The 144,179-nt window shown below is 38.5% G+C and overlaps 1 protein-coding gene and 1 long non-coding RNA gene across 3 annotated transcripts; both read right to left on the bottom strand.

Moving 5' to 3' along the window:
• Positions 1–75,885: 75,885 nt before the first annotated feature.
• Positions 75,886–120,697, bottom strand: LOC149174581 (protein DEHYDRATION-INDUCED 19-like). Of its 2 annotated transcripts, XM_089419349.1 has the most exons (6): positions 120,345–120,697; positions 119,662–119,804; positions 118,424–118,501; positions 117,872–118,146; positions 76,331–76,452; positions 75,886–76,217 (listed from the first exon to the last, which is right to left on the bottom strand). In XM_089419349.1, the coding sequence occupies exons 1-5, from the start codon at positions 120,421–120,423 to the stop codon at positions 76,338–76,340; spliced, it is 690 nt and encodes a 229-aa protein (XP_089275475.1). In that variant the 5' UTR covers positions 120,424–120,697; the 3' UTR covers positions 75,886–76,217; positions 76,331–76,337. The 2 variants fall into 2 exon arrangements, with proteins under 2 accessions (XP_089275475.1, XP_089275474.1); XM_089419348.1 differs by having other exon boundaries at positions 75,886–76,452; positions 120,345–120,696.
• LOC149174582 (uncharacterized) lies at positions 116,745–117,865 on the bottom strand. The gene is made up of 2 exons (XR_016257932.1): positions 117,134–117,865; positions 116,745–116,911 (listed from the first exon to the last, which is right to left on the bottom strand). It is a non-coding gene; the product is annotated as an uncharacterized LOC149174582 (long non-coding RNA).
• Positions 120,698–144,179: the final 23,482 nt, after the last annotated feature.

Here is a 144,179-nt window from a genome sequence, read left to right as displayed (position 1 = left end):
TTTTGTCACAGTCATGTCGAGACTATTTAGGGCTAGGGTAGGATTCGGATAGCAACAAATAATCAGTGTCCTTCCTTTTGTTGAGATATGCACAACCGAGGATGATCGCACTACTCTCTATGTCATTGAGATCATCACTGAGGCTTTAGGTAATTTGAGATATGTATGTCAAGAGTGAAGCAGAAACATCACTTCCATATTTGATTACCTAGATTTCACTCTAACACACAGACTTGTCTGCTCCATGCATATGAGGACTCCACCTTTAGATCACAGGTATGCCGAGATGAATATTTTACCCATAACATAAAGTAATGTTGTGGTTTTATTATCATTCTGAGATCTGGTCAAGGTTGCACCTAAACCCCTAGTCGAGGTGCAGTAAGACCTTATTACGGATCTCCTTCTATTTGTCGATATGATAATTTTGTCTCTTCTTGAATGCAGATCCCTTACTCATTGATTGTGGCTTACTGAAGCTCCTCTTACCCATTACTGCGACTCCCTTCTCTTCATGACTATGGCTTCCTTACTGTGGCTCATCAGAGGCATCCGAAATTTTTGTTGTGTCATTTTCGTTGACCCCTCCTGGGTGTTTATAGTAATGAGCCACATTTAATTGAGCCGACATATGTTCATGAACCAACATGACTATTTTTTTCAAGCCAACGTGACATATTTATATATTTAATTCATTTATTTGGAGCCGACATGATTATTCCCTTATCGCTTTGCGTGCAAACATCGGAAGGCTTGTTTTGAGGCATTGATCTTGGTCTTGGAGGGTTGTTACACAACTTGGAAGACTTTTAGATATTTACATGAACTCATAAATAGTTTCTATACACATTACATGACTCTTTGACATTTACATAAATCCTAAAGACATCAAGAATAAGTATTTAATCTAGAGACACTTCTTACTCATGAAACCCATGTAGCAAGATTACAAAAATAAATTATTTCCTTTTATTACATCAAACACAAATATCATGCCATTATGAAGACCGAACCTAGTTACACTTTCTTCAATACTCCCTCTTAACTAGCGAGGTATTCATAATGGTACTTGGTCATTCTCAATCTGAAGAATTTCTAATAAGAAGAATCGGGTTTGCAATCCATCTGCTATAACATCATTTCAACCAACATTGTTTCCATCTAACAAGGCCTTGACTAATATCTCTATCTCTCACTTAGTTCAGAGCACATAATGTTGGTGAGAGTAATGACTGATAGACATGCAACATCATTATCTCTCTTAGGGTCATACCCACTCGGGTGTTCTCTGAGTATGCCCTACTAGGACTATTCTCATCTTGGGTTCCCATCCCTCAAGAATATTGGTCCCCTTGCCCACTCTTGTCTTGTATGCCCTACCACATCCTCAAAGAGTGTTGGATGCCAGATGATTACACAATCCTCCATTCTTTCTTCCAAACTGAAGACAACAATGTCATTTCTAACTCTCCCTCTTAACCAAGGACAAGTCCCAAGTTCCTCTTTACTCAGAAACTTGCTCGAGTTCCCTTGCTCATAGGAACTTCCCAGAGCTCCCTCTTACCAAGGGACTCTATCATCAATGCTTTATAGGGTCTTCTAGTTTACTGACGATCCAAGATTTTGATTTCATCAATTTCTTCACATGTAGGGTTTAGCCATCCATCACTTTCCCCCGTCATGTCATTCCTTCTTTCCTGGAAAGTATCCTCCTTGGCTTTACATCTGGGGCTTCCTTAATAAGCTCATTTGTCTTCACTTTCCTTCAAAAATGATTGCTCTGGATCACAAGGTACATAGTTGTGACATCCTTCACAACTTTCCTTTCCTTGATCCTGCACACATACCCAGATTTTTCCATTTATGCTTTATAGGGTCTTCTAATTGACTAACGATCCAAGAATTCGATGTCATCAGTTTCTTCACATGTAGGGTTCATCCATCCATCACTTTCCTCTGTCATGTCATTCCTTCTTTTTAGGAAAGTGTCCTCCTTGGCTTTACATCTGGGGCTTCCTTAAAAATATCATATGTGTTCACTTTCCTTCAACAATGATTGCTATGGATCACAAGGTACATAGTTGTGACATCCTTCACAACTCTGCTTTCCTTGATCCTGCACACATACCTAGACATTTCCAAGAGGTCAGACACACAAAAAAAATACATATTACCTTTTAGTGATGGATTTTTCCAATGACATATTCTTTGTGGGTATCAACATCATGCATACATGTTGACACATCTCCCAATGATATCTTTTGTCAAGGGTCTTCATCTTTTCAGATTTCCATCAGAGTTTTCACATCATTCCGATATATTTCCTAGTCAAGTCTACCTAATCCTCTGGATGTTGACTACTTTCATCATGGTTGCATGCTTCACGATCTCTTCCATCCTCTTTTCATTCCCAGGAGCTTTCATAGTTCTTCAATGGTCATCAATTTCCTCATACATATATTGTTGATTTCATCTAGTCTGACTTATGTCTTTCTGCATCCTTTCAGACGAGGATATCTATTCCCTTTTGATCATGCTTGATCCATTTTATCTGCAACCTTACAATATCAAAACGCAAATACAAATACAATCATACATACCTTATTTTCCTTCGGGTATTTTTTTTTTCAACATATTCCTTGATTGAAAAGATCTCCAATCCCCTGGTTTTCTTCATTCTTTATGTCATTGAACCACCATCTCATAAGTTCCAAGAGTTGGAATTTCTGATGAGACATTTGTTGCCTTCCCGGAAAAGGAAATCCTTCGTTGAGATCTCTATCAGAGATCCTTCAGGACCCACCTAGCAAATATTTCCTTTGACCTGGATGACTTCTTCCTTTCCTTCAATGTATAACGAGGTTCCCAAGAGCTATATTCTTCAAGATTCCATATGAGCTCTTGATGCCACGATGCATCTTACTATGTTCATATCTACAAGGACTCCAAATAGGATCCTTTTGAGAGGGATATCATTTCATCCAAGGTGGAGATCCATTATTCCCTCTTTCTCTTGATCCTTTCCACAGCTTTCTCCATCTGTCGGGTAATCTTTCCATAGTACTCATCTTGTCAACCTTTCCTCTGCTTCCCTGCACTTATGTGTATTCTATCTGACATAGAGACCACAGACTATAGATTGAGGTAACCTGCTTATTCATAGGCATTGGTCACTTTTCTTATCAATGATGTTTATCTATTCATCATTTATGAAGATATCTCGTCTTTCTTCTTTATTGCATTTCAGATAGTATGTCCTCTAGCATTTCATGAATTATTCCTATGTCTCCTTTCTTGTTTCATAGAACCCTACGAGTTCTTATGACTTCGAAGGAGACTTTGATGTACTAACTTCTCTAAGGATAATGACAATCCTCCTTATTTTATGCAAGACCCTTGATGACCCATCCAATATGTAGATATTCTTGCAATCATGAAGTCATAAAACAAAATTTGATTATGAAAAAGGTACTTACTTGATTGTGAAGATGTAGTCTTCACCTTGATCATGTTGGAAGTAGTTGAAGCAAATATATTGGTTGAGATCCTTAGATTTCCCTCCAAAAAAATGTTGATACATATTGAATTGAAGTTGCTTGTCACGATCCATAGAATAGCTTCTGATTTGAGTATTGTTCATATACATTCTCAGATTTGATATCTAAAGAAAGATCCAAACTAAATTGTGGATGATCTTGTCAAAACTGTTGTTGAGATCTGAAGACTACTGATATATGAAACCCTTGTTGTTGCATATTGATCTCCGATATAGGGTTTTATCATGACTAGGGTTTGATTTTGCCATATATATCTTCAGCTGCTTTGATGCCTTTATTTTTGAATGTATCTTTTCTGCCCTTATCTTTTACTGCTAAAACCATCCCTCTGATACGATGTTGAAGAATATAGGGCATGCATATTTAGGGTGATTATTCATTACATGATAACAATTTGTGAAGTATTTAAACAATTTATCTTGGCTTAGTGTTTACTTTATGATTAGCATGTGTATGTTAGCTTCATCAAACTAGTATCAAAAACAAAAGAGACAAGAACACAAATGTTTTAGCTTTCTGCCAGGGCCAAAACCTCTCCCTCTTGGAGAGGAAAACCCATGCGTAAATTCTTCTTATATAGATTCTATTAATGAATAAAAAGACCATGACCCTTGACACAATCTGCCTCTCCAAGACCAAGCCATCGATCCTCTTCCTTGATCATTTCAGATATCATCATCTTGTTGCTCCTCCAACTAGGTCACTACTTCACCATGATTTCTCCATTAAGATCTTCATCACTATTGTAGCCTTCATCGAGATCCATGAGAACGAGATCATAACTGAAGTAGCATTATGAATATAGATTGAGATAACTTGATAAGATATTTCCAACATCATGGTGAGGTACCAATACCTTGAAACTGCTCTGACTATGATATTGTGATCCTACTCCTCATTATACTGAGATTGAAATTAACCAACGTGAGACTAAGCTAGTATCTTCAATTTTCATTGAGACAATAACCAAATTTATCATTGCACTGAGATCTGATATGGTTATGCGAGACTATGTACTGAAGTAGAAGCACTGAGACATATATATAGAGATATGAATCTCTCTATGGTATATCCAAGATTTTTTCACAGTCATGCCGAGACTATTTAGGGCTAGGGTAGGATTTGGATAGCAACAGATAATCATTGTCCATCCTTTTGTTGCGATATGCACCACTGAGGATGATCGCACTTCTCTCTATGTCATTGAGATCATCATTGAGGCTTTAGGTAATCTGAGATATGTATGTCAAGAGTGAAGCATAAACATCACTTCCATATTTGATTACCCAGATTTCACGCTAACACACAATTGTCTGCTCCATGCATATGAGGACTCCACCTGTAGATCACAGGTATGCCGAGATGAATATTTTACCCAGAACATAAAGCAATGTTGTGTTTTTATTATCCTTCTGAGATCTGGTCAAGACTGCACCTAAGACCGTAACCGAGATGCAGTGAGACCTTATTGCAGATCTCCTTCTAGTTGCAGATATGAGAAGTCTGTCTCTTCTTAACTGCGGCTCCCTTACACATTGATTGCAGCTTACTGTGGCTCCTCTTACGCATGACTGTGGCTCCCTTCTCTTCATGACTGTGGCTTCCTTACTATGGCTCATCAGAGGCATCCGAAATTTTTGTTGTGTTATTTTCGCAGACCCCTCCTGCGTATTTATAGTAATGAGCCACATATAATTGAGCTGACATATGTTCATGAACTGACGTGACTATTTGTTTCAAGCCGACATGACATATTTATATCTTTAATTCATTTGTTTGGAGCCAACATGATTATTCCCTTATCGCTTTGCTTACAAACTTCGGAAGGCTTCTTTTGAGGCATTGATCTTGGTCTTGGAGAGTTGGTACACAACTTGGAAGACTTGTACATATTTAGATGAACTCATAAAGAGTTTCTATACACATTACATGACTCTTTGACATTTACATAAATCCTAAATACATCAAGAAGAAGTATTTTATCTAGAGACACTTCTTTCTCATGAAAACCATCTAACAAGATTACAAAAATAAATTATTTCCTTTTATTACATCAAATACAAAGTTCATGTCATTATGAAGACCGAACCTAGTTACACTTTCTTCAACAGTTACCTCGATTATTGTTATTATTTCTAGGTTGGACATTCTGAGCTTGATTTCATTACATATGGATTACCTAGATTGCATGGCACTCATTTCTCTGACATGCTCAACTCTCATTTCCTTAATCATTTTAGTGAATTCCTTAATTGGGTCATGCTCTACCTCCTTTATTTTTGACCGAACCTCTTTTAAAACTAGGAATTTCTTACTTACCAGACACTTTCTTATATTTTTCTAATTCTTCAGTTATAGCTTGAGCATAAGCCAAATCAGAAGGTTTTGCACGTCTTATTTCATAAGAATTTTTCTCAACACAAAATGCTTCAAGATATTTCTCTAATAAAGAATTGTCTAGACGTTTATAATCTTGAACCATTTCTTTGATGATACCACTGAATCTCTAATTAAATTATTCAATCATTTTGTTCTTATTCTTTTATGCTATTTATGGATTTAAACATATATCTTCCTTCCCTTTTGTCCCCATATTTTCCCCTGAATGCATTGAGGATCGCTTGCAAAGAATCAAAGGAGTTATCATGCTTGTCTAACTACCACTGCAATGCATCATCTTCTAATGAAAGGACAAGTAGATTCATCTTAACATATTCATGATTGTAGGCAGTGGCATGAGCATGCTTTAGCAGAAAAGTTTTGAACTTCCTAATGTGAGCATCGACAATGATTACATTGTTCCCTTGAAAGGTGGGTATCTATCCAAAAAGGCATCTGGAAGATTATGAGGTTGCCTTGGATATTAGCAAAGTTGCAAGGCCTATAGAAATCCATGAAGTCCTAACTAACGGAATCAGGAAAAAGCAAGTGGATATCAGGGAGGACTTCCTATCTGAGAAATATTAAATGCTTACTAGAACGTAATTTGTTTAACCGAGCTCTTAGAGCCTTTTCATGATCGGGAGCGGGGTTAACCATGCTACTAAGATTTCTTCTAGTATAAGCTCTTGCGAATGGGTTAATAAGTGCAGTCATCACCCAAATAGGAAATTAACCAAAATGTTCAGGTGCTAAGGTGCAAATAGAAAGGAAAACAAGGTGATGAGAATATTAGTAAAGGAATGAAGGATGAAAAGATGATGAGATTGGAAAGGATGATGATAAAGTGTCATAATGCAAAGGTCCAAGAAATTGGTCCTCGAAAACAGCGCCAGGAAATGTTGTCACCCAAATTGTATAGGAAAGATGCAACAACGTTAAGGGTGGGGGTTGTCACTCTAATCCCCTCCCTCTCCATTCTAGTTGTCTCCCTACAACAAACTATGGGGGGTAGTCACTATAAAATGTGAAGATGAGATACATGTTCGAAACCAACAAGTCTGGGAGATACAGCTACATGTCTTAGCCACTTGGTTGAATTGGCAAGGTTTTTAAAGATTATATTAGATTTATCTTGAAAGACCAATGCTTTAGATGAAGTCAAATACTTGCTTTTACAATTTATTACCAAGTAATCAGATGAACAGTTGTTGCTTGAGGATGCTCCACTATCCTATATGAAATGCAAATCCTACAAACTAGGTGAGATGTAGAATGCTGGTAAATTTTAGATTTATATGTCTATTCGAAGTGTGTTCTCTCTCTTAATTGTTTTGAAGTTAGTCTCTAGAGTAGGTTGTGAGAGAGAAATCGAGGGGAAGCAAGTTGAGGCTTGGTTAACGATACATCCCCTGAATTTCTAATCACCAGATGCCTCCAATGTTGCAGACACTGTGGCTCTGACGACCGCAAGGTCATTGTGTCAACCACTAAAGAGATGCTAAATTCCTCAAGCTAAAATGAGAAAGGTGAGCCTATATTTCTATTGACCAAGCTTATGTTTGGAAGTAATTTTTTAAATCAAGACGTTAATCCTAGAATGCAAGTGCAAGAGATGGATGAGTACTCTTAAGGCGATCACTTAATTACTTAAGTATTCAATTACAATGATCTTTCAATTATGAATGAAACACTTGAAAAATAGACAATCTCAACCACAAGAGAAAGTGTTTAAGCTTAACGGTGCCAGAAAATGTGACGATAAAACCAATAGGTACTTGCTCAAAAGATAAACAATACAAGATTAATGCTTCTTAAAACAATTAGCAAGATAATAAACAATAAATCACCACTTATGCCAATTAGATATATGAGAAAATTTAGATCTCTTATCACAAGTATGATTACACTTGATTATGAGATCCACAAGAGATATCCAATTCACCAATTAGTAATGTATCTACTTATCCAACAATGATAATAGCATGAAATCACAATGTCACTTAGAGAAATTAGTCAATTAAACACTTATCAACTTGATTAGAGCACTTATGTGTGTGAATGCAATAATGCAAATAGATGCCCATGACTAAAATTAAGCCTAAATCACATCAACTATCAATAATTATAAATTGTAGAATTCACTTAGCCAATTTTAGAGACTTATATGTGTTTTATCACTGCTGCAACCTTGTTTTCATAGGTCTACAATTTTATCTCAGTAGTCAAGAAGTGATGTTATATACCCAAAATAAACTAAAAAACCCAATGCATTCAACTTCCAAATGATATACAATAATTTACCAATGATTATGAAACTGCTTAGAAGTTATAGATCAGACATTAAATGCTTAGATCATACCTCAAAATGATGTATATCAGAATTGAAACAACTCGGAAAATTAAGGATTCAACCCTAAATAAACCATCAAAAATGTAAACTTTGAAACAGGAACTGTACTGAGTACCCGTTTTTTTTTTAGGTAGCAAAAAATCACCCGATTATGAAAAGTGTTGATTCATAATACACCTTTTCTTTTTTGAGCATATTTTTTACACTTTAAATTTTCTTATGTATCAAGTATGAACAATTTTTTTAAAATGTTAGTGATTTTCATGCTCATTTTGAAAAGTGTTGATGCAGCATCAACCTCTTCTTTTAAAGGGTTTATTTTTTTACACTTTAAAGTTTCTAATGTATTAAGTGTGGATAATATTTTTTAAATGTTGGTGATTTTCATGAGGACTTTGAAAATGTTAGGGTCCCACCCTAACCCCCTTATTTATGTAATGGGATCACGTCATATTCAAGAGTCAATAAAGCCCATATTAATAATTGTAAGTGGTTAATCCGCAATTAATGACGGAACCACAGTTAGTTGCAAATGGGTCGTAGTATTAGATAGATGGTATTAATAAAACCCACGGTATTGGTCCGTGGTATTGCATGTATGAGTCATATATAAAGGATAGAGACTCCCTGCGAGGAGCACCGTGTCTTATTTTGTAATCGAGCTCTGCTCTATTGGAGGTTGCCCCCTCGAAGAGGCAAGTGAACATTACTCTCTGAATAATAAAATCATTGCTATTCTATGTTCTAGGTATCTTTTCTTCGCATATTCTGTATTTGGGTATCATTTTGCAAGTTAAGAGCATAACAAGTGGTATCAGAGCACTTTCCAGGGCCGGTGGGATCTCCATTTCTTAGCAAAAAATTATTTTTTTTGGCTAGAGACGTGTTCCGGCGTCTTTAAACCACAGGATCTGTCGTGGAGCGCATAAACCTGCGGATTTGGGGAGGCATGCACGCAGGAAATACAAGAGGTGGTCACGTCTGTTGGACTCCCTTGTAACCCCTGTGGGTACCCCTTCGAGTAGTAGCGCATTAAGTCTGAGATCTTTCGGGGCGCTTATTGGTGATCTAGCCCATCAGAATCAGGACGATGAGCTGAGCACGGTGGTACCATTCACTTCTTAGTGGAAATTTTTTTTTTAGGCAGTCCCAATTTTCAAAAAATCAGGTTGGTGTATGGTAGAAACTAGAGCTCAAGCGATGGCCAATGAAAGGATGGACAAACTTGAAGAATCAGTGCAAACCCTCCACATTCAGCTTAGCAGACTATGTAGCATGGTCGAGAAAATAATCCCGAAGGGCAAGGAGCAAGCCCACGAGGAGGAGTATAATGGCAATGGACACAATGAGGGTGACTCTAGCCACTCTCCTCACGTCTGGCACACCCACCAACAACCCAGTCAGCGACCTCCCAAGTTGGATATGCATAAATTTGACGGTTCTCACCCGTCGGCATGGATAGCACAAATGGAGCAGTATTTCAAACCAAATCACATCTTGGATGATGAGACTCAGCTTATGTTGGGGAGAATGTACTTGGACAATGAAAGGTGGCAATGGTGGGAATGGAATCAACGTTGCACTGGACCTTTTAGGACTTGGACCAAATTCACCAAAGCTCTTCAAGACTGCTTTGACCAGGAATCATCTTTTTTGGGTCGTCTTACTAAGCTCCGACAGACTGGTACAGTGGATGAATATATTACAGCTTTTGAAGCCTTAGCCTTCCCCACTTTGGGTCTCTCAGATGTGTTCTACACGGAATGTTTTATCAGCGGTCTTAAAGAAGCCATCAAAGCTCAAGTCCTACTGCACCACCCTCCCACATGGATGGAGGCTTGCAAGGTAGCTCGTAACGTGGAACGTGCATTAGCAACCCAATACAGTCGCCCAAACTTCTCCGCTAAAGCTTTCCCCCCACAGGCTCACAACACGACTCAAACACTTAAGGTCCAAAAGGTGTCCCCTGCGGAAATGGCCGACAGAAGAAAGCAAGGACTATGTTACTACTATGATGAAAAATACTCGCCAGGTCATAAATGCAAGGAGCCCAATTTTTTTCAAATTGATGCCACTGACTACAGCTCAACAGAGGAAGATCCACCACTTGAGGAACAAGAGCCGCTAGAAGAAGACAACCAAAAAGACAATGTCTCTGACAAACCAGTTATTTCGTTGCATGCTTTGGCAGGGATTTCTTCCCGTCAAACTCTCAAAATCAGAGGTTTTATTAAACATCACCCAGTAGTAGTCTTGATTGATAGTGGAAGTACACATAATTTCATCCATCAAAAAGTCGCAGAAGCAGTGCATTATTTTGTATGAGCAGTTTCTAACTTCCAAGTTCAAATTGCGGATGGAGGCACAATGAAATGTGAAGGCCGCTGTGAAAATGTCAAACTTCAAATGGGGGATTATCAGTTGAAAACCCACATGTTTGCCATACACATGGGGGGTTGTGACATTGTCCTCGGCGCTGAATGGCTCCGCAGTCTTGGGCCAATCACAATGGATTTCCAGGAGTTATATATGATTTTTAAGCAGAACAACTACACACATACCCTCCGTGGACTCCAGGCGGGAGCTCCCTCTGTCATCAGCTCGCATAGGATGGAAAAATTGTTAAAAAAGGGCAATCATGGAGTTGTAGCTCAATTTAATGCCATCCAGGCAGTCGAAACCAAGCCTTTGCCAATTCATCCTGAGATGCAACAGATTTTAAATAACCATCTGCCGGTCTTTGACAAGCCTCATGAGCTTCCACCCTCGCGAGGGGAACATGATCATAGCATCACCTTGGTTCCAGGGGCCCAACCCCCAAATGTGCGCCCATACAGATATTCGTTCACCCAAAAGAATGAAATAGAAAAAATCATCAAGGAACTTTTGGAAGCAGGTGTCATTCATCCCAGCATTAGTCCTTATTCATCCCCAATGGTCATGGTGCTCAAGAAAGATGGGGAGTGGCGGATGTGTCCCGACTTCAGGGCCCTCAATAAGTTGACAGTCAAAGATAAATTTCCCATCCCGGTGGTTGATGATTTGTTGGATGAACTCAATGGGGCTCAATTCTTCACTAAGCTGGATCTTCGCTCAGGCTACCACCAAATTTGCATGAAGGAAGTCGACATTCCCAAGACTGCTTTCAGAACTCATGAAGGCCATTACGAATTCTTGGTCATGCCATTTGGTCTTTGTAGTGCCCCCTCTACTATTTAGAGCCTTATGAACCACATTCTCAAACCATATCTCAAGAAATTTGTCCTTGTCTTCTTCGATGACATCCTCATCTATAGTTGCACTTGGGCCGCACATCTTCAGCATGTAGATCTACTCTTGCAACTGCTCCGCAAGCATAAATTATTTGTCAAGATGTCCAAGTGTTCATTTGGCATGGCAGAAGTAGAGTATTTGAGCCACATTGTGGGGCGTGATGGTGTCAAGGTGGACCCCAAAAAGATCCAGGCAATGCAGGAATGGCCTCAACCTAAGACCTTAAAGAGCTTGAGAGGATTTTTGGGTCTCACAGTCTATTATCGTAAATTTGTCCGCAACTATGGTCGCATAGTGAAGCCCCTCACCCAAATCCTAAAGAAAAATTAATTCTTCTGGAATGAGGAAGCACAACAGGCCTTTACAGCTCTAAAAATGCCATGTGTTCCACTCCAGTCTTAGCACTACCTGACTTCACCAAATCTTTTGTCATTGAACGTGATGCTTCGGGTACAGGTATTGGGGCGGTCTTAATGCAGGAAGGGCAACCGTTGGCCTTCACAAGCCAACAACTAAGTGGGAGGAATCTGGGCCAATCTACCTACGAGAAGGAAATCATGGCCATCTTACATGCAGTCGAGACCTGGCGACCTTACTTATTAGGGCAACGTTTCCAAATCCGCACAGATCATCACAGTCTTAAATATTTTTTGGAGCAACGCCTATCCTCCCCACAACAAAATAAATGGCTTGCCAAAATACTGGGATATGATTATGAGATCATTTACAAGAAATGGAAAGACAATAGTGTAGCAGATGCATTATCTCACCAATTTGAGGAGGAAAGTACTCTGCTAGCAATTTCCCTCCCCATTCCCGAATGGATTGAAGAGGCTCGCAGGGAATGGTTTTCACACCCCGGGCTCTCCCAACTCATTTCTCAATTGCAGGTAGATCCAAATTCCACCAAGGGCTACTCATGGTAGGATGATATTCTTCACTACAAGGACCGAGTCGTAATATCACCAACATCCACCCTCAAAAGTCGCATTTTGGCAGAATTGCACTCATCTCCCATTGCAGGACATTCGGGCTTTCAGAAGACGTATGCTTGCACCAGAAGATTATTTTTTTGGATAGGCATGAAAAAGGACATCCTTACTTTCATAGCAGAATGCGATGTCTGTCAACGCCACAAAGGGGAAACCGTCAACACACCAGGCACATTACAACCATTGTCCATTTCAGCATCAATTTGGACGGAGGTTTCTATGGATTTCATTACAGGTCTTCCAAATTCAGGGAACAAGTCAGTCATCATGGTTGTTGTGGACCAACTATCGAAGTATGCTCATTTCTGCGGCCTACCCCACCCGTTTACACCAACTTTGGTCGCTCAATATTTCATGGATTAGATCTTCAAATTGCATGGCATGCCCACTTCTATTGTGTCCGACCGTGACCCGATCTTCACCAGTAATTTTTGGCAGGAACTCTTCAGGATACAAGGCACTCAACTAAAACTCAGTACTTCCTATCATCTGCAAACAGATGGTCAAACCGAAGCCGTCAACAAATGTCTAGAAACCTACCTTAGGTGTTGCACTTCAGAAAAGCAACACCTTTGGGTACAGTGGTTACCTCTGGCTGAATGGTGGTATAACACCAACTATCATGCCACCACCAAAATGACTCCCTATGAAGCAGTATATGGTCAACTCCCGCCTTCACCTACTTTGTATCTCAAGGGGTGCTCAAAAGTACAAGCAATGGACCAACTCCTACAACACCATGCAACCATGCTCGCCCATCTTCGAGAGAATCTTCATCAAGCTCAGAACCAAATGAAGCAACAAGTAGACCAGCATCGCTCCAAGCGCCAATTTCAAGAAGGGGATCAGGTCTTTTTACGGCTACAACCATATAAGCAAACATCACTTAAAGACAAGGGGTGTCAGAAACTATCTCCCAAATTCTACGGACCATATCAAGTACTTCAGTGCATTGGAGAAGTGGCTTACTAGTTGGCCTTGCCACCTACTGCAAAAATCCATCCAGTTTTCCATGTCTCATGCCTCAAAAAAGTGATTGGGAACAATTGCATAATTCAGACCAGTCTACCTGAATTGGACAAAGAAGGGTCCATTTGGCTTCAACCTGAATAGGTCCTAGACACATGAGACAAGCAACTACGCGGCTGCATGATTAAGGAAGTCCTCGTCAAATGGAAAGACACCTCTCCGGAAGATGCAACTTGGGAACCAGCCACTATTCTTCAGCAATTTCCGCAGCTTCAGCCTTGAGGACAAGGCTAGTCTTAAGGGGGAGGGTGTTAGGGTCCTGTTGTGGCCAGCAACAACCCCCCCTTTTTTTTTCATTTAAGTGTTGTCCAAAATACTAAATGAATGGGGACCCTTAGTTAAAACTTTAGGAAAAGCAAGAGTTTCCTTTCTTCAAAATAAGGTTACCATCGTAAGCTTAGGAAGATCTTTTGAATACTTTAAAACCTAAGTTTATGATAAGAAAAATCTTTAAAAAGTCGAATCATAAAATGACAGAAAAACTCCTCCATTTGGGTATAATCCTGGTATGTGCAAGATTCTCGTACTAAGTGATATATCGCATCGCAATAAAGTAATGCCAATGAGAAAGCCTTCAAGATTTTCCGATTTGCGATAACCCCGATCGCAAGATCGCATATCGCAGGAATGGGCTAACAAAAATGTGGCAAGCATAAAACTTCTGTGATCTACGATGTGTGCGATATTGCGATAACGCGATGGTGCGATAATGTGAGACTGCGATGGTGCGATAATGCGATGTCGCGATCTGCGACGATTGCGAACCAAATCGCAAAATCACCCCATCACGAATCTTTCAGGCGCGTTATTCAAGAAAAGCCACTTACCATAATCTGACTTAAGATCATGCGCTTTTAATGATAATAAAGGAATTAGTTGTCATCTATTAAATATAGACGCGTGCTTTTGCAAAGAATTACTTCACGTAAGGTGGCATATTTGATATATCTGCTGCATTTAAGACTCTCCCATCACCTTTCTTGATCAATCGAGCTGCAAGAACGAAGAACGAAAGGCGATACCAAGCCATAAGCAGGAAGAAATGGGAAAGAAAAGTAAGGCTCAGGGCTCTGAGGTGAAGGAGATGGCACCTTTATATATAGACACAGCTTGTAACAGAGATGCAGGGATATCAACGTGGGAAAGCATGTACAGACTGCTTGAAGAAGAAAACCCCAGAATAATGAAGGTTACCGCTGTCGCAGATTCACAGGGCTCTTCCGAAGCATCCTTAGAAGAACTGGCGTGCTCATTCCTTCATCGGATAGCAGCAAGGCCTAAAATTCTCCCATATACGGATATGATCAAGTGGATACTTGACAATGCAAAAATGAACGACAGACAGTTCAAGATTCAAGGACATGGGCTCATCGGGTCATTCGCTGCACAAGACTTAAAGCTCATGTATCATCTTCCTGAACCGCAGGCGACTTACAATGCACAATTCATTAAAAAATTTGTGGCGGAGAACCCGAACCTATCAGAGACCACTAAAGATTGGTCCAGAAAAGATGAACCGCTCAAAAAGGATAAAAACGGTATGTACAGCACTGGTTCCCTCACCTCTCCGTATTGTTTTGCTACGGTCAAGCTTTGTAGATTATTTGGGATGCCAGATATCAATAAGTTTTCTTCTGAATGGTTACCATTGATTGATGCTGCCACAAATGCCGTTATTATAGATTGGGCCAAGATCTTTTCTGATAACCTATTCACAGCTATTATCAAATACCGGTCTAAGAGATCCATGTCTCAAAGGATCTATCCTCCTTTTTACCTATCCGCATATGTTATGGATTCTATTTGTTATGTGTCTAAATTTACCTCTATGGGTTGGAAATGGACAACTCAGGACCCATTACCCATCCATGTTTATCATAAGATATTATGGGATTCTCAGTTCATTCCACATTTCTACCAAATTTGTCATGGGCTTATCTTACCCATGTATAGAATGATGTATGATAAAGAACCCCCGAGGTGCTCACCTGAGGCACAGATAGATATCATCCCCATCGCAAGATGGTTCAGGGAAGAATGGTTCACCTATATTAGAGTATTTGGAAGCACCGTCCCTCCTCATGTCCTACCTTTGTATATTCCTGACAAACTGCTGGCTCGAGAAATTGCATATCAAACCTGTTCAGAAGGCGGCCTAACCAAAGACCTAAAAGACAAAAAGAAGGCCATATGGCCCAAGTTTCCTATAGCTTGTGGGGCCTTTTCATTGTTCGATGTAGGTCACGCGTTCACCGAAGTGGAGAATATGACGTGTCTACAATTATTTAAATTCCCGGCAAGGCCATTTGACCCAAATGAAGTTGCCCAAGATTTCACAACGAACGTCAAGATAAAAGTATTCGTTGGAAAGAAGGATTTATTTGATGATTTATTTCAGAATAAAAGCTCACTCCAAGAAATTTTGCGGGAAGCTCAATCGCGATTGTCTCCAGATGACCTCCAAAAATTCATGGTATACAGGGAAAGAAGACTAGCCACTGTTCCTCTAGAAAAGCTGCAACTACCTGCCAGAGAACCTACTCCAAGCATTAGCCTTAGTGAGAATTCAAGCGCTGCTGGATCTAAATCTAAGAGTGGACAAGAGATGCCTGAGCATTCTAAAAAATCTGAAAATGACCAAGATAGAGGCGAAGAGTTAGCTAAGGACACTGCTCAGTCAATGGAATTTCCGCAGCAGCAAGTTATCGCCTCCCCGTCAAGAGATGTTCCCCCTCTCATCATTGAAGCACCACCCGTCACAACAGAATTAGAAAAAGAATGGGAAACCTTCAACGAACTGATCAATCTTGAAGGACAGGCCCCAAAAACACCTGTGAGCAATACACAGGTAACACAAGAAGTGTGCTCAACCATAGTCAGCAATGTCACAGAAACGGAGCATATTCCTATCGCTCCATCTTCTGAGCTTCTACTGAATGTAGAAGAAATTCCCCCACTGGACATATTTTACAGTCCCCAACATAAAGCAGTTGTAAGAAGGCAAAGAAAAAAGAGAAAGTTAGAAAACACACTTTCTCAAGATGCTGAGCATTTAGACGTCCTGTGGAAAGATCCTGTCAATAATCCAACTGAAAATCTCACCAAACTGTCTCAGATCGCAGGGGCGTATGCCTCTGCGACAATTGACAAAGCGTCAGAAGTACAGCAATTGCTGAAAGAGCAAGAAAATCAGATACAGGTACTGCAACTACAATTGCAACAAGCCAATGCCAATAATGAGGTACGCAAACAACTTGAAAAGTTGCAGGAAGACTTCCAGCAAATGCAAATAAGTTATCAAAGAAGTTTGGATGAAAAGGGAAAACAATTGCAGGATGTACAGGAGATGCACAGAGATGACCCCAAAATTACAGAGTTCATTTCAGAGTCTATTGCCTTGAATGAACAACTACTGCAGCAACAGGAGGAGTTGGGACAGAAGATATCACAGTGGAGTTATTATTGCGAACTGAGTGATAAAATCACCAATCAAGTGGTAGACTTGCGAAGTGACTATGATCAGATTGAAAAACAAGTGACGGAGTACTTGGCTTGGCAGGAAGAAGACAAGGAAAAAAGAGCAGGCGCACCCAAGATAAATGAAAATCGTAAAGACTTTCTCTTCAACAAATGGGACGATCAAATCAAGGAAGCGGAACAAGCAGCAGAAACAGCGGCTACGACAGCGAGCATTCTTGTCGACTGTGTAAATGAAAATTTGCACAGAGCAAACTTGATCGAAGAGACCACCCCAGGGTATTTTCCAAATAAACTGCGACTAGAAGCAGAATGGAAACAGAAGGCACAAGAAAAGGAAAAAGCGGTCCAAGCACTAGACAGGTTAAATTGGGAGTGTTACTGGGCATACTTGGTAAAGCCGCATAGTCAGAAAATGACTGTGAAATGTATCATAAATGCGGCTGAGAAAGTAGTGCCAGCTCTCATAGATTCTGTTTTCTCAGCCCAGCTCAAAGCAGAAGTCAGCCAGCCGACTCTCCTCAAACCCATGATGAATGCATGCAGCTTTAAGGATCAGATTCAGAAGTAATTTTATTTAGAATGTTGTTTTTTCTTTAAAATTAGATAGAAAAAGGACGGTCATTTGAAAACCGCATCCTAAATTTTGTAAATTAACTATTATTAGAATTAGGAAGTAGTATTTTAACCCTTCTCATGCATTTGGAGAAGGGTCCAGAAATTTGTCAAAAACTTGTCCTCAGAACATGCACTTCTGCACCCTCGGAGGAGGTTTTGATGAATGGATGGATCGAGGTTTATTAATGTTTGCATTTGATATCTGCTACTGATGTTGCACTTCTGTACTCTTAGTAGATGTTAGAACAAGTAGAGATAAATCATTTTTGCTTGAAGCTTATGAGTAGGACTAGTCATAAATGGTACTTTTATCTCTTGGCCATTTCTGCTTATATTCTTAAAGTGATATACAGTTTTTAGTTGTTTATATGTTATTGCATGAATGTGTGAGTTACCATTTGGCACTTTTGTACGGTGGAATCATTTATTTATGTTTGATATATGAATAACTTATTATGCGATATGTTGTTCACAACTATTTTGCCTAACTTTTTATGCAAAGTGGTTCATCTTAATTGATTTCTATTCTTATGATAGTTGAATGATCTTTATTACAGGTTATTGTTTGAAATCTCTTTAGATCGCATAATAGAAGAAATACATCCCGGGTTAGCATAGATTAGATGTGCTGTTTTCATTAGATTACAATATCATTAGAATTAGACTAAAGTAGCTTAGATTAGAACTTGTAGATCAGCATCATCCAACTCTGCACACACACACCCTTAGATTGGGAAACTGGTCCCATTATCCCCAGTCGGACCCGCTATACCAAACGGATAAGGAGCTACCAACCAAGGTCCGGACCGGGTGGGTATCCCCCTTGTTGTCGACCCGATTTTCGGGGCTTCAACGGGTCCCACCCTAACCCCCTTATTTATGTAATGGGATCACGTCATAGTCAAGAGTCAATAAAGCCCATATTAATAATTGTAAGTGGTTAATCCGCAATTAATGACGAAACCACAGTTAGTTACAAATGGGCCATAGTATTAGATAGATGGTATTAATAAAACCCACGGTATTGGTCCGTGGTATTGCATGTATGAGTCATATATAAAGGATAGAGACTCCCTGCGAGGAGCATCGTGTCTTATTTTGTAATCGATCTCTACTCTATTGGAGGTTGCCCCCTCGAAGAGGCTAGTGAACATTACTCTCTGAATAATAAAATCATTGCTATTCTGTGTTCTGGGTATCTTTTCTTCGCCTATTCTATATTTGGGTATCATTTTGCAGGTTAAGAGCATAACAGAAAAATATCAATAAATATTTTTTATAGGGCATATTTTTGACACTTTAAATTTTCTTATGTCCCAAGTATGCATACTTTTTTTTTAAATGTTGATTATTTAACCATTTTTTTAAGTTGTCTTATTCTTCTTCTTATTTTTTGTCTTAATATGTTTTTTTTAAGGTTTTTCAAACATGTGTTTTTTTGTTTTTATTTCCAATTTTAATTCATAATGAAATTTTTAAACATTAATATTTTGGGGTTAAGATTTTTTATATATTTATATATTGTTAAATTATATTTCAATACACATTCAATAATTGTCACTAGAAAATAATAATTTTAAACATTGGACAAAAATATATACATTTTGCATATAGATATAATTAAAAAAATGTGTATTCATGACATTATCGCTTAAAATGAGTTGTTAAATAAAAAAAATGGGTTGTCTTTAGTGCGACTTTTTGGATTTTCCAGTGTCGAAATTCGGCGGAAAAATTTGAGGTGAAATCTTGATTTCTATTATTTAAACTGGTTTTTTACTATATATATTGATTCAGCACCATGAAAAACCCCTAGGGCACTTGGATTGTGCAAGGGTTACCCATCAAACTTGTGATTTCAATAAATTTCTGCTGCCTTTTAGAGAAATTACACTGGAAAAGCCCACCGGAAAAGCTTCCAAAAATTCTCACTAAAGACAACTAGAAAAAAAATTATGAAAAATAACATGCTAAATAAAAAAAATAATGAAAAAATTGAATAAAAATTTGTAAAAATAAGAAATTTTGTAAAAAATAATTATGAATTTTATATCTAAAAATGGTAACATTGGAAGTATTTTTTCCAAAAAAAAATAGTTCGGACTAAATTTTAAGTAAAAATAATAATAATAATAAATGTTAAAAAAAAAACATAAAATTAAAAAATTAAAAATAATAATAATAATAATTAATAAAAAACATATTTTTAAAATTTAAAAAAACACACACACAAATACAAAAAACAATTAAATTAAATTATTAAAAAATAAAAATAAAAAAACATTAAAACATCAATTAAAAAACAAACAATAAAATATCAATTAAAAAAAAAACCATATAAAACCCATTAAAAAAAAAATGTTCGCTTGGGTTAGCTCAATTAGCAAGGTCGTGGAAATAAATTTTCACGAACCAGAAGTCTTGGGTTCAAATCTTGTGTTGTCCCCCTGATTGGGGTGAGAAGTTGAACATGATAATGTAGTTCTACCAAGTTACAAACAAACAAACAAAAATTGAAAACTATGGCCTCACGGACCAGGGCAGGGGCGATCCAATTCTGAGAATCAGATCTCCCCCCATCCTGGGCTCATTGGGCCATGGGAAGTAGACGGGGGGGAGTTGTCACACCCTCACAAACTAGGGTGAGGGTGATCCGATTCTGAGAATCGGATCTCCCGTTGTCCTTGTTGCGGGTGTGAACACCCTAGGGTCTTGGGTTGAAAACCACAACAGAGTGGAGGGCATACAGCAGCAAGAAATGTGCAAACAAACAATTTAAATCCTTAAACTATTGAACTGGAAAGAAGTGTCATTACCTAGAAGTCCTATGTTTGGGTAGATCCTGCAAGGTCCAAACCCTCTGCTTCTTCCGATGCTTATGAAACCTGTAAATTATCCAAGAAAAGCATATACAACAGCAGTAACAGCGTGTTTGTGATATACATATTAGATCATATAAGCAAATGAACAATTATGCATTAATATAAGATTTATAAACGAAGCACAACATAGATCAATGCATAAACATGATAAATATCAGGAACATAACAACATTTGTTTATTGATGTAAGCTAAATAAAAAGATGGAAAACTACAATCTGAGTCTTCCTCCAGCTCCAAGAGGAACCGTCCTCCAGCTCCAAGCGGAACCATCCTCCGGATCCGTCCTGTCCCGGCCTCAGCAATCTTCCTCCATCAATATACACAAGGATATCATAATAGGGATGAAGGATATCTCAAAAGAGGAAACAAGGATTTCCTAAAGCTTGGGGAGTGCAAGAGGCACAGGTATTTCTTTAGACTTGATCAGGGATCGATCAACTATAATATCAATATCTCCTCTCTTCTCCTCCTTTAGGCCTTCCCATGGAGGTCTATTTATACTTATCTAAATTAGTTTTTTCAGTTGGGAAACAGTTGGGCCACAGGCTGTAGTAGGTGAGTAACAGGTAAAACTCATAAACTTCGCCCGAATTTAAGGAGATTTATTATTTTTAAGTGTTTTAACACATATACACGGGTTGGGTATATACTGACCCACGTGTACACGCTTTAACACAGGGAAAAGTAGTGTATGGGAAATAAAACACTGTTTTTTAGATTTTGAACCAAGTCTAGAAAGGAAGGGTTGCCTTAGGCCATAACCAGAGCATCAGATCTACCAACAGTGATAAATGGTGCTATAACAGATGCCCCCTAATATATGAGGTCTAAAGGGGTACATGATGGCCGAAATGTATTAAGTGTATAGAAGGAATCATGTCGAGACCGGGGAGGAGTTCACCAGAATTCAGCCTGCCAAGCCAGTGAAAGAGATCATAAAGAAATTGTTGTTTGAGGCAGGCATACCCATGCTCAGAGATAGTAAAGCATGTCTGCATGTCAAGTAAAAAAGTGGATCTAATATGCATACAAGTATAAAGGAACTGAAAATACATAATGGATCATCCGATCATATCCAAATAAGTACATGTCTGAATATCACATATAAAGAACTAATCAATGATGCTGAAGTAGGAAGCTAATCACTAAAGTCATAAAGTTGATCCAAAAGTACCAAGTCAAATGGTGGAATAAGTGGTACTACACTGCAACTCGGGTGCCAACATATAGAATGTCGTTGTAAGGAACTACAACATATAAGGTGGATGGTGTTAACTAGCATAAACAAGAGAAACTGACAAGTGAACCAAGAAATGCTAATGCAAACCCGAGGACTTCACCAACCGTCGTGGTACATTTCTACACAATGGAAATAGATGATCCGAAGTCGAACATGTGAGAAATCGTTTGATTACCGATCATTGATGTATACCATTAAAAAATGCGAGACTACTCACCGATAATGATGATGAGACCTAAGGTACCCAGTACAATCTAACAAGTGTGAATAAATGAGTTGTAGTCAAACACTTGGAAGAATCTATCAATCAGGAGACAATGATGTTTTCCCACTATCGATAGCGAAGGAGTCTGCCACTGATGACTGCAAACCCTAAGGTACTGCCAAATGGACTCTAGATCTTGTTCCCAGAGCAATGAGTTGAAGTCAATGGGAAAATATCCGCTAGAAGGAAGGCATTAAGGCATCCTTCATCAATATAGCACGAGTGTAACCCATAGGCCAATAATGTGGAAGGAATCAGATGAATAAAGATGTAGTAACCCAACTGAAGCACGTTTCTGGCGTACACAAGATGTAGCTAGTGCACGATAGAAACCCTCTGAACCAACCAATAATGAAAGCTGACACAGAGGCGAGGAATCCACCAATAGGGTCAAATGGAAACCAAGGTACTACACGAATCCCAATGTGTGATAATGAAAGTTGATTTCGAACACAAGGGAAACCACTCAGTCAAAGACCCATGATACTGAGCGATGTTGATTAGGAATAAATGAGATGTAGTTGAACACTTGGAAGAATCTATCAATCAGGAGACAATGATGTTTTCCCACTGTCGATAGCAAAGGAGTCTACCACTGATGACTCCAAACCCTAAGGTACCACCAAATGGAATCTAGATCTTGTTCCCATAGCAATGAGTTGAAGTCGATGGGAAATATCTGCTTGAAGGAAGGCATTAAGGAATCCTTCATCATTCTAGTGTGACTATAACCCGTAGGCCAATAATGTGGAAAGAATCGGACGAATAAAGATGTAGTAACCCAATCGAAGCATGTTTCCAACGTACACAAGATGTAGCTAGTGCACGATACAAACCCTCTGAACCAACCAATAATGAAAGCTGACACAGAGGCGAGGAATCCACCAATAGGGTCAAATGGAAACCAAGGTATTGCACAAATTCCAATGTGTGATAATGAAAGTTGATGTCGAACACAAGGGAAACCACTCAGTCAAAGACCCATGATATTGATCGATGTTGAGCACAAGGTGACCTATCAATAATGAAAATAGGGCTAGGGTGCGGCTCTAGATCTGCTCTCAGAGCAATTTTTCGTAGTCGATAAGAGCAAGACCCTCCAACAGGAAGTCAATGGAGACCTTCTCAAACCAGCACGAGAAAAGGACCAAATAGTTGATTTGGTAATGAACATGAATCTGACAACTAGGATCGGCCGACTGAAAAATAGGTCAAGAGACATCGTAGAGAGGCCGACTCAGGTTTACTTCCCTTGAACAAAAGCACGACTCAACTGTGACTACAGGGCAGCATATAATAACTTTGTATAAGTTTGTCATGCAAGAGGCATAAGCAAACTCTCCATATGATTGGAAGAGATAACCAATCGGAGGAGTACTGACTCGATAACAAGGTTAAGGCTCATTTAATTCCAACTAAAGCCCACCCCAATAGAGGAAATACTTATCTTTTGAGTGCTTTATTCAAGGGAGACACAACTGACTCTAGATGCCATCAATATGTAAATAATGTTCTGTTCCCACTCTTTTTGGGATATATAATTTTTTTGTCTTTTTTATATTTATGAAGCCTGAAAAATAATAGAAGAATTATATAGTATAGTGGAAAGAACGAGTGTCCAAAAAACAGATGTTCTAGTTCTTGGGAGAGGAACATTCCTATTCTCAATGCAAGGTGACGAAACTGGTCAATGACACTCAAAGGAATGTTCTTTCCACGGGTAAAATGGTGTGCCAAGTTGTAGAAACTAAGTGATTGCAAGGTTGATTTTGCAGAGGACATGGTCGAAAGGTGGCTTAAACACGAGTCCAAGTGAAGCCGGCTCAAGGCCAAAATGTGAAAATAGTTAACATGCAATTCAGTAGTACAACTCAACACAAAGGAGCCTCTAGGGTATAAATCTAGAAAATAGTGAAGAAGAAAGAGAATGAGTCTCCAACGCACAAGTAATGGCGGGACTAAAGAGAACTCCCAAGCCTACTCAATATAGCAGCATGAGCAACAGATGTTAGTGAGGATCTAACGACGATGCCCATGTAAAGTTTGGATCTACCATCATATCATGATTTTATAAGTCGGCGAGTGAAAATGGTTTATGGATCAAGACATGATGGGGTCGACCTTACGGAAAAAAATATCACAGTATGGAGGCTAGTATGAAAAATTCAACAGAAAGTGATATTCCCTAACCTATATGCCAGTAAGAAAGCGATACCTGCCATGATGGGTCTGCAGTCATGGGACCGAAGCAATTTCCCAAAAGAATCCAAAATATCCTGTAAAAAAAACTGATCCCAACACTCCAAGCCAAAAGGTCAGAAAGCCCAAAAAATCAAAACTAACTTTAGAAAAAATAATTTTCATTTTTCAACCTATATAAGGAATTTTGGACTCATAGTTTTCTCATTTGTGTTTTGAGTAAGGAGCTATGGAGAAAAATCCAAGCAAGCTTCCTCCATCAAATTCAACTATTCAAATTGCTTCAAATCTTCCAATTAACCCTCTAATCATACTTGTGATAATTTGTTGTGCTTTCTAGATGTTTTTTCATAAATTTGACCGTAAGGAATTACTTTTAAAAAAATTTCTCTACGTACACGCGAGTTCGATATAGGTGACTTGCATATAGGAAGGCCCTATACGTGACTCTGTTAATAATGAACTTGAGTGTCCACGAGTTTAAAATTTTAAACATGGATTTAATGATTTAAAAAATCTTTTTTTGCAGGATTACAATTCCCTGGTGTGAAATAGAGAATAGTGTTATTGATAACCAAGTGACGGAGGATCAAAACATATTAGATGCCTTGAGAGGATGTGGTTTGTTAAAATTCTTCAAAATTCCAAACATGAAGGTGAATACTCGATTGCTTGAGCTGCTAATCCACTACTGGAGTGCAGAAGAAGATGCATTCATGATTGATCAAATGCCCCTGAGGATCGAAATAGAAGACATCTATTCCATTACAGGTCTTTCTCATAGAGGGGAGAGGGTGCACTCAACCAGAAGGACGAGAGGTAGTTTCAGTGTAGAAGACTATGTCCGCATCTACTATCCTAGAAACCTAGAAAAGGTTGGAAGTGAGATTCCAATCAAGTATGTAGAGAGTTTATCACTAAGAATCCTACTATTTACCATAGCCAGGGTAAACAGTTCTGTAGCTCTACATCATGTAGAAATTCTCACTATAGATTAAATTGAATATGCAATGTACTAAAGCAAAATACTTAATCGACTACTACAATCAAACATGTGGAAGCTTAATCGATTTTGGGCAAGATCAAATAGAACACATATAACAGAGAACTATGGAACTCAAATTTACACTTTGACAATGCCTTAGTAAAAATGTTAGCATCTTGCTCCTCGATCCAAATATACTGCAACAACTTGATCCTCCTCGCCACACAGTCTCTGAGATGATGATACTGAATGTCGATATGTTTGGACCTGTCATGAAATATTGGATTCTCAGAGAGTTTGATACAACTCTGATTATCACAATAGATCACAGTTGGATCCATACTCTGATCAAACAAACCAACTAGAATTTTCCGCATCCAAATGGCCTCACATGCTGCCTGACTTGCAGCCATGTATTCAGCCTCTGCTGAGCTAAGTGAAATTGACCTCTATTTCCTGTTGTACCAAGAAACTGCATTTGAACCAAGGTTGAAAATTCCTCCTGATGTTCTCTTTCGATCTAATGGACTTCCTGCCCAATCTGCATCTGTGAAGCCCTATAGGTTCACTCCCTCTGACCATCTGTACCATAATCCATACTGAGATGTGCCTTTGAGGTATCTCAAAACATGCTTCGCTGCCTTCCAAAACAGCTTGGTAGGCTGAACCATAGCTTGACTCAGTTGGTTCAATGCAAAGCACAAATATGGTCATGTGTTCATTGAATACATCAATTGACCCACAAGCTACTGATACACAGTAGCCTCTACTACCTTACCTGAAGTAGCATCCTCCTTCCTCCAGTTACCTGCTAGATGAGTCTGCATGGGCTTACACTTCTCCATGTGGAATCTCCTGAGTATCTCATTGGCATACTTTCCTTGAGACACAAACACTTCCTCATCCTTATACCACACTTCCATGCCTAGAAAGTAGTGCATGAGACCCATGTCTTTCATCTCGAACTCTCTTGCAAGGTCCTCCTTGCAAGACATGATCAACTGATCAGCACCTATCAATATCAAATCATCAACATAAATAACAACGATTAATTGCTTACTTTCCACCATGATGTGGTACAAGTTTGCATTCACTTCACTCTTTGTAAATCCTAACCCGGTGAAGTAGTTGTCGATCCTGGTGTACCAAGCACGAGGTGCTTGTTTCAGCCCATACAAAGCTCTCTTGAGTCAACACACATGCGACTCACGATCGAAGGTATCAAATCCTTCTGGTTTCTCTATGTACACCTCTTCCTCAATCTTTCCATTGAGGAATGCAGTCTTCACATCTATCTAATGGATCTTCCAACCCATATGAGCTGATAGTGCCAACATCGATCTGATAGATGAGTACCTTGCTACAGGAGCAAAAGTCTCATCACAGTCGATCCCCTTGACTTGTGAGAAACCATGGGCAACAAACCTTGCCTTATGTTTCTCCACACTACCATCAGCAGCTTGCTTTACCTTGTAAAGCCAACAGGAACTCACAACTAACTTGTTCTCCGATCTTGGAACAACATCCCAAACACTATTCTGAACTATGGAGTCATACTCCTCCACCATAGCATCAACCCAAATTGGCTGCTGCATTGCTTCCTAAAAAGGAAGATGGTTCGGTCTCTACACATTCCCCAACAAGGGCCATGTAACCAGTGTACTGCTCAGGTGACCTCCTCTATCTGTGCTAAGAAGATGGCTCTCCCACATTCTCTCTCGCATCCATCAATAATCTGTTAGCCTCCCTTGTGTGTTTATGCCCCTCTCTAGAAGACTCTGCATGAGTGGATATCTCCACCCCTGGAACCTCTACATGCGGCTGCTCCGCATTAGTTTGAGGCTCCTCCTCCTTAGGAACCAAAATTTCCTCCTCTGCCTGCAACTTGAGCTCCCTCTCAAGGGAAACTCGCATGGCCTTCAGCTCTTCGAACTTAAGATCTCTATGAACCACTATCCTCTGACTGGTAGGCAAATACACCCGATAGTTGTGGGGAGTATCAGTGTACCCAACAAGTATCCCCAACTCTGCTATCGGCTCTAGCTTCTTCCGGGCATCCTTGGTCACATGGCAATAAACTGATGAGCCAAAGATCCTGAAGTGACCCATATCTGGTCTCTTCCCGGAGAAAGCTTCCTCTGGTGTCTTCATCCCATGTATGTGATGCGAGCTTCTATTTTGCAAGCAAACCACTGTGTTGCATGCCTCAGCCCACAAATGAGGTGGTAGGCCTTGGTCATGCAGCATCGCCCGAGCTTCCCCCACAATCGTTATGTTCTTCCTCTCAGCCACCCCATTCTGCTGTGGGTTATGAGGTGTTGTCAACTCCCGTTTAATTCCTTCTGCAGCACAAAAGTCCTTAAACTCTTGAGGGACATACTCTCCACCATTTTCGCTTCGCAAGGCCCTGATCTTCTTTCCTGATTCTTTCTCAAACAAGGCTTTGAACTCACAAAACCTTGAGAAGGTTTGATCCTTCTTCTGCATGAAATAGATCCAACATTTACGAGAAAAATCATTAATGAAAATCACATAATACCTTTGTTTAGCGGTGGAGGCTGTTGAGAATGGTCCACACACATCTATATGAACTCACTCCAAGATTGCTTCAACTTGACTGTCTCAATCCTAAAAGGAAGATTTTGCATACTTACCCAAGGTACAACCTTTGCATGTGTCTACTTGCTCAAGTTTACCTTTGGGAAGTGCGGTAGAAATCTGTTGCATTATCTTCAAGGCCCCATGATGCAAGTGACCCAACCGTCTATGCCATAACTCACCAATATCTTGGCTTTGGAACTCAATGCAACACAATCATCTACCTCCAACTTGTAGAGATTCTTGACTCGAATCCCAATCCTCTTGGTCTGACCCGTGGCTTTGTGTCTCAGGAACGCCTTTCCCTTACTGAAGACTACATCATAGTCTTTGTCTTCCAACATATACCAAGTTTTTCTTCATTCCAGGCACATACTTTACATCAGTCAGGGTGAGAGGAGCTCCATGCTCCCTCTGAAACACAACCATACCTTCACCTGAAACATGGTACTTTCCATCATCACCCATCTCGATGCGCATCTGGAGGTCTTTCTCCTCCAAGGTACTGAATAAACTCTTATCGTCGGTCATGTGGAATGAGGCTCCACTATCCAGGTACCAAACACAACCCACCATCAATGAAACCATGCATGCAATGAGGGTAAAATCCAATTCAAACTGTGATGCCAGTGCCTCACCATCTAATCCTTTTGAGGATCCCTTCTTGGATTTCTTCAGTGGACAATTAGTTGCATAATGGCCCACCTCATGACAATTAAAGCATCTCACTTTATATTTGTCAATCTTCTTCCCACCATGGGAAGAACTTGATTTGGAATGGGAAGCCTTCCCTTTCCCTTTCCGCGCCTTACTTGCTAAGGCTATATTTTCTTCATCATCATGCTTAGATGAAGAACCATCTCTAGTGCTCCTCCTGATCTCCTCCTGCATCATATCCGACCATAGTTGTTCCCAATCTGGCAGTTTCTCTCTTCCATTCACTGAGTCTTGGTAGCTATGCCAGCTCTTAGGAAGACCAAGGAGAGCAAGACTCACCATATCATCATCAGCTATCATGATTCCTACACTTCTAAGCTCATCTTTGTAGGTGGTGAGCTTGTTCAGATATGTAGAGATAGTGTCTCCCTTTTCACACTTGATTTTCTGAAGCTTGTTCTTCAATGCCATCTTCCTCTGGTCGTTGTTGTTCTGATATAGGTCCTTCAATGTCTTCCACATTGAAAACGGAGTCTCCTTCCCATGGAGACTTGAGACAATATGGTCTTGAACTCCATCCAGAAGAATCCTCCTTGCTATCGCCACACATTTCTTCCATTCCGCCAATTCTTGGGCATTAGCTGTTGCTGGCTTGGGGACTTCTTGATCAATGAAGTCCTTCAAACCATTTTCCTCTAATACCACTTCCATGCGATCCTTCCATGCTATGTAATTCAAGCTGCCATCCAAGGCATACCTGAGTCTCAAGCCATTGAACGCCATTGGTGAACTTTGAGATGTGATAAGAAATCGATTTTGTACCTACAATCAAGAACTTCGAACTTCAAACTTCTCCCTTCTTTGTATATTGTTCTCTGCTTTGATCACCTTTGCTCTGATACCATGTAGAAATTCTCGTTGTAGATTAAACTGATTATGCAATGTACTAAAGCAAAATACTGAATCGACTTCTACAATCAAACTTGCGGAAGCTTAATCGATTTTGAGCAAGATCAAACAAAACACATATAACAGAGAAGAAGATTCAATCGCACATGAAACACAGAAGAATACTCTGGGGAAAGCCTCATCTAAAAGCCCTGCTATCTATATTATCATACAAGTGGAAATATCTCAGGATTACAAAAAACTTTAGCTCTCAAGCTATCCAGCTCTCAGTACAATCCCTCATTGCTGCTCATAGACAGAATAGACAACACATATGCTTTCCTTCAGTCCTCCAAGCCTCCTATTTCCTTGCACGGTTTCTCTTGGGTCCTTTAGCTGCCCTGTGTGATTCTCCCCTCACACACTGCTCTGACCTCTATAGTAACTGCGCAATCCTCAAGGAATGAATTCCTTCTACATGCAAGAGAAATTCTCATAGGAATATTCTAGCAACTGATAGTACACCGTCCCTTCGTTTAATCTTAACTGGGTCTTTTTCTGAACTGACATGCATGAGTTATTTATGAGAGAATATTCAGTTATCTAGAGAACACTAGTTGCATGCATGCATGCATTAACTGACTGAACTCACAATTAGTTCCACAAACTGTTTGGAACTAATTTAGCTAGACTTAACTCAGTTAACTGAGCTAACTAATTACAACTCAAATACAACTCATCCTTATCTCCTTAATTAAGGGATAACTTCCTCAATCAAAGGGATAACTGTTGTGTGTCTTCACAAAGACTTCATGTTTGAATTTCTCCAACTAATTAACTCAAGATGAATTAATTAATTATTTTTCAAACAGCTGGTGAGACTAAATTTGAATTTTAATTCTCAATTTTAATTCAAGGACAAATTAAAATTGGAATATATATTGAAATGCTATCTATAGCAATGCTATTTTTAGCATTTCTACTTTTAGCTTTTCTTGTTGCTATTTTCAACACATCAGGCTTCGCGTGTTTCCGTGAGCCTTGCAGTGGATTTTCACACTATAGTGTTTGATTGGTGTACACCTCTGCTAACCAACATGAAGAAACAACTCACTTCCATCCATAAGGGTCAGATGAAGAATTTTGGATACAGAACTATCTTATGTTCCTTATTTTTTGAGAGAGTACCTGGGCTTCGTCCCAAGGTATTATCCACCATCAATAGACCAAGATATCCACGGAAGCGAAGGTGGGCGAACTTGATGAAACGACTAGGGGGAGGTGAGGTCCCTAGCACAACATTTGATGACGAGTTTTTCCTTTGGTGGGAAAAATAGGTCATTGCAGTCGAAGACTACCCTTATGATGGAATGGATTTTCAAGGAGATCCATATCTAGTATTGTCACCAGATGCAGCATGGGGTGCCATAGGTATAAACGATTTTTTAATTTTTTAATTTTAAGATTTTTTTTTGGATTTTCAATATAAGTGAATTAAAAATAATTTTTTAAGAGACAAGACACTTACAAAATTATTGATCATGACACAAATGTGGGACCAGTGAGACCTTAATGTCTTACTCAACATAGGCGTCGTGGAAGAGATGTCGAAGGGGCTACAGTAGAGACTGAGAGGGTCCTCCATGTAGTTCAAAGAAACTTGGTGAGGTTAACTCACCAAGTACCCATGGTGGCCATAGAGGACTTACCAGAGGAGATGCAGCGGCGCATGGTAGGAGTACCATGGGACTAGGTGCAACTATTTCGGTGGGTGGAAATGCCATCGTTTTCTTTCTTGTTACTCATCCTGAGCAGGATCGTTAGATAGATGATCAAATCTTTTTTATTATACATGAGGATGAGCATAAGCCCAAATTTTGTAGGACATTTTGTCCCGATTTTGTATATTATTTTGGATGCAAAAACTCTATCTATATACAGACGGTTTTATGATGATCATATATACAGATGATACTTTGATTATATTTTATGTTTTAATGTGATAAATGATTTATATGCCAATCCAATACTTGATTAGCAATAGAATCTGCTAAGGAATTTTCTCATCGTGGAATATGAACAAATGTGATGTAAACAAATGATCTTTGCAATAAATGCACTCTCAGAAATTTTCGATAGAAATAAGGATCTCTTACCCAATAGATGTTATTCAGTTGAGACACCACTAGTTGTGAATCCTAATAAACTACTAATGAATCGATATCAATACATATCGCCTCATATAGTAAATTAATAACAACAAGTTCGGAAATATTATTTGAATCGCGACCGATACATACTCTTCTCGAAACCATCAATTGGCCAGATGGTTAGTAAATCATCCAAGCCGTGGAAGCAAGGTTCCGGGTGTGTCTATTGGCACCATCAGTGAACCCTATATATATCAAATCGTCCATCAATACCTGCCAAAGCAGATCAAAAATATCGACATCACTAAAACCAATAGATAGATATGTACAATCATACAATATATACAAACAAGTAAATGCTCGGATGAAGCCTAAGAAAAGTACTTCTTAAGGTAGAGCCCATTTCTGGGCTACGCCAACTTGTTTCCTTCAAAATAAATCAATTCATAGGCTCCCTTTTTCAAGGCTTTTTTTACAATTAAGGGATCGTGCCACATAGATTTAAACTTGCCTGTCCCCAAGGCATCTTTGTCTTGATCGTAGACCAAGACAAGGTTGCCTTCAGAAAAGTTTCTAGGACGGAAAACTTTATCGTATTGAGTTTTTACCCTCTTTTTATGAGCTTCGTTTATTATGGTAGCATCTTGACATTGCTCATCAAGATGTTCCAAATGAATGAGGTGTTCGTCGATACTAGAAGTATCGGGAAGAATTTCAACAGCCAGTTTAAGGGAAGGAATTTCACATTCTACAGGAAAAATAGATTCCAACCTGTAGACCAGTTGAAAGGGAGTAAGACCAGCCGGTTGTCCTAACTGACATTCGGTATTCCCAAAATGCCAGATATAACATGATGTGTCAATTGGATCTAGATTTGTTAATCGCCCTTTGCAAGATGATTTTAAGGGATTTTTTCACGGCTTCGACCTACCCATTGGCCTGAGGATAATACGGAGATGAATGCTCCTACCAGAAACCCAACTTGAGAGCCAATTCATACATCATTTTATTTTGGAAATGACTTCCATGGTCAATGACAATCTCTTTAGGAATATCGAACCAGGAAATAACTTGATTGAAGAGAAACAAGGTCGTTGTTTCACCATCATTCATGAAAGTAGGCATAGCCTCAGCCCACTTAGTAAAGTAGTCTATGGCCATGATGATATACTTGTGATTTCCTGCCGAAGGCGGATTACAAGTAGTAAAATCAATGCCCCATTTCGTGAAAGGATCGACGGTGATCACAGGGAAAAGCGGAGCTGGATGTGTACACATCTTCCGAGTATCAACTTGATAGGGATGGCATCTCTTGACCGCTTCAATACAATCTTTGAATATCGAAGGCCAAAAGTAGCCTGCTCGCAAAAAAATTTGGGTTGTAGCAAGCCCAAATAGATGACCACCACAAGCTCCATTGTGGCAATCATTAAGCACAGACTCAGCTTCTTCCAAGGTTAAACAACGTCTAAGGATTGAATCAATCCTGTGACGATATAAAGTGTCACCTATAATGATATAACTTTTAGCGAGGTGACATAATTTTCTATGCTCATCCTTGGAAAAATAGGGCGGAAACTTCAAATTCTGGAGATATATAATGATATCTCCATACCAAGGATCTTGCGAGGAAATAAGAAATATATGTTCATCAAGAAAAATTTCCTCGTAAACGATTTCTTCCTCACAAGGAAACTCTGAGATTAACTCTGCAAATACTAAAGATTTCTTAGAATTAGCCGACATGAATTCAAGGTCAAATTCTTGTAAAATGACAATCCATCTATTATATTTTCCCCCAATCACTTGCCTATTGAGAACAAACTAAAATGGATTGACGACTGCTAAGACAAAAAAATTTCGAAATGGAATATAATGTCTAAGCCACTAGAGATCATGGACAGCTGCCAAAGCTAATTTCTCAATGGGAGAATAGCATATTTCTCAGATGGTAGATTACATGCTCACACAAGGCATCATCTTCTTGAACCAGAACCATACCAATGGTTGATTCTGCTACGTTGAGATACAAGAGGAAATATCTGCTATAATCAGGCGGACTCAACAAAGGAGAAGAGGTTAATTCTTTTTTCAAAGCATCAAAAGATCGTTGCATGAAATCATCCCATAAAAATGGGACCCCTTTCTTAAGAAATCGCATAAATACTTTTTTGATCTCGGCATAATTGGCTATAAATCTCCTCAAGAAATTTGCTTTTCCTTGGAGACTCTGAAGTTAATGTATAGAAGACGGGGGAGGCAACTGAAGTATTGCCTCAACCTTGAAGGGATCTACACGAATCCCCTTTGTTGACACGATGAATCCCAACAACAGACTGGATGTGACGGCAAAAACGCACTTATTTGGATTCAACTAAATTTTATAAAAACAACATCATTCAAAAATCAACCGAATATATTTAAGATGATCAATTCTCTTTCGAGGTCGAGCAGCTAAGTCATCCAGATAGGCTTCGATAATGTGCTTGATATTGTGAAAAGCATATGACATGGCTCATTGAAAAGTAGCTCCAGCATTTTTTAGGCCAAAAGGCATCTTTTTTTATGAAAATGTACCCCGGGGACAAATAAAAGTTGTCTTGTGTTGATCTTCTGGATGGATAGTAATTTGATTATAACCAGATAATTCGTCCATAAACAAAAAAATCTCATTACCCACACATTCATCAATAATTTGATCAATAAAGGGCATGGGTAATTGTCCTTAGGACAAGCCTTATTTAGGTCCCTAAAGTCTATGGATACACAAATCGTTCCTTGCTTTTTGTCTACTGGGACTAGATTAGAGACCCACTCAGTTAAACAAATGGGGTATATGAAACCTGCCTTAAGAAACTTCTCGAAGTCAGCTTTGATAGCTGTTGCATTTCTAAGGTTACTAATCAAAGTTTTTGACAAATAGGTTTTTCATTTTCATATGTCTTGATCTAATGCTGGACTATAGATGGATCTATTCCAGGCATTTCCTCATAATACCAAGCGAACACATCATAAAACTCTCTGAAGAGATCGGTATAAATTTGAATTTCTTCAGGGGAACAGTCAACTCCAATGAAGACATTTTCAATAATGTTGGGATTCCTAGAGATGTTCACTGGAACAGTTTGTGAGATAACAGACATGTTACCTTCGGCAGAAAACTGTGCTGGGGCCAAAGGGTTTAAAACTACATGAACATCACTAGTAGAAGGACTGGACAAAATTGATTCTACTTCTCGCAAATGAGGGAGGAAATATGAACGATGATGTAAATAATTCTAGGGTCTTTCAACACCCGTCATTGCTTCAATAATTACTTCTTCAGATGGCAAGACAGTATCTAAGCAATCCTAAGCAGAAGTCGAATCTAGAGTCCAGGCTGGAGCCACATCCCCATCCAGCTCCTCTGGTGAAAAAGGAGTAGGATTGGAGTCTGCAGAGTTAACAATAGACTGATAAGAAATTTCTTTTGCGGACATACAACATGAGATTCCACCTACCTACCCCTCATCTAATGTGGTGGTAGATGAGGGTAAGGGCCAAGGATCTTAAAAATAATGAGTTCTAAAGAGCTCTCTTTGAGAAGGTGCCTTATAGGATGAAATATCATTAATTCTAGTTGAAGGAGCAGGAAGATCAAAGGTACCCATTAAAGAAGAGTACATTCCAACTCCTAAATTCTCTATAGGTTGTTTGGGAATATCTACCAATGGAACAGTAGACTCATAAGATGCGTGGGAGTCACCTGGAGAATAATCCATCTGATCAACCTCTACAATTCTCCCTTCATGAGAAAAAAAAGGATGTGAAATAATGATGATACAATAGCATCCATCTCATAAATCCAATTCCTGCCTAAAAGGAGGTTGTAATCTAGATTCGCATCGACTATTTCTACCTCAATATTTACCACCTTTCCCCCAACACAGATGGGAAAGGCTAGAATAATTTTGTGTGGCCTATGAGAATTACAATCAAATGTTGTTAATAGAGTAGGTGAAGGAACATCTTGAGGCGATCCAATAGCCTTCCAACATGATATGGACATTACACATGTGGAATCTCCCTCATCGACAACAATTCGAAAGATATTGGTCTTTCGATATGTAGACTTTATCTGGAAAGCCATATGATGTGGGAGTCTCTTCTTGATGTTTGAGATATCGAATGTAAGCACAAGAGAATGTTTTGGATCAACTGCTCTAATTACAATGAGTAATGCACTCCTTTGTGTAGGGCATGATTAGAGTACCTCTAACGCCGACATAGCACAAGGACTCTTAGCCAGATCTTCTATAATCGAGTAGTTTTGGGTTGCCTTAGAATTAGGGTTAATGGTCGAGCATTTTGCAGAGCATTTTGGAATCCGAGTTATAAACTCAACAAAGGGCCTCTAGATATGGAGTGGCTCTGAAGCATCGGGAGAAGACTTAGCCTTAGATGATTCTGACTCACCATAATCATGTGATCGTGTAGCAACATCAATATGTGAAATCATCATATAAACATTTGATGTATTATCCCCTTCCTAGTTTCCCCCTATGGGGGTACAAGTATTAGAGTTCACGACAGCAAGTAACTGCTACCCTTGGGGAAAAGGGTTAGTTAGGACAGCCAGGGAGCTAGAAGACCCCTGCTAAACTAATAAGCATTGGAAAATATGAGTCAAATGATCTCCATTTCATAACTTGCATGGAAATTTTACTTTTTTCTTAGACTCTTTTCTACCCCCTCCAGCATTATTGTCGGGTTTGTTTGCATTACTCTTCCCATCTTGGTTCTTTTCCTACCTCGTCCTTTCTTCTTCCCATCAGATTGTTGGTTTCCTTTGGGGTTAGAATTTTGGATGACATTTATAGACGTAGGTTGAGAAGGCATAGGCATTGATGGTGATGCCTTCATAGAAGAAGCAGTTTGTAAAGACAATTGTTGCAATTGATTTAGCAAGTTAGTCGTGTTAGCATCAATCGATCCGACTAGCCCATCGGCATGGGGACCTAGCTTCAACTTAGCTATATAAACCTTGGACCTAGGAGCATAAGGCATAATTTTTTGAAGAACCCCAGATTGAGAATATATAAGTTCTAACTGTTGGGCTCTAAAAATATCCTGTTCTTCGGTGAACACACTGGAGAGCGATACATCCTTAGAGATCTTGGGTTGTAAAGATTTAAGAAACCATTCAAGAAGGAATTATTGTGGAATATCAGCTTTAATGAGCCTCTTCCTTCTCCTCCATTCTTGGATGTGATCCAAAATGTGGGTTGCCTAGTCCCGGTGAAGGTTAGCTAAAAGCTCAATTCCAGCATCATAGCGAACAGACAACTGAAAATGGTTCAAAAATATTGTAGCCAAATCATTGAAAGAAGTGAAGGTGCCCCCTGGTAGTTCAATGTACCACTTAGCCACATTTCCAGTTAGGGTATGTTGGAATAATCTCAACCTGATTGAATCATCTATCAGGGAGTTTGACGAACACCATAAGTGGAAAGTGGTTACATGGTCACCTGGATCTTCACTAGTCTTCCCTTCAAATTTAGGTATATCTGAGGGAATTTTGGTTGGGACCGGAGGCCAAGTCGGGTTATATCTAATCAGATCATTAGTTAATTTAGAAATATCTGGCAAGTTTAACGTTGCTAGAAAAGGTAGTCGTGGAGGACCCTGAGGATTCCACCTAGTCTAGGCAGAATTCCCAACATTCTGAAAAGAATACCATGGATTTGTGAAGGCACCAGGTTGCCTAAAGTAATTGTTAAGTTATGGTATGTTCTATACTTATAACAGTTTAATTATTTTTCTTATTATATTCCATAGATTAGCAATCACATGTACATAAAGTAAAGTGCAGATAGAACTGATGAGCCCCAATTTTTGGTAACAAATTGGGCTCATTTGGCCTACTTACCTTGCTCAACCCTTCATCTTTTATCACTTATGCATTCATTTCTTGGTATATTCGTGTTATTTGTAGGAAGAAGGGCAGGCATTATATCTATGTGGCTAATACATGATGATTTCAGGTTTTTTGGCATTAAAGGGAGCAAAGACCACGCAGAAGGTGACAAGGAGACAGCAAAGGTGGCATTGCAGGTTTATAGGGAGGTTGTCTAAAGCCTTAAATAACCTCCCTCGTGATCTCCACCCTAAATCCGAGCCCCAACAGCTCTCCCCACCGAGCTTAAAGGCAGCCAACGGGTTCTACAGGAACAGCAGTTTACAGCAGTTTAACTTTTAGTTGGACAGCCGAGCTCCATTAATTGAGGAAGCCAGCTTGATCCTCATCTTGTATAAATATTAAGGCCGTAGCCTTTGATAGGAGCTTTTTGAACTTTTGAACTACTGTTGCAATTTCTAAGCACGAGCTACAGCTCGGTTTTTGCTCTTTGTAAGCCAGTTTTGGCATGTCATTAGACTCATGATTATTCAATAAAGACAGGCAGCTTTTGATTCAATTCTGAGTTTTTAAGGGAGCTATAGCTCTCAGGTTAGGGCCCAACCTGAGAGCAATAGACCTCCTCTTCCTTGTATTGTTACTTGTTTCCTTGCAGCACTTTATTTCCTCTGTTTTGACATACATTTAGAATTTACAGTCTGCTGATTTGATTTCTTTTATGTGATTGAGTAGGATTAGTTTACAGTTCAAGTGCTTTCAGTTGCTTAGATTAGAGTAGGAGGATTGTAATTCATTAGAGCTCCAAAAAAGATTGATAGTGCACTCGCTGCCATCTCTGTTTAGAGATTGGGGGTGTGGGCTGTACCAACCACCAGAAACGCAGTCTTATGCTTTCATGCAAGCTGCCACACAGTCATTGCAATTGTAGATCCATCCATGCATTTTGCTCTTGAGCACTACTGCTTCGTTCCAACACCATGCACGATTTTTCTCCACACTTTACATTGTTGTTCATTGGTTTAATAACACAGTTAGAATAGGTTGATGGAATTCTCGGTTTTGTGCAAGATATAGAGGATTTTTTTCTTTTACACTGCATAGCATCACGTTATCGTGTTCTTCTTCTTCTCAACCACACCTAAAGCCACCTGCTCGACCTCTGTTCAGCTCGTTAGCCTTCCAACCCTTCTACTTCTCACGTAGCTCCATCTTTTTAACTTTTCCTTGCTTCCACCCTTCTATTCACCAACCAACCGTACTCACTCTTTCCTCACCTCAGATCTTTGTCCCTGAGCCACCACAAACTCCTCCTTCACCTTACCCATCCACTCATACCACTCCTTCACTCCTCCATCACCCAAAACTCCAACTACAGCACATCCTGTAGAAGTTAGCAGACTCCCTGTAGAAATCCCAAGCTTCCTGTAGGATCCCCTGCAGACATCTTGTAGAAACCTGTAACCTCAGTTGCCGAGCACCTGAACGTTGTGGACTTCTATGGAATGATGTTTTGGATCCTCTGGAACCTCTCCTAGCCCTCCTGACCTTTCCCAAGCTTTCTCTCCCTTCGCACCACCTCTGCACAGCCAAACCCTAATAAGAAACAAAATCATAATCACTCCATCCACTTAAGCAAAAATACAAAAACAATGTTCTTTTCAATGGAAGTAGTTTAAGTTCATACATTTCATATCACTAGAGGTAATGGCATCATTCTTAGACGTTTGCACTCCCACCATTGCATCATAGAGATTAAGCTAGTCAGATTAGGGTTTACTAGGGTTTCCATGTTTGGTTGGATTTCAGTTCATTTTTGCAAAGTAGATTAATTTCCTTTGAGATAGCCTTCGTCCATCATTTAGAAATCTTCTTCTGAGAGCATATAGAAGTTGGCTTGAGCCCTAGCGGACTTGTGCCAGCTGACCAAGTGACAGCTGCGACAAGAGCTAGTACTTGTGCATACAGCACCGTCGCTTCCAAGTTTGTTACGAACTACCGGGTTGATAAAATTAGAGATAGGAAGCTCCAGGAGTTGTAGCATTATTGCTACAATACTGGAGCCCACCATCTTTTTGGCGCCGTTTCCGGGGAAGCGTCAGAGTATTAGTAATTGTTGCTTTTCTTCTATTTTTTTACTCTTGCCTTATGCTAAGTAGTTTGTTTCATTTCCATTCTGCAAAAGTAGCATAGACATTTCCTTCTTTCATAGATTAGCATTTCCTGCTTTCATAGATTAGCATTTCATTTCTGCAAGCGTAGATTAGTGTTTCAATTCTGCAAGCGTAGACTAGCATTTCCATTCCTGCAATTTCATTTGAGCAAAGTAGATTAGTTCTTTCCTGCCTTCAGTTTAATTCTGCATCTTTATAGTTAGTTGTAGATCAATCTGTTTCAGATTTTCAGGTACCACAGGAAAACAAAAGCAATCAAAAAAGTCTTTCCATTTCATGCCTCGTAGGAATCGAGATAAAACAGGCAAATTCTTACCCAACACCCCCACCACATCACTGAGTCACCCTTCTCTCTTCTTCGGTGACAGTGATCCAGAAGAACCTATAGGTGAACCTCCTAAGATATACGAAGATCCTATAGCAGAAGAAGAATTAGAGACCATCCCATCTGAAGCTATGGCTGACAATAGAAGAGAAGATGAGAGAATAGAAGGTGCCTTCCCCATCCGAGAGACCAATGGAGAGATGAAAATGAAGAACATTAGCCCCTCCGCCTTACCTCACTTCCATGGACTGACTACTGAAGATCCTGATACCTTCCTGTTTGAGTTTGCTGTCCTTTGTAGAACCTATGACTATACTGAAGATGAGCAGAAGCTGAAACTCTTCCCTTCCACTCTTAAGGATGCAGCATTACGCTGGTTCATGGGCTTACCTGGGAATAGTATCACCACTTGGGCTCAGATGCAGCAAGCTTTCAATACCAAGTACAGGGATTACTGTAGGTCCAAGGAAACCAAGGGAGAAATCTTTCGGATGACCATGGGAAATGATAAGTCCTTAGAGGATTATGAGGAGAGGTTCCAACTTAGCTATAAGCGGGCCAGGTGCACACTTGACCCTGAATCCCTCAAGTTGGTCCTGCTCCGAGGAGTCCCTGAAGACCTCTTAGATACCCTTCACATGTTAGCTGGGGGGGACATTTACCAACTGCCTTATGAGGACATCAAGACTGTGTTTAGAAACCACTCCAGGGCAGCTCGGAAACGAGGTAGAGGAAACCTCCTCTCAACTGGTGTCCCTTAACATGAGTTTGCAAATCAATTGGAAGATCTTAAGAGTGAGGTGAGACAGACCATTGCCATGCAGCTGGACACATTCAGGATCCAGCAAAAGAAGGAAGAAGCTGAGAGAGCCTTGGCTATCTTCTGCCCTAGATGTACCAGGAGACACCCTAAGAACGAATGTCCATTGCATTCGGTTGAAGTGTGTTTCGTTTGTGAGGAGGACCATCCCACAAACCAATGTCCAACCTTACCTGGATTTAAAGCCCTGTACCAAGGGACAGAAGCTCCCACTGAACCTCTCTATTACCTCAACCAAAGGAGGCCACAAGGACCTAGAACTTACCAGCAGGGGATGCAAGGGGCACCTCAAGCTTATTACAGCCCCAACCAATCGACTCCTATGCCTTCCTGGGGTCCCCCTGCTCATCCTTCCTGGTCTATGCCTCCTCCATGGTCTTATCTACCTCAGTACCCTACTCAACCCACTACTCATTCTTATCACTCACAGGCCCAGCCACAGCCTCAGTGGAATGCACCTCAGGCGGGGTGGAGGCCCCAATACAACACTCCTCCTGCCATTTTGCCTCCACCACCAGTTCAACCTCAACCATTACCTCCTGCTCCTCCAAGGCAACCTCAAATACCTGCTCAACCGAACCCGAACCCCAACAATAGACAGGCCCAGCAGGTATACACTGGGGAAACATCATGCCCTACTTATGCTGTGGAGATCCAGGAGATCAATCTTCGATCTGGCAAGACTCTTCCAGATCGCCAACCTCCTCCCCCAGAGGATGAGGAAGATAAACAGGAAAGTGAACCAAAGGCTATTCCACCCTTTCCTGAGAGACTAACAGCCACCACACAACCCAACCCAGAGGAGGATGAGCTTCTGGGTGAGCTCAAGCAGTTGTGTGTAAAAATACCGCTTCTCCAAGACATCAAGGATGTGCCAATATACAACAAACTGGTTAAGGAAAAGTGTTTCAAACACCCAGACAGGCGAAAGAAAGATGCTTCAACCATCAATGTCTTAGGACAACTGTCTGACCTTATGTTAGGACAAGTCATCTGCCCAAAGTATCTAGATCCTAGGAGTCCCGTAGTAGATGTCCACATCAATGGCATCATCATACCTCACACTTTGATTGATTTGGGGGCTGCCATTAATGTGATGACCAGGGACACCATGCTCAAGCTCAATCTTCAGGGTTCCGTGAGGAAGACCTCGACAGTTCTGCAACTTGCAGATCGCTCCACTGTGACTCTCGAAGGGATTGTGGAGGATGTCTTGGTCTCTGTCGACTCTTGGGAATACCCTGCAGATTTCTTGGTTCTGCAACCCAAGGTAAAGCTTACTGGATATCCTCTTATTTTGGGAAGGCCTTGGTTAGCCACTGCAGATGCTTACATAAGTTGTCGTGCAGGAAATATGACCATCAAAAATGGTCCTATGTCCAAACAGCTAGTCCTATATCCTCCTGCCCAACCTTCCTTAGAGCATGACTTACCACTTTGGTTGGAGGAAGGAGATGAGGATGAAGTGTACTCAGCACCTTTGTGCACCCTAGATACCACCAGAAGAGACCCCCCAACCGAGGATGACTTGATTGAGACCTTGATCCAGAATCCACCTTCCAGTGCACTATCCTTAGAGAAATTGGTGGAGGATGCCCAAGCCAGCACCCTAGTGGATCTTTGTACGACCAACCCTGTCACTCCCAGAGTCAAGAATGTGGAGTTCGGCCCTGAGAGAACGTTAAAGATCAGCTCCTCCCTATCTCCTTCCCAGGAAAAGGAGTTGTGTAACCTGTTGGCCAGTCACCTAGATGCTTTTGCTTGGAGCTATAAGGAGATGAAAGGAGTCCATCCCTCGGTCTGTACCCATCACATATACATCAAAGAGGGTTGTAAACCAGTTAGGCAACCTTAGAGGAGAATGAATCCAGCCCTTAAGGACATTTTCAAGGAAGAACTGCAAAAACTGTTGGATGCCGGATTCATTTACCCCATCTCAGATAATGAATGGGTGTCCCCTGTGGTGTTGGTTCCCAAGAAGAATGGGAAGTGGAGAATCTGTGTGGACTACCGAGAACTGAACAAGGCTACCAAGAAAGACCATTTCCCTCTACCTTTCATAGATCAAGTGTTGGATGGACTGGCAGGAAAGAAGTTCTTCTCTTTCCTGGATGGGTTTAGCGGGTACAACCAAATCCAAATCAGCCTGGAAGACCAAGATAAGACCACCTTCACTTGCCCTTGGGGTACCTTTGCCTACCGAGTTCTTCCCTTTGGGCTATGCAATGCTCCTGCTACCTTCCAGAGAGCTGTCTTGAGCATCTTCTCGGAGCTGGTCCATGATGCAGTGGAAATCTATATGGATGACTTCACTCCTTATGGGGCCAATTTCCAAGAAGCATTGTCCAATCTGGGAAAAGTCCTAACCAAATGCATTGAGATGAACCTGTCCCTTAGTCCCGAAAAATGTGAATTCCTGACGACTGAAGGGACCGTGTTAGGCCATACCATTTCTTGCCAAGGGTTACAGGTGTATCCTAACAAAATTGCTCTCATCAAGAAGGTTCCACCTCCTCAAAAGGTAAGGGATGTTCGGAGTTTCTTAGGATCAGCAGGGTATTACAGGAGATTCATTAAGGACTTCAGCAAGCTAGCCTCGCCATTGTTTGGCTTGTTGGCAAAAGATGTGGAATTTAAGTGGACTGATGATTATCAGAGGGCTTTGAATGAATTAAAGGACAAGTTGGTGTCAGCCCCAATCCTGAGAGGTCCAAACTGGGCCCTACCTTTCCACATCCACACCGATGCCTCAAACAAAGCCATAGGTGCAGCTTTAGGAAAAATCGAACAAAAACTTCCATATGCCATTTACTTTGTTAGTAAAAACTTGTCCAAAGCTGAGCAGAATTACACTGTAACTGAGAAAGAGTTTTTGGCTGTGGTCCATGCACTGAACAAGTTCCGACACTATATCACTGGCTATCAAACATTTGTACATACAGACCATGCTGCCATTAGATATTTAATGAATAAACCAGATGTGAATGCTCGTATTATTAGATGGTTACTTTTGTTGCAGCAGTTTGATTTGACCATTGTTGACAAACCAGGTAAAGAAAATGTTGTTGCTGACTTTTTATCTAGATTGGATTTGTCTGCAGATAAGGATGGAACGGTGGATGACCAGATGCCTGATGAACATCTGTTTGCTATCTCAGCACTCTCTCCATGGTTTTCTGATATAGCAAACTACCTTGTTTCAGCACAGTTCCCTCCGCACCTATCTTCAAGAGAGAAGAGCATAATCATCAGAAAAAAGTGCCTCATTTACTTGGATCGGGGGAAATCTGTTCAAGCTTGGCCCCGATCAGATCTTAAGGCGTTGTGTAAGGGAGGAGGAAATCTTTGATATCCTCCTCACCTGTCATGATGGGCCTTGTGGAGGACATTTTGCAGCAAAGAGGACTGCCTTCAAGATCCTGCAGGCAGGCTACTATTGGCCCACACTTCATCAAGATGTCAGAAGATATATCAGCCAATGTGACCAATGCCAAAGAATGGGGAAACCGACTCAAAGGGATGAGATGCCTCTCCAACCTCAAGTGACTCTTGAGCCATTTGAGAAGTGGGGCATGGACTTTGTGGGTCCAATCAACCCTCCTTCGAGGCAAAGGTCTTACATCATTGTGTGTACTGACTACCTGACAAAGTGGGCAGAGACTAAAGCAATCAAAGCAGCAACAGAAGAAAAGGTGGCCGAGTTCTTAAGAGAAAACATCTTCTACAAGTTTGGCTACCCAAGAGAGCTGGTCACCGATCAAGGGAGCCAGTTCACATCCAACCTGGTTGAAGACCTACTAGCTCATCACAAGATCAAGCATAGGACTTCCACCCCCTATCACCCTTAAGCAAATGGGCAGGTGGAAGTCACTAATAGAGCATTAGAAGGGATCTTGACTAAGGTGGTGAGCAGCAGCAGAAAGGACTGGGCAGATCGCCTGGTTGAGGCCACATGGGCTTACAACACCACCTGGAAGACCACCACCGGCTTCACACCTTATGAGCTGGTCTATGGGAAGAAAGCTTTGTTGTCCATTCAGTTTTAATACAACACTTTGAGGATGGAAGCTCAGCTAGATCTAGATCTCAGCCATGCACAACAAGAAAGGTTATTGCAGCTGAATGGACTGGATGAACACCGAATGCAGGCCCTCCTTCACTCAGAAGTGGTTCAACTTCAGAGAAAGGTGTGGCATGACCAACATCTCCATGACAAGCAATTCCAGCCTGGAGATTGGGCTTTTTTGTATGACTCCAGATACAAAGATTTCAAGGGAAAACTGAGAACCAGATGGCTAGGACCATATACAGTGGAAAAATGTCATGACAATGGATCTGTGCTTATTCGGACCACTGATGAGGAAGCCATCCCCATTCTTGTCAATGGGCATAGATTGAAGATCTACAGGAAGCCTCTCTCAAGGCAAGAGTTCATCAAAACTATGGAGAAATCAGTATTAGTCATAGAGAAGGGTTCTGCCTCTCCTTTGGGCATACCCTGAAAGATCTAAAAAATAAATAAAATAAAATAAAATAAAATAAAAATAAAATAAAATAAAATAAAAAATAAAAAATAATAATAAAGATCCTTGGGTGAAAACCTCTCTGAGGCGCCCAAGGCAGGTAGTAGGGGTGAAAACCTCATTGAGGCGCCCCTATTGTCTTTCAAAAAAAAAAAAAGAGATTGGAAAAAGATCCTTGAGTGAAAACCTCTTTGAGGCGCTTAAGGCAGATGGCAAGGGTGAAAACCTCAATGAGGCGCCCCTGTTATCTTTCAAAAAAAAAGAGAAAAAAGAAGAAAAAAAAACAAAAGAAAAAAACAAGGTCAGCAGATTCATAATGTAAAATTGCATGCAGGTTGCAGGTGTTCTATGGAGGAGAGGAAGCCTCTCAACTCAGAGCTCAGGATCCTTATCATGCTGTCAGGAGACCTCACCAGCACCTCCTCCAAGAATACTCATTTTCTCCAAGGTATGTGCAATTTTATTACAGCTTGAGTCTTCTACAGGAAGACGCAGATTTTCTACAGGAAGATGCAGATTTTCTACAGGAAGGTGCAGACTCTCTACAGGAAACGCAACCTTTCTACAGGAAGCTCTGTATTTCTACAGGAAACTTCCTGTAGAAGCCCAGGACGGTCCAGAATCCATGTTATGAGAAGATCTAACGACTAAGGATCGGTTTGGACGCATGCAAGCTATTGTTATCTCCCTTGCACATTGTTGTCACCTCGTCCTGCCATCCTTGTCGACATGCAACGAAGTTACCTGCACCAGCAAAGCAGATCGATGAGTTCTCAGAAAAAGCAAGTTTTAAATGAAAAAAACGCTGAAGATCTCATACCATATCCATCTCAGTCATCCAGAAGCCCTGGGAGCGTGATCGGGAGGCCAGATCCTTCGTCGTGCAGCATGCACCCAAGGAGGAAGAACTGTTACAAGACATCCCGCGGGAGTCCTGTAACAGTTAAGCCCGCTAGAGTGTATACTATTCACAGCGCTGGCCATATGCAATGAACGCGGACGCATGCAGCCAAGCATCAACTCCATCGTCGGCAGCCTGTAAACGTGAACCTCTGGGCCTGTGCAAATTCACCAGCAGCAGGTAGATCCATTCATCATCGTCCAAAACCCGAGAAATCGTGTTGCAGCCGCGCAGGTAAGTGTCTCGACCCTTTCTTCCGTCAGATCGCATGAATTTTACTTTGAATTGTTTGCAAAGTGTAAAGTGAATGGGTTGAGCGGATGTATGGCCAGTTGACTGGCCACGTCGACCGGTTAATGGTCCAGTCAGATGTTTGGGTGGCGGCCGTGACAAAAGGAATGATCCGCACACACGTGAGAACAATCCCCGTCGGAAAAAACGGATTTAGCAGAAGAAACGGCGGCGGATCTGCTGGAGGGATGATGCGGTAGTAAGTGAACGCGCAGTCAAATGATGGAACGACGTCATCCAACGGTCCAGCGGGGACAGCTCACCCCCGCGCCACGGATTCCGCTGATTCAAATCTAATCAGCTAGATTGGCCGCATGCATTTATCATTCGCCGTTCGAACCCCGAGTGCACATTCAGATCTCTCTGCAGTTCGAAACTCCAAGCCTTTGGCTATCAAAACGGCTGTGAAGCACCACCGAGAGCGCAGACCAACTGCAGTCTTCCCCAGGGATCACGCGCTGCTCCTACAGGAAAGCTGCTCCTACAGGAAAGTTGTTTCTACAGGAAGGCGGGTTCCTCACGTAAAAAGGTGGCAGATAAAAAGGTAACCCTGAACTCTCCATGCAATTGGTTTTTAAAGGTGGCAGGATCGTCGTCTACAGTCTGGTTGTAGGAAATGGTCGAAATTGTTGTCTGTTGTGCATAGACTGTCGTTCTACAGGATGTCAGTGAATTAAACTGTGTTAAGGTCCTCAGCGATAAGTTGTGAATTATTTGCACAACAAAAGCGTAATTCCACGCTCTGTCTCCGTAAGTTAAACTTCTTCCGCATTCGCCACCTCTAGCAACAGTTTTTATCATGCCGGGTGGGTTTATTAGACGGGAACCCACTGATTCATCAAAATTAAGAGAAAACCCGAAGGTGGTAGAGCTCTTCACACGGGCACAATGGATATCCTTTTGTGACAAGTTGTAGGGTCATGACGACGAAGTGGCAAAAGAATTTTTACAAGCCTTGAGGCCGAAATCCAAAACACTGGCCACCGTGAACTTCAGGGGCCTAAGCCTCAAGCTCACCCCGCAGTATATCAGTCGAATTACTGAACTTCCAATGGGTTTTCCATGGGATAAGGAAGAAAGGAAGTTGAGCTAGCAGGCAAAGAAAGAATTCTTTCCACCTGAGGAGGAATTCACGGAGGACAAAAATGGGGTGCGAAGAACCAGCTCGCTGCCACCATGGAATGAAGTTAGCCTGCAAATCATGAAGTATATAACCTGTGAAGGTCGTTTTAGCATCGTGTACGCGTATCACTTCAGGTTGCTCACTGAATTGAGACACCAGATTGATCTTCCTATAGAAAATAAACTGAGCATTCCTTATTTCCTGCTACAGTCTCTAATTGAGTGTGCCACAAAGTTAAAAGAAGGCATACCAGATCAGGTAGCCCACCATGGGTTGATCAAACTTCTTGTGGAGGATGCGCTTCATTCACATAAGGTTCCCCTCTCATGGGAATCATTCAGAAATTTGACAAGAGATGGAGACGTAAGGATGTTGACTGAAGAAACGGGGTCCTCCAGCAGTGAGGAAAAAGAAGCAGTGGCCACGGAAAAGAAAGAAACAGGCCAGAAGACCCCGACCACAGTGCAGAAGAAAGAACAAAGGAGGAAGCACGAGAAAAAGGATGCTGAGGAAAAAGGTGACACACCCATCGTGTCAGCAAGAGAGAAAAGGTTGCAGAGCAGAACGGACAAAGCTGAGAAGGTCCACATCAGCCCAAGTACCTCCTTAGCACCCGCAACCAAACCAAAAAGCAAAACCCATGCAGCAAAGCAAGCCAAGGTGGCGACACCTGTGTCTACAGGAAAGCAGAAACAGGCTTCTACAGGAAGCCCGAAAACAGAAAAAGGGTCTTCTACAGGAAGCCCGAAAATCATTGAAAAAGGGGCTTCTACAGGAAGCCCGAAATTGGCTAAAACAGGGTCTTCTACAGGAAGCCCTGAAAAGGTGAAACCCAAGGAGAAGAAGGCGGACATTCTAGCAAGGGAGGCAGCAGCTGTACTAGCTGGCCTCATCACGCCACCTAAGCCAAAAGAAAAGAGAAAGAGGGAGACCCCTCTATACTCCGAAGTTCGAAGAAGTTCGAGAATAAAGACGGGCAAGCCACAGCCCCCATCCAGTTGCCAAGTCACTACAGTGGATGCCCCTACTTCACCCAGTGAGAGGTCCCCCTCGAAGATATTGGTCACCTACGAGAAGGGGAGCCCAAAAGCAACTACTTGGAAAAGAAGGATAGGCCAATCCCCTTCAAAAGCCCGGCTCAAAGTCAAGGAAACAGAGAAGAGGGAAGGAGTGGCACCCTCATCGCCACCAAGGGCAGAACAGGCAGAGCCACCAAGAGTAGGGAAGAAAGAGCGTATTCCGGAGCCTAGTTCTCGGCCAAGGACAAGGAGCTGGGGCAATGCTCAAGGATGAGCAAATATTTTAGCTGGGGGGTGATGATGAGCCCCAATTTTTGGTAACAAATTGGGCTCATTTGGCCTACTTACCTTGCTCAACCCTTCATCTTTTATCACTTATGCATTCATTTCTTGGTATATTCGTGTTATTTGTAGGAAGAAGGGCAGGCATTATATCTATGTGGCTAATACATGATGATTTCAGGTTTTTTGGCATTAAAGGGAGCAAAGACCACACAGAAGGAGACAAGGAGACAACAAAGGTGGCATTGCAGGTTTATAGGGAGGTTGTCTATAGCCTTAAATAACCTCCCTCCTTATCTCCACCCTAACTCTGAGCCCCAACAGCTCTCCCCACCGAGCTTAAAGGCAGCCAACAGGTTCTACAGGAACAGCAGTTTACAGCAGTTTAACTTTTAGTTGGACAGCCGAGCTCCATTAATTGAGGAAGCCAGCTTGATCCTCATCTTGTATAAATATTAAGGCCATAGCCTTTGATAGGAGCTTTTTGAACTTTTGAACTACTGTTGCAATTTCTAAGCACGAGCTACAGCTCGGTTTTTGCTCTTTGTAAGCCAGTTTTGGCATGTCATTAGACTCATGATTATTCAATAAAGACAGGCAGCTTTTGATTCAATTCTGAGTTTTTAAGGGAGCAATAGCTCTCAGGTTAGGGCCCAACCTGAGAGCAATAGACCTCCTCTTCCTTGTATTGTTACTTGTTTCCTTGCAGCACTTTATTTCCTCTGTTTTGACATACATTTAGAATTTACAGTCTGCTGATTTGATTTCTTTTATGTGATTGAGTAGGATTAGTTTACAGTTCAAGTGCTTTCAGTTGCTTAGATTAGAGTAGGAGGATTGTAATTCATTAGAGCTCCAAAAAAGGTTGATAGTGCACTCGCTGCCATCTCTGTTTAGAGATTGGGGGTGTGGGCTGTACCAACCACCAAAAACGCAGTCTTATGCTTTCATGCAAGCTGCCACACAGTCATTGCAATTGTAGATCCATCCATGCATTTTTCTCTTGAGCACTACTGCTTCGTTCCAACACCATGCACGATTTTTCTCCACACTTTACATTGTTGTTCATTGGTTTAATAACACAGTTAGAATAGGTTGATGGAATTCTCGGTTTTGTGCAAGATATAGAGGATTTGTTTCTTTTACACTGCATAGCATCACGTTATCGTGTTCTTCTTCTTCTCAACCACGCCTAAAGCCACCTGCTCGACCTCTGTTCAGCTCGTTAGCCTTCCAACCCTTCTACTTCTCACGTAGCTCCATCTTTTTAACTTTTCCTTGCTTCCACCCTTCTATTCACCAACCAACCATACTCACTCTTTCCTCACCTCAGATCTCTGTCCCTGAGCCACCACAAACTCCTCCTTCACCTTACCCATCCACTCATACCACTCCTTCACTCCTCCATCACCTAAAACTCCAACTACAGCACATCCTGTAGAAGTTAGCAGACTCCCTGTAGAAATCCCAAGCTTCCTGTAGGATCCCCTGCAGACATCCTGTAAAAACCTGTAACCTCGGTTGCCGAGCACCTGAACGTTGTGGACTTCTATGGAATGATGTTTTGGATCCTCTGGAACCTCTCCTAGCCCTCCTGACCTTTCCCAAGCTTTCTCTCCCTTCGCACCACCTCTGCACAGCCAAACCCTAATAAGAAACAAAATCATAATCACTCCATCCACTTAAGCAAAAATACAAAAACAATGTTCTTTTCAATGGAAGTAGTTTAAGTTCATACATTTTATATCACTAGAGGTAATGGCATCATTCTTAGATGTTTGCACTCCCACCATTGCATCATAGAGATTAAGCTAGTCAGATTAGGGTTTACTAGGGTTTCCATGTTTGGTTGGCTTTCAGTTCATTTTTGCAAAGTAGATTAATTTCCTTTGAGATAGCCTTCATCCATCATTTAGAAAGCTTCTTCTGAGAGCATATAGAAGTTGGCTTGAGCCCTATCGGACTTGTGCCAGCTGACCAAGTGACAGCTGCGACAAGAGCTAGTACTTGTGCATACAGCACCGTCGCTTCCAAGTTTGTTACGAACTATCGGGTTGATAAAATTAGAGATAGGAAGCTCCAAGAGTTGTAGCATTATTGCTACAATACTGGAGCCCACCAAGAACCTTAAACGATTGACAAGAAAACAAGCCAAGACAAGAGACACAAGATGTGGCGGCTAGCCAGTGACAAACCCCACAATGTGTGGGAAAACCCTTTGATCAAATCTTCTTTTATCTTCAATAATTTAGCAGAGGGAAATAGTACAATAAATCTGATTTATATCAGCAGTAGCAAACCCTAGATCAGCAGCATCAGCATTAGCGGCTTCATCATCAAAACTAGGGTAGTCGATATCTCACAAACCGACCGTCGGATTGGCTTGATTCCACCACCAAAAGTTGCAGCCTTTAGAGGAGTTTCAAATGAACCTACAATGTAGTTCATAAGAGGAGGTTTGATGGTCCATGCTGGTCAAACTTTGGATCTGAAGTTGTAGCTTCAGTTTCAGTAGCTTCCTTCAAACTAGGGCAATCGATATCTCGCAAACCGACCGTCATATCGACTTGATTCCACCACCAAAAGTTGCAGCCTTTAGAGGAGGTTCATATGAACCTAGAGAGTAGTTCAGAAGAGGAGGTTTGATTGTCCACACTGGTCAAACTTTGGATCTGTAGTTGCAGCTTCAGTTTCAGCAGCTTCCTTCCACATGTGTGAGAGAGAGACTCTTTTCTGTGCAGTAGAGAAGACCCTCTTTTCTGCGCAGGAGAGAGAGAGAGATGTGATGAGATGAGTGAGTGCAAATGAGGAAAAGTCCTCTTGTATTTATACACAATTGATGATGTTTGAATAGATGCGACTGTTGGGCTTCTAAGCCTACATGAGTTGTAGGTCGGCTTGATAATAATTCCATAATCAAAATAAATTCATATCTCCATAAATACTTATCGAAATCAGATGATCTTTAGATCAATCCGACACCTCTCGATGAGAGGAATCTAATAAAATTATTATTAGCAATGAATAAGATGACCCACATGAAGTTTGGCCCTAGTTTCCAATTTAACAGTAATTTGTAGACCCACCTGAACCATAAGGAGCTCCTTGTGGTCCAGAAAAAACCAGAGTTCAATCAACTCCTGCCAAAATGTTTCTGTATCCAGTGAAATTTCCCCCTAGAGAGGTGTTAAAAGGAGAAAAGAGCCCTTGGTAAGGGTTCCATGCATGAGCATAGGGAGAAAAGTTTTGGAATGAACTCACAGAATAATAAGGCATATTTCCTTGTTGGCTGAAATAAGATTGATTCCCAGCTCCAAGTCCACTAACCGCAGGGTTTGTCCAACCTTGAAAAGGATTATAACTTTGACCTATAGAGGGAAAAGGTATTAATCCTAAAGATGGGTTGGAATGTGGTATATGACCACTCCCAAAAGGGAAACCCTGAAAAGAAGCTAACCCACTTGCCATGGAAGTCATATACGTGGAGGCATCTGATAGAATACTTAACAGAACCAAAGGAATTGTGTTGGTCAGCATTCCAAAAGGGAAAAATTCAATGCTAGAGGAAAAATCTTAGGTACCCCCACTCGAAGACAGAACGGAGGTAGAGCCAAATATAGCAGTGCTAGGAGTAATGGAAGGTATAGAAATCGTTCCTCCTCCTTGTACGGATACAGGAGTTTGCATACTAGTAGCACTCATGGTGGATGCCATGCTCCCAACAGTGGTCATCGAAGGAAAAGATCGAAATAAACCTGGGCTTGAAGGCCTATTGGTCGGAGTCCCGACGTATAATAAAATGTCTGGGTGATCGGGAGGAAGAGGAGAATTAGGAGTCAAAAGAGACTCAGGAAGCTCTTCAACCTCAATAACATCTTCTGAATGGAAGAGGACTCTCGAAAGAACTAGCGTATTCCTCTCCAACTTTCTACTTGTAAAAGGTCTATCTTGTGAATCAATAACTCCAATCAGAGGATCAATCCCTGATGTGTCTGTTGCCACTGATTGAAAATCATTGGATGAATTGCTCCTACGCCTTCAAGGAGAAGGCTCAACACTCGTAGGTGAAAGCCCACGAAGCCTCCTAGACCAACGAACTGGTCGATCAGTCACTTTTAATTATTTTTAAGAAATATAATTAAAGACTCAAAAAAATTGTAAAGCTAGGCTAATTAGGAGCAAAGAGCACTCTCTATAAAATCCCTAAAGATACATTCAATCAAACTACTTCCAAGTATTTCTGCTCTCGGGTGATGAGGACCGGACACCAAAATACAAGAAAGCGAAAATCAAGGACCTTCCGAAAATAGTCTGGGGTAATGACAGCCCAGGCCTACTAGCGAAGGTAACAGAAACAGTTACACTGACCTCCAGACAACAACCTTTATCGGTGCAAGCACCCAAGCTTCGCAAGGGTACCCTCCAGAAGTACTGATGAATGTGATGCAATGTTTGCCTCAGGTGCCACGGGATTCCCCTCCGTAGCCACCTATGTGATCCCTAGGAAAGGAAACTATGGGCACCAGTCTATATCGAAAGCCGACCAGAATAGTCGTGAGGCAAGATCCAACAAGTAGGAGAGGGGGTATCTCTCTTCCTTGTCTTCACTCTCCCTTGTGCTTAACTCCCAGTCACGGAGCTTTCCCAGTATTTCTAATGACACTAGATTTCGCTCATTATTCAACTTCTATGTTTGATAATTTGAGCGGCCTTGGAGAGTTAACTCTCCACTCACCTATTCCAAGGCCCTAAAGAACTTAAACTTGTTGGTGTTTGTTAATGACAAATTAAAAAGTTCTAGTTCTTTTTATTAAATCGCTTGATTTTAGAGGGTTGTTCTTTAAGTCAAGGGTATAATGAGAGTGAAACTGATGATGTTTTCAACGCAAAAGAAACCAATAGAAACTTAACTATATGCATGCATTTATTTTCTTTCGATGAAGAGGGATTTCTACTTGGTTCTACGAAAAACTTATATAAGCAAAATATTCCCTTTTTTTTTCTTTTCTTAAACACTCCACACACACTCAAAATCTAAAAGGACTAAGAATTCTTATGATGCAAACTAACCTAATGCAAATTTAAATGATGATGCAAGATCATATGAATACTCATACTAAAAGAAAATGTGCTTCTTTATAAAATCAATAAGCCAACTTGACAATGAAGAGGGCACAAATTGAAAAACAAGTTTCCCTCTAAACCAAGCAAAACAAATTGAAAAAGATCACAATTGCTCAAAACAAATGAAACCAAAAAACCAAAAGCTTGGAAAGAAAAAGAAAGGAAAAAGCTATGTTTTTGTCTTTTTCTTTTAAAGAAACTAAAGAAATTTTCGAGGTCACAAAAATACTACTAAATTTCAAAGATCAAGAAACAAGCACAAAGAGTCTTTAAACTTGGCAAGTTATAAAACTCATTAATAAATGAAACTTGAAACAAGAAGGACTACAAACTCATAGAAACTGATATGAATAGTAGCAAAAGACTTCAGCAAACCGACAAAATGTCAAAAAGAAAACTCTCAAGATTGCCAAAGAGACACTCAAAAAGGCATGAAAAACCACAAGGTCAACCAAAATGGAAAGCCAAGCAAATAAATATGAAATGTAGGTTATAAATGAAATCAAAACCAATTTCTTGTTCTAGAAAACCAGAACATCCAAGATCTTCAGACAGAAGCCTTGAACCCAAGACCCAAAACAAAACCCTACTCAAAAAGCAATCTTAGGCCAACTAGGCTTTTCACTAAGAAGGAGATTCAAAATCGAAAACTTGCAAGAGAACTGAGTTCTACAAATAGTGGATGACCAGAAAATAGCAAAAGTCACCAGGAAACAGACCTAATAGAGAAAAATATTTTGAAAAAACAATCCAAAATTATGTATACGCAACTGTGTAAAGACACAGAGGCATTCACACGCATTTCAAACACAAGAAACTTGCATATACACGAGTCTGCTTGAGGAAACTAGCATGTATACGCAATTGTACTCCAAGAAAAGTGCATGTAAAAGACTCAATCAAGAAAAAAAGCAAATCAAGGCCTAATCCAGAAGATCAGACTTGATGCCTGGGAAGCTAATAAGTCAAAGGCATTGTAAAAAACAAGCAATCAAGAAAACAAACCCTGATCAAGAACGAACAACCCAAACTAGGAAAAACAAGAATGTTTTCCCCAGTGGAGTCACCAATTCCGTTGCTGGTGGGAACACCCTAGGATCTTGGGTTGAAAACCTCAACAAAGCGGAGGGCATACAGCAACAAGAAATGTGCAAACAGACAATTTAAATGCTTAAACTACTGAACTGGGAAGAAGTTTTCTTACCCGGAAGTCCTACATTTGGGTAGATCCCGCAGGGTCCAAACCCTCTGCTTCTTCCAATGCCTTCGAAGCTTGTAAATTATCCAAGTAAAGCATATAAAATAGCAGTAACAGCAAGTATGTTCGTGATATACACGTTAGATCATATAAGCAAATGAACAATTACACATTAATATAAGATTTATAAACAAATCACAACATATATCAATGCATAAACATGATAAATATCAGGAACATAACAACATTTCTTTATTGATGTACGCTAAATAAAAATATGGAAAACTACAACTTGAGTCTTCCTACAGCTCCAAGCAGAACTGTCCTCCGGATCCGTCTTGTCCCGGCCTCAACAATCTTCCTCCATCAATATACACAAGGATATCTCAAAAGAGGAAACAAGAGTTTCCTAAAGCTTGGGGAGTGCATGAGGCACAGAGATTTCTTCAGGCTCGGTCAAGGATCAATCAACTATAATATCAATGTCTCCTCTCTTCTCCTCCTTTAGGCCTTCCTATCGAGGTTTATTTATACTTCTCCAAATGAGTTTTCAGTTGGGAAATAGTTGGGCCACGGGCTGTAGTAGGTGAGTAACAGGTAAAACATGTAAACTTCGCCCGAATTTAAGGAGATTTATTATTTTTTAGTATTTTAACACATATAAGTGAGCTGGGCATAAACTGACCCGCGTGTACACACTTTTAACACAGGGAAAAGTAGTGTATGGGAAATAAAACATTGTTTTTTAGATTTTGGACTAATTATGGAAAGGAAGGGTTCCCCTAGGCCATAACCAGAGAATCAGATCTACCAAGAGTGGTAAATGGTGCTATAACAGTCCTGGGCTCGTTGGGCCATAGGAGGTAGGTGGGGGGGCGGAGTTGCCGTGCGACAGCTCCACCCCCCACCTACCCCCGCGTTGGCAGCAGCTCCTTCCCCTACCCACCCCTGCATCCCAATGGGCACATGGCATGGGGAGAACTGGGGGGCGGGGCAGAATTTCACGGTGGCCCAACGGCTCGAAGGCATGGGGAGAACTGAGGGCGGGGCGAAGTTGCACCGCAGCCCAACGGGCCCAAGTGTTAGGTCCCTATATTGTTTATTTAGGGTAGCATCGAATTTGCTCTAGAACAAAATTTGGAGGAGAGGCTAAAGCCCATGAGATCTCCAAGCCCCAAAAATGGTTTGGGAAGAATCTAAATGGTTTGGGAGATATTAAAACAATTAATGTTTTTAATGGAGTTCCTAAGTCTAAACTTAGGAAAAATAAAATATTAATGCATATTAATATAAAACTGAGTTAGAATGGTCCAACAGTCATGGATCAAGCCAAATTTAATCTTAGCTATTGATTAGAGATTTAATCTCGGTTTTTGATGGACTAACGAGAAAAGTATAAGAGGAGGCTTGAGGGTCAGTTGGAGAACACACCAAGAGAGATCAAGAACTCGATTTTTTGGGGCAGGGTTTGCTAAGGAAATTGAGTAAGTGATCAGGGTTGCAGCTGAGGGGCGGTGAATACATAGCAGAGAGGCAGAGTGAGTACTGGGAGGATCAGCGTAGAAGTCGTGAGAGGTTGACACAGAGCCAACTAGAGGCCACGCAGACGTAGCCAGAGGCCACACAGAGGTAGCGAGGAGCTATGTAGAGCTAGAGAGGGCCAGCGTGTGAGAGGCAGAGACTTCAGAGACTGACACAAAAACTAGAGAGGTTGACGCTGGACCAAAGATGTTGACATTGGGCACGAGAGGCTAACGCAGAACCGGCAGGTAGCGCTAGGGGATTTTTCATCAGACAGACTAGGAGCTAGAGAGTCGGATAGGGTGACGCAGTCCCTATTAGAGTGATGCAGAGCAGCAAAAGCTGCATTGTTGTTGTGGGATCATTCATCCGGTGATTTAGCCGGAATATATGTCTCTAACTGAGAGGTACTACTGCCGAGGGAATTCTCTATTGGATGAGCCATTTCTATCACCTAGGTTGTATTCTGAAACTGCATAATAATAAAACCCTCTAAATACTTGCACTGGTTTTCCTTCATTGGGTTTTTCGAAGGACATTAGTCCAAAAACAACAGTGTCACTTGTGTGCTTGTTTACTTTCAGTTGTTGATATTGTGTGTGTATTTATTTTCAGTGTTTACATGGTAAATAACTTGTTAAGTAATTGAACAAGTAAGAAGAAATAAATCAGATAGCACAGGAAGAATTTCTAACGGGTTAAAATTAGAAATTCCAACATGGTATCAGAGGGTGGTTGCAGATCACAGGATAACTAAAGGCATCAGCTGAGCAGAGCAGCAAGAGCAGAAACATTTGTCTAAAGTGACAAAAGTTGTTCCTAGAATAAAGCAACAAGGAAGGGATGACACAGAGAGCTTGCGTCATCAATTCGATCCAAGAGGAGGATCACCGTTGAGGCATAGAGGAGAAGACCTGACCTACACAGTGCCCGGTCATCTTTCTCAGTCAGGAAGGATAGACGTTGTGGCCAGGAGGTGTAGATTTTACGGGTGCTAGGATTGTGTAGAACCTAGAGGCTCAGACCTTTAGATTTCCGAGGCATAGCAGATTGTGGGTGAGTTGCGGAGCAAAGATGGTGGGGTACTGGGGTCAAAAAAATAACTAACAAGGAAAGACGAAGGAGGAGGGAGTTGCTGCCAAGGATTTCTAGCCAAGAAATCTAGATCAGTGGTGTAGTTGCACAAACAATTGGAGTGGGGCATCTCGACATTGACATAAGGGTTTCCAGAAGGGAAATCAAGGCTCAGAGGGAGTCAAACCGAGAACTTCCAGACAAGAAGTTCAAAGACTCAGCAAGAGTTGACCAAAGGAATTCCAGGAGGGAAGTAGAGAGACTCGAAAGAGTATAAAGAGGAGCAACGAAATGGTAGTGAATGGGCTGAGAAATCAGGATAGACTGGATAGAGCTTCCTACTTCATAGTCTGGAAGGCCGAGATCTTTTCCATTCTAGATAGGTATGGCATCATGCACTTCACCTTGAAAACGATAGTGATCCCAATTGACCCGGCTGAAAATGAGAAGTATGAAGAGACAATGGACAAGGCTAAGTGCATCATCCTTGACAGGGTCAAGGATCATGTGGTACCACATATTGCTAAGAAGGGTATGGAAAATGAGAAGTGGAATGCCCTGAAGAAGTTGTATCAGCATACTTCCGTGCAGAGGAAGATGCTACTAGAAAATCAGTTGTGGTCATACCAGATGTAGAGGGGAGAGAAGATAGATATCTTCCTCTGGTGATTGATAGAGATCCAAGACCAGATGACTTCCATAGGGGCCACGCTAGATGAGAAGATGTTGGTGAGGACCGCATTGTATGCAGTCTTAGAGGACTGGGAGTTATTTGTCCAGAGCTTACTGGGCAGGTCGAACCTTTCGTATTGGGATGAACTATGGGCGGCTCTTCGCCAAGAAGAGATCAGACGGCTAACCAAGGCTGGGAGTAGAGTAATCGGGTCAAAATCAAGAAAGAGTAAGAGGAGGATGCTACCCTAACATCTGTGAGAAAGCACGAGAAACGGAAGAATAAGGACCTATCCAAGGTCAAGTGCTTCCACTTTAGGGAACTTGGTCACTATGTGAACCAGTGTCCAAGGAAGAAGAGCAAGGGAGAGGATTCTGAGACCGAAGCAGTGCCAACGAGGGCGAAGAAAGAAGTGGAGACAGATGACGGCTGTGCCATGAGTGCTCATCCACCACTGTGGAAAGACATCGAGCTATAGTCAGACTGACTACAAGCGATGAGGGGCAGGATCCTTGAGGTACCCAACCTCTTGGATTATACCTTGCTACAGGAGCCCAAAAGAGGAGTAGCAGGACTGGCAGATGTTGATAGAGACGGATTCAGATGAAGCAGCAGAGAGTGTTACATCGCAGGAGTCTTGGGACAGCGTGAGGCAACGGTGTGAGATGCATGGAATTGTTGTAGCAACACAGAGGTCAGTAGAGGGAGAACTTGTCAGCGATAGGAGGAGCTTCAACATCAGGAGTGTTTCTAGCCTGACAGAGATGTAAGAGTTGGGAGGATCAGTTACTTACTTCTCAATAACTGAGTTGTAGTGCAGCGGTTAGCAGTGGCAGTGCTATGGGCAGCATGATGAGAGGGATGCAATGCATATGTAGTAGTGGTAGTGGCAGGGCCATGGGCAGCAGTACAAGATGCAGCAGTGCAGAGGATGTTGGGCAGGGAGGCCTAGCATCAGCACAGGGACAGATGCTGGATGATCAGGGTGATACTCAGTGAGGAGTATTACTAGAGCATAAACCTTGCTAAGAGGGAGTGTTGATTTGGGGTAGCATCGAATGTGTTATAGCCACTAAATTTGGTGGAGAGGCTAAAGCACATGATATCTCCAAGACCTAGAAATGGTTTGGGTAGAATCTAACCAGTTTGGGAGATATTAAACTAATTAATATTTTTAATGGAGTTCCTAAGTCTAAGAAAAATAAAATATTAATGGGTGTTAATATAAAACTCAATTAGAATGATCCAAAAGTCATGGATCAAGCCAAATATAATCTTAGCCGTTGATTAGAGATTTAATCTCGGCAGTTGATGGACCAACGAAAAAAGTATAAGAGGAGGCTTGAGGGTTAGTTATAGAACACACCAAGAGAGATCAAGAACTCGATTTTTTGGGACAGGATTTGATGAGGAAATTGAGTGAGTGATTAGAGTTGTAGTTGAGGGGCAGTTAATACATAGCAGGGAGGCAAAGTGAGTACCGGGAGGATCAGCACAGAAGTCGGGAGAGGTTGACGTAGAGCCAACTAGAGACCACGCAGAGGCAGCCAGAGGCCACGCAAAGGCAACCAGGAGTTGTGGAGAGCCAGATAGGGTCAGCGTGTGAGAGGTAGAGACTCTAGAGGCTGACGCAGAGACTAGAGAGGTTGATGCTTGACAAGAGAGGCTAACATTGGTCCAGAGAGGCTGACGTAGAGTTGGGAAGCAGCACTAGGAGATTTTTCGTGGGACAAACTAGGAGCTGGAGAGCCGGATAGAGTGATGCAGTCCCTATTAGAGTGATGCAGAGCAACAGAACTTGCATTTTTTCCGTGGGATCGTTCATCAATGATTTAGCCGGAATATCTGTCTCTGACTGAGAAGTACTACTACCGAGGGAATTCTTTTTTGGGTGAGCCATTTATGGCACCCAGGTTGTATTTTGAAACTGCATAATAATAAAACTCTCTAAATAGTTGCACCTATTTTCCCGCATTGGGTTTTTCCAAGGACATTAGTCCAAAAACAACGGTGTCACTCATGTGCTTGTTTACTTTTAGTTGTTGATCTGTATGTGTTGATACTATGCTTGTATTTATTTTCATTATTTACATGGTAAATAACTTGTTAAGTAATTGAACAAATAGGAAGAAATAAATCAGATAACACAAGAAAAAATTCTAACAGGTTAAAATTAGAAATTCCAACATATACTACTAGTGTAACCCCTTATTGTTATTAGTGCAAACCCCTTAATGTTATTAGTGCAACCCCCTTATTATATTGTTGTGCCCATGTAGTCCCCATATTGTTATTATTATGCACCATAGAAGCCCACTATTTTTATTGTTGTGCCCTTACATTATTATTGTTATGTCGGCTCTAATTACATTATGACCCCTTAAACTCCTATATATAGAAAGGAGGTCTTGTCATTTGTATCATCCAAGAATTGTTCATTTGTGTAATATAAAGGAGGTTGCCCCCTCAAAGAGGCTGATTTTGAAGGCATTGATCTATCGTTTCCATCTTTTTGTGAGTTGGTTTCATAACATTTGGTATCAGAGCTTTGGATTCTAGGGTTTCCCTGCTCCAAACAAGTCATTGTGGAATTTTCGCTATAACGTTTTTTTCAACGATGTTTTAGAAGCTAAAAACAAAACCCATTTGATCTGAACTCGCCCTGATCCTCGGGTCCAAATTTCATACCTTGTCTCACTATATTTTCGGAGATATGATCTAAGGAAGTTAGGGTTTTTGCAAGCTCCTGAATTACATCCCAAACAGGTGACATTGGGAAAATCGTCATAACTTTCTTTCTGAGCATCAGATTGCAGTTTCATAAGAAGTTACGAAAAGAGGACGGACTGTAGTTTTTGGTGTATTAGTTTCAGGTCTGAAGGTCAAAAAAGTAATATGTGGCACTTCATACAAGTTTTCTCTATTAAAAAAGTATATAAGCAAGTCATCTTGGGAGATTGAGCATAACTCTTTCTTGGAGAATCTATTTTGGTCTGACTGGTGCCATTGGAAAGAGGACGCAAAGGGATACTGCAGGTCACAATTTTATACCTTGGAGATCAAAAATTACTAGGTTACATTCGTTTCAAGATTGAGCTCCTAAAATCAAGAAAAGGCGATATGAGGAAGTTTGATGGCAAGGATCCAGTAATTAGATACTACAGATGGAACAATATTTTGATCTACATGATGTACAATTATTACAAAAGGTACATATTGCATCTTTATATTTAGATTTGAATCAATTTTTATGGTATAAAGGGCTTTGTTCTCATAAACCACTTGTCACTTGGTCAATTTTCATGGAGGAAATGATAGCACATTATGAGGATACAAAGAGCAACACCTTCTTTAGCCAATTAATAAATCTCAAACAAAAGGGTTCAATGGCAGAGCACATTGAGGACTTACAAAAATTGAATATAAGGGTAAATGATATTCCAGAGAAGCAAAGGATTGATATCTTCATAGTGACTTTAAAGGATAACATTCAACATGAGATTTGTCTTTGGGAACCTAATTCATTGGAGAAGGCATTCAAGTTGGCAAGAAAAATTAAAAGCGGAATTATGGAAACAAGGAATCATACACTCACAACTATGGAATTATTTTTGCTCTTAGCCTTCCACAACCTTCAAGGTTTACATCATAACAATTGGAATAAAAAAGAGAAAAGGGCTTTGTTACATTTGTGATAGCAAATACATTAAAGGTCATAAGTGTGCTGAGAAGAAATTATTTTACATAGATTGTGAAGAGGAGGAAGAAAAGGATCAAGAAACATCAAAAGAAGAGGATATACACTAGGAACCAACCCTAGAGAAAGAAGAAATGAATCTAACCATATATTGTAAAGCATTGGCAAGAATTGCCACTCAAACTCTCAAGATAGAAGGACATATCAAGAAGAAAAAGGTTCAAGAAGTGAAATATCACATCGAGCATCAAGAAATGAATCTGACCATATATTGTAATGCATCGGTAGGAATTACCACTCCTCAAACTGATCTAGATTTAAACAGAAATGCAACAAATTACAGATATAACCATAAATATGAAGATGTAGTAGAAATAACACTTCATTTCATTAATATCAAGTATTGAAATATGCTTACAAACATAATGGAAATAAGACTAGGTCAGGCGATGGTAGCTTATCTCTGAGAAGAGATGTGACAGCTACATGCCTTTGAATTGTGTTACAATGAGGCTCAAGGGCCTTTTTATTATTGAACAATAAGAGAAAACCCTAAACAACCAAAACCCTAACCCGAGGAGATGTAACACCAAGAGTTTATGGGCCCCGTTGGGGTGAGTTAGACAGCCAACTTCTCGGGTCGCAGCTTGCTCATATTATCTCCGTTGACGCGCATGATAACCCGTTGGAAAGATCTGTCTGAGGACTACAATAGAAGAGACAATTTTGGACAAAAAATCGTTGGCAGTAGATTTCCTAAAAAACATCGTTTAGGGCCTCAAAATGGCTTCGGAAGTTTAGGACCCGAAAAACTGCTAAAAATAGTAAACTGTGCTACAATTAAGGAAACTGGAAAACTGAAAGAAACAATGGTGGGGGTCCAAGTGGAATTGGCGGGTGGCCACCAATATACACCTGGATCATTCCCCCTATTGCGTTGAGTTCCTCCATGAGATGAGGAAACTTCTGCTGAACTTGGTCCCTGGTGAGCCACTTGCCCTGGTGAAGGAGTTGGCCTGCTTTGACAACTCGATACAGTTGGATCTTCTGCTGGCGAGTGTTCTTGATCTGCATGTCCATGATCCGATTAGTTGTGGCTTGCTCCATGCAATCTGGATTTAACTCTGTAGGTGTGAGTTGTTCTGCAATGTCTGATGTGTCCAGCGATGGTGGGAAGTATGGTCAAAGGAAGTCCACATTGAACATTGGGTGCAGGGCAAGGAATGGGGGAATTCTAAGCTCAAATATGCTATTTCCCACAGCCTTGGTAATGGTGTAAGGACCATATCGGAGTTGTCCGAGTTTACGATAGGCTCCAGTAAGGCGTTCCTTCTGCAAATGCAACCAGACTTTGTCGCCCACCCGAAACTAGTGTGGCACCCGATGTTGATCATGTCGTTGCTTGTACTTGGCATTTGATTTCTCCAGAATGTCATGGACCTGCTGGCAGATATGTTGGATGTGCTCAATGAAGTTGTTTTCCTTATCAACGTCCGACTAGACATGAGCCTAATCTGTCTGAGTATTTGCAAATGGTATGGCCACATCAATGAGACATAGTAGCTAGAATCCCAAGCCCACTTGAAAATGGTTATGGTCAGTCAAGCTGTGGAGTGCCCGGTTATCGCTGTGTTGGACAAAGGGAAGGCTCTCATCCCATGTGCATGGATACTTCGAGTTGTACATGCATAGAATGTGTACGATCATCCCATTGACAACCTCTGTCTGGCCATCAGTTTGGGGATGGAAAGTTGTGGACTTAGTGAGATTGGTATCCAGCATTGACTAGAGACTAGACCAAAATGTATTGAGGAACCTGTTGTCCCAATCTGAGATGATAGACTGTGGGATCCCAAAGTGTACCCACACTCGTTCAAAGAAGAGTTTAGCAGTGGATTTTGTTGTGATATTCTTCTTGCAGACCACCAGAATGGCCACCTTCGAGAATCTGTCGACGACCACAAAACCATAGTCATTGCCATGCTTAGTAGAAGGAAGGCCCTACATGTAATCCATGGAGATGGATTCCCAAGGTCGACTAGGGGTAGGCAGTGGAGTACATAGGCCTTACTTCTTGATGGTCGGTTTGGAAATGGCGTAGGCAGTGCAGGATTTGATGTACTTCCCGACATCTTGTCGAAGATTTGGCCAGTTGAAATACTTTTGCAGTACTACCATTGTTTTCTCGACCCCAAAATGCTCAATGGCCCAACTGTAGTGCCCTTCCCAAATCATCTTGGCTCGCTCACTTGAAGGAACACAAAGGTGTCCCAGGTGGCATAGCAGGGCATCCTGGGGGTGAAAATTTGGAACTTTCTGACCCTCCAAGAGCATCTGGTATGTGTGGTCAAACTCTAGGTCGGTTTTGTAGAGAAGTGGCCAACCAAAAGTCTTGTTCCCATAAGAGTTGAGCACGGTGGTTAATGCCATGATCGGTGGTCAGCTGAGACAGTCTGCAACATTATTGGTTCCACCCTTCATATACTTGATATTCAAATGGAACTATTGCAGGTATGTGGATCACTTTTGATGGCAATCATTCTACAACTTCCCTTGCGTCTATATGAACTGCGGGTGTCAATGGTCTGTTTGGATGACCATTTCCTTCCCCAAAATGTAATGCTTCCATTGTTGACGAGCCTACACAATGGAATACATCTCTTTTTCATAAGTGGGATATTTCCAAACTATGTCTGAAAGTGTCTCACTGTGATATGCCACTAGCGCCCTTATTGAGTAAGGACTGCCCTAATAGCATAGCCAGAGGCATCTGTCTCAATCTAAAATGGTTGTTGAAAGTCTGGTAAAGTGAGCACTGGTGTAGAGCAGAGGCGATGTTTCAACTCTGTGAATGCCTTATATTGAGATTCAAACCAAATTAATTTTTCTTTCGTTACTCGCTTGGTGACTTGACTCAAGGGCCAAGTGATATGAGAGAATCCCAACACGAACCTGTGGTAGAAATTGGCAAGACCCAGAAAGCTACGGAGCTCTGTCAGAGTGGTTGGGGCTAGCCAATCCCGAATGACTTGGATCTTGGCTAGATCCACATGCACCCCTCGTTCATCAATAATGTATCCCAGATACTAAACCTGGGTCATGCCAAAACTGCATTTCTCCAAATTTCCACACAGCTTGTGTTGCCACAGTGTTTGGAGAACCTATCGGATGTGGTGAAGGTGCTCTTCCCAACTCTGGTTGAAGATCAGGATGTCATCCAAGTATACCACTACAAATGAGTTGGTGAATGGCCGCAAGATGTCATCCATCAGCCTCATGAAGGTTGCAGGAGCATTCGTCAACCCAAAATTCATAACTAACCATTCGAAAAGGCCCTCCTTGGCTTTGAAGGCAGTCTTCCACACATCAGAGAGTTCAATTGGTACCTGGTGAGAGCCATACTTCAAGTCGATCTTGATGAAATATTTTCCCCCCTTCAGTTGGTCCAGAAGGTAATCAATCTGTGGGATCGGGTACCTATTCCAGACAATGATCTTGTTCAGCGCCTGGTATTCAATATAGAGTCTCCAAGTCCCATCCTTCTTCTGTACCAACACGATCGGGCTCCCATAGGGCGATGAACTCGGACGGATGTGACCTTTGTGCAGCAACTCCTGAATCTACCTCTTGATTTTGTCGTTCTCCAGAACGGAGCATCGATAGATTGGTCCATTGGGCAGCGACACACCTGGGATCAGATCGATGGAGTGCTTGACATGATAGTGCAGAGGCACCCCTGTGGGGGAGGTGAAGATGTCCTCGTACTCCTCCACAACCTTGTCCATCTGTTGTTGCCATGCAGAGGGACCCTGTCTAGAGGTTGTGGCCATTGTCTTCTTCTTTCCCTGAGGGCGTATCATCAGGAAACCAAATTTATTGGTTATGGAAATGAGCCTACCGCATTGTTTTGCAGTGACCAAAGAGATGGAGGTAAGTGGTGCTACCTCCAGTATCTTGTACAACTTATTTCTCAAAGTAACAATAACAGCACGAGGCCTTGACTCATACACAACATGTCGCTTCCATAAGTATGGTTGGCCTAATAATACATCACAAACATCAAGGGGAGCAACATCACATAATACCTCATCTGTGAAGGGCTTAATGTTGTATGGAAGGTGGAACTGCTGGCTCACACGAAGATCCCGTCCTTGGTGAAGCCACTCGATGGTGTATGGTTATGGATGTGTTGTGGTCAGTAATCCTAGCCGCTTCACAACCTCTATCGAATGAGGTTCTTTTGGCTCTCGCTGTCGACAATGCACTGTAGCAGGGAACCCTTTACCCACATATGGGAGTGGAAGAGGCGCTCCTCCTCCTCTGGATCTTCGGGTTCCTCCTTCTGGATCTTCGTGGTGGCAACGGTGGTGTTGGGCTCTACATCGATAATATGCTTCCCTTTGTCATTCCCCTTGTTGGGTTCTGACTCAGAGTCATAACATGCATCTGATTCCGAAGCCTTTACCTCGACCACCAGTGACTATTTGGCCCGACACTCACTTGTGTTGTGAGTGGAGCTCTTATGGAACTCACACCACTTTCCCATGTTCTTCTTTGGCTTCACAGCATTTTTCTTTGCTTGCGGATTTTTTGGGTTGTCTTGGGCCGCCCCGCCTTGGCTTTGTCTTTTGTTATACGATTTGGGGGCACCTTTCCCTTGCTTCGGATTCGTAGATCCAAAGTCTCGCTTCTTCTATTTAAACTTTTGCTCGATCTTGACTGCATATCGGTATGTCGTGTCGAGCAAGGAGATGTCCAGGAATTCCATCTCATCCTAGATGTACCTGTGCAGGCAGTCGAGGTACTTGAGAACCAAATGCTTCTCAGAATCCTTGATACCCAACTTCGTGTGAAGGGTATGAAAAACATTGGTAAACTCCAACACATCTTGGTCCCTTCCCTGTCGCAGTGTTGTCCACTTTATGTATTTATCCTCATAGCTCTTGACAGGGTAGTACTGCTCCTTAATGGCATCCCGAAACGAGTTCCAAGTGGGTGCGGCTGAAAACAGTGAATTTGTACTTTCATCCTTCTGCTCACAGTAGGTTTCCCACCAGTCCTTGACGTGGGGGGCTGCTTTGAGAAGTGAAAAGGTGATCTTTTCCTGGCTGGAAAAGTCATGAATGGAAAAATATCATTCTAGCAGATTTAACCATTTATCTACAGTGTCTGCATCTATCTGACTCTCAAATATGGGAATGTCAAATTTAATGTGTACCTTAAAGGGTGTGGTGCTTCCAGAGTAGCTGTCGGAAGTAGATGCGTCACCCCTAGGTAGCCATTGAAGGATCTGGGCAAAGTTGTCCATCATCGCGTTCCTTTGTCGCTCGAGAGCTTCCTTGAGCAATATTTTGATAGGATCTCCTGCCCCATCATCTTTCTTTTCATCCGCCATGGGAGATCGTCGAGATTTGAGAGGATGGTCTTGCAAAGGTTCGACCAGTTCAAGCCCTAACTCCTTATATTCTGACCTAGTTGGGGACATGCAAAGAAAAACAGAGAAATAGCATATTGTTATGATACCACTAATCCATATTTAAACATGAACGCAACAAATTACAGATATAACCATAAATACATAGATGCGGTAGAAATAACACTTCATTTCATTAATATCAAATACTGAAATATGCTTACAAACATAATGGAAATAAGACTAGGTCGGGCAATGGTAGCTTATCTCTGAGAAGATATGTGGCGGCTACATGCCTCTGAATTGTATTACAATGAAGCTCAAGGGCCTTTTTATTATTGAAAAATAAGAGCAAACCCTAAAAAACCAAAACCCTAACCTGAGGAGATGTAACACCAAGAGTTTATGAGCCCCGTGGGGTTGAGTTGGACAGCCAACTTCCTTGGGTCGCGACGAGGTCATATTATCTCAGTTTGACGCACATGATAACCCGTTGGAAATATATCTTTGAGGACTACAACGAAAAAAAATATTTTAAATAAAAAAATCATTGGCGTAGATTGCCAAAAAAACGTCGTTTAGGGCCTCAAAACGGCTCCAGAAGTTTAGGACCCGAAAAAACTGCTAAAAACAGTAAAATGTGGTACAATTAAGGAAACTGAATAAATGAAAGAAACAATGGTGGGGGTCCAAGTGGAATTGGCAAGTGACCACCAATATCCACCTGGATCACAAACTATCAAGATGGAGGGAAATATCAAGAAGAAAAAGGTAATAGTGTTGATTGATTTGGGCAGTACCCATAATTTTATTCATTGTATGAAGCGAAGAAATTGTATTGCTTCCTATATCTAGCGCCAGATTGTCAAGTGATGGTTGCAAATGTAAGAACCATAAATTGCTCTAGAAAGTGCCATAATATCAATCTATCCATGGGGGAATATGTTTTGAATAGTCCAATGCTTTCCATTCCAATGGGTGGTGTTAATGTTATACTAGGAGTCCAATGGCTACAATCTTTGGGTACGATAACTTTTAATTTTCATGAACTCTTCTTGAAATTTTCTTCTTAAGGAAAGGAAGTTGAATTAAGGGGTATCGCAGGGAAATCGGGAAAGATACTCAGCTCTAACAGCATGAAAAAGCTTCTAAAGGAAGAATAACGTGGCGTAAATACACAATTATGTTCACTAGAGGTTCCCACATTGAAATCATCTATTTCTCCAGACCTCCAAAATGTCTTGGACAATCATTCCAAGGTATCTGAGACTCCCAAAGGCCTCCCACCTATTTGTGATCATGATCATGTTGTTCATTTTCCAGGAAGTGTTCCTCCAAATATCAGGGCTTATAGATATCCCTTTGCACAAAAGAGTGAAATTGAATGTATGGTTGTGGGAATGCTAGAGGTTGGGTATAATTCAACCTAGTCAAAGTTCTTTCTCTGCTCCAATAGTATTGGTGCACAAGAAAGATGGATCATGGCACGTGTCTGGATTATAGAGAGCTCAACAAGCTCACTATTAAAGATAAATTTCCCATTCCTCTCATTGATGAATTATTGGATGAATTGCATGGAGAAATTTACTTCAGCAAGTTGGACCTTCATGTAGGATATCATCAAATCAGAATGAAGACTCAAGACATTCCGAAAACAACATTTAGAACTCATAAGGATCATCATGAATTTTTGATCATGCCTTTTGGCCTTACCAATGCACCTTCTACATTCCAAGGTTTGATGAATTCCATTTTCAGACCCTTCCTTAGAAAATTTTTGTTAGTATTTTTTGATGATATACTGATCTACAGCAAGTCTTGGAAGGATCATGTTCAACATGTTGATAGAGTGCTCAGACTATTGGACGAGAAACAATTATATGCAAAACCTCCAAATGTTTATTTGGAATACAAGAGGTGGAATACTTGGGTCATATTGTATCTCATGAAGGTGCTAAGGTAGATCGTCAACAACAACAAGTTCTCCAACTCTTAAAGTATAACCTCACTTTGGCATAGAATCGAATGAAACAACAGGAAGATCAACATCCCAGCGAAAGGATTTTTGATATAGGAGACTGCGTATTTTTACGAATACAACCATACAAACAAATGTCCCTCAAGCAAGCTAAGAAGGATAAATTATCACCAAAGTACTATGGTCCTTACAAGGCACTGCAAAAGATTAGTACTACGGCACACAAATTGGAGCTTCCTGCATCTTCCCGAGTGCCCCGATTTTTCCATGTTTCATGCTTAAAGAAGTTTATAAGTGACAAGCTCCCAATTCAAACAATATTGTTGGAACTTGACAAGGAAGGAAAAATCATATTGGAACCTGAAGCAGTCACAGAAACAAAAACCCGACAGCTACGAAATCGATCAATTTTAGAGTATCTCATCAAGTGGAAGAACTTACTCGCTCAAGATTCCACATGGGAGGAAAAAAAAATTATACAGAAGCATCGAGAACTACTCAATTACACAATTATGTTCGCTAGAAGTTCCCACGTCGAAATCATCTATTTCTCCAAATCTCCAAAATGTCTTAGAGAATCATTCCAAGGTATTTGAGACTCCCAAAGGCCTCCCACCTATTTGTGATCATGATCATGTTGTTCATTTTCCAAGAAGTGTTCCTCCAAACATCAAGCCTTATAGATATCCCTTTGCACAAAATAGTGAAATTGAACGTATGGTTGCAGAAATGCTAGAGGTTGGTATAATTCAACCTAGTCAAAGTTCTTTCTCTGCTCCAATAGTATTGGTGCACAAAAAGGATGGATCATGGCGCATGTGTCTGGATTATAGAGAGCTCAACAAGCTCACTATTAAAAATAAATTTCTCATTTCTCTCATTGATGAATTATTGGATGAATTGCATGGATAAATTTACTTCAGCGAGTTGGACCTTCATGCAAGATATCATCAAATTAGAATGAAGACTCAAGACATTCCGAAAACAACATTTAGAACTCACGAGGGTCATTATGAATTTTTGGTCATGCCTTTTGACCTTACCAATGCACCCTCTACATTCCAAGGTTGATGAATTCCATTTTCTAACCCACCCTTAGAAAATTTGTGTTAGTATGTTTTGATGATATATTAATCTACAGCAAGTCTTGGAAAGATCATGTTCAACATGTTGATAGAGTGCTCAGACTATTAGACGAGAAACAATTATATGCAAAAACCTCCAAATGTTTCTTTGGAGTACAAGAGGTGGACTACTTGGGTCATATTATATCTCATGAAGGTGCTAAGGTAGTCCGTCAACAACAAGAATTTCTCCAACTCTTAAAGGATAACCTCACTTTGACATAGAATCGAATGAAACAACAGACAGATCAACATCGCAGCAAAAGAATTTTTGAATTGGGGACTAGGTATTTTTATGAATACAACCATACAAACAAATGTCCCTCAAGCAAGCTAAGAAGGATAATAAATTATCACCAAAGTACTATGGTCCTTACAAGGCGCTGCAAAAGATTGGTACTATGGCACACAAATTGGAGCTTCCTGCATCTTCCCGAGTGCCCCCAGTTTTCCATATTTCATGCTTAAAGAAGTTTATAAGTGACAAGCTCCCAGTTCAAACAATATTGTTGAAACTTGATGAGGAAGGAAAAATCATATTGGAACCTGAAGCAGTGACGGAAACAAGAACCCGACAGCTACCAAATCGATCAATTTCTGAGTATCTCATCAAGTGGAAGAACTTACTTGTTGAAGATTCCACATGGGAGGACGAAAATTGTATATAAAAGCATCCATAACTACTCAAGCATTGAGGACAACACTTTTTGAAGGAGAGTGGCATGTTAGGTCCCTATACTACTAGTGTAACCCCTTATTGTTATCAGTGCAACCCCCTTATTGTTATCAGTGCAACCCCCTTATTATATTATTGTACCCATGTAGTCCCCATATTGTTATTATTGTGCACCATAGAAGCCCACTATTGCTATTGTTATGCCCTTACATTATTTTTGTTATGTCAGCTCTGAGCACATTATGACCCCTTAGACTCCTATATATAGAAAGGAAGTTTTGTCATTTGTGTCATCCAAGAATTGTTCATTTGTGTAATGTAAAAGAGGTTGCCCCCTGAAAGAGGATGATTTTGAAGGCGTTGATCTATCTTTTCATTTTTTTGTGAACTAATTTCATAACACGAGGGCATGGGGAGAACTAGTTCTCCCCATGTCGTGGGCCACAATGCAACTCACCCCCACCCCAGTTCTCCCCATGCCCTGGGCTCGTTGGGCTGTAGTGCAACTTCCCCCTCCTCCCAGTTCTCCCCATGAGCTGGGTCGATTGGGCCACGGTGCAACTTCCCCGACCCCCACCCCCATAGCACAATGGGCCCAAGGTGTGGGGAGAACCTGGGCCCGTCGGGCCACGAGGGTGGGCGAGGAGCGAAGCTGCAGCACTGAAACTCCGCCCCCTACCCACGCCCTGGCCCTATTGGGCCACAGGGGTGGGCGGGGGGCAAAGCTGCAACACTGAAACTCCACCCCCTGCCCACGCCTTGGGCCTGTTAGGTCGTGGGGGGTGGGCAAGGAGCAGAGCGACAACTTGTAGCTCTGCCCCCGCAGCCCAACAGGGCCTAGGGCGTGGAGAGAACCTAGGCCTGTTGGGCTGCGGGGGGCGGAGCCTACCCATTCCCTGTGGCCCAACAGGCCCAAGGCAGGAATTGAATCTCCCCCCAGCCCTGTTGGGCTGCGATGGGTGTGTGGGGGACGGGTTTGTTGCGTTCAACTAAGCCCGATACCCACCCACCACGACCCAACGAGGCTAGGGTAGGAAGATATCTGATTCCGGGAATCGGATCTCCCCTGCGCGAGCCCGTGGGGCCATAATTTTAAAAAAAAAATTATAATTTTTGTTTTTATATATTTTTTTTAATTATTTTTTTAATTGTATTTTCTTATGTTTTCTTTAACCTTTTTAAATGTGTTTTTTTAATTATTATTTTATTTTATTTTGTTTTGTGTGTTTTTTTTTTATTTTTTTTTTTTAATTGGTTTAATTTTTTTTTATTTTTAATTTTGAATGTTGTTTTTTCAATTTACATGTATTTTCTATTATGCTTTTTTTTTTTCAGTTTTAATGTTTTAAAAAATAATGTTTTTGTTAGTTTTCGTCCTTTTTTAGTTTTTTATTTTGTTATAATGTATTCTTGCTTTATTTTAATGTTTTTTAATTTGTAGGTTTTTGTTTTTTATTTTTTTAAATTACCTTTATATTGTTCTCTATATTTGTTTGGTTAATCTTTTAATTTTTTATGTTTTTTCCCCTTTATATTGTTTTTTATATTTGTTTGGTTAATCTTTTAATTTTTTATTTTTTTCTTCTTTAATTTAAGTATTTTTTCGCTATATTTTTTATTTTTATTTAAATTTTGTTTATTGCTCTTCATATTTATTTAGTTAATCTTTTAATTTTCTTTTTTTTCTATTTTTGATATTTTTTTTTAGTTTTTTTATTTTTTATTTTTTATCTTTTGTCTTTTCTATTTTTTATTTTTAAATTTTTTTTAATGTTCGAGTTTTTTGTTTTTTATTTTTAATATTTATTTATTCTTTTTTAATCTTTTATGTTTTAATATCATTTTTATTTATTGTTATCATTTTTTTATTATTTTTATTTTTATGTTTGTACATTTGAAACTTTTTTGGAAGAAATCGCATTGAAAAATTTAGGCCCACTTGTTTTCTTCAATATTTAAATTTTTGTTTTCTTTTGCATTTTTCATTTTTATTTATTATTTTGTTTTATTTTATTTTTCTCTATTATATGTCAATTTGATAGTTGATTTTAAAGTTTCCGTTATAATAAATTGAGTCCGTCTTCAAAATGTGTCAATTTTATGGTCAATCCTTAAATTTTCATTACAATAAGTTAAATTTGCCTACACAACATGTCTATTTGATGGTTGATTTTTTGTTGCACTAACAAATTACTCTTGATATAATAACTCTTTGATTCAAGTGTTCATTTTTAAAAGGTTTTTAGTCATAAAAAAAAATCATAATGCCATAGTTGAAATATGTGAAAAGATTTCATAATGTAATAAGTTTTTTGGGGTCACAATCTTTGGTTTTAATTCCATGGTTGAAAATTTGTCAAAATTTTAAGATTTTTTTTATTTGTGATATTTTATCTTTAATGCCATGGTTGAAAAGATTCATAATGCCATAGATTTTTTGAAGTCACAGTGTTTGGTTTTAGTTCCATGGTTGAAAATTTGTCAAAATTCTAAAATTTAATGCTATGATTGAAAACAGTGATAAATATTTTATAACACCATCACTGAAAATTGTTGGAATTTTAAAAGTTTCAGAGAAGTGATATTTTATCCTTAATGTCATACTTAGAAATCATTGGAATTTTAAGCTTTTTAGACACAGTCATATTTTATCCTTAACATCATTGCTAATAAATGTTGAAATGTTACGTCAAAAAAAATGACTTTATTCCAACATTAACATTTTTTGTTTTCAGAGTATTTTTCGCAAAAAAATTGTTTTTATTAGCTTTTATTGCTATTTTTTAAAAATGTTTAAAAAAATACCCCTAAACAATAAATAAAAACACATTTGTTTTGTTAACACCATGGCTGAAAGTTGTTGGAATTTTAAGGCTTTTCAAATAAGTGATATTTTATTTTCAATGTCATGCCTGAAAATCATTGGAATTTTAAAAGTTTTTCAGAGCAATGTTCTATCCTTAACGTCATTGCTAACAAATATTTAAAATTAAACTAAAAAAAATGACATTATTCCAGCATTAATATTTTTTGTTTTCAAAGTGTTTTTTGAACCAAAAAAATTTGTTTTTATTAGCTTTTACTACCATTTTTAAAAAAAGTTGAAAAATTACCCTTAAAAAACACATAAAAGTACAATTATAAAGACCGAAACTAATTACATCTTTTAACAGATTAGGAGTGAAAGAAGCTTAATTTACAAGTGTAAAATGCACCTTGATTATTTGTGAGGCTACTGTTGAGATTTGGCGAGGAAGAAGCTTATCAATGATAGGGATAAGATCTTTGATAAAACATAGGGTCAGAGAAGAAAGAGTGAGAGGTGAGAATGGAAGACGATGTGAAACAACAAACTTGCATGTTTAAATGTTTAATTTCAAGATTAATGGTGTTGGAGGAACTGCATGCTCAACCACTAGATCCCAACTGAGTAGACCAAATTGTACATAGAAAATCAACGAGGGATCTGAGACAACCTAAAAGGTGCTAGGATTACATTTTGGTGTAAAGGGAAGAATCAACATTGTGAATACCGAAAGGATTATAAACATGCAATGGAATTGGAATATTTTGTGAACAAAGCTTTGGAATGGACTTTACAACTTAACTGTATAAACTCTTGACAAGTAGGGTGTTCAAAAGAGGCAACCATAGAATGTAACAGTGAATAAGTCCAACCCCAAGGAAAGGAAACGTTTGAGTTGTACAGCACTCGTCTCATAAATTTTGTATATTTTAAAAATACTATAGATTAATGCACAGAGATGAGAAGTGAACAGATTTCTCTCATTTTGGAATGTGATTAAACTGTCACTGAACAGTGAGGCACTACCCAACAGAATCACTTTCTTAGCTAGTCTCTGTATCTATTTCCTTTTTTCTATTTTGCAACCAAACGTGCCCTAATTTCAAAATCGACATCCCCATCCAGGCATCCAAGATCACGAGCCAACAAGTGCCTCGAAAAGCACACATGAATTAAGTAAAGTAATTCGTCGTCTCTTGAGGAAAATAAAATAAACTAATTATTATTATTCGAAAGCTACAGAGACATGGAATTTATTTGATTTTGAAATTTCAAATGCACTCTATGTTACGCACAAAGCAACAAGGACGAAAAACTAAATCAAAATTTGAATGCACAAAAATATTTCTAATTTGCTTAGAGAATCTTAAAAGGGAGATATGTACTGTACAAGTCGTATTATGGATGGTGGAGAACATTTGCACTCATTGCTTGAGCAGCTATTAGAATATCGAAAGCTGGATCAATACTGCAACTTTTGTAGAATGCAGTAAAAACCAATCCATTATTGTTTTCTCAAGTTAACAAAATAAACAAAACCGTAAAAAATGGGATCCAAATGAGAGATTTTCCATCAACCAAAAACGGAACTACAATATATGAGAAGCTTGAATTGTAGTTATATTAAAGCTGATCAATCGAAATATAGTTATCTTAAAGCTGATCAATTGAACTAGGAGGATCTAAATTCATTAAAAAATAGGAAAATAGGAAATAAGCATTTGTCATTCACTATGCCCACGAAAATAAGATAGTTGAACTCTATTTACTATTTAGTTTATCAAAGCTCGACATTTGTGTAGCTTAAATCAGAAAAGAAAAAAATACATGCAATAGCCGTATATATGTCTACAGGTATCTCATGCTTGCTGCCTTCAGGGGGGGCTTTTAAAACATCGAGCATCCTTGAGAACTTTTCTGTGATGAACGAAAGAAGTGAAGCCAAAGCAGGCGACACTTGCATTTTGAACCTAGACCAGCACCAACCCAATGTACTAACCAGTCATGTGATTATACATTGGAAGTAAAGTTTAGCCTTCCTGCAAAGTAACAGGCTCGTCACCTCTATTCTTACAAACATAACTAGGTAGAATAGAAGGATGCCATAAACATCCAGAGGCCCAGCGATGAGGAGAATCTTTTTGACAGGTACCTTTTCTTTATAAATTATCGCCTAGAATAGTAGACAGCAACAACTGCTGCACAAACTCTGACCGCCTGGCCTCTTCTTCAAATTTCTGTTCCCTCTCTTCCGCAGTTAGAGATGATTCAACACTGCACCAATAAAATTGTCAATAAGCTGTAATGATCCATGTGAACACGAAAAAATAAAAACAAAAATGCAAGATTGACATGCTTAGCAGTAAATAATATGCGAGTCTTCACAGAAACACATCCAGTATGATTAAAAACTCATAAATTCAAATGGTAAAGTAAAAGCTTCACAAAACACACATCCAATGTATCATATAACTGTATACATTCAAACGGTCAAATGCTCATCCTTCAGTTCGAGGTCAATAAAATCCTAGGGTTTGTGATAGTTTGCAAGATGCAAAAGCAATAAATATACCATTTTTTAGGAGATGATGCCAATTCAGTTATACATCAGAGTATTGCTGATACTAGAAATAGTAGTATTGGCGGCAAACATAATTGTCACAGGGAGTAGTATTGGCAGAAAACATAATTGTCATAGGGAGTGTGTACTGTGTAAAACAAAAGAAAAATACAGTGGAAGTATGAAAAACAGGACAGGGACACATAGCTGGAGAAAAGAATAATTAAGGGAGGCAAGAGGAAAGTTGATTGGAGTTTTTTTAAACAGATGATTCAGTACTTGCTCTCAAAGGCTCAAAAAATTAAAGGACACGATAATAATGAATGAATGGGGCAGTATGATAGCATTTCTAGGAAGAAACTGTCACTGGAGTTGGCAGCAGGGAAGGTAGTGAAAAATCCACATGGTGATTCCAAAAATTGCTTCCACAGGATGCTGCAAATGCATGTACTCTGAGAAAAAGGATTACGAGTTAGCATGAAACTTCAGATAAGTGTAAGTTTCATAAATAGCCTATCTTATCCCATGAAACTCAATGAATGGAATTCAATTTGGAAGCATTTACTGAAATTGAAGAATGTTTGGGGTAAGTTGCTCGGTATTGGTAGGGAGGTGGATGAAGTGAATATGGTAGTTATCACTCCAAAATGTTTCATCAATCTTTTGAACATTTGTTGAGGCACTTCACATTACCTCTAAATCTATTGAGCTAACATTTGAAAGATCATCAAGTCCATGTCACATCAGTGGTAGCAGTGGCATCAGAGTTTAATGAACATGTATCATACAGATTTGTAGAGGATAAAGTTGGTGATCAAAGTTGATATCAACAGTGGTTAATTATGACATCAGAGGTATGGACACGTTTATTTTCAATATCTTTCTGTGGTGAATAACTTAAGATAGAACATGCTACATGGACTATTAGAACAGGAAAAGAAGGATGTGCACCTTCATTAGCTGAAAAACAACAAAGGAACATATTTAAAGAAAGAAAAGACTTAGAGAGTTATGAGTGTGTTCGATCTAGTCCATTATGATATTTGCAGACCTATGCAATCTGCATCTATTTCCAGTGCAAGGTGTTTTTTACTTAAGTTGACAGATTTCTCTAGAAGGATTCTGTGTATTACCTTTTGCAAAAGAAGACTGATGCTTTTGCAAAATTTGATGTTTATAAGCAACAATAGAAAGTGAAGCAGGTAAGAGTATAAAGGTTCTATGATCTAACAAGGGAGGAGAAGTTTCCTACGATGAGTTTGTTACATTATTGCAAGGGAGGGATTCAAAGACATTTATATGCACCTTATACACCCTAGTGGGATGGTATAGCTGAGAGAAGACGTAGAATACTACTGAAGATGGTTAGATGTGGTAAAGAGGAGTCCTACAAAGGTGGTATGGGATATTACACCAGCAGAAGCTTGGTCCAACAGGAAACCACATGTAATTCAAAAAAAAATTTGTCATGCAGCATATGTTTTGATTCCAGATGAAAAGAGTAGGTTAGACCCAAAATGCAAAAAGTTCACATTTGTTGGTTAATGTTGAAGTTTTAACACCTTCAATATTAAAGTTGAAATGCAATAAGGATGATGGTATTAATATTTAAAATGATTAGGGCATTTATTAATAAGTGATTACAACAATTAGTAGTAAAGCACCACAGCAATATAATAGAATCATAATATGATAATCTAACTATATGGTCACGGCCAAGCCAGACACCAAATTGATGTCTGAGACCCCTTTGTTTGCAGAACAAGGGACCCACTCTATGCAGCAATTTGACTGTGTAGTCAGGGGTGTACATACCCCAATCCCCTTTAGATTCAAACCTCTGACCTTCAAAGAAGAAACACATGTTCTTAATCATTAGGATCCCCCTCGTTATATGTGATGACTTCTTTGAATAATAAAATCATTCTTCTTTTAGTTAGTATAACAACCACACCAATGTAATAAAAGAGGATTCCCCTCGTTGTATATGATCACTTCTTGAATAACAAAATCATTCTCCTTTCTTTCATCTCTCATGCATGTGATCAGAAGTACGCAGTTACAAGGATAATCAAAGGCTTCTAAGAGGTCGGAAACTGAGATTAACAAGAAAAATATAAGTAGGGATGTCACTGTTGGTGAAAAAACAGATTTATTTCAGTCTGATTCAGTTAAAATCAGATGAAAATTGTTGGTATAATGCTGGAAAAAATGTCGAGGTGCAGGGAAAACAATTGTAGAATGAAGAGCAGACATCAGATGTTGGTGTGCAAGTAACACATGGAGATGACGAAGATTAATTTGCTCAATGAAAATTGTTGGTATAATGCTGAAAAAACAGCCAAGGTGCAAGGAAAACAATTGTAGAATGAAGAACAGACATCGGGTGTTGGTGTGCAAGTAACACATGAAGATGAAGAAGATTAAATTGCTCTAGAAAGAGCAGAAGATAGGCAGTTTTGGTGAATAAAAGACAAGCAAGACTAAAACGGTAACTCCAATGCTTTGGAGGATGGAAGGTTGGATGAAAGCCCACAACCTAGAGAAAGGACGAAGTGAGAGGCCAACGAGAAAATGTGTAGGTTGAACATGTTAATTTTTATTCAATTTCTCTTTCACTAAATTCTTATGAACCTCAAAACTAGGAAAGACAGTCAGTAGTGGGAGAGGATCATGCTGAGTTTGGAGAACCCATGAAGAAAAACAATTAGGTGTTCGAAATGTTGCCTTCAAATAAGAAGCCAGTTTGTTGCAAACACATGTACAAAACAAAATACAAAGTTGATGGGTCACCACATAAACAAAAGGCACATCAGTTGCAGAGGGATTTGCACAGCAAAAGGGTGGACTACATGGAGGCATTTACCCCTATAGCAAAGTTGGTTACAATCAGGTTATTTCTAACCATGGTTGCTCATCTTGGCTAGATACTATAACAAATGGATACATAGAGTGCCTCCTGAACAGAGACTTGGAGGAAGAAGAATCTATTAATCAGCCACAAGGGTCCATTTTTGCAAGTAAAGAGCATCTAGTATGTAAGTTGCTGAATGTTCTTTTCAGGTTGAAGCAGGCACCAAGAGCCTGGTAAATTAAAATTGGCAAATATCTTGCAATCTCTGCATTCAAGAGAGTCCCTTCTCATACAAACCTGCAAGTCAAAAGTACATAAGATAATATAGTCATTTTTGTGGTGCGTGTTTGACCATATAATCATCACAGGTAGCAAGGATGGCAAAATTGAGGTAAAATCTGATTTGTGTTTGTTATCAGTATCATCATCCCAGTACATGGTACGAGATGTCAATAATCAAGGTTGCAGGTGCCATGGTTAATGAGAATATAATAAAGACCCTGAGTTGTCAATCACAGTACCATCATTGGAGAACATGATTCAGGACTTTTGTATCAGCAAAATCACTTGAAATCAGAGCTTGACAACAAAGGCAGTGATCCAGGAAGCAATAGAGCAATTGTTTGTTCAACAAGACAAGTACAGCCAAAGTTGATTTTGATCCATATTTGTTGAAAATTTGATAAAGATGGGTCAGCACAGCTTATAAGAGGCTTGATTCATCATGGTGACCGTGAACTCTTTCTTGAGGTTAAATTTATCTACAGTGAAATGCTGACTTTTGAATAATTGTACTGCCATGAGGAGACCTAATTTTGAGGGGCTCAAGGCAATTACTGGAGGCCCTACTTGCAGAGTTAAGCTTGGGCAACGAAGGCATAAAATCGGTGGACAGTGGATGATAATGTTAAGCCATTAAATTAGTAGACAATGGATACTAATGCTAAAGTTAGCCCATAAAATTAGTACACAGTGGATGCTAATGTGAGCCCATAACGAGCCCTGTTGCTCAGGTTTCATCGTTCTTGTGAGGTGCTCAAGTTATCATGAATGAGATGCCTATTTTGAACCTGTTGCTCAGGCTTCATAATTCTTGTATGGTGCTCAATACATCATGAATGAGATGCCTATTTTGAACTGCTAAACATAGCCATGCTGGGGCACTCTAAGTAGCGCACAAAAGCTGTTTTATTTATAGAAGAGAAGAAGCTGCTTTTGTGAGATTATATTGTTGATTCATCTGAAAGGGATGCTCTACCTTTTATGGAGAGTCTGATTTCTGGAAAGAACTCTTATTTTAGGAAAGAGGGTGCTTCACTTGAGGACACCAAATTAATCTCTGCTTTTTGGCTTGATAGGACACTACGCTTCTTGGCTTTATTCACTGTTTTTGTTGCTATTTATAGCCAAGTTGAGTGTTCCAATGTGAGGTAAATTTGGCACATTTTCACGAGGATAAAATCAACCAAGCTAGGTGCCCATGGGGCATGGAATAGTAAGTGAATGGGTGCACTGTTAGGGCACTCCTTGTGTAATGGTCGCTGGTTCAAAACCCCATGGGTGTCCCACCTGCCTAACCCTTAACTTGAAGTTATAGTGGTAGCGGTCCAAATCGACCCCATGTCAGGTAAGTACAAGAACGACCCAGTGGCCAATTCCTCTAGTCACCAATTGAACCAAATAAAAAATAAAATAAAAAATCAACCAATCCAGGTGCTTCATTTGGAGTTATTTCAGAGTGATTTGTATTATTTTCAACATACTTTTCCCCTCATTGGTGGGTTCTTATGTGGCACCCCTCTTGAGAGCAACTCACAGTCCTATTTCAGTATCTTACCTTCTCAAATATCAACTTGTTATTCTTGGCTATTTAGGGCACTCTTCTTCGCTTTATCTTCTGTTTATTGTTGTTATTTTTGTCCAAGTTGAGCACTGCATATGATGACAGATAGGGCACTCCATGCAAGGTAGATGTGGCATGTTTTTGTGAGGGTAAGATTAGCCAAGCTAGGCGCTGCCTTTTCGATATATTTCATGTTGATTTGGGGTAGCATCGGATGTGCTCTGGCCATGAAAATTGGTGGAGGCGCTAAAGCACATGAAATCTCCAAGACCTAGAAATGGTTTGGTGAAATTCCACCCGGTTAGAGAAATATTAAAATAATTAATATTTTTAATGGGGTTCCTAAGTCTAAACTTAGGAAAATTAAAATATTAATGGGTATTAATATAAAATTGGGTGAAGCGCCACGGGGGTAGGCGAGTTGGTAATCACACTGCAGTGAAGTTCGTTAGAAAGGTGGGCTCTGTACTGAAGGTCACGAGTTCAATTCCCCCGGACTAACCCGACGCTGTGGAGAGGGGCGGGCGCAGCTCCCAGTGGTTATAGAGGTAGCGGTCAGAATCAACCCCGTGTAACGCAAGTCGCAAGGCTGCCCCTGTTGCCGATTCCATTGTATACAAAAAAAAAAAAAAATATATATATATATATATATATATATATATATATATAAAAAACTGGGTGAGAATGTTCTAAATGACATGGATCAAGCCAAATCTAATCTTAGTTGTTGATTAGAGACTTAATCTCGGCCGTTGAAGACTCAACAGGAAAAGTATAAGAGGAGGCTTGAGGGTTAGTTGGAGATACACCAAGATTGATCAATCAATTCGATTTTCTAAAGCGAGGTTTGCTGAGAAAATTCGAACAAGTGATCAAAGTTGTAGCAAAGGGGCAGTGAGTGCATAGAAGAAAGGCAGAGATAGTGCCAAAGGACCGCGCAGAGATTGAGGAGGCTACGCAGAGCCAGCAAGAGCCACGCAGAGGGTCAGAGTGACTGCGCAGAGGCTAGCAAGGCCTGCGTGGGTGACGCAGAAGACCAGAGAGCCAACAGAGAGCAGCAGAAGCCTGACGCAGGGGGTTTCAGAGTGACACAGAGGCTAGGAGGGCTGACGCAGAGCTTCAGAGAAGCGTTGGAGAGATTTTCATGGAGCAGACTTACTGAATATCTACTTCCAAAGAGAGGTATTACTGCCAGATAGATATCTCTGTTGGGTGAACCAGTTTGGCAACCTAGTTGTACTCAAGAACGCTGCTTAATAATAAAACCCTCAGAACTGCTACACCGGTTTTCCCGCATTGGGTTTTTCCAAGGACGTGTTGTCCAAAAATAACGGTGTCCCTTGTGTGTTTGTCTGTTATTTTCAGTTGAAGATCTATAGATGGTTGAGACTTCATTTGTGTTTATTTTCAATATTTATATGGTTAAATAACTTGTTAAGAAATAAACAAGTAGGTGAAATAAACCAAATAATGCAGGAAGAATTTTTGACGTGTTAGACTTAGAAATTTCAACATGGTATCAGAGCATGGCAAATCACAGGAGCGCTGAAGGCACCAGCTAAATCAGAAAATTTGCAGTAGAAACACTTGTCCCGAGAGATGAGAGTTGTTCCTAAGCAAAAGGCAGCAGTAAAGGAGTGACGCGGAAGGCCTACGTCATCATTTCGAGCCAGATGGAAGGTCAGTGCAAAGGCAGAGAGAGGTAGAAGAGGCTCACGAAGAGCCATGTCATGCTACTCAGTCAAGTAGGCTTAACACAGTTGGCCAGAGGAGCAATTCAGCCTTGCTAGGATTGCACAAAGCTAAGAGGCTCAGTTTCTTCAGTTGTTGGGGCCTAAGGAGATGTGGGCAGATTGTGGATTAGGAAGTTGGTGGGGTGTTGTTGTTGTCGAAACAAAACAGTACCTAACGGGATAAAACCAAGGTAGAGAGAACCGCTGCCTTGAAGGATTTCTAGCCAGGAAATCCAGATTCGTGTTGCAGGGGCATAGAGGATCGGAGAGGAGCAGTTCGACAATTGGCAGGAGAGAACTTCCAAAAGGGAAGTCGAGAGTCAAAGGGAGTCCAGTAGAAGAGCAGAGACGGCAATGAACAGACTAAGGGATTAGGACAAGTTGGACAAGGCCTCCAACTTTGTCATCTAAAAGGCCAGGATCCTAACTGTTCTGGATAGACATCGCATCAAGGGCTTCACCTTGAGAACCATGGCTATTCTAGTCGACCCAGCTAATAATGAAAGGTATTAGGATGCAATGGCGAAAGAAAAGTGCATAATCCTTGATAGGGTCAAGGATCATGTGATACCACATATTGCCGAGAAGAACATGGCAAAGGAGATGTGGGATATCTTGACGACATTGTATCAGAGCACTTCCGTGTAGAGGAAGATGTTGCTGGAGAATTAGCTGGGAACGTATCAGATGCAGAAGGGGGAGCAGATATATCTATACCTCAACAGGTTGCAAGAGATTCGAGACCAAACTACTTCCATAGGGGCCACACCGGATCAGGAGTTCATGGTGAGGACTATCCTCACTGCAGTCTCCGGGGATTGGAAGACATTTGTCCAAAGCATTTTGGGCAGAGCTGATCTTCCAGGATGGGAAGAGGTGGACAACTCTTCACCAAAAAAAGATCAAACGGTTGATCAAGGCGGGAAGTAGCAACAAAGGAGGTCGAATTAAGAAAGAGAAGGAGGATGCGGCTCTGGCATCTGCGGGACAAGAAGGGAGGAGGAAGAAGAAGGACATCTCCAAGGTGAAGTGCTTCCATTGTGGGGACCTAGGTCATTGTGCAACCTAGTGTCCCAGGAAGAAGAATAAGGGAGAGGCTTCTGACTCCAAGTAAACCCCGGGTATGGCGGAGAAAGAAGTCGAGACTGATGACGACTATGCCATGAGTGCTCATGCACCTCTAGAGAAGATGTGGGGAGACATCGTGTTGTGGTGAGGACTACAGAAGATGAGGGGTAAGATCCTTGAGGTACCCAAACTCTTGGATCATATCTGGCTACAGGAGCCCCAAATGATAGTGGCAAGATGACGGATGTCGATAGAAGCAAGATGCGGATGGAACGACAAGGCAGTGCTAGAGTGCAGAGGTTTGTAGCAACGCAGTGGAGGTTGCAACAATGCGAGAGGCACAGAGGTGGTTGCAGCAGTGCAGAAAGCCACAGAGGAGGTTGTAGTAGTGTTAGAGGCACATAGGTGTTTGCAACAGTGGCAGTGATAGCATTATGGGCAGCATGATGCAGCGTGTTAAGAGGGCGTTGCAGTACAGATGTAGCAATGGCAATGGCAGAGCCATGGGCAGCAGTGCAGTGGATGTTAGGCAGCAGGCCAAGCATCAGCACAGGTATCGATGGTGGATGATCAGTATGATGTTCAGTGGTGGAGCATTACTAGAGCACAATCCTCGCTAAGAGGGAGTGTTGATTTGGGGTAGCATCGGATGTGCTCTAGCCACGAAAATTGGTGGAGAGGCTAAAGCACATGAGATCTCCAAGACCTAGAAATGGTTTGGGGAAATTCCACCCAGTTAGAGAGATATTAAAATAATTAATATTTCTAATGGGGTTCCTAAGTCTAAACTTAGGAAAATTAAAATATTAATGGGTATTAATATAAAACTGAGTGAGAATGTTCTAAACGACATGGATCACGCCAAATCTAATCTTAGCCGTTGATTAGAGACTTAATCCCGGTCGTTGAAGACTCAACAGAAAAAGTATAAGAGGAAGCTTGAAGGTCAGTTGGAGATACACCAAGATTGATCAGTGAGTTCGATTTTCTAGCGCGGGGTTTGCTGAGAAAATTCAAACAGGTGATCGGAGTTGCAGCGAGGGGTAGTGAGTGCATAGCAGAGAGGCAGAGATAGTGCCGAAAGACCAACGCAAAGATTGAGGAGGCTACGCAGAGCTAGCAGGAGCCACACAGAGGGCCAAAGTGACTGCACAGAGGCTAGCAGGGCCTAGGTGGGTGATGCAGAAAGCCAGAGAGCTAGCGCAGAGCAGCAGAAGGCTAACGTAGGGGACTTCAGAGTGACACAGAGGACAAGAGCGCTGATGCAAAGCCTTAGAGAAGTGTTGGAGAGATTTGCGTGGAGCATACTTGCTGAATATCTGCTTCCGAAGAGAGGTATTACTGCCAGATAGATATCTCTATTGGGTGAGCCAGTTTGGCCCCCTAGTTGTACTCAAGAAAGTTGCTTAATAATAAAACCCTCAGAACTGTAGCACTGATTTTCCCGCATTGGGTTTTTTTGGGGACGTGTTGTCCAAAAATAACATTGTCCCTTGTGTGTTTGTCTATTATTTTCAGTTGAAGATCTATAAATGGTTGACACTGCATTTGTGTTTATTTTCAGTATTTATATGGTTAAATAACTTGTTAAGAAATAAACAAGTAGGTGAAATAAACCAGCTAATGAAGGAAGAATTTCTAGCGTGTTAGACTTAAAAATTTCAACATTTCAAGTTGCTTTGTGTTATTTTCAACATCCTCTTCCCCTAACAGGCAGTGTCTTATTGGTATGGGACTTTTCTAAAAAAGCACTCTAAATTACTCCAAGGCTCCCTTTGGAAAAGAGTTTTAAATAAGAAGAGCGGCAAGCAAAGGAATCCTCATTGGTGTCTTCAGTCCCTCATAATTCATTGGTCTTCTTTTTCGCCCTCCATATTCTTCTCTTCTTTTCTAAGTCCTTGAGCAGAGAGCAAGGTTTCTTGTTGGTCATATCTCTGTGTATTCTTCCAAGAATTGTATCTTTGAAGTATAAGCAAGCAAATGAGTCCTAAGATTAGATGCTTGGAGCTCCTTAGGTCTTTCAATAAGAATTGAATTGTATCTAATATTGATTATAACTTTACGTTTGACAACCGTCTTACAGAAGACAGCATCAATGCTTTTTCGTGGCTGATTTGGTGATGTTGCTTGTATGAGAATACCTTCTTGTATTTGCTCAAACTCTCTCGTCTGATCTGATTTGGAAAGTCTAGTAGTAAGATTCAGTAATTTAACAACCTTGTTCACTTTCTTCTCTTCCTTTTGTTTGAGATCAGCAAGTCGTATTATAGATTGAATTCTTTTATTGCTGGTTTTTGAAGATTAAGCTCCATATTTCTTAGAGATACCCCACTTAAGTTAAAGAGCACATAGAAGTGAGAGGGTTTATGTTTGTGACAGAAGTGCCTTCCCTAAGTTTATCATTCGAAGCCCTTGAAAAAGTTGTGGCAACTGCTTCAGAGCACAGTGTCAGGTGCAAAATGGCATTCAGATTTGACATGTTTAATTTAGGCCTCGCTATAGAATTTTGGGAGACTGGTGGTTCTCTGTTTATTCCACGAACTAAGTATCCTAAACCCTTTTTGGAGAGTTTTCATGGTTGAACTTTATATTTCAGGAGCATCTATTTAGAAATTTCAACCCCCACTCCGGTTATCAATGTTCCTTATCTCTCCATGCATTTAGTTTTAAATCCAAACATGATAAAAATTCTAAAATCTGGAAATGACTATTTTTCTGAAAACAAAAATTTAGAGATTTCACAATTGCTGAAATTGCAGAAATAAAACACAGCGAAATTATGACAACCACACACAGAAAATAACACAGTGACTTTTGGCCAATGCGACCCTGGAAAAACCCCCTACAACTCTTGGGGAAAACCAGTTTGAGAGCTCTTCTTTATTTCTAAAAATACTTTTACAGAGACATTGAAATACACAGTAAAAATTCCACCAACCACAAATTACAACTTATCTCGATTTTCATGCTTGGACTCCGCCTCGAACATCATGCCAATCAGCAAACAGCGAAAACAGAAACTTTCCAGCAATAAAACAACATTAAATGTTGTACGACCAACCTCGAAAAGCATGCCCAAAACTTGTACAAACTGTACGGATTTCAACAGTACAACTGCCTCGAAATCCGTGCCCAAATCTCCCTTGAAATTCATGCCCTCACTGCTATCCCTCTTCCTTGATTTATGTGATGTCCCTCTTCCTCGATATATGTGCCTTTCTCCTGTTGTAAGGTTTTGCCTTGGGATACGTGCCAATAAATGTTGCTACCCAGATTTGCTGAAATGTCTTCTTGCTGCTCTCCTTCACTTCCTCACTGCTCAGAAATTTTCTCCTCTCTCTCTCTTCTCTTTCTCTCAAATGCTCATGAAAGAATGAAATGATTTTTTCCTGTTCTCTTTTCCTTTTATTCTCTAAGTGACCTTTTAGGTTACCCTAAGATCTCATGGCTGAGATTCATTTAGATCTAGGGATGAGAATAAATGTGCATTTAATTCTCACTTTTTATTTTTTAAGTCACCCACTTAAATAAAGACCCACTTAGCCTTTTATTTCCATAGTCACTTTTTCACTTTCTAATTCTTCATTAACTTTAATAAAGTCACCTTTAAATTAGAATGTAACTTTACCACTTATAAAGTCACTTTTAAATTAGAATGTAACTTTACCACTTATAAAGTCACTTTTAAATTAAATTGACTTTACCACTTATAAAGTCACTTTAAGAGAAAAGTAAAAAAATAAATTTGGACACTTTTCCCTAGTCCAAAGATCAAAGCCTTAGGGAACCACTTGTCCTCTGGTACCCAAATTTTAACACCCCCTCTTACCGATGAAAGTGTTCCTAACCACTCCCATCTTGTCTCTGAAGTAGACATGCTTGCCCCGTGGTAAGGCTTTGGTGAAAATGTCTGCTACCTGCTCATTTGTGGAAATGTACTCAAGCTTGACAGTGTTGGTAATTGACAACAAATTAATGTAAATGTAAATTTGGGTAAATTGTATTAGTTATAGACATGTCAGTTTCATACCGAATCTGCAGTTATGTAACTGAGGAGGCTCATATAAAACTGATGAATGCCCGAACTATTGTAACAGAGAATCATTTATTGATTGAATAGAGATTCCAATCCCTTACCCCGTGGATGCTTCCTTGACACTCTGTTAGGGTTTTACCACGTAAATCCTAAGTTATTACTTGTGTGTTTGTTGTCAGTTTCATTTCTTTCTTGTTTAGATAACATCCATTAACTACAAATGGTATCAGAACCATCATATTACCCCGTCCGCAGTTGTGAAGGGGAAAAGTAGACGCCGGTTTAAATCAACGAAGCAGCAGAAGATTACGGGACGAAACGTAGTTTTTTTTTAGAAATCTGGGCTGCTCAGCAGAGTCCATGCCAATGTTGGAGAGGAGGGCATAGCCTGCCGCGGACCCGTCGTGCAGTGTTGAAGCCAAAGCCGTCAGTCTCTGTGTGCATCGAGGAGAGCTTTGTGCGTCGAGGAGGGGTCGTTGTGAGCTCGTCCAGAGCCTGCGCGCTGCCAGAGCCGTCAAGGAAGCATGCTGCCTCTGCGTGCTGCCAGAGCCGTCAAGGAAGCATGCTGCCTCTGCGTGCTGCCAAGAGCCGTCGAGGAGGGGCTCCAATGCCCAGCTTGCTTACCGCCAGAGAAATTTGACCAGCGGCCAGAGGAATTCGACCAACAACCAGCATAAATAAGTCCGAGCCGCCAAAGGAAGAGTCGTCGAGGAGGGACCCCAGAGCCTGGCTTGCTTGTTGCCAGAGGAATTCGATCAGCAGAAATAGATCCGAGTAATTTTAAAATAATTTTTTGAAAACAATTTTTTCCCCCAAAATATTTGGGCTCAAAAGCCAATGGAAATTTCTTTTAGAAAATTGTTAAAATTGATGAGAGAAGAGCAGGGTTTCATTAAGGAAAGGAGAACAAATTTTTTAGTAAAATCTGTTGAAGGGTTTCTCTAACAGAATCAAGAAAAAAAACTGAAATAAGGAATTTTTTTTTCTTGGGGAAGTTCAGAAATTTGTTTTTTTTAATAAACAGACTAAAAAAAACAACAAAGGCTCAGAATTGTAAAAAGGAATTTGTTTATTTAAAAAGGGGCTCAGCTTTTTTTTTTTAAGAAAGGGAAACCAAAAATAAACCCTAGTTGGAAAAAAAAAAGGAAACCCTAGGAGGAAAGAAATGGCCAAGATGTCGAATGCAAAGTTCAAGGTGGAGAAATTCACGACAAGAGCAACTTTGCTCTATGGAAACTAAAAGTTAGGGATTTGCTGGTGCAACAAGGGTTGCACAAAGCTTTGGATGGGGCAAATAAGAAACCTGCAAGCATGAAAGATTCGGACTGGGAGGACTTGGATGTCCAAGCTCTCAGTACCATCAGATTATCCCTAGCTGATGAAGTTCTCTTCAACATTGTTGAAGAGAGTATAGCTTCAGGTTTATGGGAAAAACTGGAAAAACTATATATGACAAAGTCGTTAACCAATAGAATTTATTTGAAAAGACAATTGTAAAGTCTTCGAATGAAGGAAGGTTCAAAAGTTGCAGGACATTTGAATGTTTTTAATACACTTATATGCCAATTCGCAGATATGGAAGTTAAAATTCAAGAAGAAGACAAAGTTATAACCTTCTTGTGTTCTCTGCACGAGTCATGGGACCACTTCGTGACTTCAATCAGTTTGAGTACCGTTGATTCTTTGAAATTTGAATCAGTGGTGGGAGCTCTCTTGTCTGAAGACGTACGAAAGAAATCCAGTACCAAAACAGGTGCATTAGAAGCCATGATAGTTGCAGGACGGTCAAAGGAAAGAGGAGAAACAACAAGGGGGTCTTCCAAATCTAAATCAAAGGGAAAGAAGTGTAAGGCAAAATGTTGGCACTACAATAAAATTGGACACCTGAAGAAAGATTGTTGGAAACTGTTACGAATAAAATATATAAATAATATAAATGTAATGTAAGTGATAATAATCATAAATAATAATTAGTTAACCTAGTAATTAGGTTGAAGAGGCATGTCTAATAGGACATGACTCTTCATGAAGAGACACTTGCCTGATATATAAGCAAGCCTTTCGTTCTCATTGTAAATCATCTTATTATCATTCTTATTCTTATTCACACATTTAATATATAATATTTGTATCCTCATGGATATCTTTATATTCCAAGTCTTTTGGAGTAATTAATTTGTAGAAGGAACTTTGTTCGCTTCATTTGGTATCAAAGGAGTCGATCCTCTGGCTGCTTCACCACTGCACAAAGCCACGCTCTTCGATCCAAGCCCTTGGCCATCGACTCTTCGTCAAATTTATTGCTATTGCAGTTCAAGCGTTTGCACAATATTTGGGGCTTCTCCGTCTCGCTACCAGCCTTAGGCTATATATATATATATATATTTGAAAGATCTAAATAAGAGATATAGAAAGGAGTAATCAAAAAAAGGTTTATATATATAAAAAAAATAGAAATATAATTAAATCCACAAACCAAAGAAAAACAAAAATCGGACTAAGACAACCTTCGACGACCTTCAGCCACAGTGTGCAGCTGCCATCAAACAACAACAAAAACATCCACGCGGAAGACACAATTACCAGAGTCAACCGCTACAAGCTACAACCACGGGCGTCGTAGCCACTTCCGACAAGGCACCACTAGGTCCATTTTTCACCGCCTCCTCCAACACTATCAAGGCCTCAGTGCAATCCAGACCTTCTACGTTGTCACTCGTACAGTCCACGCTACCGTTCGCAAAATTAAATTTAAAAACGTTGCATTTGTACAACTGTGTATCTTCGTACGTCCCTCTGTGTGCCTCTCACCCTCAGTGCCTTTCAACTTGGTATTAAATTAATTTTTTAAATAAATAAGTTACCCACACTTATGGTACGAATCTAAATACAGTTGTGAGAGAAGGTTGTGACGCTTGATAATATTAATGACATGACGTTTTTGTTAAAGGTAGTGAAATTATTTGGAGTATAAAATAACATTGAAGAAAAAAAATATAAAAAAGGGATATTTAAAAAAAAATATATATATATATATATATTAAACAAAACAAAAAACATATATGTAAGTAACATTAATTAATTAAAATAATATATTTTAATTAATTAATTTAAAAAAATATATATAAAAAAAAAGGAAGATTAAAATATATATATATAAAGGTGAATTCCAAGATTCAAAGAAGTAACAAAGTTTTGAAGTTTTATAAAAGGAATTATTTTAAAATACAAAATCCCAAAGTTCATCTTAACAAAGTAAAAATGGAATCCACTGTTGACGATAAAGAAATTGAGTGTAGTTCACAAATGAAAGAGGGACGATTTTCTAAAACCTTTAGTAAATGTGTTGATACATTAATTAAAATCAAAGGATCACTCGCAGGAAGAGATATCATAATCTCTATCAGTCCTGCTGAAAAAAAGTAATTATGTTAGTCCTAAATGTGCTAACCAATTGGTGATTCCTAAATCAAATATAGTTGAAAAGAATATTTATGGCGAATATGACAAACAATATGACATAAGCAATCTACACCTAAGTATTGGAGATTACACTTTTACCTCGCAATTCACCGTGAAAACCTTATTTCTTGACGATAGTGACATTGTTTTGGGATCACCTTGGATGGAAACTCTAGGATCTGTTATCTTAAATACGAATAAAAAAAAATTAAATAAAATTAAATAAAAAAAAAAAATAGCATTTTCTTACCGAGAAGAAGAAAATAACACTCCAAGATGTTACGCTGAAACCAAATTCAGTAACACCAGAAGATATATCAAATATTTCAAAAGTAATTTCTCAAAAAGGTAAAAAAGTATTACAAAATATGCAAAATGAAATTGACAAAATCATTGTTGACAAAAATGAAGAAGTTTCTCAACTTAAAAACCATAGTGAAAAATTACTAAAGCAAATTAAGAAACTTAAGAAGGATACGAAGTCATTAGAAAACCAGGTAAAACAACTTATCAAGAAAGAAGCATCAAATGTAGGAATTCAAGTTGATGACAAAACAACAAATACCAATCCAGTGAATGTCACAACTCAGGAAGAAGACAAGCAAGTTATAAAAAGACACCCTTGGATGTTGCGGTTCAAATGATAAACACCCCAAGAGAAGGTGTGGTAATGAACTCAACAACATCATCCCCTAAAGTAAATCAAAAAAAAATCCACACACCTAATAAGGGAAAATAAAGTCACATATCGACATCCGAATCATGAGAATAGACGAATCAACCATGCCACATATCTGAACCATTCAGACCAGAAACAACAAACTGATGTTCCAGAGAAGAGTAATGTAACCTCAATCCAGTCTTACGATGACAAGTCATTACAAAATTCCAGTGATCAGAATACTATACAGAAGATTATTCTCGGATAGTCTGATCCCTTCTCAGTGAGACAATTTTGTTTGTCACTTAGAAGATCATATCAGCTTGTATCAACGAAGATGATTGTTCCAACAAAGGAAGTCGTTCGAAGCCGAAATAGAGATCAAGCCTTTTTCAGCGACAAGCTTCGAGGACAAAGCTTATTGAGGAAGGAGGCAATGTTACGAATAAAATATACAAATAATATAAATATAATATAAATGATAATAATCATAAATAATAATTAGTTAAGCTAGTAATTAGGCTGAAGAGGCATGTCTAATAGGACATGACTCTTCATGAAAAGACATTTGCCTGATATATAAGCAAGCCTCTCGTTCTCATTGTAAATCATCTTATTATCATTCTTATTCTTATTCCTCATGGATATCTTTATATTCCAAGTCTTTTGGAGTAATTAATTTGTAGAAGGAACTTTGTTCGCTTCAGAAACGAAAAGAGTCTGATAACACGAAGAAGGAAGCAAATCAGGTTGATTCAGGTATGATAGACGAAGTTTTATCTACTGAAGAATTATGTATGATAGATGAAACTTCACCTATATGTAATGTCTCTCAGGGTTTTGAAAGCTGGTTGTTAGACTCTGGTGCTTCTCATCACATGTGTCCACACAGAAATTGGTTTACTTCATATGAAGATGTAAATGGTAGTTCTGTGTTTATGGGTAATAATGTATCATGTCAGACTGTTGGGATGGGAAATATCAGGATTAAAATGTATGATAACATAGTTAGAACATTAACTAGTGTTAGACATGTACCTAATTTGAAGAAAAAATTGATTTCTTTAGGAGTGTTGGATTCGGATGGTTATAAGTTTACAGGTCAGAATGGAGTGTTGAAAGTCTCTAAAGGTGCCCTAGTTGTTATGAAAGTAGAAAAGGTCGGAAATCTTTACAGACTCAAAGGAAGTACTCAAGTCAGTGAAGCAGCGATTGTGTCAGAAAAAGAAGAAGAATGTACTCGCCTATGGCGATTGGGTCACATGAGCGAGAAAGGTCTTCAGATACTGATGAAACGTAAATCTCTTCCCGATCTGAAATCTTTGAAGTTGGATTTCTATAAACATTGTGTGTATGGAAAACAGTGTAAACAGAGATTTAAAACTGGAAACCATAATAGTAAAGATATTTTAGACTATATTCATTCTGATCTGTGGGGACCATCCCCTGTTGTATCATATGGAGGTGCTCTATATTTTTAAATGTTTATTGATGATTTCTCCCATAAAGTTTGGGTCTTTATGCTGAAAAAGAAAGTTGATGTATTCAATATCTTTAAACAATTTAAAGCAATGGTAGAGAAAAGAACAAACAAATCAATTAAATGTTTAAGAACTGACAATGGTGGTGAATTCACTTCAATAGAATTTGAACAATACTGTAAGGATGAAGGAATTGTTAGACACAAAATTGTTGTTTATACTCCTCAGCAAAATGGTGTTGCTGAACATATGAATCGGACTCTTATGGAAAGAGCCAGAAGCATGATCAGCAATGCTAACTTGCAAAAGGAGTTGTGGGCAGAAGCAGTATCCATTGCTTCTTATTTAGTTAACAGATCACCTTCAGTAGCAATTAATTGTAAAATTCCTGAAGAAATTTGGTCAGGTCAGTCTTGTGATTATTCACATTTAAGGATATTTGGTTGTGATGCTTATTCTCTTATTCCTAAAAATCAGCGTTCAAAATTAGATCCAAAATCGAAATGTTATGTCTTTGTTGGGTATGACTATGCAGTGAAAGGATACAAGTTGTGGGATCCTACATCGCGGAAGATAGTCATTAGTAGAGATGTAACATTTCATAAATCTTCTTTTTTAAAATCAAATGTTGAGAGAATTGAACAGGAACAGGTATCGCCAAATCAACAAATTCACTTGGACGCTAGACCTTTCGATGACAATCAAAAGGAAGAAGAGACTTTTGGAGAAAAAAGTGTTGAAGATACAAAGGAAATTGTTGAAGTTTCTGAACCAGTTCAGCAACTAGTCACTCTAAGAAGGTCTACAAGGGAAAGAAAAACTCCCAAAAGGTATGAAGATTCTGCTTCATCTTTTGCTTTGATTACTAAAGATGGGGAACCTTCTTGTTATCAGGAAGCAGTAGATGATACGGATAGCGAAAAATGGAAAACGGCTATGGAAGAAGAAATGGATTCCTTAGCCAAGAACAATACCTGGGATCTTGTAGAACTTCCTGAAGGGAGAAGTGTTGTTGGATGCAAATGGGTCTTCAAACTGAAACAAAAAGTTGATAGAAGTATCGAAAGGTATAAGGTATCGACTTTCATGATATATTTTTTTGTTTCTATTCGTACTGTGTTGGCACTAACTGCATTACTTAACCTTGAGTTAGAACAGTTAGATGTTAAAACAACTTTTCTACATGGTGATTTGAATGAAGAGTTATATATGGAACAACCAAAAGGTTTTGTACAAGGTTGCAGCAGAAGATTAGTTTGCAAGCTCAGGAAATCTTTGTATGGTCTGAGGCAGTCCCCCAAACAATGGTACAAGAAGTTTGATTCCTTCATGGTGAGCTAGAACTTTATTAGAAGTGAGTATGATCATTGTGTATACTTCAATAGTTTCAATGGCATATTCATTATCTTAGCTTTGTATGTTGACGATATGCTTATTGCAAGCAAAAGCATGGAAGATATCAACAGGTTAAAGACTCAGCTCTCTAGGAAGTTTGATATGAAGAATCTTGGAGCAGCAAAACATATCTTGGGCATGGAGATACACAGAGACAAGAAAAATGGTAAGCTTTGTTTATCACAGCAAAAGTATGTGGAGAAAGTACTTCAAAAGTTTTGTATGAACAATGTTAAACATGTTAATGTTCCATTAGCTTCCCATTTTAAGCTTTCTTCGGTTTTGAGTCCTAGAACTAATGAAGAAAAGCAATATATGTCTCATGTACCATATGCAAATGTTGTAGGCAACTTAATGTATGCGATGGTATCTACAAGACCTGACATTTCACATGCAGTTGGAGTTGTCAGCAGGTTCATGGCAAATCCAGGTGAAGAACATTGGCGAGCAGTGAAATGGGTGCTTCGATATCTAAGAGGCACAAGTGACCATTGCATCATCTTTAATGGTAGTGAAGGATCAGTCTGTGGATATGTAGATGTTGATTATGCAAGTGATTTGGACAAAAGAAGATCTACTACAGGTTATGTCTTTACTCTTGCAGGTGGAGCAATTAGTTGGATGTCAAAGCTTCAAGAAACAGTTGCGTTGTCCACTACCGAAGCAGAATATATAGCTGCTTCAGATGCCAGTAAAGAAGCAATCTGGTTAAAGGGTCTACTTGATGAGATTGGAAGGACGCAGGAGAAAGTGAATGTACTTTGTGACAGTCAAAGTGCTATTCACTTGGCTACAAATCTTGCTTATCACAGCAGAACCAAGCACATTGATGTAAGGTATCATTTTCTGAGACATGTGATCGATGGCGGAAAAGTAGCTCTTCAAAAGGTCCATACACGAGAGAACTGTGCAGATATATTCACAAAGCCAGTTACAGTAGAGAAGTTGCGATGGTGTTTAGCTTCTCTTGGCTTGCAGAAAAGATGATGAATGGGCATGGGCAAGGGATTAGGAAAATTGTTGTCAAGGTGGAGTTTGTTGGTAATTGACAACGAATTAATGTAAATGTAAATTTGGGTAAATTGCATTAGTTATAGACATGTCAGTTTCATACCAAATAAGCAATTATGTAACTGAGGAGGCTCATATAAAACTGATGAATGCTCGAACTATTGTAACAGAGAATCATTTATTGATTGAATAGAGATTCCAATCCCTTGCCCCGCAGATGTTTCCTTGACACTATGTCAGGGTTTTACCACGTAAACCCTGAGTTATTACTTGTGTGTTTGTTGTCGGTTTCATTTCTTTCTTGTTTAGGTAACCTCCATTAACTACAAATAGCTCCCTTTTGGACAATCTCTAATGAAGTGATACTTGATCTCAATATGCTTTGACCTCTCATGAAAAACTGGATTCTCAGTGAGTTTTATGCAACTCTGATTATCACATTAAATCACTGAAGGTCTCAATGCCTGACCAAATAGACCAAACAACATCTTGTGAAGCCATATGGCCTCACAACTAGCCAAACTAGCAGCCATACACTCTGCCTCAACTAAGCTCAATGCAACTGACTGTTGTTTCCGGCTTATCCATGACACAACTGCCAAACCCAACCTAAAACAACACCCAGAAGTACTCTTCCTATCTGAATCACAACCTGCCTAATCTGAATCTATGTACCCTGTCAGTCTCACTCCATCACCTTGTCTATAATCCAGACCAAAATCCACAGTCCCCTACAAGTAACAAAAAATGTGTTTTGCAGCCACCCAGTGCACTCTCCTGGTCTCACACATGAACTGACTCATAATGTTAACTGCAAAACATATATCTGGTCAAGAATCAACTGTTTGTAACTTTGTATAGAGTAGGATCCACCAACTCGGAATCAGAAGCATGAAGCTTCTTCCAGTTAGTGATCATAAGTGTAGACATGGCTTTGCAGTCCTCCATGTGAAATCTGCTAAGAATATCCACAATGTACTTCCCTTGTCCCAGGAAGAAATGCCCCTCTTCCTGCCACACCTCCAATCCCAGAAAAAAATGCATCAAGCCGATATCCTTCATCTCAAACTCTGAAGCAAGATCTCTCTTGTAGCACTCAATGAGTCTCTCTGCACCAGCGATGATCAAGTCATCAACATACAACACTAGAATGAGAGGCTCCTCACCCACCACAATGAAGTATAGGTTCGGATCAGCCTCACTCTTTGTGAAACCCAACTGTTGCAAGTATGTATCAATCCTCGAGTACCAAGCTCTGGGAGCTTGCTTCAGGCCATAGAGTGCCTTTTTCAATCTGCATACATGAGACTCCTTCCCATGCACCTCAAAGCCTTGTGACTGCTCAATATAAACCTCCTCCGAAATGAAGCCATTGAGAAATGCGGTCTTCACATCCATCTGGTGGATCTTCCAAACCATCTCTACTGCAATCGATATAATGGAGCGAATAGATGTATACCGAGCTACGGGAGCGAAGGTCTCCTCATAGTCAACTCCCTCTACCTGTGAGAAACCTCTCGCCACAAATCAAGCCTTGAACGTCTCGATGTTGCCATCTGTAGCATGCTTTATCTTGTAGAACCATCTGGAAGTAACAACTGATTTACCTTCAAGCCTCGGCACTACTTCCCAAACATCGTTCTTCATAATAGAAAAATACTCCTCCATCATGGTCTCTATCCAGACCTGCTGGTTGGCTTCCTCCTCATAACTAGAAGGCTCAGAGTCAACAATGCTTGTTACCAATGCCATGTAACTATAGAGCTGCTCAGGTGGTTTACTCTCTCTAACCTGTCTCTTTGGCCCAACAACTGATGTGGCCTCGCACAAGGTATCTTGAAGCCACTTGGGCTTCCTCTTCCCTAAGTATGGTTCTCCCACCAGAGTGAAAGAATCCTCATCATCAAAAACCTGAACTCCTGAATGCCTGCCAACTGACCTCATGCCTGAATCTGTGCCTATAGATGCTAAAGTACTGTGCGAACTATCCATTAGTGGACTACCCTGTGAACTGCTCTGCGGACTACCCCGCATGCTGCCCGAAGAACCACCCACCTGACTCTGACAACCACTACTCACTGATGGACCTGACACTATAATTGATGTACCTCCTGATCCCTAACCACCGGATCCTTGTCACTGACTCAGCTGCTCCTAAGGGTCTGGTGACTATGGATACTCTAACTCCCGTGACCTCTTCAAAGCTCTCTCCTCCTCGAACTTCACATCCTGCCTAACAACCACTTTCCTCTACGCAGGAATATAAATCCAATAAGCTTTCAAGGTCTCGCTATAACCCACAAAGATGCCCTTGTCTACAGTGGGCTCTAGCTTGGTCCTGTTCTCCTTGGGGACATAGGAATATGTAAGGCACCCAAAGATATGAAAGTGCCCAACATCAGGCTTTTTCCCAAAAAAATCCTCCTCCAGAGTCACATTCCCCAAGGCAAAATGTGGACTCCTGTTTTGCAAGTACACAGCAGTGTTGTAGACCTCTGCCCACAAAAATAAAGGTAACCCCTGATCATAAAGCATGGCTTTGGCAGCCCCTACAATGGATTTGTTCTTCCTCTCCGCAACCCCATTTTATTGGGGGTAGTAAGGAACTGTGAACTCCCTCCTAATGCTTGCCTTAGCACAAAAATCAACAAACTCACCAAGGGCATACTCCCCTCCATTGTCCGACCTGAGGACCTTGATCTTCCTACCTATCTAAGTCTCCACAAGAGCTTTAAACTCTTGAAACCACTTGAAGACCTCACTCTTGGTGTTCAAGAAATAAATCCAAGTCTTCCTGGGGTGGTCATCAATGAATAAAACATAGTAATCATAGCCACTCAAGGATACATGAGACATCCGACCACTCACATCGGTATGAATCACTGCTGGGAAAAGGGGATCTAGCAAAACTTCCCCATAGCACATCCTCTGCATACATCAAGGTGATCAGAACTGAAATCTGGCACACCAGTGGTGATCTCCCACAATGTACTCAAGGCCCCATGATACATGTGCCCCATCCTGCAGTGCCAAATCTCACACAACTCTGAACTGCTAGATCTGTTGTCGGTCCTATCTCGGGTGCTGCTACTCAATGCCATCAGGGGCTGGAATGAGAACTTGTACACCTTGGCATGGCGCACACCAATCTCTCTAGCTAAAGAAGCTAGAGTTCCCCTAGGATATATAAGCACCTGCCCTCTCCTGAACAACACATCATACCCTGTGTCCTCAAGAGCTAAGACAAATATCAGGTTCTTCTTCATTCCAGGCACACATAGAACATCTTACACTTTCAAGGGAGGTTTGGGTCCCCTATCAAATGTTAATGTCCCCACACCAACTGCTCTAACAATGCTGTCATCACCAAGTACTACCTCCATATCAGTATCACCCTCTGAAAGAAGTACTCTCTGACTCCTGTCATGTGGCGGGAAGAGCCACTGTCAACATACCAAATGCTAGAAGATGCTCTGCTAGTAGCAGGGAATGCACACTCCCTCTGAACCTATATGGCAGGTGATCCCACACTAGTGGCCTCACAAGCTATGAACCCAAACTCCCGATCAAAGCTCTCTGAGAAGCTCTCTATCTCTGCAGAAGCTGCCATGGGTTTGTCTTTCCCTTTCTTGTTCTTCTTCTCCAGACACACAACAACATAGTGTCCTAACTTTTGACAATTCCAACATTTGACTTTGGAATAGTCCTTCTCCTTGTTTTGTTGCTTGCCTTTGCCATTGCCTCCACTATTGGAAGCTTGCTTCTTTGCTCTGGCCTTTTTGCCTCTTGCTAACAATGCCACATTGACATCCTCCTCCACCTGTTTGGCTGCCCCAAGATGGTTCTTTCTGATCTCATTCTGAATGCAATCATCCCACAAACTCTCCCAATCGGGAAACTTTTCTCGTGCAACAATGCCATCCACAATATTCTCCCAAGTCTTGGGAAGACCATTCAAAGCAATCCTCACCAACTCAGTGGGTGCAATGATCTCACCTATGGCTGCCAACTCATCTCTCACTGATGTTGTAGCACTGTCAATCTTAGCCATTTTAATGGCCTTCAGTTTCTCCTTTAGGACCATTTTTCTGTTTTCATTTGAGCTCTGGTAATGACTAATCAAGGTTGTCCACATCTCATGTGCATAAGTCTTTCCTCTCACGTGAGAAATGACATGGTCTTTGATTCCTTCCAGAATCAATCTTTTTGCCTTAGCATTCTTTTTGTTAAACTCTGCTAATTGTACAAGATCAACAGGGACTACCACTGGGTTCTATGTGGTATTTATCATAATGTCCCTGACTTTTGCTTCCTCAAAGATGCTATGAATTCTCTCATTCCGTGCACTGTAGTTGTTTTACCCATCCAACCTGTCTTCAACTCTCAAACCCAAAGACATGTTTCACTGTCCTACCAAATTAAAATTTTCAAATCTGTGGTAAAGGTTTATGTTTTTTGTGTAAAAATAGAGTGTTGCAATTTTCACTTTGTTGTCCCAAACTGCACTTTTCAGCCAACCAAGCTCCGATACCATGAAGAAATTTCAACCCCACTCTGATTATCAGTTTTCCTTATCACTCCATGCATTTAGTTTTAAATCCAAGCATGATAAAAATTCTAAAATCTGGAAATGACAATATTTTTTTGAAAACACAAATTTAAAGATTTCACAACTGCTGAAATTGCAGAAATAAAACACAGCAAAATTATGAAAGCCACACACAGAAAATAACACAGTGATTTTTTGTTAATGTGACCCTGGAAAAACCCCCTACAACTCTTGGGGAAAACCAGTTTGAGAGCTCTTCTTTATTTCTGAAAACGCTTTTACAGAGAAACTGAAATACACAGTAAAAATTCCACCAACCACAAATTACAACTTATCTTGATTTTTGTGCTTGAATTCCACCTCGAAAATCATCGTGCCAATCAGCAAATAGCCAAAACAGAAATTTTCCAGCAATAAAACAGCATTAAATGTTGTACGGCCAGCCTCAAAAAACGTGCCCAAAACTTGTTGTGCGCACTGTATAGATTTCAGCAATACGGCTGCCTTGAAATTCATGCCCAAATGTACCTTGAAATTCATGCCCTTACTGTTGTCCCTCTTCCTTGATTTCTACGTTGTCCCTCTTCCTCGATATATGTGCCTTTCTCTTGTTGTACGATTTTGCCTTGGATGTGTGCCAATAAATGCTGTTGTCCAAATTTGCTAAAATGTCTTCTTGCTGCTCTCTTCACTTCCTCACTACTCAGAAATTTTCTCCTTGCTTTCTATTCTCTTTCTCTCAAATGCTCATGAAAGAATGAATTGATCTTTTCCTCTTCTCCTCTTTTTTTTCTCTAAATGACCTTTTGGGTTATCCTAAGATCTAATGGCTGAGATTCCTTTAGATCTAGGGATGAAAATAAATGTGCATTTAATTCTCACTTTCTATCTTCTAACTCACCCACTTAGCTTTTTATTTCCATAGTCACTTTTTCACTTTCTAATTCTTCATTGACTTTAAACCACTTACAAAGTCACTTTAGGAGAAAAGCAAAAAATAAATTTGGACACTTTTCCCTAGGCCAAAGATCAAAAAACGTTACGGAACCACTTGTCCTCTGGTACCCAAATTTTAACAATCTACACCTATGGAAGTGGGTTTTATAGCTAACACTGACTCATAATCAGATAATGAGTAAGTCTACAAACAGCTGCCGGGCAGTTTGATATATCTTACAACATCAAGTTCGGTTTTAACTTCTTCAATTAGCTATATTTCCACATTTATACCAACTCTACAGATTGAACATTGGAGTGCAATTAAGAGGGTTTGCAGTATATACAGTAAACTTGAGTATGGTATCATGTATGACAAGAGGATTTTCAATTAATAGGTTTCACAAATTACAATTAGGCAAGTTCCATTCTTGAGAGGAAATCTACTACACTGTATACTTTCACCCTTGGTACAAGGGCTGACGAAAAGCTAGTGTCAATGTTTAAGCTACCATTTCAAAGCACTGGTCAGCAAAATTTTGAGTTGTGCAATGACATGATGTAAACAAAGGAAATCTTTTTAATTTCAATCATTTCATTATGCCAGCCATAAGATATTGATATCAGATGCACTAGTAGTACGTTTTTTTGAAACTGTATATTGATAAGACAATTTGAATAATTTGGATAGGAGGCCAAGTTATGTTGGACCCTGAATCTCTAGAATATAAGCAACATTTCACCTTTGGTTAGAAAAAACTCAACATTGCTAGGTTAATTGGCCCATGTGATAAGGATGTTGATAAGGTACCCTTATTACTCGTTTCCTCTTAATCTCAATTTTAGGATATTTCTGATTCACTTTAAATCAAGTATTTAAATTTTTGTCATGTACTTGTGCCTTGATGGTCCGTAATATTTCAAGAGTCGTGACACTCGGGGTTTTTAACTTCAATCGTGAGCATGTAAAGGTCTCTTTATCCATAGTTTTCTCTCTGACTTTAGCTAAACATTCTTGATTTCACCACATTCATAGATATTGTTTTAACAGCTTTTGGAAGTGATATTTGATATTTTCTCTAGTTCTAATCAATTAACCTCAGTGAGCTCTGTTTAAATGTGCTTTCTAAAACGAGCAATTTCCTTATCTGCAAAAACCTAGTAGAAATTTCATCATTGATCCTCCCGTTCTAATTGATTAAACCTTAGTGAGCTCTGTTAAATGTGCTTTCTAAAACGAGCAATTTCCTTATCTGCAAAAACCTAGTAGAAATTTCAACATTGGTCCTCTCATACTGCTTTTTTCATTCATCTTGTTATTGTAATTCCTAGTCACAACTGCAATGTCTTGTAGAATCAGTGTTTAACCCTTGACTCACAAGTTCTAATTTGTTTTCTTTGAATCTTGTAATTGTTTTTTGACTTTATTTTCCTTGTTAACCTTTTCCACTTTAAATTGTAGTACATGCACTTCATATTGAAGATCTGCATTAGCATTTTTACAATCTTTGATTTCAATTTTATATTGAAACGATTCCTCCAATGAAGATATTTTGTATCATTTTTGTTCTTCATCACCAGTACTATTTCATTATTATCATCAAAAAATCCCATATTTAATTCCAAAGATGATATTCCTTGGGTTATGGACAAGTTGGAAGGAATCTTGGATTGTTGCATTATCTAATTTATTCAATATGGTACTAGATGTCTCCTCGTCCATTTTGACCTTTATTTGGTTCTTGGAACTTTTAAGTGGGGTACCCTTTCTCTCTAAACTTCTACATGTTAGTATAACTTTTATAATACTTCTTTTACCAGGACTTATTTTTCTTGGCTCAACTCTTATAACCAAACCCCAATCACTTGTGCTTGACCCAAAAAGGGATACCATCACATCCAAAATTACATCCTACACAATGATCTGAAATGGATCACTATATAATTTGTCACCCATTTTGGTATTTTCTAGGTGGAAAAATGGAGCTATTGGCTTGAATGACCCATTTTAGGGGCAGGTCCAGCTTTGGTGATTTGGGGTGCAGCAACTTCTAAAGCTTGTTTGAGGCCTTAAATGGCCAGTTTTGGGGTCAAAACTTTTATGTTCACAAACTCTCAAAGTTGTTCTACACTTCAGGAGCTTTCTAACAGTGCAAACAACACCTCGACTAGAGTTTGTATGTGGAAGCTATACCTCCCACAAGCTGAACTAACCTACTGACCACCATGATACCAAGTGGATGCCATGTCAACTCACATTACTCACACATGTGGAGTTAGTCAAGTGTTGACTTTCAAGCAGATCCTAGAGAGCCCAAAACCATAACACTAATTGGGAGCTGAGGCATGCAAAAAGCCTAACCCTACCCCTAGACAGCTATCAAGACGTGTTAAATATTGGGCTACTAGGGAAAGGGTGGGTTCCATTCTTATTGTATTGTTATTATTCCATAACTGAGCAGAGCATTTGAGAGTTGGCTTTCGAGAAAAAGGAAGTAGAAGATCTTGCAGCAGCCATAATGGCCACATTGTTCATGGCAACTCCATAGTGACTGCCCCTTTCTTTGTATTTGCATTTCAAAACCAAGAAGAAAAGAGCAAGGCTTAGGCCTCACCTCTAGCTGGGTTTTCACATATTGAATTTTCCCAGGGTACACCTTATGTTCATTGTGTGCATGGTGTGTTATTTTCTTAGCTTCTTTCATTCAGTTTCAGTTGCAATAGTATGTGTGATGCTAGTGGTCTTAAATCTGAAATCTAAAGTAAAACATAGCATAATTAGAGATTGTAGAATATTGTAAGTTTCCTTATGACAAATTGTTCAAGTGGAATATCCATAACAATCTACAAATTGTTGAATACTAAGAGAAGGGGGGCGGGGGGGAAGTGGGTGGAGTGAATCAGTATTTTTATTTCTTTGCATTATTTAACACATTCACCTTCAATATTAGATCTATCTCACAACTTAAATGAGTAGATAATAAACCACACAAAGTTAAATTGGCACACAAAACACCAGATTTAACATGGAAACCCATACAATAGAAAACTACAAAATAGTTTCTTCTTTATAGATGGATGTAGGCACCAACCTACAGTTACATGGTTTGCAAGCACCCACTTGTAGGAGACACCAATCCCCTTTCAAATTTGCATGCTCCAACCTGCTGGAGACACCAATCCCCAAAGTTTTGCAGGAATTTTGCTGCAAGGAACTCCAAACCCCTTTTAGATCTCTGGTTTGTATATTGTTTGTTGCTGACTCAATCAGCTCTATGGTATAAACTCTTTACAGCAATCTTCTATGCAACTATTCAGCCTCTCATTGCACTTTGACTTCTGCTCACTATAATCTTATCTGCTCTTTGTTCTGCACTTTGTCTTCTACTCACTACAATCTGATATGTTCTATGTTCTACACTTTCTCTGCCCCTCAACATTCACACCAGCTATCACAATCACTCTCACTTGCTGTCTCATTCAACAAACAACCTTGTTGTCCCTGCATACACACACCTACAACATTCATCCACACACACACACACATATGTTGTTCCTCAGTATTTACATTTGCTATCACTCAGCATACATGTTTGCTGCCTCTCTCACACTCTCTTGCTGGCACATTCACACCTACAGTCCCATTGCTCAATTTACTTGACCATATATTTATATTTTCTTTCTACTTAGATTTAAATCGATCCATGGTTTAGACCCATGGTTTTGTCCCATGTTATGGACATTAAGACCAGAAGCAAGGTAAACATTCTTTGCCCACTTCCATACTTATTCTTTATGCATTTTGAAGTGAAATTGTTACCTTTTATTCTAACACTACTAAACAGGAGCAAAGACAGTTGTTGCAACTCCTTGGCTACAACTCCACACATAGATGTTGCAACCTCTCTATCTAAGCCTGGCATAGTTGCTGCAACTCTGGCCCCAGTCATCATTGCTACAACTCCAGCACTTCCATTCATGATGATGATTACGCTGCTACAACTCTCGGACTCCCATTCCATCGCTGCAATTCCCAAATTTGCTCATGCTGCAACTCCCACTGTTGCAACTTTGAACCGTTCTTGCCAACTCAACAATCAGCGCTCCAACTCTCCAATCAGGAAGCACTCCTCGCGCAGGAAGACAATGAAGGAAAGAGGACAACCAAATAAAGAAGCCAACTCACCATTGTTGGAAGGAGAATAATGCACCCATCCATGTTGGATGCGAATTAGATCCAGATCCATGACACATTAAAGCATATTGTCTGTGCTAAGGAACTTCTAGAAAGTCTAACTCAGCCCTTGGAAGGACTTGACTCTTGCAGTCGCATCAACTGTTGAAAAGACTCAATGGACACTCAGTAACCCAAGCCACTCTAATGGCTCAAAATTTATGCAGGATCTTATTAGCAGGTAGTCCATCCTTAAATATTCTACATAATGTTTTGAACCATTAGAGTCTTGTCAATACTACGTTGAGCTCATGCTCCAATCACTTTCATGTTCACTTCCATGTTGTCACTTAGCCATAACCTTGACACACAACTCCTCGTGCTTGATCCTAGTATTTATGACGATGCTAGTGCTTAGAATGATCCTAGATTGTTGGCTCGATAGCAGAATATCTAATTTTTCTTCCTCAAATTTTTTCCATAGTGGGAAACCTGGAAATTCACGTTTGTTTCAACTTTTGCAACAGGTCCTTTATTCTCAACTGTGATTTGTTGAAGACTCATAAAAGGGCTATGGAAATACCTTGTTGACCCATGAATGATAGGTCATAGATATACCTTGTTAAGCCATCAATGACAACACATATTCAACACAAATCATACGAAGTCTCACAATACAAGTTACTATATACAGCCCCCCTTCAACAAACACATTTGTCCCAAAAGTTTGACTAATCAAAAGGATGTGGGTAAATCTCAATGCCTAGTCACACAATCCTCCTATGTTTGTGGATACGGGACTATACTGATCCCATTAGACTTTAACTCGGTCCACTAACTTGAGCCTAAGCTATCAAACTCTTAGATCAATATATGAACTAGTTACTTTAAAGGCCCTTTGTCCACCCCCTACAAATCAAAATTAAGAATATAAAAATCATGAACAACATAGTCATCATGTCAAAAAAAATACATCATGCATCTTATGCAAGTTCATTGGAAATGCAAGATGATAAGCAACTTGTCTAATGCCCAATCCTTTCCTTGAATTCAAAAGCCCTGTCGAATCAAGGAAACAATGTAAACCCTTTCCAAAACAAAACTCTTATGCATCCTAACCTTCAAGAAGACCTTATCTCTCACGCTAGAAGAAATTTCCTACAAGAATCAACATAACTCTTTTTTTATCTCCTCTCAAATGTTGCCTTGCCTAGGTTACCTACCCCGTCATCTTCGTTCCAACTAGTCCCAACCGAACAAAAGTCCAAAATCTAAACATAAATAAAGAATATGAATTGAAAATAATCTTCAAGGGGACTCCATTAAAATAAAAAAGCTCGTTGGTAAAGAATCATGCCACAACCATTGCTTCATACGTGGTCCTCAACAAAATGACGTAAACAACTTTGGTCAACTTGTCAGTGGCTACTATAGTTGATTCATGCCTTCCTTGCTTTAGGGATAATCCTGTTACAAAATTCATAGAGATTACCTTCATCTTCAATTGGAGAATATGTAAGGTTGCATAAATGTCAAACTTGGTGTTACTGCTTTGACATTACTGACTAACCCTAAGTGCTACACTACAAATTAGACCACAACATTCTTCATACCAACCCAAAAGAGGAGCTTCTTTATCTATGCAGACATATTATTTACCCATGCAATGTGGTACTTAGTTTCAAAATTTGGATGTTTCCCTCCTATGGTAGTTTCAAAATTTGGATGTCTCCCTCCTATGGTACATACATCCTCATGATAAACCTAGGTAGTTCATCATCCTCTAACAAACACCCTTTATACAATGGTCCTACTTATGTTACATCTTGGAGTGTTGGCCTAACCTCCAAATACCACTCATCACTAAGGAAATATCCCAACACCTACTCCCTTAGGAAGACATTCAAAGAAAATATGGAGAGAATATGTGGCCTACAACTTGGAGCATCTACCTCCAAATTATCCTTTCCTTAGTAATCTCAAAATGACATTCACTTAAAAACTCGGTCCAATGCCTCTTCCTCGCATTTAAATTCCTCTAAGAGAAGAAATATAGGAAGTTTTGGTAGTTAGCCTTGAACACAAACCTATAACAATAAGATAATGTCTCTGCAACTTTAGTCCCATCATAACAACAACTAGTCCAAGGTCATGTGTCATACAAATCCATTTATGATCTTTCAATTTCTCGCTAGCATAACCTATTACACCAATGTCTCACATCATCATTGTGTCTAAACCCTCTAAGAAGGCATCCATACAATGCACAGTCTTTTCCTATTTTGAGCACTCTTAAGATTGGTGCATTTGTTAGCAAACATTTTAACTTTATGAAAGCTTCATAGCATTTTTCAATCCATTCAAACTTCTTTCCTTTCAAGGATAGTGAGGTAATAGGGTTAGTGATTATGGAAATTACTTCCATATAACTCCTATAAAGAGATAGCAAGCCCAAAAAAAAATGTGCACCACACGTTGGCTGATCCATAACTACTATCTTAGCCAAAACTATTGTAATCCCTCTTCTAAAATGAAATAGCCACAATAATGGATCTCGCTCTAAAAGAAGGATCAATTGGACATCTTACCAAACAACTAATGCTCTCTTAAGCAAACTATAAAAGAGGGCCTAAATCCTCTATGTGTTATCTTTTTTACCTAGAATAGATAAGTATATCATCTAGAAAGAATAGCACAAAGTAATTTAAATACTTCATTCATTAACTCGTGGATAAAATAAGAGCATTGGCCAACACAAACACCAAACCTTGAGATGAAAAGAATGTGCCCAAAAGGCAGTCTTGGAAATGTCTTGCCCTTTAATCTCCCAACTAATTATACACAAATTGCAAGTCAATTTTCAAAATGATGGTAGCCCCCTCAATTGGTTGAAGAGATCACTGATCTAGGGCATGGGATATTGATTCTTGATTGTTGCATTGTTCAACTCGCAGTAATCCATACACAAGTACAAGATTCCATCCGTCTTTATCATTGTTTTAAAAATGGGTCGATCTGAACCGGAAACTGGTCAAACGGGTCGTTTCACTGGCAAACCCAACCAGACTGGGAAAAAAATCGAGTTTATGGGCTGATTTCTCCTTTTTTCCACAAAAACCGGGCCTAACTGGCAGGTTTATTATTGCCACATCAGCCACAGACCCACGGAACGTTGTTTTGTGGCTTCCCAGGTGGTTTGCAGGGAGACTAAGAGTTGTTTCCCTTCAAAAACACCCCCTCCAAGCCAATAAAAGGAGGTCTCCCCTCTCATTTGTCTCACACATCTCATTTGGAGTTTTTGTGAGTTTCATTGGGAGCTTGGAGAGTGTTGAGTGTTTGCTGAAGTAGTCATCTTGGAGGCCTGAAGTTGGACTTGGAGCTATTTTGGAGATAGTTTGGAGTTGTTAGTAAACTTGGCATCTTCAAGAGGAGGCTACGGAAGCTAAATTGCATTTCCAAGTAAGAATTTTCACTTGAAAAAATCCATATTTCATTGTTGTCCATGTATTTAGCTTTTTTATGTGTTCTATGCTACATTGTTATCAAATCTCTAGTTTCTTGCTATCAAATTTTGTAGGCTAAATATGTCCATTTTTTTTCCCAATTTTATCTTAGGTTTTCCATTTTTCTAGCTGCAATTTTTTTTTAATGGTACATTTCTACAAATTTCAAATATTTATAGCCACCATGCCTCCAAAAGCCAAGGACAACGTATGGGCTCATTATGATTGGAGGTTGGGGTATTCTCAGGTTGAAACAACACTTGGTTGGGATAAGAGGCCAAGTAAAGCCATGTGATGCACCAAAGGAAGTGATAGGTCCTGTTAGGATAGAATACCTTGCCAAGTTTGTGAAGTTTAAGGAGAATAAGGCTAGGGAGAAGGCTATAGAAATTGCAAGGATGAAGGAAATTTTACAAGCCATGAAAGAGAGTGGGAATGATGATTTTGAGATTAAGACTCCTCTTCTATCCCCTTTCATCACTATGTTCCTCCTGCTCTTGGGTCTTATCATCAAGGCCAACAATCTAAAGGAACAAAGAGGTCGAACATCCAGAGTTATTTCTCATCCTTTGCCATCACTGCCTCTGCTAATCCCACTTCCTCCCAACTAAGTCGTCAACCCACTTTGGATGAACATTGGAACAAAGAATGCAAAGAATCTTCTTTCCAAGCAATACATTGCTAGATGGTGGTATAATGCAGATATCCCATTTAATGTTGCTCACTCACCTTATTACCAAGCTATGCGGGACTCTGTTATAGCTACAGGAAAGGGCTTCAAAGGCCCTACTATGCATGACTTGAGGGGAGCTCTTTTGCAAAAAGAGATTGCTTCCATTGATGGGTATTTGGCTGAGTATAAAGAATCATGGCTCAAAACAAGTTGTTCAATCATGTCAGATGGATGGACCAATGGAAAAAACAACACTGTCATTAACCTTGTTTCTTGCCCTCAAGGAACCATGTTTGAGGGATCAATTGATGCATCTGATAAGGTGAAGGATGCAACTCTTCTATTTGAGCTTTTGGATGAGATTATTCAAAGAGTCGGGGAGCAGAATGTTGTGCAAGTCATCACAGATAATGCCTCAAATTATCTTCTTGCTGGAAAGATGATTGTGTCCAAATATAAGACCATATTTTGGACTCCATGTGTTACACATTGCATAGACCTCATGCTTGAGGACATAGGCAAAGTGGAGTGGGTAAAAAACATTGTAGAGCATGCCAAGTGCATTACAAAATACGTCTACAACCACCCATGGGTATTGAGCCTGATGATGAAAAACACTGGGGCAAAGAGCTTGTTAGACCTGCAATTATGAGATTTGCAACTCTCATCCTCACATTGCAATGTCTCAATTCTCAACAAAAAAACTTGCAGAAAATGTTTTCTTCTAATGATTGGACTTCATCTCAGCGGGCTCGTAGACAAGATGGTAAAGACACGTAAAAGAAAGTTTTTAACAATTATTTTTGGAAAAGGTCTGCAGAGCTTGTGAAAATTACTGAGCCCCATGTTAAGGTGCTACGAATGGTGGATGGGAAAAAATTGGCCATGGGCTACATTTATGAGGCTATGGATCAGGCAAAGGAGAAGATACAGGGAACTTACAAGGATAAGTTAGCTAAATATGGGTGTATATGGGATATCATTGATAGCAAATGAAACAATCAACTCCATTGTCCTATACATGCAGTTGGGTATTTTTTGAACCCAAAGTATCATTATAAAGCTCGGCTAGGAGTTCTGCAAGTTGGGGAGGTTAGAGATGGAATGTATGATTGCTTGGAGCACATGGTCCCTAGCCATGCAGACCGATTGGAAATACATACACAGCTTACTCTTTTCAGTATGGCAACAGGTACGTCTGGCAAAAACTTGGGAAAGATGGCAAGAGATGTGAATCAACCAAGTAAGCAATTCCAATTTGTTTTTCTTTTAAAATTCAATTGTTTACAAATTTACAATTCAAATTGTCTATAAATACTTGTAAAAAGGTAAGGAAATGAACCAAGTTACTAATTAATGTCTTTTTCTTTGCAACACACTGGTGGGAGTCATTTGGCCACTGTCTTCAATAGCAAAAGTTTGCAGTTAAATCCTCAACCAAACTTGTAGTGCTTCAAGGTGTGAGCGCAATCGGTCTGTTTTTTAGCGCATACACACAAAGAAGAGAAACCGTTTGGAACAAAAACTGTTAAAATGATCTTGTATTTGTGCAATACTACCTTTGACGAAGGTGCAACCAAATGATGAATAGAAGACCTGATCTAGATCCCATTGAGTTAGACGATACTAATCCAACATCAGAATGGGTGGAGAGAAGACTGAAGATCCTAAGTTTGAGGCTGTTTTTGATATTGACATGGTGTTAGGGGGGAATGAAGCGGATTTGGTAGCACCATCAGAACCAAAATTAGTAGCCACATCAAGCAAAGGCAAACAACCAATGGAAGGCACTAGTCGTGCAACTCAACCAACTCATGTTTCCATTAGATCCACTTCTATTGTTATTGGTGGTAGTGCCATACTAAGGTTACAGATGAGGCTGAGGCATCCTTAGACTCTGATCCAGATGATGTTTATGTAGCTCCTGTTGATGATCGTGTGTCTAGTAGCGGTGATGAATTTGATCATGATGAGGATTGATCGTGTTGATCATTGATATGAATTAGTAGAATTGTAGTCTTGTAGTAGGCCAATGGCCCCATAGCTTGTAGCACTGTTTTTGGATTTTATAAGCCATTTAGAGTCTCATTGCTTATGTATTTTGTCGATGATATGTATTGCACTCAGTGTCATTTTGATATATTCATCTTTACACGGTATATAAATGAGCAAACTTCGCATATTTTGTCTCTATTGGATTGGAATCATGGTTTTAAATCTTAAAAGTAGTTTTTTTCATTAAAATTAATTATTTCATGTATTTTTTAATAATCAGTTCATTGAGATATGCCGAGTCGATCTTAAAAGCAGTTTTTTTCATTAAAATAAATTATTTCATGTATTTTTTAAAAATCAGTTCATTGAGATCTGCCTAGTCTCGATTTGACTGGTTTCGGTTTGAAACCCGGTTTATTCGGTGGACCGGTCTAGTCACCGGTTCCGGTTTTTATAACTGTAAAATCCCTCAAGATATTTTGTTAGTATTTCTCTTGGATAGATTCGCCAATTTGGCGATATTTATTGTGCTCGAAATTTTCTCACTATTGCTTACTAATAAAAACCCTCAGTTGTTGCAACGGTTTTCCCACATCAGGCTTTTCCAGGGACTTTTGTCCAAAAATAACAGTGTTATATTTTGTGTGCGCCAATATTTTCTCAATTTCCAATTTATCTTCCGCAATATTTTTATTTGTGAAGATTGCAGTGTGATTAATTCGTTGTTGTCGTAGCAATAAACTGCATAATTAACTTATCAGTTAGAAAAGTTAACTCCAGTTGCTGCAATAGAATTTTTCAATAGTAAAGCAAATTTGATCTAAGAAGGAAGCTCAAAAGCAAAAGAAGAAAATTTGTTGTTCAATAGTGAGCAATAGAACGAATTTTTTGGGGTTGTGCAATGCCTGGCAAGGCAGTGCGATTTTCCAATGCAAGGTTGCATAAAAAATTGGCTTGACAAATTGAGTGATTCCAACAAGCAGAGGGAACACAATCACTCATATTTTTGCTGAGAAGATTCCTTGTTTGTGTGCAGAAGGGTTTTGCAGTAGTTTTGCTAGAGTGAAATTAGCGTCTGGTGGAAGAGAAAATGCAAACACAGAGGGAATTTCTCTCAGAGGGTTTCCAGTCTAGAAATCCATATTTCCAATTGAAGTCGGCAGTAGCTACAAGCATATTTTCTCACTCCAAAAGGGAATGTGAATAGCAGAATCATCTGCCGATCAGGAGAAAAAGGGAAATTTCCATTCCAATTACAGAGATGGCCACAGCTGAGCTTAGAGACTATGATAGGTTGGATAGAGCCTCCAACTATGTCATCTGGAAGGCTAGGATGTAATTCCTGCAAGATAAGCATTGTGGCAATACCAAACGATGCAGATCAGTTGAAAGAGTACAGGAAAGAAATGGCCAAGGCGAGCGAAAAATCCTAGATGGAGTCCACAACCATATAGTCTCACATATATCTGGCAAGAATACCGCCAAGGAGATGTGGGATGCTCTCGCTCAACTATATCAAAATCCTTCCGAGCAGCGGAAGATGTTCCGAAAATAAAAGTTGATAAACATCCAAATGTATAAGGGTGAAGGCATTGATCCCTTTCTTACCAGAATTCAGGAAATCCGAGATCAGCTCGCAGCGATTGGGGAAGCGCCTCAAGATACAAAGCTAGTGTGTTTGGCAGTTAACAGTGTCTCAAAGGACTAGGAGATCTTTGTCCAAGGCATTTTCGGACGAGAGAATCTACCTAGGTGGGACAGGATGTGGTAAGACCTACTGCAGGAGGAGATGAGGCGAGCACTTGTGAAGACCTCCATCAGCAGGACCAGCAGTACAGGTTCTAAAGGTGAGAGGAGGAAGAAAATGTGGACCTTGCATCAAAGGGTCCCAGTCAGGGACAAGGGGAGAAGAAGTAAAAGAATGACCTATTCTAAGGTCAAGTGCTTCAGGTGTGGCGAGTTTGGCCACTACAGTACTCTGTGTCCACGAAGGAAGAAAGACAAGAAGTGGAATCAGGACCAGGCGACAACATCCACAGAGATAGACAAATTGTCCTCCAGGCTCGAGGAAGATTTTGCCATGTTTGCAGCTATACCTCCAAAGGTGAGGTGGGGCGATATGGAGCTATAGTCCCAGAGTTGTGCAGAGTTTTGGGCAAGGTCCATTGAGGTGTCTTCCTCATGTATCATTACCTTGCGACAGGGGCCCACAGTATTCAGTAGTAGGAGGATCAATGTTAGTTGTTGCAGTCAAATCCCAGAGTGACAGTTGCAGACTAGTAGCAGTCAGATGCTAAGGAGCGTAGTGCAATGTTGATAGCAAAGCAAAAGGCTTAGTAGCAGAGCCAGCAGCAGCACAGATTTCTCAGTGCACAGTGCAAAGGCTAGTACCAACCAAATGCTTAGGAGACAGATGCAGCACAGAGACACAGTTGATTCAATATTTCAGATGCTTCTCAGTTGCAGTGGTTGCAGTAGCAACAACACAATTGAGAGGGAGTTGCAATGCAAATGCAATATGGCAGTGTCAACAGCAACACAGATGCAATATCAGAGTTGCGCAGTGGTTGGTGGGCAGTGGCCAGTATTCATAGTGGCCAGACATCAGTAGTGTGTATGGGAGGACGATGCAGAGACAGGTTGTTGTAACAATACGACACTAGAAGAACTTCCTCACTGAGAGGGAGTGTTAGCTTTTGTAGCATCGGATGGTGTCCTAGTCTCGACAATTGTCAAAGAGGCTAAGAAACACTAGGATTCCATAAACCAAAAAAGGTTTCAGGAAAATCCACCTAGAAATGCCTTAATTAAGTTAATTAATCAATAATTAAATTTTTCCTAAGTCTAACTTTGGGAAAATAATTAATTAACAACAATTAATTGAGGAAGGTGAGATTTCTCTAGAAACTCACACAGATCAACTAGGAAATAATCTCAGCCATTGATTAAGATTTAATCTTGGTCGTTGGAGTCCCAACTGGATATTATAAGAAGTCAATGTGTGGATGGAGGAACATACTTGAGATCGATTTCCTTGGGCAGATCGACTTTCCAGAGAGCAGCAGCATTTTGTCAAAAGAGTTTGGGCCAAAGAGGGGCGCAGAGACAGAGAGGGGCAGAGATACTAAGTCTAGAGGAAGTCAGAAAGAGGAGGCTGAAAATATTCTCCAAGAGGTTGCGCAAAGCCTCAAGTAAGCAGTGCGATTCAGTTGAAGGAAAGGACGTCTTTAGTTCCAGAGGCCGGGAAGATTTTCTAGAGGGCCGGAGAAGCATTTTCCCAATCAGCAATAGGCAAGACGATTTTCTAGAGGGCCGGAGAAGCATTTTCCCAATCAGCAATAGGCAAGACGGCTAGATTGGTAGTTGTTTCAAGTAGTACGTTTGGCGGGCAGCGTAGGGGTGACGTAAAGCTTGCACAGACCAGTTTGGACGGCTAGCTTTTCAGAGGTTAAACAGTGTCAGGATTGCTCGAAGTGAGGGTAAATTCCCTCAAATATTTTTGCCAGTATTTCTTTTGGATAGATTTGTCAGTTGGGCAATATTTATTGTACTCAGAATTTTTTGTCCAAAAATAACAGTGTTATATTTTTGTGTGTAAAACCCTCAGTTGCTGCACCAATTTTCCCACATTAGGTTTTTCCGAGGACTTTTGTCCAAAAATAACGGTGTTATATTTTGTGTGTGCGTGCCAGTATTTTCTCAGTTTCCAGTTTATCTTCCGCGGTATTTTTATTTGTGAATATTGCAATGTGATTATTTCGTTGTTGTCCTAGCAATAAACTGCATAATTAACTTATCAGTTAGAAGAATTAATTCCAGATGCTGCAATAAAATTTCAGTAGTTGAAATTTTCACAGTTTAAAGGGTCAGAATTGTTGTATTCTGGAAAGTCAAGTCACTGTGGGAAGTGATGCACGTGTTTCTCCTGTAGATGCATATTCAAGCCATTGATATCACGAAGGAACTTCAGCCAAAGTGTACCACTGTTTGCCAATGTCCCTCCTGGTATAATATTCCAGATTTGTTTCCTGAGCTTCATGCTATCACTATTTGATGTTATAAAATATATATGCTGATATTTGTGATTACAATAGTCCTCTCTGGCTGAGCACTTATTTATATTTGGGATGTTTCTTACCTCTGAACTTAATATCAGAACATTTGCTGATCCGAAATGATTTTATGTAGTGGATGTGTTCCTGTATTCTTTATTTTGGGTTTTATGATTGAAAATGCACCTAAAGTAATTTGTTATTAAACTGTTTGATGAAACATTTCATTAAGGAACAACTCCACTATCCCAGAAAAACACAGTGGTATTTTTGGGTCTCTCCAAAAGATATCTTACAGAAGATTATAAATATGTCCAATGGAACTAAATGTTAATGCAAAGAACGTCATGTTCTTTTTCTGTTCTGTAAAAAAATCATGAACTATATCCCTACCATTTTTCCAACATTCGGAACAATGCTACCATCATTCAAACTCTTAATCAAGCTGTTTTCTTCTAGTCATTTGATAAAGCTACTTGAGGATGTATCACGCATAGCTTCCCAATTTTCCCTGAGCCTCAATCAAGGAATATTACTTTGTTATGTGATAGATTTTGAGCTGATGTCCATACAGGAGGGCTTGCCTTCTCTAGATGCATGCACAGTTTTGACAGTTTTGTCCTTGCTCTTTGCCTTCACTAGACGGCTTGCCTTCATTGAATCCTTTCAAAGAGCATCGACCAATGTACCTAAGTGTTTGGCGCTGATTTGGAGAATTCCCAGGGCACATGACACTCCTAAATCTTCCTGTCAAACCCTGCCAGTTAGCAAATACTTTTCATGCCATGCTGAAATGTGAGCACCTAATAACCATGCTGAAATGCAAGCACCTAATAACCACAGATATGTGTCTGGACCCTGGACCCAGGGTCTCATCAAATGAGTATAAAAAAGAGCACCGATCTAACTGGCCTTGATTCTAGTGGTAGAAAACAGCTTGAAGTGCATGCCCCAGATGACAGAAATTACCAGCTGCAAGTCATGGTCTTGGACAAGTCGCTAGCGTGGGGGATAACATCTACACAAGGGCTCAACAGCTTTGGAACCAAATACCTGATCTGAGATAGAGAACAGAACTCAACTCCAAAATGAGAAACAGATAATTTCTGATGCAATCATGGAAAAGCTGGCTAAACTTGCATCAAAAGGGATGATAACAACTAGCTATTGCAGGCTACAGCCCTGTTTAATACCATTGCTATGAATTTTTAGTTTGTACGCACAACCCCCCAGCCAAAAGTTGGATGTAGGCTAGTATATATGTATATCGTAGACTGTATGTTGATAATATTATATGCAGTTTCACCATGCATCAATATGGAATAATATATGCAAATTTAATAAACTCCACCGTGACACTTTATACTTGCAGTGCTGTTGGTGTTTTTAAAATATGAACTTTTCAGAAAGCATTCTAACAGGTAAACAATAATAAAACGTGTTACATGCCTAAGCACTCCCTTCCCTGTGACAAATCTAAAGGTGACATTTAAATAGCCAGTCCATTATTTCATAACAACAAAGGCTTATTTTCCTTTTCCAATGTTTGGCATAAAGTTATTATAAGCCCAAAATAAAACAGACATATCAATGGGTCAGCAATCAAAGGAACAATAGGAAAGAAAACTACATGAGCATTGAGAATCATTAAGCAATTGCAGATAAGCATTAAAAAATTATTAAAAAAAAAAACACTCTTAATGTTACCTGCCCATAACTCGCACATCAAGAGATTTTTTTGTCGAGCTTTCCTCTGATGATACAATTGGTTTTATTTGATCCTCATTGCTCTCAGAAATCGACAAATTATAAACAAAGGAAGATAGCAGAGGATCTGGTACTGCACTATTAGCAGCCACCCCACGCGAGGACACACCTCCCAGAAGTGGATGCAGCTGCCCCTCCCGAAGCTCTCTACTCAGAAAAGACAGTGTGGAATTAGGTGGCAACCCACCTCTGCGAAATCTCCTCCTACGCTGCATGTATCTAGTAATCAAAGGAAACAAATTGACACCCTTCGCATCCATGTCATTCAAGAACTATAATTTTAATGGATAGAACACTAAGGTGGACAAGCACTGACAAACATAATCTACATTTTTAACAGACAGAAAACCCAAGGAAGTCAGAACACAGCTCTGCTGATACAAGGGAGTAGCATCTGAAATATTGAAAGTAAATATAAATTCTTCTCTGCCCAAGCATTTCAAACTTAGATTCCACTATATCTTGTCATGTCATAGTCAAAGTAGAGGATATTTTGAACAAATGACCATGTTGAAGAGTTATATGCCCAACCATATCCTTCCCAACTTTAGCTGCGCACACAGGACATAGCTGCAAAGAAATACACAAGATATTCAGGAAAGCATTACACATGAGACCTCATCTAACAGCCCAGCTTCATAAAATTAAAGACCCACAAAAGTTTCCTCTTACTTAAAACAATAAGTTTATTTGCTCTTTATAGGAAGTCAAACTATACATCCAAAAACTTGAGGAAACAATAATGTTTAGACAGAAATAACTAATAAGTATTCCATAGCTTATTGCAAATAGTCAGCAGGAAAGCAAATGTGTCATAAGAAGACTGAAAAGATCAAACAATCAAATGGCAATTTCATCCAGCAATAGGAATGGTTTTCCTATGTATATTACCGTTTACATATCGAATTAAAAAGTTTAAAACGACTTATCAGAATAGATTTTTTACGTTCTTCAATGCATCTCCTAGGCTTAGACCATCTCAATAACAAATACCTGCCTATTCACTGTCATCTCGTCCTAGGAGTGACTCTTAAATATACTAAAAAATACTAAAAGTTGTTTAAACCAACATGGATGTAAATTCTCACACATTGAGACTTGAAAAAAGCAACTTTTGAACAATGTCAACATGGATTGTTTCATGTCCACTAACACAGATGACAGATTCTGTCTATCTCAAAAAGGCACACCCCACATACAGGCATTTTCTTGCTGGAAAATTCTCAAACAAGTAATATATCTTTATTAAAAGTGGGAAGACTTCCACTGACCCATGTTATATTGGTCAGTGTCAAGCAACTGTTTGATTTTGGTACTCAGAAATCTCAAGCAGAGAACCGCTTATCCAATTGGCTAGTGGATGTCATTTGCCAAAAAATACCCTTGGGTTCAATGCGATTGGACTGAGCAACTGATTATATAATATGGGCCCCATTGTCTATGGCACAGATTGTATTCGCTTGCAACTATTCTATGGAATATTTTCCTAAAATGGCTCTTGTAAGGTCTTGAATCCGTTCCTCAATCTTACAACCATAGTTACAAGATTAAAATAAACTGATTTGCCAACCCAGAACTGATGGTTGTAAGATTTCCTCAATCTTACAACCATAGTTACAAGATTAAAATGTGTAATATAAAACATGCAGGAAAAATGCTGGCAAACAGTAACTGCGGCTGAAAAGCGACCCAAAAAACAATGTAAAAATAAGGACAGAGTTTCCACACACCGCATTTTTTGTGTCGATGCAATGTTCATCCTCAAGATGGCAGCAGAGCAATGCGATATCAAAATCCTCAAAACAAAATGGGCAAGTGAAATCCGCCCGTATGTCATCATCGCCCTCCAATTCATCAAAGTTAAACTGCCGATCTGTACAGACAGAAAAACAACCTACTCAGAACTTCAAATGATCCCAAACAAAAACACAGTTTACAAAATTGAAAACCCCCAAAAGGCAATTAGCCCGAAGCAGGTCAAATTAATAGGCTCGTAGGTTGAACCCAGACAAAACAGAGGGGGCTTCTAACGGGCAATACCGATGCATTTACGGAATTGACCCCAAAAGTAGATAGATAAAAAAATGAACTTTACAGCACAGCAAGACCAACTTTGAGCCACTGCAGTTAATATGTAGCGATAACTCCACAGGGGTCGCCTTCAAAGTACTGCAAATACTACATGAGTTCATTCATACAAAGGTACTTAATTTTCTCAAAATAAGTGCCATCATTCCTAAAAATTAGTCCAACAAAAGCAAATGTTCTGAACATTATAACAAAATGACCCAGCGGATAAGGTAGATTTCAACCATCTACAGCGTTGAGAAACCAGCACATAGAACTCAAAAACCCTCAAGATTTTAGGACCCTGGAACACTTCGAAATTAAAAACAGGGCAAAAGTAAGAAACCTGTATGATGATGATAATGATGAACTGCGTGATGGCGCTTTGCTGCCGTGACACGAGCCGCCCATAATTCAGCGTCCATGGCGTCTGCAGCTTAACAATTTCTCGCCTGACACAAGACCAAACCCTGGCTTCTCTCAAACCCTTTGCAATTGATATATCAAACCCCTTGTCCTAATAAGGATGCATGTCATTCATAGAAATTAAACCAGGAGGTACACTGATAAAAGACCCTGCTACCAATCAGCTTTCAAACCCCAGGGCCTCTAACACTGGAGCGCTTCCTTCAAGGAATGGGTGTCAGGATAGAATATAAGCGACTTCTCTGAATTATCCTATGAAACAAACAACGAGAAGGATATTCAGATCCATATATATATATAATTTTTCTATTATAAATCATTTTCTGAATTTTTAACATTTCATTTTTTAATTAATACACGACAACGGATGGTTCCTTTGTGGTTGCAAACGAGTCGTATTTCTGTGTCCAATTGTGTTGCTTCTTCCGTCTGACACGCGTTCATGTCGGTGAATTGGCAAGCTCAAGGTGGGCCAGTAAGCCACCGCCTATTGCCAGTTACTGGATGGTGGATCTAAAGGGCAAAGCTACCGGTCGTCCGTTAAAGGGTGTGCCGCCTTCCACCCGATAGACTGACAGATTTTTCTTTTATCGTGAGGAATTGTGTGTCAGAAATTAACGGATTGTACAGCATAGTTTACTCCTAAAGACGCGGAGAGGAGAATTGAGTTTCTCATTCCGGACGGTTCAAAGTTTTAGTTGAATTGGAAATTCAGCTGGCAGTATTTCAAAGGATATTCGTTTATTTTGTTGGGTTTTCTTTTTATTGTATCAACCTCACCCGGTGATTTGCCCTCATCCACTATAGATAAAAAAATATTAGTTTGCAAATTTGTCAATTTTTTTCTTTGCAACTGTAAAGATAGGATGGCTAACTGTGAAAATCTTCAAATCTGATAGGTAAGTCTATTTTGAAATTCAAATTTTGGTAGAATATATTGATTGAGATAATTATTGCTGGTTTAAAGAATAAGCCCACACTATTTTGAGATATCACTATACTAAATTATTTTTATTAAAAACTATTTAAAATATCTTTTAATAATTATTAATTTATTTATTATATAATTTAAATGTTAGTTTAATTGATTAAATTATCTAATTAATATATTTTATACAAAATGTAGGTAATGTGTTTAATTCTAATTAAATTTTTGAAGTTATTAACAGGCACCCTACTTAAAAATAATTTAGGGAAAATGGGAGAATTTTTGAGGTTTTTTTTTCAAGAAAATGTGTATTTATTTCATGTTTTATTTGAACATTTCACTATAGTATATGCATGGGGTTATTTTGACATCACCTAAATCATTGTGCCCGTCTTTGGCAAATCATATCTAAATTACTATGTCATATTTTGGGTGAATTATGTCTAATATTATATATAGTATGCTATGTTGTTTTTGGTGAATTATGTGTAATATTATATATGATATGTTGAGTTGTGATTTAGTAAAAATTTAGAGAGATTATCCCCACACCAACTTAAGTTCAAATTTTTGTGGACATTAACTTATGTCTAATATTATATATATTATGTTGTTTTAGGTTAATTATGGGATGAGACCCCATAAGTAGGGTACCCAGTTTACCATCCACAAAATGTGGGGAAGTTCTCTGAGGTTTTTCGTGCTTTCTATATATATAAGCACACTAATGTTGTGGTGTTGTTCACAAATTAATGTATCAATTTATGAGATCTCTATAATGACTCCCTCTTATTGAAATAAATGTTTGAGTGTCTAAGTGTAATTTTATACTTAGGTTTCAATATATTGAGATTTTACACATACACCCATGCTAATGTAAATGTGTCTGTCTTTGTGTATATGTTTACATGTTTCTATACAACCATATACATATGTGGCACATGATAATATTGACAATACTAACATCATATATATATATATATATATATATATATATGTATATAGGTATTCAACCCATTTATTATTTATTTTTCTAAATATTTCTTTATAAAATTGTTATTGACATCATTAACTTTTGAGTTTTAATTTGTTACAGATTTAATGAAATAAGAATATGGTAGTATGTCTATTCGTTACCTTTATTTATTATTTATAGTTTAAAATAATATAATATTTTTTATTTAAAAATGATACTTTTTAATTTGCACTTCGTCACATAACTATATAATATATAATAAAAAAATCCATTTCGTTTTAATCTCAAAACTTGATAATATACTTTTATAAATTATTTTAAATATATTTCTTATTTAAAAACTTAACATATTTAATTTAAAAATTCAACATATATGTACTAAATTATATATATATATATATATATATCATTGCAATTTTATAAAATAAAATAAAATCATTGCAAATATAACTTTAAAGTGCAACATGAAGCAAGTGGTCTAGGGTTAATAGGTTTAGGTCTGAAGGTGGGTGGATAAGTGTTTGGTCGAAAGGTGGTTCGAAGCAATCAAGTGAAAAGTGGGAAGGTGGTTCCTAAATGGTTAGGGTAGTCGGTTGGCTAGCCCTAAAGAGAAAATCGTATAGAAGTCGTTGTTAACTAAAGTCATTCATTGAAGCACCTAGCTTGGGATTGAAGCACCTAGCCCCCAAGCTTATCAAAAGGACCTCCAAGCAAGAAGAACCCTAGCGCTACACATCCTACCCCAAAAACTATTAACTCACCTCTGGTTATTAAGGTTCGTTTTCTAAGGAAGGCTAACAATCTTTTTCTCTACCACGGTAAACTCTTTCATGGGAGTAGTTCTTCTCCTTTACCAAAGCAAAGCTCTTAGCAATCATAAAAATTGAGTACCATCCAAAAATTCTCTAAGCTTCATGACCCTCCTTTCATCTATTATCCTCCTTTTCAGAGTCCACATATTCTTATATTTAATTCTTCATATAATGTGAGAGAATTTATTACTTGTTTATATATAAAACATGGTAGTTGGATATATAGTTGAATTTCGTAGGGTTTATATTTTTTATTTGGTGATTTAAGTAATTTATATTATTTAATAAAATTAGTAATTTTGTATTGATAATTATAATTAATAATATATAAATATGTTAATAAGATACGTCATATTAAAATGTTATAATATAAATTGCATTTTAATTTTTTTAATTATATTTAAATTATATCAATATAATTGGAGTCTTTAAAAGAGTAATTTAAGAAAAGTTTTAAATTAATTAAATTTTCTATTCTAAGAAAAAGGTGCGAGAAATTGGAATATTATTGGTTGGTACCTAATAATGTTGTGTGAAGTATATTTTTTTCATTAAAATTTGTTCATGTGGCTATTTCCAATGGGGAGTTGGTTTTTTTCGCTTGAAATACATAACACAAACTTAATATGATATTTTTATATTTTTGGGATTTGTTTTATTTCTTAACTATGTGCTTATTTGTTTTATTTTTTTAGAGGGTATCTCCAAAGGTGAGTTGTCTTTTTCACTTGAAATACACAAAACAAGTGCAGTACAATTTTCATATTTTTTTAATTTGTTTTCTTTCCTAACTATGCACTTGTCACTTTCAGTGGACATTTTTCATGAGCCTTTTACAAAGTACTCATTTCCCTTAAGCATGTAAATCAAGCAATCACTTAAAATGACAAATTCAATACATGACGAGTAGCAAATGTGTAATGCCCCCATCCACTTAGGAGACATAAGGGTATGATTATGCTAGCCTAATTAAGTTCTCGTAGGCTAGGATGGGAAAATTAATCAAGGGAACGCAATACACCTAGGAGAAAACCTTACAAAAACTAAAAGGGGGAAGGGGACATGGGTCATAAGGTAACTAAAAGTCACTTTTAAATTAAAAGTGAGAAAACCCACTAAAGGGACTTTACTAAAATAAATAGCAAAAGAGGCAAGTGAGTTATAAAAAGAAAAAAAAGAGAAGTCTCTCCTCATTCTTGCATTTGCTCACTTGAAAATTAAAATTTTGAAGAGTTATTAAGAAAGAGTCTAGCGTTTTTGGAAACCCTAATTTTGGTTGTTGGTTTCAGTGTTGAAATTATACACTCTAACTTGTATTGAAGCATAATCACTCAGATTTCGTCATTGGGCTTCACTGTTGATAAGGAAGAAGGCGGTGGTAGAGATGGAGTGAGTTTTAATGGTGTTATCAGTTGATTTAATATGTTGATGTTGGGTATTCTATAATCTCCTTGCAGTCTGAGTTATCTGCTATGGTTGAGGGCCAAATCTAAGTCACTTTAGAGAGGTCATAGTGTCCTTTTATTGTTGTATGAAGTCACTATTTATGGGGCCGAGTTCTATTCCATAAGAGTTGAGTTTTGCTTGCACCAAGGGTCGAGATCTTTCCAGTGTTGTTGGTTTACTCTACTCCATTAACAAAGGTCGAGGATTCCCTCTTATCTCAGACCGAGAATTCCTTCTTATCTCAGGTCGAGATCACTATTCAAAGGGGGTTGTGGGTTATTCTCCTTGTTGGTTGATTTATTACTAGATTATTCTCAGTTGTGGGTTGTTATTATTTGAGGGTTGAAGATATTATAGTCAAAGGGGTCGAGTTTATCATTGGTAAAGGTTGAACCTTTAAGGGGTCGAGTTATTATTCTAAAGGAGACTCCCTCTCTTTGGTTACTCATTCAAGTTGACTAAGGACATTGTTCATCTCTTTCTGTGGACCTATTAAAGGCTTATTGACTCAGGTTTTATGACCTTTGTCAACAAAGGAGAAGTGACCCAAGCCGAAGCTCTTTAAATAGCCCAATCTGTTTGGGATGGTCACTTTCAATGAGTTTTAAGGCTTAGTTGGCCTTTTGCCTCTTTCTCTTTTGAAGGAAAAGACAGGGGTTTATTCTATCACTATCTTATGATTAATCTAAAGTTATTGTTTATGTTAATTTACCTATTCTACTAATTAAATGATTAATAAAATATGTTACAAATTGGTATAGCATATGATACAAAATATACAAATATATAATGCAAAAAAATAAGCTCCAAAAAGCACTATAACTAGCAATAATATGCAACAATGAATGTATATTATGCTAAGTGTTCAAATTCAAACAGATTACTAATTCTAAACTATGAATGCAATTATAAATCTATGAAATGTTGATAGTTCTTGATGGTATAAAGATAAAAGATAAAGACTATGAACATGTAAGCCCTCAACTTTTCCAAACAGAGACATATCAAACTAGACTTGTTTTCAATTAAACATCAAGAATTATCATCATATGCAAGACTAAAGGATTAACTAACTAATACTAACTAATCTACAACTTTTGGTTAAAGTAAAGTGGAAAGTTGACTGTAACGATTTCCAACGATTAAATGATGTTTCAATTATCCATGTATGAATCAAAACATTAAATAAATAATTAAATGTAAATACACATTAGAAACTGTTATCGAACATATGTTAATCCAACTCATATAAAAATAACATTATTTACAATCTAAATTCCTAGACACAATTCACAAGAATTCGAATTGAACTAATGTCCAAATCAATATCACCCTTAGGATACAAATCATTGAATGAAGATATGATTAATTATAAACAACTAAAATTGAACTAAGAAAGATGAAAAGAAATGCAAATATTTTCATTGTTTGTTCACGAGTCCATGCCACTTAACAACAACATGTTATCTTCCAAACATCCAAGAATCAAATCACAGAGCATTGAGAAGACCATAAATAAAAGTTACTATTGAAAAGAGGAATAATATAAGTATATATTGATTGAACCAAACCAAACCAAACACACTTACATAAAGAATTTTTAGTTAAAAAAAATTATGCAGTCAAAAGTAATGTTAACTAACATTTCCTTTTAGTACTCTCCTATGTCCCCTATTGTTCAAAATTAAAGGGTTTACATACAGGCCCGAGAGTCTAACTCTATTCAAAGCAAAATTTGCAAAATAAAATTGTTTTTACCAAAATTACAATATGATGTCTTTGACATGTTGGTCATATCCTAACTACTTGCAAGAAATAAACATGGAAGGACTAACAAGCCATCCTCACATAGATGAAAGGTATCCAGAATGAGTGCTTATGTTGACATCGAGACCATCATTTGGAAAATAAGAATAACCTGTTAACAAAATAAAGAAAAACATAATTACCATTGATGTTAAACAAAGCTTGCTACAGAATCGAGATTCTGTAGCAGTTGTCTTAAATTTGGCAAATGATATAGAAAAAAAAACATACATCAAAAGATCTGTTAAAACATAGATAAACATAAGTCTTTATTAAGCAGGATTTGGATCTGGAGAGATGACAACCTTCACATTTGAAGATTTTATGATTATATGAGTGTCCCTAGATTGCGTTTTTACTTCAACTTTTGGTAGATTTTTGTTTTCTTTGAGTTTCTCTTAATTGATTTAGGGCTTTATGTTGGTTGATTTCCTATAACAATTGATTAATACGAGGTTCCAGGCAAGGAACTATAACAAGAAATTGTTGGTGCCAATACATGTCGAGAAGGAATGGGTCAGAGCCAAAATTTCTCTGAGGAGTCTTTTCTGCATTACTATTGCCATCACACTTAAGTTTATCATTATTAGAAAAGTCATAATTTTCTTTGGTCTAAGATTCAGCCTTATTCGGTGAAGGCTCGGTTGTTGCTTCTAGATCGACGAAGGCCTTCTTTACATGGGGTGTTCTTTCGTCTATTACATTGAGCCCTTGAAATCTTTCTTTTAATCTGTTTAGCCTTCACTTTATATTGTGAATTAGACTCATACTAACTGACCTTTTCTTGTTTTGCAGGTTTGAATCGAGGGCTAAAATGTGAGGGTTTCAACTCTTCATAATGGAATTTGACATTTTTAGCCATGCTCCTGGTAATACGAACCGATGTAATTTCAGGATCTACAACTTCATTATGGTCAGAATAATCTAGTTGCTCTGCATGAAACGATTCATCAAGACGATCCTCAACATGAGAATCAAACATAATTGGGTCGGCAGGTGGAGGACTATACAAAACCCTAGCTATAAACGGAAATAAAACCCATAGGCATTATAGTAATATTTAACACTTTACCTATAATTAAATAAACTATTGAAATTTAATTAGAATATAATTAAATTAAAAATTAAAGAAACTAATCTTATTACAAAAAAGCATAAAAGTAGGAATATAAATAACATCATGAATTATTATAACCATTATGGATATATTAATAAAAATAGGTTAACAATTATTCTAGTAAATCATTATTATAACAAAGTAAATAATAGAGAAATTTATAAAATAAATAAATATTTTATTAAGAAGATAATAATAAATAATTAAAATAAAATAAACAATCTTGAACTGGTCAGCTTTACTTTACAACTCACTTAATCATATTTATAACTTGCGTTTCTTTTCTTTGTAAATCAGTCATGTTGATGAGTCTTGTTCTAGACTCAAAACGTAGACAATATGAAAATAAGACAAATATGATAGGTTATCGGTGATATGTTCAAATCCAAACAAGTTTCTTGGGGTTGCTAATCATTGTTGTCATTGACAATTGAGTCACCTTTCATTGTTGTATTCTAGGGAAGTTGGGGGGTTTGGGGGGGGGAGGGATCCCAAAAGTTTTCATTGGAAAATGTGTGTGTGTTTCATGTTTTAATTAAGAATTTCACTATTATATACGTGAGGGATTGTCGTAATTACAACTAAATGACTATGCAACATTCTAGGTGACTCACACACACACACACATATAGTATGTTGAGTTGTGATTTAGCAAAAACATAGAGAGGTTGTCTCCTCAATAACCCAAGTTTAATCCATGGTGAACATTCTACCATCTTGCATAATGCATGTCATTTATGGCTTAATGGTTTGTGTTCTTCCCTATTAAAAGGGCATGCATGTTGATTGTATTCTTGCATAACGTGAGGGTTTTGTTCACAAATTCTTTATCAATTTGTTGAATCTCTCGCAATCAATGCTTGAGTTGTCAAGTGTCATTTTGTACCTAGGTTTCAATGTATTAGGATGTCAATGTGTGTGTGTACAGATTACGTATATATGTATGCATGTACACATATAAATATGTGTATGCACACACGAACGCATACACACACACATCTACATTTACATATATGTGTCCACACACACACACACATATAATGTGAAAAAAAAAAAGATAAAGAAGAAGAATAAAAGTCCATCTCATTTATTATCCATTCCTTTGAACTTTGAAAATTTTGTCATAGGCACCATTAACTTTAAAATCTTAACCTTTAACTTTGAAACCTTAACCTTTAATTCTTAAAGGTTTAGGGGGGTTAGAATGTCATACTTTGACTATTCATTACCTTCCTTTTCTTCCACCAATATCATATTTTAAACAAGGAGCCACTGTCGTGGCGGTAGTCCCTGCCGGGGTCTGGAGGGACAACTGCAAGTTAGCTAACAGCAAATGGATTGCATGAAGTAGGAGCTGGACTGAATTGCAGAATTTGTATTAGGAAAAGTATTATGTATAAATTAGGTGATAAGATGAAATAATAATGATTTTTTATTTTTAATATTTAATTTACATAATAATGGTTAATAAAGATTAAAGTTGTTTTATAAGATTAGGAAAAGTATTATGTATAAATTAGGTTCAATAAGATGAAATTCAAACACATTTAAAAAAGAGTTTAATATTTTCAAGTTTAATATTTTTTTGAAAGTATCACCATAATAAGATGGAGAGCAATGAAGAAACTAATGGGATTGTCATGCTGTCATTCATTGCACTTTCACACTGTCATCATAATGCATAATGTGAACTAGATGTTCTGTACATATCATACCCACCAAAAGCATTTAGCGGATAATAAATATGTTTTTCTGTATTTATTGCGCGTTGAGATAAGTCTAACAATCAATTTGTGAAAGCATAAAACACGAGAATTATTTTTATTTTTTAACCTGGATTAAGTGCAGTCCAGGCAACCAAACCACGAACGAAAACCCATCAATTAAGAACATGAATTCCCGAATACTATGAAAGAGCCGATGAATATGTTCATAAGTTTTATAAAAATAAAGGGAAAGTAATCTGAGTGTAATTTTATTGTATATTCTAAAATATTTTATAAAATTGAAGAAAATGAATCAAATTCTATTAACCCAGATTTCCTAAATATTCCATAATCTAAAATCTAAAGATGACAGGGAATTTTGAGCTTCTCTCCACGAGAGTTTTAGTCATTTAGCCAAAAAAATAATGTGATTTAATTAAAAATTTGGTCGGATGTAATAGTTTCTGGATTATATGACTATGTATATTCTATGGTTAATTGTTTTGAACATCTAACTCATGCATACAAATTAAATAAACAGCTAAAGTAGAAATACGTGATGCTTTATTCTTTTCTTTTCCCATACGTGTCTATAATAATTGTCGATAGGTATGTTGTATTTGGCTTGAACAACCACAAGAACATAAAGCTCAAAATCGTTCTGTTTCATAAATATTATCTTTCATTTTCGATCATTTCATGACTGGAGTGATATTTGTGGCCACATTTATAAAACTTTTAACGTTTTCATAAAAGTTGTAAAACAAAAGAGTTTAACAGTTTGCTTGTTCCTCAAATAAGAGAGATTTTTCAAACGCAGCTACCATAAAGTGGGCCCATCCGTCACATCAACATGCATGTTTACCAGATGTAACCAGATGTCGCCAACACAGTTCGGACAGATGTGACTCAAAATTCTCTGAACTCTCTGTTGAATTTAACACAATCTTGAAACCATTATCGAATTATTAACCATATTATTTCTTAAACCAAGATATAAACTAACTCTAACCTAAATTCAACTTAATGTTTTAAACATAAACATCATAACTTTATGAAAGCCCTATACTCCAAAACACTTCACAAAAATAGAATCTATCTAACTTGGATTTATTTTCAGATCTTCCCCGCACGAAAGTGAGGTCAGTGCTAGTGCCAAGAGTAATAAAGTGATACAGTCTTACTATTAGAAAAAGTAACTAAATGGATAGTAAATTTGGATCATTCTCAGACCTGTGTGCAAAGCAAACCATGGATTTTATTGCCCAGTCTACAACATGTAGCTCATTGCAGTCAACTCGCTGAAAGCACCAGGCCTGTGTTTATACTAACGGAAAAGTATACATACATACTGAAAACCAAAACTTGAATTAATAAATCTTGGTAGCAATAAAAAAGAGCCACTGCTAAAGAGATTATTGAAAATAAAACTCTCAGAGATAATTCTGATACGATAGGACATAATAACTAACTTGTGACAACAGAAGTCACTGCTATTTTGGATTCTTTGGGGTTATCGTACAAGGAATCCCTGGGGAGCTGAGTATGATTATACCATTTTCATACTTAGTTGTTGAAGGCGGAGTTGCTTCCAGGCGAAAATAGTTTGGAATACACTCAAAATTAACATGATACATCCTATGATCAAAGTCAAGACTATCCATCTCCTGGGCAAATACTTTTCCTTGACAACACCATACATTATTCTGTAATCGTAACTGACGTAGAAGGTTGCAACCTCGTCAATAACGTTGTGGATTGCTTCATATTCACCTCTGTCCAGTCCTTCCCCAATTCCTTTCCAGACACTCGCCACTTCGTAGGGGCACGAGCCTTCGTCGATGATCACTATCTATGAGCACATCAACGTCCGCAGATGTGGTTATCAAGCATTCCATCAGGTCCATATAAGTCTTTAGCGGTTTTGTTTCCTCTTTCCGGGCCAGTGCCTCGAAAGCCACCAGATTCTCCATTAAAACCACTGTTCTCTTGTTTATTTCAGCTTTGGGCAAGTGAAACGTGCCAGTTCTGCTATCAAAACGAATTCTGTTGAGAAGCTTTACGTCTGCAATGAACGTCACTCCTTTCTTTTTGAGTTCTCCCGCCGATGGGAGAGTGATGCCGCAATTCATCTTCTTCTTCCTTCGATCGCATTTAGTACGATCTGTGGAATGAAAAGAGCAGATGATATTTTCATACAGAAATTCCAATAGATGTGAATTCTTTTTCAATGTTCCCCCGGCTGATACATGCGAATCAGGGTTGTCACGCATATTCGGAAAAGGGCAGAGATTGTGCCAAGCCAGTCTTAGAGTTGAGTTGAGGTCTTGACCTGCACCTAAAACCCATTGCAGGAGATAGCATCGATTGATCTTGATGACTAGATATCGACTATTAAAGGTCTGGCTTTCAAGATCTTTTATGATTTCTTAATATAAATCTGAAAGTATAGCTAGCTCCCATTGAAGGATCCTCCATAGCGCAAATACAGGTATTTGATTTTCTAGCTTAATAATATCTTCCCGAACTGCAAATGCAAATAACTCTTGCAATTGCACATATTTTGGATCTGTATACCTGATAGCCAAGAACGTCAAGCGAGAGCCATACGCCCTGGAGAATTCCCTTAAAATGAACCAAAAAAAAATAAAGTTCTGGTGTTAACAGAGTTATGCTTTAAAAAAACAATTACAAGTAGATCTTCATGGTTGAAAAAAATAGAAAAGTATACATTGAATATGTAGCTACAGCAATTCTATCCTTGTAACACTAAATCAGAAATCAGAGATATAATGGATATATGTTACTTGTAATTTTTAAAAGGGGGCTTGTTTGGCCTAACTTTAAAATTCCAGTGAAATTTCTACTGAAAAGAAGAACATACCTCAAGAATTACGGAAGAAATAAGTACTTTCTACTGAAAAGGAAACCATACCTTAAGAATTGCAGAAGAAAGAAGCCATCTGCAGCCATCATTTCACATAATAATTTGACTCCGGGAGATAGAGTAAGGTTCCAGGTTCCTTTTGCGAGAGCGAATTATTATTGAATCATGCGTTTATCTCATTGTTTATCTCGCCATTTCTTTCTCTAGATAGGCAACGACTGGCTCAACTATTGCAGAGAACAATGGGCTAACATGAGCATGGAGGGGCAAGAGGAATGAGCATGTATTGTTTATTGCGTGGAACGAATACAGGACAGGAGATATAGGAGGTGACAAGTGGCCCGAAGAACATGCAGGTGGCCGGCATGCAGCCAGTGGAGACTTAAAAAATTTGCATAAAAGATTTCAAACGCTGCGATATAAATAAATTGCAAAAACTTTGATGTAAAGAAATTGGCAACAGTATATAAAATGATAGAACTTTGGATAAAATGGTATTGCTTCTTGCAAAATGAAGGCATGAAAAAATCACTGTTGCAGGGTGCCAGAAAACTTTGTATAAAACAAAGTTACCACAATATTTTTGTCTCGGGTCACGTGAAGGCCGCAATAAGAGGTACAATATTTTTCAAAGGAAAACTTTGGTTAAAATTTCAGTGAATCACATTGTCAGCATTAAACTTTGGTTAAAATATGTTTAGGCGGAAAAAAAATCGGTCAAAAAATGAATTAATGCAGAGTCAACGATCAATCGATCGCTATAGTCCAGGCAGGAACTAATAATATGTTATGGGCATTGTTTTCTAGTTATAAATTTAATTTTCATTTTAATTTATTTATTTTCCAAAAGAAAAAATTATATTTCTATTTATAACAAAATAAAAAATAACATTTTTAATCTATTCTAAGCACTTGTCAAATGATTATAAAAGAACCCTTAATGGCTTCTTAATCTCAAGAATCTACAATATACATTTATAAACTAATGGAAATATACTTTTTGTTAAAAAACTCCACATATATAATTTAAGACACCAACAAATCTAGTATTCTAGTATAAACCTTAATGCCTTCTTAATCTCAAGACTCTACAATATACATTTATAAACAAATGAAAATATACTTTTTATTAAAAAAAACTCCACATATATAATTTAAGACACCAACACATCTAGTATTCTAGCACCCCATATATATGGGGTAATGTGTCATTGTAAATATGAGTTTAAGATAGAGGAAAAGTAGCTAAAGGTGGGGCATTATCTAAATAATTTTCTAGCGTTATCACTTTTCTTTCTATTTATTATTTTATTTATTTGAAGTATATATATTGTTGTAGTGTTTTCTTTTCAAAGATGTATGAAAAGAACTCACTTAAGATTGTAGATGACAAATAATATTAACAATATAAATGGCTGCTAAATATTGTAGATTTGTAGCAACTGATAGAAACAAAACCCGAGAAAATTCTGATCTATGCCATAACCATAGTTAAACAACAAAAATTAAAGAGTAATAACTCAAATCATCCAATGGAAACCAGATATACAAAGAATAGTTTTATTATAACACCTGTGAAGGGAACAAATAAATGTTACTAGTCCCCCTCTATGGGATGGGTTCTTGGCTATCTTCAAACGTCTTCAGCTTGTGTAGAGTCTCTCTCCTCTATAATGTGTAAACCCAACAAATAATGGTGTGTGACAATGAAAATAATCAAAGTTACAACAGGGAGTGCAACAATGAAAATAATTAAAAGTGAATAATGAATGGAAAACCCTTCTATTTATAACAAAATATTGAGCTATCCTTAAATAATGAGCAATAATAAAATATTATTGATCTCATTCTTGGAATAACCATTTGGAATATTTTATTATATTTGGTCAGGAGGGAAAAAGTATTTAAATTTTTATTTATAAATAATAAATAAATAAATGTTTTATTTATCATCTCAAAAAATTAGTTAAGGAATAATAAATAAATAAGGATTTATTTAATTATTCCTAAGGGATTTAGTCAAATTTAACAAAGAATAATAATTAATTAGAAATTAATTAATTATTCTTAGAAAAAAATAAGATAATTAATGAGTTTATTTTTCATGATTGAGTCAAATATGACAAGGAATAATAATTGAACAATGGTTTAATTAATTATTCCCATAAGAAAATCAAATAAGTAGTTATTTATTTAAGTATTCTTCATGGGTCTAACTATAAATTACTTAACAAAGATGGTTTCTTAAGTAATTTCTCACACTGAAAACAATTTTACTATGGTAAAATTGGCTTTACATAGTGTACTTCAATCCATCTATTAAATTAGACTAAATGATCAATTTTTCAATCCATCTATTAAATTAGACTAAATAATCAATTTTTTAGTGATCCATAAAGTTATTTAATTTATGTTATACAATTTATATATATTATTTGATTATATATCATTAATATAATTTTACATTATATTAATGTATAAATATATTAATAGAATATAATATTAAAATGGTTTGAAATAAATGATAGGTTAGACATTTTAATTATGTATCAATCTAAGATATCTAATAAAACAAGTTAATAACAAGAATTTTTTTTATAGATAGGCTTTCGATTTTAAGAACATTGGAAGGGAGAAACTATAATATTTTATAATATTTTTGTTTAGTATTGAATATTATATATATATAGCTATTATTTCGAATAATAAGTTGTTTTTTAAGAGATATATAAAATAATTTTAATGCAAGTGTTATATAATAGTTTGTTCTGGTTGTCTGGTAAAAAAATAGTAAAATTATATATATTAAAAGAATTGGTTACTATTATTTGTAATTGTAGTTTTATAATATACTTTTGGGGGAGGGATTAAAACAATGAGTTGGATTAAAATTGCAAGTTTCAATCTAGTGGTGAGTCTGGAAAATTATAATTTAAAATATAAATTAATATTTGTACAAATTTTGAAAGAAATGTGGTTGGTGAACCACTTGTTTGGTGGATTCACTACTTGTTTGAAAAAAAATGTATCTCAACTTAAAAAACAAAGAAAATAATACAATGTATTATTTATAAATAGCTATTTCTAATATATAGTTTGTTTTGGATGAGGAAAAAATATTAAATGATGTTTAAAATGTTATATTTTTAAAGATAGTTTAGTTTAAAAATGAGATAGTATAGTATATTTGAATTGATAAATTTGTATATTAAATATATATTTTATTTTTAATAATAATAGTATGAGTTAAATATATATATATATATATATATATAATATTGATAATATAGATAAGCTTTGCATACTTATAATTTTTTTTTTAACCATATCTAAAAATAATAGATAAAAATAGACATTTAAAATAAGAAATAACTATATTATTTTAGTTTTGTCAACGTGGCATGGAGAACGAAAATGTTTTCAAAGTTTCACTCATTTCTCGGAGATGGGTTGAAGAAAAAGTTGCAAATTAGATGTTGGTTAAATGGCAAACGAACCAAGTTAGTGTACTTCAATTATTTATTTATTTTTAAAATGTTAAACGTTTATCATGTCTATAAGATTTGCCAAAAAAATTATGAGAAAAAAATGTAAATTATTTTATTTTTAAGTATATATTTTAGCCCCACGGGGGTAGGCGAGTTGGTAATCACACTGCGGTGAAGTTCGTTAGAAAGGCGGGCTCCGTACTGAAGGTCATGAGTTCAATTCCCCCAGACTAACCCAGCGCTGTGGAGAGGGGCGGGCGCAGCTCCCAGTGGTTATAGAGGTAGCGGTCAGAATCGACCCCGTGTAACGCGAGTCGCGAGGCTACCCCTGTTGTCGATTCCACTGTATACAAAAAAGTATATATTTTAATAATTATAATATAAAATTTAAAAATAATTTAATATTATTTTATTTAAATTTTATGCATACGCTCTATAGTGTTGGACACCTAATCCTCTATGGGTTGGTGTAGAATGTGAACAACCATGAGAGTCCAAGAGACCTTGGGATGTGGAACCCAACGGTCACACGAATGTACTATAAATGTATATCATTGTCAAATAAGAGATGTACTCTCCTACTTATCTTTAATATTCTATTGCTGCCATGTGTGTGTTTAACATGGTATCAGAGTGGGTGATATCCTGCCCTCATATTTGAGCCACTTGTTTTATGGCCTTTTTATGCAGGTTAGTTTTGCATTTCATGAATGTTTTCTCAACTAAATTCTAGTTGCAATCTCTGCCCACAAATCGTTGGACATGTTTCTCTTAATTTTTCTAGGCAAATCAAGTTTGTCTCTCTACACATTTTAGAATTGTACCTATCATATTTATGTCGAGGCATTACTCTGCCACACTACATCTAACCATTAATATTCTCTAACGCTAAAATAAAATATCATTGCTGCTCGCCAAAGATTTGAAGAGTCGATTCATATTCCCTTGAATAGTGTTGGCTTGTGTTGCATAGAGTTTTGAAAACTAATTCAAAATCAATCTCTCCCATTTTTGTCCTGTCATTCTGAATCTGCTTAGCTGTTTCTCTGTAATAATCTGCTAAAATAAAAAACACCATTTTGGTCAGCTTGTCAACGCTGACACAACATTTTTTACCTTCATTCTTGTCAAGTGTTACATTGAGTTTTCCTTCTCTTTGGTGTGGCACTGCTCCTGAAGGTTACATCTCCTGCTACAACGCTGATAGCGATTTTGAGGAGCAGCATCAACTTAGCACCGACCCGGGCAGATATGTGTCTATGGCGAAGAAATGGCTAATGAATTGCACTTTCTTTATCATCCCTCTTCTTTTTTGAATCACAATCAAATTATTTCAGGGCTTTGGAGTTGTTGTGGGCATCTATGGCTTCAATGAAAACTTTAAATGATGTTTTCTCTCCATCGTCCTCAACAGCTTTTGCATAGTAGATGGGAGAAGTAGCATATTCGATCCATGGAAGGCCATTGTCACTGATGCTTGCCACTGACTTAGACGACGTCATGTCGTGTTGTCGCAGAAGTCTGATAATGCCACTGATAGTGGTGGACGTGAACATGGATAGTGGTGAGTTGGAGCCCATGTGGGAGTTGGATATATTGTTTTTCAATATGAAATGATACACCCTAGTGAGACCAGACTAAATATAGTACCGCTACGACAATTTCCAAGCTTCTGAAAAATACACTTGGATTCTCAAGAGCTTATGGAATATGCTCAACATTGGTGGATTCTTGAAGGCGTTTTTGACTGTGTGTTTATTCAGCGAGAAACTCCATAGCAATCCAGAAAAGGAATGCCGACTACAACATGAATGACAATGCCTTACCAACTGACACTTGAAATTTATTCTGCGTTTTTCTGAGATCAAGAATGGTTTGTTGCTAAAATTTATTATAGAGCATTATCACGTTCTCTTTTTAAATATTTGTTGGAGCGTACTGCAGAGGCTTAAGTATGGACTTGAACGAAGGAAGCTCTTGAGTCTGCATCGTAGAGGATTGTGACAACGAGACGGTCGAAATATGTGACAAGTAGAAACCATTGAAATTACTTCCCTTGAGGGAGCCGATCCACTTCCATAATACAGATGTCGTCTGCCATTTCTGCTCTTTCTTTTCCTCCTCTGCACGTGGTAGAGGACAACCGTTTCATTGCCTCAAAGGTTTGGATTGTTAGAGATCCTGTAGCCAATAGTCGCACCATACAGTTGCACCCTTCGCTCTGAATGCCAACAGTCACACCCTTCACTCTGAATGACAACAATCACACCATACGGGTAATTTACAAGATCTATATTCATTGCATTCATTGGTGGACACCATACCAGCATCGAACCTCAATCCTGATGAGTTTCGTGAATTCACCTTCTCCAAAGGTGAACGTGACTGTGAGTGAGAGCGAGAAGGAGATGGAGACTGAGACCGACATGGAGATGCACTACTGCTTCGCTTTTCAGTATTATGGGACAGGCTTCTAGAGCGGCTTCGACTACGACTCTGACAAGAATCGTAACTTCTAGCACTTCTCTCGCTTTAACTTCTTGAGTAACTTCGAGAATAACTGTGCCCACGATCGAAAAAATGGATTGTGGAACTCTAAATCATCAAGCTTTCTTATATAATTTTTCATATCCTCGTAGCTTGTGTAGTCTACAACTCCCACATGTCATTTCCTTTGCGGTAAACTTGAGAAAAGCATACATCAACAGCACGATGCATGTGATCCTTCAAATCTTGCCATGATGCAGAGCTAGGTAGTCCATGCACAATAACCTTGTATCCAGTATGCCTATACAAACCACTCGAATGACTACCACTAGAATAGCTACCATACGCTTCAATAGATGAAATTTCTTGGCAAGAAAGTGGCAGTGTTTGCGCAGAGACTAGATGGGTAATTATCTTTCAACAGAAAACACCATGGAAGCCTTTTTGAAATTCTAAGTTTCTCTATATTTTCTAAATTATGGGCAACAACCTTTGAACATTTCACTTTGAACAAGGGAGGAACATTGACATATTCAAGATTGTTTCTAAACATGACTTCTATCTAGTATCCAAGCAAGATAATGGTAGATATTTCAAAGAAATATCTCGAATTTGTTACTCAATTATTTCATTAATTATTTTATTGCTAGCACATTTTCTGCACAAGTTCACACTTTCATTTGTTGAGTTTGACATTGGAGAAAATGACTCAAATTGGTGAAGTATTAGAGTTCTTGAAAACTCTGATACAATCTACTTCTGATGACACATTCCAAATTAGCAATGGCTCTCTCTCAGAATTTTAGACTTGTCTACAATATGCACAAGAACAGATTGATTTTTTGCAGCTTGAATCTCAACTACAACAGGAAGAATTACAACAGTGGAGTCATCATTCTGTACTTGTTTATGTTCAGAAGATTGAAACAGACTCCCATAAATAGCAAGACAATAATGTTGCAGTCGATATAGATCCAGTGCCCAATAAAGCAACAAATTTTCATACAGAAGCAGAAATTCAATCTGCACTTCCCAAGCCCATCATCAGACCTTGGGAAGAGCTTGTCCACAACAAGCACAAAACTAGTCTTGGATATGACAAGGACGTGTCCTTTCATATTCCAGACTACTCGAAGCCAATCCAATTTCAAAGTGCTGAATTGCTTCATGACAACTCACCTTCAGCTGTTCCAGATTTTGCACCTCTTCCACAGCAACAACAACAGATTGTGAAATGCCAACACTGTGACCGAGTTGGCCATTTGAAAGATCACTATTTTGATCTTCATCCATGTAATCACTGTCATAAAACCAGTCATTCTTCAAACAGATGCTTCAGAAACAAACCTCCTACAAGAACAAAGATTCATCTTGGATGGCTCGCTTCTTGGCAATGGGCATCAACAACCAAGAAGATATTCCATTCATATGTTAGAACTTGTTCTAGAGTATTGAACAATCTTGTAGTTGAGATTTCTCCATCATCTCACCTTGTATCTGACAGGGGGGGAAATGATGGTCATCTACAAGCTTCAAAGCCACATCAAGCAAGCCTGAGCCACAACCTGCGATATCAGATTTAGAGTTGTAGCCAGAGACAAAGATGCCCCTGAGCATGCCTTTAGTCGGTGATACCTCTTCAAAGAATTGGGGACACTTCCTCTAGTAGAAGATTTCACCTTCTTGCCAGTTTTGGAAGAGTTCTAGGAATTGCATTAAGCATTCCAGAGTTGTTGGTCATCCTTAAAACCATCACAGGTTGAGACCTCCCTTTTCAGGTTGAGGTTCTCCCATTTTATGCGGGGTGAGACTTCCCTTTCATGGTTCAAGGTTTCCCTCTTCAAAACATTAGGAGCACTTCCTCTAGTAGAAGACCTCAGCTTCATGCCAGAATTGGAAGAGTTCCGGGAACTGCACTAAGTGTTCCAGTGTTGGTGGTCATCCTTAAACCATCACCCTTTATACCAACATTTCAGAGAGCACATTCAGCCTAGTGCTGCCATGCATTTTTGCACATTTTGTATTACAACTCTCTTCTTGGACTCATACATACCCCTTCAGATTAAGGTGGGGAATGTTGGACACCTAATCCTCTATGGGTTGGTGTAGACTGTGAACAGCCATGAGAATCCAAGAGACCTTGGGATGTGGAACCCAACGGTCACACGAATGTACTATAAATGTATATCATTGTCAAATAACAGATGTACTCTCCTGCTTATATTTAATATTCTGTTGTTGCCATGTGTGTGTTTAACAGTTTACATATTATTTCAAATCTGCTTTCAAATAATATATATTTGGACTATTTTAGGATATAAAAAGTATAATCACACAACATATGTAAATAATTTAAATAGTATGAAGTATTTAAAATGAATAGTGATTTATTAAAGGTGGAAAAATTATAGCATCATAAATATATTGTGTGTCAAGGCAAAATGACGTGTAGAGGCCTCACTGTGATGACTTGCCGCGACATATAAACAATGTCTTAATATGCAAGAGGACATAGAAGTTGAGTGCTAGGAAGGCGAGCCGCGTGTCATCTGCAAGTTTTTACCATATAATATGAATATTTACTGCAATCTGTCCTAACATTATTAAAGTTTTTACATATAATATGATTATTTACTGCACTTTGTCCTAACATTATTAATTGGCCCCAGTACTCAGTTGTCTTTTATTTGCAACTTTTATCTTTATTTCGGATCGTATAGTACATAACACAAGTTTTGAAAAGACTGAGGGTTCATTAAACAAGGTGTGGCCAATAACATGTTCAAATTTATAGCCAATCAAATGAGAGATAAATGTGAATAAAAATTTGACAGAAAATATAAAAATTATTTATTAAAGTTACACTTTAGTAATTTGAAAAATATTGGATATATTTGCTTAAATTAATATCGAGTCAACCAATACCTACTTATCTAGCGACATGGATAATATTCTTTCATATTTTGGGATTTGTTTTATTTTACGATTATACATTTGTAAATATTTGTCTTACCTATTTTTAAAAGTGAGTTGTCTCTTTCATTTGAAATACATAAAACAAAATAAACAAATTTAGTACCATGTTTATAGTTTTTGAGTTTAGATTTTTTTTTTATTATGCATTTATTTGTTTTGTTTTCTAAATATGTGTCTAACCTATTTTTAAAAATGAGTTGTCCCTTTCATTTGAAATACATAAAACAAACTTAGTACAATGTTCATAGTTTTTAATTTTAGATTATTTTTTATTATGCATTTGTTTGTTTTATTTTCTAATTATATACCTATCTTTTTTATAGACATTTTAACATGTAAAATAAACAATTATTTAAGATGATAAGTTTAATTTATAAAAAATATTTTTTTTTTTTTAATTTTTATAAATATTGAAAAAATAATCATTTGCCCTAAATAAGTAAAACAAATAATCATTAAAAGAAAAAATAGCTACTATCACTAATTGAAATACACTAAAGAGATCTAAATAGGACCGACGGAGGCTATAAATCTATGCCTCTCAAACATAGCACAACATGGTAGTAACCATAGCCCATACTAACAAAAGACAAATACAACATGCAAACAAGCTTATAATTTGTAGTTCAATTCACGTAGTTAAAACTCAAAAAAATGTTGGTGTATGCATTTGTTCTTTTGTAAATGACCATCGTAAAGAGGAAAAACATAATTCATAATAATAAGCTTTGGGTTACAATATTAATGGCTTGTTTTTAAAAATATAATCTATTAAATTATTTGTATAGATTATAGATTATGAATTATTAAAAAATACAAGTTATTAAGTTAAATTTAATATATTTAAACAGGGAAATTAATGTAATATTAAGTATTTATGGGATAGTTAATGTCATCTGATTATTATTATGGAATAAATTATTAACTGGGCTTATTTTGAGTAGTTGGGACGAATGTTTTTTTTTCTCTCCACTTAGATCTAGTTTTTACAAAGTAACATGTTCAGTGCATATTGAGTGTATTGTTGTAATGACTTTGAAATTTGTCGTTGTAATGCCTTAAGCCCTAAATAATACCTCATCCTTGCCAATGAGCTTGAGGATGAAGCACTTAGTTACATGGAAAGAAGGTATACCCACTAGATAGTTGGTGGATAATGAATGGGATCATAAGATTTAGTTGGCCCAAGCCTCTAGGAACACTCATGAGATAGTATATGTACACATAAGTATCATTTATTGAGATATGTTAAGAATTGTTTTGCGATAAACATGACTTGTAGAGTAATTCCTTTAATAAAGAGTAATTATGGTATTACCTTACCTTAAGGGGTTTTTTTACAATCTTAGTGTTTATTCATGTTGGATGTATTTGGTTATATGAAGTTAATAGTTTTTATCTTTTATCTGTTGAGATTCACTATATTAAATGTCTAAGGAAGAAGGATAGTCTGATATCAAACCATGCAAGTGCAATTTTGGTGCATTCAATGACAATTATTAAAAAGAAAAAAAATAACAAAAAATATTATTTTCTTGCACTATATTTCACATTATTCTACAAAACCTTGCATAGGAGTGGTTGATGATTGCCTTTGGCTAGAGTCTCAGCCCACATCTTACCGAAGTTCCCTACCAAGACTTAATTCAAGTTGTACTTCATTCATTTGGCCCAAGTGGTGTCTTGATTTTGAAACCATTTTCCAACAAAGTTGAACCATCCAAGGGTTGATACATTGCACTCAATCAACCACAATGACTCCTCAAGCACCTTCACATTACAAAGCATCACCAATCCCTCCCCCTACTTAAAACCATTTTCTTCATGAACTTTATTGAGTAATGTCAAAGATCATATAAAATAAGTAGAGAGTAAGAATCACAATCTACTTTGACCTTCATCAACGTAGACAATCGAAAATCCTTCTAGAATTTCATCATCTTTAGAATTATCGATATCCTTTCTCTTCAAATAATTGACTTGCTAAAAATCAATACTCATAGAAACCTAAATCCATGTCATTCAATTATGTTGGCATGACAAACTAATTGCAAGCTCGACATATCTTTGGAATTACAACCATTGTTCTTTTTCAAACATTGTACATATTGAGAATTGATATTTAGATAAGTATGCACACATGTGAGTTGATCTTATCCATGTAAGTGGTTAATTACAAGGGTCGATGAATGGATGGTCGTACTTGCATCGACCATTGTCTCAAAGATATTGATTATCATCATTACATGGAAGATTCAATTCAATAAACTATAGAGATGTTTTTAATGTAATTAAATTTTTTAGCATTAGTTATGCTTTTATAATTATTATTATGTCATTTTTTAAAAACACATTATGTAAAAACCCATAAACATTACCTTGCATTTAGTAAATTATACCTAGCCTAAACTAATCACAATACCTAACCTAATAATAACATCAAAAAATAAGATCTATAATAACCATAAACAATATAGGAAAGAAATTCCCATAAAATTTAGAACATTCAATTACTTACACTCCTCCACTTAATTATAATTTAAGTATTATTATACCTACCGTAAACATGGTATTATGCATTCAATTTTGCCTTTGATTGTGTATTAGTTTGTCTTTGACTTATCTATAGGAATTCAATTTTTGTTATTTTTTATTATTATTTAAATTTATTTATTTGTAAAGTGATTAGTTGAGGTCTTATTATGGGTTGTCTAGTAACTTCCATTTCTATTAGTTACTAATTTTTTGTTTTTAGTTTTATTTCATTTTTTTCTATTATTTTCATTTTCATGAATTATATATATATATATATATATATATATATATATATTCCATATTTTCAATTTAAAATGACTTATTATTATATTAAAAACATATTTTAATAAAATAAAACACATAAATATATATACAAATAATAAACATATATTAAAGTGCATATATGTTAATATAAACATGGTTAGTTAATTATATTTCTTAATTTTTGGTGATGACATTCAACTTATTTTTGTGATGAAATCTTTCTCTTTATTATCTTTTAATTTAATTAACCTATATATAAATTAAGCGATAAATACTAATCACTGTGTAGCCCTTATTTTATTTAATATTATATTATATTTGTATTTT

The sequence above is a fragment of the Pinus tabuliformis genome, chromosome 4_1 (assembly GCF_031772625.1).
Source record: "Pinus tabuliformis cultivar Carrire ecotype Pingquan chromosome 4_1, CPIR1, whole genome shotgun sequence".
Lineage (NCBI taxonomy): Eukaryota > Viridiplantae > Streptophyta > Pinopsida > Pinales > Pinaceae > Pinus > Pinus tabuliformis.
This window is presented reverse-complemented; position numbering and strand designations above follow the sequence as displayed.

Bases quoted from the DNA above. Each gene is read 5' to 3' on its own strand.
- LOC149174581 (XM_089419349.1), bottom strand. From the start codon at position 120,423: ATGGACGCTGAATTATGGGCGGCTCGTGTCACGGCAGCAAAGCGCCAT. The intron at 119,805-120,344 runs GTTTCTTACTTT...CTGTCTGTACAG, and splicing joins TCATTATCATCATCATACAG to ATCGGCAGTTTAACTTTGAT. The intron at 118,147-118,423 runs ATATCCTCTACT...ATTACTAGATAC, and splicing joins AACATGGTCATTTGTTCAAA to ATGCAGCGTAGGAGGAGATT.